Raw genomic sequence first — 121896 nt, forward strand, 5'->3', positions numbered from 1 at the left:
GGCTGGCGTCCGCAGTGACGCCCTGGCTGACTCCCTGCTCTCAGCTGCCCCCGCCGAGGTCCTCCCCCAGCCGGCATCTGCGGTCGCTCCCTGGGATGCCCCGGCCGGCCCTACGCTCTCCGCCGCTTCCGCCCCCTGACCAGCTGATCCGGCCGCTTTTTAAATGCGGCGGGCGGACCTGGGTGCTTGCGCCACACTGCCGGGGGAGCGAGCCGGTCTCCGCTCTCTTCCCCTGGCTCTCGGGGTTGTCTGCGGGCGCCCCCAGGGACGGGGGCACCCTGTCACACTGGGAAACACAAGGATCCTCACTTTTACATGTTGGCTGTGTCTAGACTGGCCACTTGAATTTCCGCAAGAACGCTGACGATCTCATGTAAGAAATCAGTGCTTCTTGCGGAAATACTATGCTGCTCCCGTTCAGGCAAAAGTCCTTTTGCACAAAAGCACATCTAGATTGGCCACGGATGCTTTTGCGCAAAAGTGCTTTTGCAGAAAAGCGTCCATGCCAATCTAGACGTGCTGTTCCGAAAATGCTTTTAACGGAAAACTTTTCCATTAAAAGCATTTCCGGAAAATCATGCCAATCTAGATGTAGATGTTGTGTTTAGTGTTAGCAGACATACGTAAGGGTACGTCTACACAGCAGCGTTATTTTGGAATAACTGACACTATTTTGTAATAACAGAGTGTGCATCTATACTATAAGTCATTATTTCAAAATAATATCGAGCTGAAGGACTTCTTACTCCGACTCCTGTAACCCTCATTTCACGAGGAGTAAGAGAAGTTGAAGGAAGAGTGTTCTTCCTGCAACTTCCTGCTATGTGGACAGTGCCAAATGTCGAGTTAAGCTATTTAGACTTCAACACGCAATTCGACGTTAGCCCTGCTATGTAGACATACCCTAATATATAAAAATGGTTAGAAATGGGGAAGGAAGATCCTGATTCTGCTTAACCGATGTCACATGGCGGAACAGCTAGATTCAACAGCGCTACTCCTGGTGGGAGGTCGGTATTATGCCCACAGACTCAAAGTCCTTCAAAGAGCAGCAAGGAAGAAGGAAGCAAGAGCAAATTACCAGAAATATCTCTAAGGGGCACTCCCACCTTTGCTACAACCTGAACCAGGGCTACTAGCTAAACCATTTCCTAATGATTTCATAGATACTTTCCATGACATTTTGTCTCCACCCTCCTTCCCCCAGTGCTTCCGGGATGAAATAGTCTTTATTTTCTTTTGCCCAGACACATTTTCAATTAAAATAGATTTGTGCAAGCTACGTTGAATGCACTGCATATCTCTTTGCATGGTTAAAGTTGATTAATTGGGGTCGGAAGTGAAAATTAAAAAATGGCAGTCGCTTACAAAAAACAGTCCCTCCTGGGCTTTGCGGGTGACACTGTGCAATCTAAGAAGTGCTAGCTGTGCCCTGCCTGGAGGAGGACCTGTCTGCTTTACCTTGGCTTAAACAGTCAGTAGCAGTGCTGAGGGGTTGGCCTCAAAGTGATATGTATATAATCCTCAAGAGAATCAATTTCTTCCAGAAGCTTTGTAAACTTTCTTGTTAGAGAGAACAGGCTACAGTACTTTTAAATCCCTAGGGGTTGCACTTGATAGCCATTTGTTGTTTCCTAATGCTATTCAATCATTTCTGAAGCTTGTCGCAATAAGCTCTGGTACTTAAATTTACGGTCCCCGCCATTCTTGCCATTATATGGTGAACTTTGCGTGCATTTCATATTTCCTTTCTTACACTCCCGATAAAAGCATTATCAGGGAAATTCAAAAGCAAGCATAAAACTGGCATAGCTAATTTAGCCTAATTAGTATGGCGGAAGCTGAGCCTTGTACTTCAGAGGTTCCCATGCCCTCCCATGTCTCCACCTGATTGCCTTGTCCAGCAGCAAACCCAGGAGGCAGTTCCAATTATATCATAACCTCTTCAAACACCAAGCCACTCAAGCTAATTTTATCCTATTAAACAGACTGAAGGATTCAGAAGAAAGGTTCTCCCCCAAAAGCTTCAATTACCAGTGTCCCTGATTACCATCTTTACAATCCTATATGCTACAGTTAAATACTTTTTTGCTTAGTGTTGCTTTCTTGATTCAGATGAAAAGCAAGTATTAAGAGCATGTCTTTTCAACTTGAGCAAGTGACATTAATAAAAAAGGGAACCTCTCTTGTTATTAGCACGGTTAATCAAAGTCAAGTTTAGAACGGTTCAAAGGCAAGGCAATTGTAACGATGTAAACATCTTAGCATTTAGAAGAGCCACAGGTAGCTGCCAGTAGCACGGCAGATGCCCAGAATTATTAGAGGTACAGACACAGCAAAATAAATAAAGACGGCAGCATTGGCATACTCTGATGGTGAATAATGCTATAAGTAAATCTGGTCGTGTAAACCAGTAACGAGGACATGGGACAGCAGATTGCACCATTCATTTTGTTATAGTCAATAAACCCATTATCTACCTGCCCCACATTTTCTTAAAATGCAATAAAACATCGGCCTTGATTCTGCAATCAGACCCACCACGGTGGTCCCCTGTGGTCTATATTATGGAGCCTTGTTATTTTCAGTTGATGTCCCCCTACGCAAATAGGTTTGCAGCATGGACTGGGTTTCAAGAAACCAGCAAGCTAGTCCTGACTTTGCCACTGATCTATTGCATAGCCTTGGTCAAGCTGCTTTGCTTCTCTGTGACACAGTTCCTTCAAAGTCATTATCTGTCTTGTCAATTTAGATTGTGCGATGTGTGGGGCAGGGACTGTGTCTCACTATATGTTTGTACACTGTCCACCACAGCCTTGACTCTTAAGTGCTACTGTACTTCAAATAATTGTGTAATCAGGGCCATTATCCTTAATAACTGTCCAGGGAATTGAAAGAGAATGTGCGGTCTTAGCATTAGACTAATACTCTACAGAACCTATACAATATTCAGTCTACTGAAACAACGGTTACTGCATAATTTTATACTGAAAACAATTAATGGGCAAGGATTCCACTGTAAAGTTTGACATTTCCAAAGTAAGACTTACAATTATAGCTAAAAGTTTTTACTTTGTAAAGAAACTTGCTTTCTACCTTCCTATCCTTTCCCAAGTTGTTTACTATTTCTGACCCTGAAACCCATTATTTGTAAGAATAGTCATGATTTTTAATATTCATATTTTCTTTCAGCATCAGGGTGACTCATTAAGGATTGGTCTAATACCGGCACCGGAGCATGTATCGGGCTTAATGTCACTTCAGATGTTGCCCTGGCTGTCCAAATGCGCCTTTTCTTTTTCTTAAAACCCCCCCTCATTTCTATCATTTAAAAGAAACAGAATGAGTTTCGCGCAATTGCCTCTGTTTTGGAGATATACCAAAGCCATTGTCTTGAGACAATGATCCCCCATGCAAATGAAACAGCAGCTAAACAAGGATCCTCCCTATCTCTGTTTGGACCAATTTTCTTAATGTTTCAGCAAAGCTTAATCTGTTGGCATAAGTGTTTAGGCCCATTAACAGCTAAAGTCACAGAGTCCACAACTCACACTGCTGACAGTAAACAAGGAATTTGAGGAATGGCCTTTAAACAATGGTTAAGCCACAAACCATGTTGTCATCAGATGCAGTGAAATGTGAATACGCCAATGATTTTCTTCCTTCTGTTACTGCAATTAAAAGCACTGGTCTCTCCTCCCCTTCCCTCCTCCACCCCAAAGGGTTGCATTACAGCTGTTTTATTTGCCTTTCCAACTCTATAGCAGTCTGATTAGTTTTGCAGGTGTGGTTCCAGCAAATGACTAATTCGGCCGTTCATATTATTTATACTGCCATAACACCTAGAGGCCAGGGTTCCACAAACAACAAAAAAGCAGTCCTTACACTACAGATTTTCCATTAAAAGCCAGACAAGACTCTTATGATCATCTAGCTTCACCAATATCACCCAGGCCAAAGCATCATATGCAGTAATTCCTGCATTAGCCCCCTCCCCGCAACAAATAATGCAACAGACAAATGCATCACAGCCAAGAAACTACTTTTTTAGACAGAAATAAATTGCAACTATCAAGTGAATACCCATGCGATGAGTGCCTGGCTTTTATCAGACGTTAATAAAGCAAGTCTTTCTATCGAGCATGATGTGCCCCCATTGCTTGTGGGGATTTACTACTTGAATTGTTGCCAACTTGTGGAGCATGACTAGTTAGAAGAGTTGTGGTCTAATTTGGTCTGATTTGGGGGGTTGGGTTTAATGTGTGGGTTGTTGGCTGGTGGCGGGGGGCCTCTGTTATACAGGACGTAGGGCCAGATCGTCCGGAGGACCCTTCTGGCATTAAACTCTACGAGTGAGGTTGACCCCAATGAAAAGAATATTTCAGCCAGCTGTTTCCCAGGACTTGTGACATTTGGAGACTACTCCCCTCAGACTTCCGGGGCTCACTGTCATTTCCTTGGTAGGCTCATTTCTGAATGTGAGGTTGGCCATGTTGATCGAGCGTGCAATAAATGGGCAACCAACTGCCACACTCCCGCCCCACCCTTCTCCCTGATCAAGAGGAATAAGAGATGACACAAATTCAGTTTGAAGACGTGGTAAAGTTGTGTTTTCCAGCTGGAGCAGTGTGAATCTAAGAAGCTGTGAAGGAGAAAGGTGGGAATGAGCCTTAAAACAAGATCTAATAGGCCTGATCCAAGGTTGGTTGAAGTTAGTGGAGCTACGCCAATTTATAACATTCAGGACCCAGACAGTATCCTGTCCTCCAGCAGGGGCCAATACAGGTGTCCCAGAGGAAACGAACAGAACAGGTAATCATCAAACGATTCCTCTGACAGAGGCTAGGGGCACCATTCCTACCCAACCTGGCTAATAGACATTAATGGATCTAGTTCTTTTTTTAACCCTGGTAAAGTTTTTCACAATATCCTCTAGCAAGGAGTCCCACAGGTTAATTGTGCGCTACATGAAGAAATACTTCCTTTTGTTTGTTTTAAACCTGATACCCAGCGCCAGCCCACAACATTTTGGCACCCGAGGCTCAAAAGATGCCCCCATGTCCCTTTGCTTGGGCCAAAACTTTGAAAGGTCTCTTGTGCCTTCCTCCAACATCACAGCACTCCACCATCTCTGTGCATCTAGAGCAAAGAGAATACATATGCACCAGCAGCAGACACAATTTTCTACACTCTGGATCCTAGTGGTGCCCCCCCACAGTTTGGCACCTGAGGCGGCCACCTCAGTTCGCCTCATGGGAGGGCTAGCCCTGCTGCTACCTATTAATTACTTTTGGTGATCCCTAGTACTTGTGTTATGGGAACCAATAAATAACTTGTCATTATTTCCGTTCTTTACACCAGCCATGATTTTATAGACTTCTATCATATCCCACTTTAGTCTCCTCTTTTCTAAGATGAAAACTCCAAGTCTTTTTAATCTCTCCTCATATGGCACCTGTTTCAAATCCCTAATCATTTTGTTGCCCTTTTCTGAACCTTTTCCAAAGCCAAGATATCTTTTTTGAGATGGGGCGACCACATCTGTATGCAGTATTCAAGATGTGGGCGTACCATGGATTTACGTAGAGGTAATAAGATATTCTGACTTATTCTCTATCCCTTTTCTAACTATTCCTAACATTTCATTTGCTTTTTTGACTGCTGCTGCACATTGAGTGGATGCTTTCAGAGAATTATCTGCAATGATTCCAAGATCTCTCTCTTGAGTGGCAGATCTGAGACTGAGGCTACGTCTAGACTACAGGCTTCTTTTGGAAGAAGCTTTTTTCAGCAGAGATCTTCAGAAAAACTTCCTCCCAAAGAGAGTGTCCACACTACAAAAGTGCATAGAAAAAGCAATATGCTTTTCCCAAAGAGAGCATCCAGACTGAATGGATGCTCTCTCGCATGTAAGCTGTGATTGGTATGGACAGAACGGCCACCAGGGCACCTGTGCTTTTTCCTCTTTCTTCTTCTTCTGAAAGAACTCCTTCTTCCCCGTCCACACACACCTTTTTGTGAAAGACCTCTTTCACAAAAAGGCTTCTTCCTCATGGAAAGAGGCTTACCAATGCTGGAAAAAAACCCTGTGTTCTTTCGATTTTCTTGCAGAAGAATGCCAATTGCAGTTTGGACGTTCCTCAAGTTTTGTCAGAAATACGTCCGTTTTTCTGACAAAACTCTTTAGTGTAGACCTACCCAAAGAGAGGAGAAAAGCAACAAGCAGAGCGTGTAATCACACGGCCTGTTTTATAAGTGGATGTTCTGTACTTTGATTCACCCCAGTTTGCTTCCAACAATCAAAATGTTTTCAGTCAAACTTTTTTGTTTTGTTTTCTACCCAGGTCTCATTTTGCATTCTTCAGCCTTTTCTGTGATGCTTTTCATTTTTAATGAAACTTGCACTGGGCCAATAGAAATGGATGGTCCCACTGGAAAAACCCCAAGTTTGTTGACTGGCAGGCAGCTGTGGACAACTTAGACCCTCTCTGCACTTCTATTCAAATCAAAAGGAATCCAAATGCCAAGAGAAGCTGGTTGCCTCAGGAGCTGTTTCAGACACGTTAGATCCAATGCCTGGCCACACAGCAGAAAGGGCTGCACAATATCTCTGGATGGACTCTGGTTCTCTTTTCCCAGGAAATCAGCCACATCGAAATGAAATGGGCTGTGGTTTTATTGGATCACAGTCAGTATTTTGGATTGTGTTGCTCAACCTCCGTTCAGCTGAGAACTGAAGAACTAAATCACACACATGTGGACACGCACATGACCCGCAGTCTCCTGGGTGAACACCAGCAAGCAGGGCCCCGGGAAGACGACCCAGGACTAGCTGAACATGCATTTGTTACTGGAAGAAGCAGCTTCTCTTCTGCTGCTGACTCTAAAGCTTCTTTCCTTTCTCTAGACAGGAGAGAGCATCCATACCCCACCCTTGCTCTCAGGGATAACGTTGGGGGCCTTCCCTTTCCAGCCCATTAGGAGGCTTTCTGTGCATATTCCATACACACAAACCACCAGCACAGCAGCCCTCTTGACGTATTCCAGATACCATTTGGGGGGAAATGGCTATATATTTGTCATCGGTGTTATTCGATAGGGACCCAGACAGTCGGGGCTTTTCCCAGGTGGATTAATTGCATTACCTCTGCTTCCTCCTCTGCAGAACGATGCGAGAGGGAAAGGGGGACTGAGAGACCTATCAATAGGGCCCTATCCAGGGCCGGCCCACAACATTTTGGCACCTGAGGCGGGGAGCTCAAATGACGCCCCCTTGCACCCTCGCTTGGGCCAAAACTTTGAAAGGTCTCAATTCTGCCTCCTTCCTGTTTTACTCCTCTCATAGTATTGCTCTGCTACCTACCCCAATAAAAGAGAACTAACAGCAACAGACACAATTTTCTACACTCTGGGTCCTAGTGCCGCCCCCACAGTCTGGCACCTGAGGCGGCTGCCTCAGTTTGCCTCATGGTAAGGCCAGCCCTGGCCCTATCAAATTCATGATGCATTTTGGTCAATGTCACTATCATAGGATTTTTTAAACAGTGAATGTCATGCTGTTGGCTACTTAAATCTGAAATTCCACAGTGCTGTAATTGTGGGTATCCTGAGCCAAAGGAAGATTGAGGGCCGGTCACAAGGTTATTGTAGTGGAGGCTGCGGTATTGCTGCCCTTACTTCTGCACCGGTGCTGGCAGTAGGGTTGTCTTTAGAGCAAGAGAGAGGGAGAGCCATGGTTACTGACTGGGCGCTCAGCCAACCAGCACCATCCCCACCAATCTGCAAAATACACAGCCACATAGGGTACCACGGAATGTGGGGCACCCTCACTCCAATTTTCATAGTGCCCTCCACAGCTGCATGGTGCATTTGTGGCGCCGGCTTCACTGGCCAGCCCCATCCCTAGCTGGGCCCCTGCAGGCGGTGCCCAACCACCGCTCGTCAGCTGTTTCCCCTTACTGTGGAAAGGGAAATTGCTGTTTGCTTCCAGCTGGCTGTGTGGTCGCCCCCTGCTCCATCTCTGGCCCACAGCTCATGCCACACTCTGCCTGGTGTCCAGGCCTCCTGCCTGTTTCCCTATTCCCCCTGCACCTTCCCCCTAACAGCCCTTGAGCACAGCCAGCCCTGAGAAGCGGCTGCCAGCACAGAAGTAAGGATGGTATGGAATGCTATTGCCACTCTTGCACCACTACCTGGTGAGCTGGGCCCTCAGTCAGCAGCTGTCACTGTCTGGCCATCCAGCTCCGAAGGTGGCAGCGCAGAAGAAAGGGTGGCATTGTGTGGTATTGCCACAGTTCTGTGCTGCTGCCACAGGGATGGTGCCTTTAGAGCCAGGTACCCGGCCAAGAGCTGCCACCCTCTGATCACCCAGCTCGGAAGGCAGTGCAGAAATAAGAGTGGCGATATCTTGACCCCCACAAAATAACCTTGTGACCCTCCTGCAACTCCCTCTTAGATCAGGATCCCCAGTGAGAGAAATGCTGGCCCTCCCCCAAGGAAATCCATACAGTTTAACATATAAGCACCCAATCTGCCCCCCCAGATTTCATAGCCTGCCATGATTCATTTTTCATGGCTATGAATTTGGCAAGGCCTACCTATAAGGATGTTAATCAGGAGCAGCTCAAAGGAGGTCAATGCAAGGATACCGGTGCGGCATCAGAATGATTTCCTAAGTAATGTGGTAAAACATTTTGCACTTCTCGGGTGCTATCCATTCAAGGATCTCAGTATTATTGTGACAAGAGCGCACTGACTCTCTCTATATATGTCCATAGATTGTTATCAGATTAAGGTGCCAGTAGATGGCACTGTAGAATACGTAGCATAGATTCTGGGTTTCGTAGGACCAATAAAATTAGCTCTACACAGCAAATGTCTGCCTGTAGGCAGCTCTTAACAATTATTACCATTTTTCCTCATTGATGATTTCCACCAGTGTGCGTGAACAGAGAATCCGGCTTTTTAATTTGATTTGTTACTGCTGGCATATTATGTGAACAAGTACTGGAAACAGTTTTTTGTTGAATTTTCTCCAAACAGCAGGAAAGCGAGAGCACAGAAAAATATATACCGTATCAAGACCATTGTGCTATTGAACAGAAAACAACAGTGCAAGAAAAGGAGTGCACAACACCAGTGCTGATGGATTAGACCCCTTAAATTGTACTAACTAGAATACTGAGACACACTGTAACAAAACCACTGTATTACTGCACTGTGTCAAGACTTTGGTGCCACTGTCATGAGGATTATCAATTGTACCAAAAATACCGGGTTGAAAAAGACACTGTAATCAACCCCATGGAGTTTTCCAACCATTTCATCTTTTACAAGAAAATCTGCTGATGGAGCAGGTTAAATAAATATAGAAAAAGGATTTAAAGTGATCCATGAAACCCGAGCCTACTCTGGGCCAATGAAGTTTACCTATTTACAGCAGCTTTGAATATGTATTAAGAGTTTCCATTAAAATAAAAATATACCCCAAGCCTGTGTGTGTATATGGCGGGGGGTGGGGGAGGGGGAAAGAGGATATAATTGAGAAACATGCGCAGGATTACTGATCTTGTATATCCCGGAGTGACATTTATGTCCAGTAAGGCCCATTTCTAGGACCGAACATGTGTAGTGATAAAGATCTACCAATCTGGCTGTAAATAGCCTGAGACTTACCAGCATGAGAGATCACTTCTCTCCCAGTCCATAGCACTGGAAAGACTCTCTGACTTTAGGGGGTTTTGCACCAGGCTCTGAAGGCACACAAGGAATGAGAATGGAAACACTTTCTCCATGATGAGCTTTGGACAGGGAAGGGCGAGACTCAACCCCAAGGCTGAAATAACCCCGATCTGTTGATGACTAAGGCTTCTGCAAAGCCAATCTGTTTTCCTGTGCCCCTGGGGGAATCAAGTCGGAGCACAAGAAGGGCCGGTGCAAGTGGAGACGATGGAAGATTGGATTTTTTTCGTTTTCTGGTTGGATAGCTTGGCCCTTGCTGGTAGGGATAAGAAGTTGCTGATGGTGTTTGTGTGGATGTTGCTTCCCTAGTTCATGTAACCACTGAGGCTATGTCTATACTGCAGGGTTATTGTGCAAGATGTCTTTTGAGGAAGAGTTCTTAAGCAAAAAATTATTGCTCAAAAGAGCATCCACACCTCAAAGTGCATCACTTTTGCGCAATAAAGCATCCACACTGCATAGATGCTCTTGCACAAGAAAGCTCTGATGGCCATTCACAGAATAGCCATCAGAGCACCTGTGCTTTTTCGGATAGGGTCTTTTTGCACAAGTAATCCCTGCGGAATGTCCACACCTGCCTTTTTGTGCAAGAGTTGTAGCACAAAAAGGAGTTATGCCTTGTAGAAGGAGGTATACCTACACCGCAAATAGCCCTCTGTTCTGTCGATTGACTGTAGATTTTCTTGCACAAAAATGCACTTGAAGTGTGGACGTTCCACGGGTTTTTGTGCAAAAACAGCTGGTTTTACGCAAAAACCTTGCAGTGTAGACATAGCCTGAATTAAAATACAAAACAAACAGGCCTAGTAAGGGGCCTAGTCGAGTAAGGCACTTAGCACTCTTCACTTTCATTGATTACAGGAGCTGAGGGCTGCTTGTAGAATCAGGATCTAAGGGTCCAATCCTGTAAATATATAAACACGTGCATAACTTTAACCATATGCATTGTCTCCTGGAAGCTTGTGAAACGACTCATATGAGTAAAATCATGTCCATGGGGCCCGATCCAGAGCCCACTGAAGTCAACAGGAGTCTTTCCATTGACTTGAATGGGCTTTTGGATCAGCCCCATAAGTGTACTGGGAAGATTAAGGGCCTGAATTAGGTCAGTGCAATATTTGCCTTGAATACCACAGAGCAGGGGTGGCCAACCCACGGCTCGCAAGCTGCATGCGGCTCTTCACCGCAGAAAATGCGGCTCGCGAAGCATATCCCACGGCTCGGGAAGCCGCCCCTGCATCCCTACAAAGGCACCCCTGTGCTCACTGGGTGCAGGGGAGCCGTCCGGCGCAGTGAAGCGAAATGTCACTGGTAAGATGGCACTGGCTGATGGGAGCCTGATGTGACCAAAAAAAGGGACCGTGTCCCTTTTTTTTTGCTAACCTTTTTTCTTTTCCTTCTTTGCCTGTGATAGGTTGGCCACCCCTGCCACAGAGAGTAACATATACCACGGGTCTTCATGCATTAGTATTTCTTAGGCCCACAGATCTTCATGCATTAACATGTCCCAGGCCTACAGCAACTTACTACCTTCCTTTGGAATGGTGTCAATTTCTGTAAACCGAAGGCAAGTCATTTTGCATGTTAAGGGTAAGAATTGCTCACTGTGGTGTGTGATTCTCTCTATCCATCGTCACCTTCCTTTGAGGATTGATAGCCAAACCTCAAAGGAACCCAATTAAAACTGGTTCATTCGAAGATTTGGGTAAGACATGTTTAACGAATTGTAAAACTTGAAATCATATGTTAACTACATAGGCAAAAAGCTTTACCCATGTCAAGCAAGCTCTAAAAGGTGACTTCATTCCTTTAACTTTCTCGGGAGATGTTTTTCACTCCTGTTTTAGAAATCTGAAAGGTTTCCCAGCTGGCACTTTCAACGGTGACAGGAATTGGAAGCGGGTTGTTTTGTGGATAAAATACTCCATCTTTTGGTCTCAGAGAAGCTTTGTCTGGTCTATTTTGTCATAAGTGAACATGATCTTGGTGTGCAAAGCTTAGCCAAGATTAGTCAGAAATTCAAATAAAAGAAATCAAGTATTAATTCTGCCTGCAAGCTGATCTGCCGTTTGTGCTTCTGAAAGGGCCAGGAGTTTACATGTGGGCAGAAGCAATATTCAGTCATTCCTAAATAAAGGGGGATGGCTCAGTTGTGAGGAGAAAAGAGGGCTCACAATGTGCTTCTTCTGGGGTAGGGATGAGACACAAATGCAAGATTTTCAGGTTTGTCTAGTTCTCTGTGGGCACAGGAGCATTTCTCTTTCGTTTACATCCAGCAACTCAAACTTTGCAAGCAGAAATATGCATTCTAAATCTGCAAGTGGCATGAATTGAGCCATATGAGCTAATCATTATCATTAAATCTGTCAAACCAGCAGTGTATTAAAATCATCCTTATTTATTCTGAAAATGGAAAAAAGTGTTCCATATTTCTGAGCCTGTTTGTCTTGTTTTCCCACAATTTAATATATGATAATATTTAAGCAATGTCCTCTATCTTCATTAACATTGTGAACAAATTGTAATGGGATGTAATACGGCTTTTTTTTTTGCATTGTGCAAATGTATAGGATGTACAGAAAATGGGCAATTTAATATGAAAAGAATATTGGATATCAGAAATTTTATTTTCTAAACAGTAATTTCAGTTGAGAATTATTGCATGATACATGAATATTTTTGCATGGATAGTTATTTAAATACAAATAGGCAAAATATGTAATTCCATATGGTGGCTATCTACCCTTTTTGGGTGCATCTCCTTATTTTTAATAGTGCAATAAACAAAAGATAAAAACATCCCTAAGCCACGCACTAGTCAAAAGAAGATAATTGTGCCTCTGTGTGTTTATTGTAATTTAAATGTGCTTCAATTAACTTTCCTTAATATTTTCCAGTTATTTTAAAAGAAACTTAAATTGGTTTTTATTTTTGTGAAATTTGTTTTGAATATAATAATAAAAAAACCCTTTGTTTATTTCATTATGGATACATCTTATCCAGGAGCAAAGATAGAACTCTTCATCCAAACAATCTGCTTTCCAATTCTCAAATACTGCTCATGGTAGTTGAAGCAAAATTAGAATGTTCAACTGTATCTACCAAAAGAGAGGTTATTGCTTGATGCATCACACACAGAAGGTACAGAAAATTAAGAAAAAAAGAAAACCAAATTCTTACGCTTTCACACTGAAGTCATTTTTAAAATATGACAATTTGTTACCCTTTCCCTTACACAAAACTTTATGAGGATTAAAATAGAGAGGGTGTATATAGTATGCTTGTTGTAATTAACCTTGAGGCTTTTATTGAAACAAGGTCAAACATTTGAACAGCTTTATAAGTCAGGTTTGGGCCGCATGGCTCTATAGATCCGACTCATGACAAAATGCACTCGGGATCCTTATTAAGCGGCCTTTATTTACAGAAAATATATCCTAAGAGCTTCTGAGGGGCAAAAATACAAGCTGACCTAGCATTGAGAAACATGCTTGTACACACAGTTCCAAGTTACAACTAAACTCCAAAAATCCCAATGTAACCTCACTTGCTTTATGGCACACAAAGGATCTTGCACTGTACATTACTAAATTATGTAATTTACAAGTAATTATATATTTAAAATAAGCTGAGTTTATAGAAGTGAGATGACAATCACCCAGATGTTTTTATTGGCACATACGCAAAACAGCAGCAAGACACGATGCAGTTAATTCATTACAGTACTACTTCTTTTGCCACAATGAACTACTCAGGGTTGCCAACAGTCCAGTCTGTGCCCTCAAGACAATCTATGCAGACTCCTCAGCCCTTTCCAGGTTATCTTTCAGTTCCTACTAAACATTGATTTCAATGGGAATTTTTCCTGAGTTAGGAGCATAAGATGTAGCCTTTGTTTTGCACTCTACGTAAGCAGCACACATAATTAATGTCACAAGCTGTGTCCAGTGTAAGAACATTAGAAAAAAAGGAAATCATGCTAGGTAGGCCAATACACCTGCTTTAAATTAAGGATGCATTGCGTGAGCAAAACTCTCCTTGGAGTCCAAGGGGCATGCTGCATATAGAAAAAGTGCAGAACAGTGACTTATATTTTCTCTATACTGTTCATAAAATTATTTGGATAATGTTACCAAAGACTGATGATCAGAGAATAATTTCAGCATTCCCCCCTGATACTTCTTAGATCTCAAGCATTGTGTTTGTAACCAGTGCTACATAAAGCACCAATTGAATAACAAGATGGTAAAATACCCTCAAAAGAGATTATTGGTTTGATTTACCCATTATTCCTTTCCTCTTAAGCCCAATCCTGCAACTAGATCTCTGTGCTGATGCAGGGTCCCAGTGAGGTTAATGGAGATCTGAAACCTATGCAAATCAGTTACAGGGTTAGGACTAGAGCCCTTAACTCTTTTCTTTCAGATGACGATGACTGCATCATATTACATCCAACCAAAAGAAAGGGTGGATGGCTAGTGGTCAGGTGGGTGATTGTCACTTCTCCTCTGTCAACTCATCTTAAATATATAGTTACTTGTAAATTACATAATTTAGTAATGTACAGTATAAGATCCTTTGTGTGCAATAATGCAAGCAAGGTTACATTGGGCTCTTTGGAGTTTAGTTGTAACTTGGAACTGCGCGTACAAGCATGGCCAGGCTGCAAGAACTGACCTGAGTTTCTAAAGCAACGTTTTTCTGTGAAATATCTTCACATTTTAAATTAATTTTTCTTCCTTTTATGCTTCTCTTGTGATCTCCTACCATAAACACGCAAGGGACTGAGTTTCAGTGACAAAAATATTTTCAGTAAATCAGATTTTAAATTTGGGCATTTCAGGATCCATGCTGGAACATTTTGTGCCCTCTGCCAATCAGAGACTAGAAACAATACCATGTGATTTATCTGATCCATTTCAACGAAGCAACGGAGGTTCTGAAGATTTACATTCAGCTGATAGTTTGACTGAATAATCAATGAGAACAATTTGAAAAGAGAATTCTGTAAAATGTGATTTGAAAATAAATACAATGAAATCATAATCTGTGGGCTGCAAGGAAGCAGCATTGTTGCCCCTGTATATTTATGTTTTCAGATTTGCTCCGATCTAAGCAGAGAATGCTAAGTTTAAGTATTCTCTTATTGTGGGCTCAGATACATCAGTTCAATGCCAGTACAGACTTTTGGAGTCAATATAGACTTGGACTTATGGACAGCTTCATGTCTGTGTGTTTCAAACCAATAAGTAGGTCAAATAATTCCTCTTTATTCCAATTTTCATACAAAACTGCACTTTCTACTCAGAACAATTCACCTGCAGATTTTGGAAGCATATTGTGGCACATATTTGGTTTGAACGTGGATTTTTAAGTCAAATACTCAGTAGTTGGAATAGCAAAGGAAAATATTAAAGTAATATTAAAGTTGGACTAGCACAAGGAAAATATTAAAATATTAACCTATCTACAACCTACATCTGTGCTCTCTCCCCCTTACATACAGATGCATTTAATGTACCTAAATACACAGTGGACAGATATACTCCTTTTCTTCTCAATTTTGCAATGATTGAAAACCAGGCTAAATCATTTCCTAATGTCCATTCATTTCAAAATCAAAATGTTATGTTCCTTGGGGTTTTTTTTAAATAATTATAAAGTCACCAATAGCAGTAGCATCCAAGTTTTTATAGCTAAATAATACAGACACACAGATAATATGCAAGGATGGACAACATGATACATTTTTAATTTTAATAACATTGAGAAGTGCTATTCAGCTGGTGTCTGGCAGAGGGAAGTTGCCTGTGTACACCGAACATTATCCCTAGCAAAAGAAGAGAAATATAATGCTCTGCCATGCCTAGTGCTCTATATTGCACTTATCAGAGGTGGTGGACAAAGAAACATTTTATATCTGTAGCTGCTCAGGTCATGAGTCCAGCTCTAAAAACCAATTTGCTTCTTTCTAGCTTCTATTCGGTCAGGATGTTTATTTTTCCAGAGCCAAAGTTGACGGCTGATTGTGTCTATAAATGTTATAAACAGTATTAAAATGGTTTTCGCTGGCAGACAAATCCTGCAATTTCACGAATGTACAATCAGCTTGTGATGCACTGAATCGTATGCATTAATATAATGCACCAAGTCCAATGCGGATAACAAAAAAACAACATCTCCAAACTGGTCAGCTTTCCCTGTTCTTTCTTTTAACATCCTCCCCCAAGATCTAAGCTAATTTTCTCTGTCCATAGACTCAAAAAAAAAAAAAAAAAAAAGGACTGTATTCACTAATTATATATCCTGAAAAGAATTTGGTTCAGTGTAAGATGATCCCAGTGATATGCTAATCCTTTTTTCTGCTTGGTGCTGCCTGAAGCCTGTGTCTAACATTTTTTTCAACTGTATGACAATAAAAGTTGTGGCAACAAAAGAAATAAATGGGCAGCTCAAGAAGGTATAGCTGAAACACATGGCAGACCATTTCTCTCCTCTCCTTCTGGCTGCTCTTTTGTGGGCTCTGGTTTGGTATCCACAAGTCAATAGCTGAAATGCAGCCACCTTAGCAACTTAGAATGACACCCAAGCCCTCTCGCTTTACATTCATGAATAGTCAGCAAGCGGCAGACAAAATAGAACTAATCTTTTTTGACAGAATTGTTCAATTTTGGAGGAAAGGCTTTAGAACCCCCCTCTATACATTTGCAGAATATGAGCCGACAAGGGATGTGATCAAATTTTACCAGAGGATGACCAGGGGGGCTCCTCACCCTCACTTTAAAAAAAAAAAAAAGAAGTCTTGTTTGAGGAAAATACCATGCCTAGGTTCAAATGATGGCTGACTCTGGAAACGGCAAAATTAAAGATCTTTGTGTCGTTCCAAAGCTGCTCCTCGCTGTCTAACAGAAGTTAGTCCAATAAAAGATATTAGCTCACCCACCTTGTTTCTCTAATATCCTGGAACCAACATGGCTACAACACAGCAAATTAAAAGCTGGCAGGCAAGAAAAAAAATTACATTGATATGATTAGGTATTACACACACAACAATGTATGTGTGGTTTTTTTTATTAAAGAAAGTTAAAAGTTCAAAGTTTCAATTAATATCCAATATTTATTTCCCGTCATAACCAATGATTCTTATTTCAAAATGCAGTCAATCCAGCCAGATCGTGTGTGTCTTTAAAACTGGTTTTACCATTTAGAAATCCCAGAGTACACCAGCCACTCAGAAGTCTAGCATGTGCTAAAAAGGACAGTCCGCTCTCCCCTCTCTATTTAATGCAAGCCATCTCTCTATCTTTGAATACAGTCTGAACAGGAAGAGGGGGAAAAATCTACCCAGTCTATGGGCAAAACCAGAAGTTAGCAACATGGTCCATGCAGCTGCAACATTGCATTTAAAATTCAGTTTACTCATAGGAAGAGGGCTAATCCTGCCCCTGTAATTCCCTACAGCCAAAATGTACCCCCTCCCTGAGTGACAGTGCAATGCAAAGACACTCGCACGCTTATCTTGCCCAACCAGATGGCCGACTTGGATCAATGCACACACGCCACGATCAATGGGAGCGATAAAGAATTAGGAAAACAGTGGTACATGCTCCCAGAAAGCTTGTACACTGCATAATTATTTTATGATTCTACACATGGCTACATGTGATACTGGAGTCGAGAAGGAAAGGATAATTAGAGTGCCAGAAAGAATTTTGTACCGCACTGCACACTTTGTCAGTCAGCAGTTCCCACTCTGCTAAACTCACTGCTGGGTTTGCTGTGCGTATGTGTGTGTGTGTTTTAATGAGGTGAGGAATATGTAAAATATGAGGGGGAGATTCTTTCTGTCTTCTAGTCACAGGATGCAAGAGATTACCGGGTCCTGTGATATAACACCAAAAGTTTTGTCCAAAGGTTGAGGGCGATCACGAGATTTCCCAGGCACCACTTGCATTAATGAACCCTGGTGTGGCATCTGAGGAGAGACATAAGATTAGCGTCTTAGGCTGTAATGAAGAAAGGTTACATTTGAACATTCCCAGTGCTTTGTCATAAGAGGGAAGCATTCCCATTTGAATGTCCCATTCATTCAGTAAAACATAGCTGTATATGTTACTACCTTATTCCTCCCTCCTCCCCCCCTCCGCACTTTCTGCCAGCAGCTAGTTTTTTGATTGGCTCCTTATTTCGATCTCATTTGTGACCAAGCTGCCATACAACAACCAGGAAGGAACGACCTAGCCCCTCTCTCAACAAATGGTAGAGAACAACATCAAAATGCTATTGTGAATTCAGATGCGAAAAATCACAAGACAAAGATTAGAGCCAGCATCATACAATGCAGAAAATTGGTCCTTTGTGGCAATGAAAGGAGCAAGAAATGAAATAAGCACTGGACCCTTTCATAAAGCATTTTTACATCTTACCAACATGAACCAACCGATCCTTCCCATGCCTCAGGCGTGCATGCCTTATTCTCCCCATTTTATAGATGGGAAATGGAGAGGAAATTAAGAGCCTTGCCCAATTCCAGCAAAAGTGGAGACACACTATGATGAGGATACCCGTTCATAAAAACAGCCATACTGGGTCAGACCAAAGGTCCATCTAGCCTAGTAGCCTGTCTTCCAACAGTGACCAATGCCAGATGCCCCAGAGAGAATGCAGAGAATAGGGAATCATCAAGTGATCCCTCTCCTGTTACTCATTTCCAGCGTCTGACAGAGGCTAGGTACACCATTCCTACCCATCCTGGCTAATAAATATTGATGCCTCAAACTTCCATGAATTTAACTAGTTCTTTTTTTAACCCTGTTAAAGTCCCGGTATTCATATCATCCTCTGGCAAGGAGTTCCACAGGTTGACTCTGTGCTGCAAGAAGAAATATTTGCTTTTGTTTGTTTTAATTTCATTTGGTAGCCCCTAGTTCTTATGTTATGGGAACAAGTAAATAATGTTTCCTTACTCACTTTCTCCATATCTGTTATAGACCTCCATCATATCCCCCCTTAGTCTCCTCTTTTCTAAACTGAAAAATCCCAATCTTTGTAGTCTCTCTTTATATGGCACCTGACTGCTGCTGCACATTGAGTCATATGTGCCACCAAAATACCCACTGTGCATCATCATCATCTTTCAATGCTATGCCCTGATCATAACAGGGAAAACAGCTGTTTATCATGGAATCAAATCAGTGTCTCCTCGTCATTCCACACCATCACTATCCAATAATGGAGGGGGGGCAGGCATGAAACTCTGAGAATGAGGAGGAGAGGGGAGAGAAGAAAAAGCCAGTTTCTCTAACAGTGGTTCCCAAACTTTTCAGCATCATGCCCCCTTTTTGATTTTTGAGAAACCCTCACACACACACACCAAAAAATAACAGCAAAACTTGTTGAGCCAAAAAAACAAAAACCAAAAAACAGTCGCCAAAAAACAGCATTCCCTTTAATTCCCAGGACCAGAATAAAGGTGCGGGTACTCCAGGGGAAAAGGTTTTTTTTGTTTGTTTGGTTTTTTGTTTTTGTCACAAAAAAGTTGCCCTTTTAAGAGCAGAGCAGGCATTGCCCTTTTAAGGTGCCCATTTTGAAGTTTGCCCTGGATGCTCCATCCTTCCCTGGCCCCAGCCAGCCCGAGCTGCACATGTTCCAATGGACACCAGAGCCAGGAAAAACAGAAAATACCGGACATTTCACATGGTATTTTCTGAATTTTTTTAATTGGACGGATTGGGCTCTTTCTTGGGTGGGGGGATGATGGGGGAGCTGGATTGCCTCGCATTTGCCTGGATTGCCTGGAATTTCTTCACACCCCTCCAGGGGGGTGCACCCCCCAGTTTGGGAACCTATGCTCTAGGTAAAGACAGGTTCTGTCCCCTGAATGGAGCCTCCTCCCAGTCCAACTTCCCATAAAGTCAAACCACCTGGCATGTGGCGTTTTCTGCAGACGGATTTGGTGTGGTAGGCATAGGCGCAGCTGTGCATCCCTGGCACTCAGGTTTCAGTTTGAATTAGCTAATTAGCCATCTGACAGGATGATTTTTTGGGGGGAGGGGGGAAGATCACCCAGAATTGCTTTACAGAACTGGGCAGAGGGATTCACTGTTGCTAAAATGCAGCAATCCCCTTTGTCTCCTGCTCCCACAGCCCCATCCTCCGAAAGGGGAAAGAGTAGAATTTGTGGAAAGTGCCCAGAATTATTTCTAAGAACGGGAGGTGCTGACTTCTTAATTTTTGTTTTAACTAAACATGGCTTTTTAGTCTTCCCCAATGCCAACAGCTGGCTGTCTCCTCTCTCTGAATGCACAAGACAGGCTGGTTGGCTGAAATACAGTCGGACTCACATTCCAGTCCAATCTTTTCCTTCCTGAGCTGTCAGTAGGTAGGAGCCTAGGGCACCTGGGGCGCAGGTGCTGAGGCAGGAGAGCTTTGCATCACTCCAGAGTGACTCCTTTGACAGACTCAAACGTGGCTCCGTGGCTGCCAGCACTGTTCAGTCTCAATTTGTCAGGCTGGTGGCTGTCACATGGGGTCATAATAATGGAAGAGAATGGGGGGGTTGAAATGGGGAAAATCCAAGCTCCCCAAGGGATATGGAGGATTTCACTCCAACCCACAGAAAAGCCATAATCCTGGAAGCACAGGACAGCACAAATAGGAGCAGCTGTTCAGAGGAGGGTGAAAACCCACAGGAATTAATAACACTCCCTATTTCCTCTGTTGTGCTTTTTATAAGCAGCTCTCAAAGAGCTTTACAAAAGAACTGTCCTTATTCCCATTTCACAGAGGGAAAAACTGAGGCACAAGCTAGCAAGCTGACTTGCCTAAGCCAGCCCAAATCTCCTATCCACTGCCTCTGCCAATGAAAGATACTGTGTTTTCAAAAACAGACACTTTTGTGATGATTTTTTTTTCAGGGTTGTGAAATACTGGATCCACCGACCAATGCTGCACTTTTAACAAGGTGAGCTGGTGTCACCCTTGCTGGTTTGTGACTAAGTCGTAACATGTGCATGTTTCTCAAACCGGAGGTTTTGTGCCCGACAAATGAATATTCTGAACACGTTTATTGCAAAACACCGAACATTAACGCACCCTCTGAGCGAGCGAGCAGCTCTGGGCGTATTTGTGCTCGTTCAGCTTCTCTCACCCCCACAAGGCACTATTCATTCCACTCTACACTCATTCTGCTGGCGTACGTGGAGCAAATTCTACTTTGTGCACCAGTACGTGAACGAATGTTTTGTACTTATCAGAAAGTTTCAATGGAGGGCACAAAAAGTGGGACATTTAAGTTGTCTTGACAGCCATTCGCAGAGCCCTGGGGTATCATATGGACTATCCAGTCAAGTGGACTGTGGGATCATTTTCAGTGGCACTGCATCTAAATAAGGGCACCACCCAAATTCCACTGAAATCAGTAGGAAGGTTCCCATTGACTTTAAGGGGCTGTGAATCTGGACCTCAGGATTCTTTCCAGATCTTTGCAGAAAACTCTTTATGCCCTGAAACGTACACTCTGGTTATTCTAATCATGCTGCACCCTGCGTAGTCACAAACTTTATTCGTGTTAATAAATCTAGCCTGTCTTTTGGATAGCCCAGCAGCAGCACTTAACACAGTGGCTATCTGCTTAAAGCAGTGGTCTCCAACCTTTTTACACCCAAGATCACTTTTTAAATGACAGACCAAGCCAAGATCTACCGCCCCACCCCTTCCTTGAAGCCCCGCTCTCTCTATTCTCCTCCTCTCCATCACTTGCTATCCCCAATCTTTATACTGCTACTTTAAAAACAAAAATTCCCACTATTTCTTGCAGCTATTCATCTGTGCTGTTGCTCGGTGAGTAGCTGCTCCTGAAATGAGGAAATCTAATGTAAATGTACTGCACAGGCGCGCAGTTCAGAGAGGGCTCAAGAGCTACTCTTAGAGCCTCCGAGATCGACTGGTAGATCGCGATCTACTGGTTGGTGACCACGGGCTTAAAGCAATATTTTCTTGTATTAGTTCAATGGTTTAAACAAGAATGTTTGAAGGTCTAGAGTAGTGTTTCTTACACATTTCCAGGGGCTCTGCAAGGATGACAAACCGGAAACATCGATAGGTACAACATATACAATCAGTGGACCGCTGGGGCTCTGCATAAATTTTTACGCATGTAAAGGGCTCCAGAGCCCCAAAAAGTTTGAGAACCACTGGTCTAGAGAACATGAGCTATGAGGGAAGACTGAAAGAATTGGGCTTGTTTCGTTTGGAAAAGAGAAGACTGAAAGGGGACATGACAGCGGTTTTCAAGTAGCTAAAAGGGTGTCACAAGGAGGAGGGAGAAAAATTGTTCTCCTTGACCTCTGATGATAGGACAAGAAGCCATGGGCTTAAACTGCAGCAAGGTTTAGGTTGGACATTAGGAAAAACTTCCTAGCTGTCAGGGTGGTTCAGCACTGGAATAAATTGCCCATGGAGGTTGTGGAATCTCCATCTCTGGAGATATTTAAGAGCAGGTTAGATAGACATCTATCAGGGATGGGCTAGACCCGGGCTACTCAACTTTGGAAGCTCAGGAGGCCACAATGATACAGCACATGCTGAGAGCCGCAAAGTAAGTATGGTTGCATATACATGCAAATATATGCAAATAGCTTCTTTCACACTGACAGACATGAATACAAAGATTACAGCAAGACTACACAACACGCAGGCCCCATTTCAGTCAGTTCCGCTGCTATTCATAAAATGCAATAGTTACCCAATGTCCACACATATGACAGCACTTGTAATGAGAAATGACAGTCCAGGAATTTAACTACTAAATAGCATATCAACAGAAGACCATTATATTGACTATTTTTTGCTTCACAATTTTAATAAATCAAACAAAAACTGCCAATACAGTACTAGAATTTACTGGAGTATAAGCACAATAAATGTGAAGATTGTGTCTGCAAACTTTTCACCAGCTATTTCACAATAGGCATGTATTCCCTTGTAGCAGCATGGAGTCAGCAGTCATGGAGACAGGTGCACAGTTTTGACTTGATTCCCATGCAGGAGAATGAACTTTCACAGACCAAAGCAAATTTACATCTCCCAAACAGGGTTGAAAACCCTGCATTCATCCAACAAGCTTCTCTTCTTTGTTGCCATTTTTAATGCTTCTTTCTAAAAAGAAAATTGTTTACCAGTGTTTTGGGAGTTTAGCTTGAAGCTTCAGGTTGTGCATTTCTTGGAGTGATTTTACAGTCTGATCCAGCCAGCCCATCCACTTGCGTCTTTCAATGCTCACCCCGCCTGGGAGACACCTTGCCGTTGTGAAACGTATTCCCAGTGAAGGCCATGTTCAAAGATCCCACCTGTGGGCCACAAGTTGAGCTCCATGTATCCCAAACTGCACTGCAGGCCACAAACTAATGGCCGCATGTTGAGTAGCCCTAGTCTAGAGAAGGGGCTAAGAGGTAAAGCTCAGAAGGAACCGGTACAGGGAGGTTGCCGCTGAGCCAACACATGTTATTTGCCTCCTCCAGGGTAGCTCCCTTGCTTCTCTCACAGGCCTCTCTCTGCTCCTCATGGAAGGAGGGGCAAAGGGCCTATCGCTGCAGCAGAAAGAGGCTCCCCTCTTCCCCTGGTGCTGTCAGACAGGGAGGCTGAAGTGGCTGGAATGAGGGGCAGCAGAGAGCTCTGTGCCCAGAGAGGGACCCTGCCACATTTTGAAAGTCCTTTCTACATCAATAGCCTGATTCCGATTCCAGCTGGGTCCCTTTTTCAGCTGGTTCTCAAACGATCTCCCGTCCCATCCATGAAACCCCCATGCTCCCTGCCCCACAGGCTGTGCTACAATGGGGCATCCACTGGTTACTAGATGGTTTGTTCCAGTGGTATTGGCAGCACACAAAACCCCATCACGAGCACTGAAAAATGCACGTAGAAGTAATGGGGGGGAGGATGGTAAAGGTCGGCCCTTTGCTAGCTGGTTCAGTACAGCGGCCCCATCTCTTGACTCCCAGGCTTGTGCTTTAACCACTAGGCATGCTTCCGCTCTTTTAATAGTCAAGCCTTCCATCCTGAATTCAGCAAAAGGACTTGCCGTGCCTGTTCCTTTTGGTTGCCTTGTTGCTTTTCTTCTCGGCCTACTTATGAGAGCTGGAGACCAGGAGGATAGGAAAGAAAGTCCCATTGCTGGGGATACTTTGTCTGTCAGAACATCCTCCCTGCTTGCTTCAGGAGAATGTACCGTTTCAGTTCTGCCTTTGCAAAAAGAATCCAGCAACGTCTCCTTCCAGCACATTTGCTGGCACCAAGCAGTACAAATGGGTCAGTTTGGAAGCTTGGTCACTGTAGCATCAGGGATATATAATTGACTGATGGATGTGGTGACACAGACGAGGTTGCTGACTCGTTCCTTCTCTTCTTCCTCTCCCTCTTCCTTCAGACTGACACTGATCTGAAAGCAAATAAACAAAAGTGATCCTTGAGGCACACTTAGAATCACTTTAGAGAAGCAAGCAACAGTCATACTAACTCTTACTCAAAGTAGCACTCACCTTGATTGGCCAGGATTTTTGCTGACTGGTCACTGCTATTAGATTCCATAACAACCCCCTTCAAAGGTTCAGCGTATAAGATTTAACTGTTACTTCGCCTGTCTCCATGTCACAATTGGATTCTCTTTAACATGCAACAGTTGTACCATTCGGGAGTTGTTGGGGTGTAAACTGACAGGTCTGGGGTCACTATGAAAAAACGTTCCTAGATGGTCTAGTGACTTAACTTCTCCCTAATGAATCTCTTTTCCCAACCTAATCCAAACTAACTCATACTAAAAACAACTGGCACTTTGCACATGTGGTGCATATGTAACCCCTCACTGGCAGAATGTCTCCACCTAGGGGTGGGTCTACAGGAGAGGATAAGAGCTTTCTGCAGCTCATGAAGTTACTTCTTTAGCTAAACTAGAAGATGCTCATGCATTTATCAGCAACAGGTCTAGGTTCAAACCTCCCTGGTAGCATGTGTAGGGAGTCACAATGGTGTTTCATTCCAGATTTGGGAAGTACAGGCAGTCCCCGGGTTACGTACAAGATAGGGACTGTAGGTTTGTTCTTAAGTTGAATCTGTAAGTAAGTCGGAACTGGCGTCCAGATTCAGCCGCTGCTGAAACTGACCGCCAGTTCTGACTTACATACAGAATCAACTTAAGAACCCCAGGCGTCCCCAAGTCAGCTGCTGCTGAAACTGATCAGCAGCTGATTCCAGGAAGCCCAGGGCAGAGCAACTCTGCCTCGGGCTTCCTGTAGTCAGCGCTGGTCAGTTTCAGCAGAAGCTGACTTGGGGACGCCTGGGGCAGAGCAGCTAGGGTGCTGCTGGGTTGCTCCAGTAGCGCCGCTCCTCGGTGCTACTGGACCAACCCAGCAGCACCTCATCTGCTCTGCCCCAGGGTCCAAAACAAAAGCCTGGTCTGCTGGGGGGGGGGGGCACACTAGCTGCGCCCCCCCCCAGCAGACCAGGGACACGGGGAGCAGAGCCGCAGCGGGGTGCCGTGCCTCTGAGGCTTTGCTCTGGCAAAGTCTCAGAGGCGCGGGACCCCGCCACGGCTGCAGCTTCAGTCCCGGTGCCTGTGGTCTGCTGGGAACCGTCCCCAGCAGACCACAGGCACCGGGACTGAAGCGGCAGCAGTGGCGGTTCCCCGCGCCTCTGAGGCTTTGCTCTGGCAAAGCCTCAGAGGCACGGGACCCCCCCACGGCTGCGGCTTCAGTCTGGGTGCCTGTGGTCTGCTGGGGACGGTTCCCAGCAGACCACAGGCACCGGGACTGAAGCGGCAGCAGCGGCGGTTCCCCGCGCTTCTGAGGCTTTGCTTTGGCAAAGCCTCAGAAGCGCGGGAACCCGCCCGGTGCCCCTGGTCTGCTGGAGACGGTCTCCAGCAGACCAGGGGCACCGGAGCAGCTTACGAACGGGGCTTTCTCGCCCCGGAGATCGCAGGTAGCAATCCGCCACCTCGACCTCCGGGGCGAGAAAGCCCCGTTCGTAAGTGTGGATCCGACATAAGTCGGATCCGCGTAAGTCGGGGACTGCCTGTACCCATGATTTTTGGCTAAGTGTGGGAAGAATGGTGAGAATCAACCACAATTAGAGCTGGATGCATTTTTTTTTTATTGAAAGTGTTTTAAAAATGATCTTTTGGAATGAAATGAACATTTTTTGGCGGGGGGAGGACAGGAAGAGGGGAACTGTTTGCTTTGAAATTCCCCAGCATTAAACCAGAAATTGAAAATCATTCAGATTTGTAGTAAATATTTGTGCTGGAGATTTCCTAGAATTGAAGGAGAGAACCAAAAGTGAAACATTTGAGGTTCTGAAAAGCATTTTTCACTTTCAGCTTTGTTGAAAAAAAAGTTATGGGAAATTTTATTTAAAAAAAAATGTGTTTTACAGTTTACAAACCATTGTCATTTCTCAACCCACTCAAATTACAGCACTGGCATTTCACAGGCCAGCAAGGAGCTGGTAATTAGAACTCTCCTCTTGCAGGACAGGTTCTGTGGTTAACCCTCTGAATTACTGGCTTTACACAGATTAGCAGTGTTGATATGTAGTTCCAGAACTGGGCAGTGGTGTGATTAGAAAGGCAGGAAGGAGGTGTCCCATCTACAGTTCGGCACTGATCTGTATGTGAATTCAGTAGTTTGGTATTGGTGCAAATCCATTTTTCCAATGTAATTCGATTACTGGCTATGAGGCGGCAGCCATTTTGAATAAATGCCTGCTCTCTCCTGCCAGCCTCATTCTACATGAAGTCTCAAAATTCATTACGCTATCATGGCCCAGAGTCCTGTGTAGTCTCACCTACTCACTGCCTGGATCCCTCAAACGTTCCCCCATTCTGTGGTTCCCTTCCCTCCATAACAGTCTAGCTTTAATATCCTCCAGCTAATGATAAGCAACATCTGGTATGTAAGGAATAATGAAAGGTCTATACTTAGATGCAGTCTAGGAACTCAAGATGCTATTATCCATGCATTAATCGGACCCATTTGGTCTCTCAGTGTAGGATATAATAGCCTGAGAACCGCTCTAAATTACACCAATGGTCCCAAATGGAAGTGATAGTTACCTGGGGGGAGTTTGAACACCCTGCCTATATCCCCTTTTCATTGACCATAACTCTTCTGCAAGCTGTAGGTAGAGGGCAGCATCAGATCCAGGACACAGGCATTGAGACAGTAAAAAATTTCCTTAGATCACAACAACTTTCCCATTGCCACATATGTCAGCTGAAGAGCCACTTTGGTCCAGTGGGTCAGCTCAGAGTGGCTCTGTCGCAAGGAGAATCTCAGCCAAAGAGCCTAAAGACTTGTTAGAATCTGAAAGGAAGTAGGTTTGTTGTGTCTTCTTGTTAGACCTTCTGTTGCCATTTCCTCTCCCTCTGATCAGTTTCTTCCTTTGAGAAGGAAGAAGAGGAGCAGGAGAATTCTCAGTGTCGCTCAGTTGTACTCCCTGGGGCAGGTTGACACATTTGTAGGCATCTTTGTGCTGTTACAGAAGGACTCTTTTGTAGATGAAGCTGGTATAAATTCTGTCATTCCGGGTTCTACCCCCACGTGGTCAAATTTTCATAGGGTGTGTGTGCAAAAGGACATCCATGTAAAATGTGATCAGACCCATCATGCCCACAAACCCCAGCATTGCTGCGGGTGGCAGCACTCATAGTTGGCCACCCCTCTTGGAAAAATTGTGGTCCTCGGACCACAGTGCAAATTTAGCCTGGGGTTAGATCTAGTGAATGAAATTTCAGCTTCACTGAAGCCAATGGCACAATTCCCATTCGTCACCATAACAACAAAACGTTCCATGCATCAGTTGTTGATATTGGGGGGAAGCTTTAGTTGCCAAAGATATAAGTAGTCCTAAGGCCAAATCAGCAGCCCTTTCCCTTATTTTGTCAGTATTTTTCCTCCCTTGGGCTCATGCAGGGCTAAGCAACATATTTCTTTCTCTTCTCTTCCACTGTTTTTTACCTGGTTTTAGGTTCCAGGTCTGGCCCTGAACAATAACACCTTCATTACAGAGCTACTCCCTGAAACAGTGCAGGTTTTTAGAACACATTGGTGCCCTCTCCTATAAAACATTTTAAAGACATGCTATTTGTTTTTAGCCTCCCTTCTGGTTTTACACATTGAAAAGAGGACATTTAATATGTACAATAGAATTAATGGGGATGGAGTGTAAGCAGGACTTACAGTCAAAATACACTCCTGCAAAACAAAGGCGCAGCTGTGAAAATGTAGACTCGGCTGAATATTTTTTACTTGGGTATCACATTTGCTAAAAGATTTGCTCTGCAAAGTTTTATCTAATTTCCCATTCATTCAATTAAGCGGGGGGATAGCTGTGCGGCTCCCAAGAGCCTAAGAAGCACTGAGTTGAGCGCCGTCTTACACTGGCGATGCAGGTCCTCTTCAGTTTCACTGTTAAAATTGCTCCACCACCCCTCTGCAGATGCTCTGCAGCTAAAGGGTTGACTCTGAAAACGACAAGCATCCTCAATGTCCACCAACAGGGTCCAGTGGCGGGGGGTGGACTAGACAGAAAATTGGAGGGGGGGGGGCAGCAGCCCTTCTCTGGGGTCTTCCCATTGCTTCTTCTCAGGTAAGTGCCAACCCTGCCTCCTCTTCTTCCCTCCCTTGCCCCTGGCCAGGTTGGAGACCAAAAGCAGGCAGAGTGGGGGCGAGGGGCTCACTTCTCCCCCTGCTGCTTTTGTTGGTGCCTGGGCCCCTGCTACTTCCAGGGGCAGTGAAACAATTTGTACAGTGGGGGTGCTGAGCGCCACTTCAAGTCCATTATACACAGGGTTTACAGTTTGGCTCATCCACACCTCTAGTTCCAGCACCCATGGCTACTCCTCAGCTCTTTGCCACCCTTCAACCAGTAACAGCTGCATAGGTTGGGGTGGGCTAACTGTCCAACCATGCAAACTCAAGTACCTTTGCCGGGCCCCCTGCTCTGCCCCTCTCCTGAGGGACATCTGGGTCACTCCATCCCGCCTCCCTGTCGCTCGCTCTCCCAACTCTCTCGCGCGTTCTCTGAGCTGGGCAGGGGTTAGGGTGCAAGAAGGGGTGCAGGGTGCAAGCTCTGGGAGGGAGTTTCGGTGCTGGAGGGGACTCAGAGCTGAGGCAGGGGTGAGGGAAGTGGGAGAGAGCATGGGCTGCTGTTCCTGGGAAGGAGTTTGGGTGTGGGAGGTGGCTCAGTGATAGGCAAGAGGTTGAAGTGCAGGCTCCAGGAGGGAGCCCAGGGCTGGGACAGGGGGCTGGAGTGCAGGAGGGGGCGAGGGGTGTGTGCTTCAGCTAAATGGCACGTACCTTGGGTGGCTCCTGTGTGGCAGCACAGCAGGGCTAAGGTAGGCTCCCTTCCTGTCCTAGCCCTGCACCACTCCCAAAAGCAGCATGCATGTCCCTAGCACAGGGGATCAAGTGGCTCTGTGCACTGCCCCTGCCTTCATGCACTGCCCTCACTTCTCCCATTGTTTGCAGTTCCTGGCCAATGAGAACTGTGGAGTCAGTTCTCAAGGTGGGGTCAGTGCCTAGAGATCCCCCCTCAACTCCCCCTGGGGACTGTAGGGATGTGCCAGCCACTTCTGGGAGCAGCACAGTGCCAGGTAAGGCAGGGAGAATAGTGACAACAAGAGGGTGGGGGACCTATAGATGCGGGAAGTAAGGGTGTGAGGTTTACTGCAGATGGCTGGAAGTGGTTTCCATAACATACAGGGTTTGTGGTTTGCTTTCAGCACACCCATTATAAAAAATTGTTCCAGGACCCTGGGGGGAGGGGGGAAGGGACAGAAGCCCAAGCTAGGACTGGTCAGCCTGGTCCACTGTGGGGGACCCTGGACCTTCCACCTGCCCTGGGTGGTTTGCCCCAGTGGGCAAAGATATGGGCGAGAGGCAGCTCTCAGGCTCCAAACTCCTCCCTGGTTTGGCCTTGTCTACATTGGCATGTTTTGTCACCAAAACTTGCCTTTTGGTGACAAAACAATGAAATCATTTACACTACAACATGACTTTTGTTGGGAAAAACACCTAGTTTTGTCGACAAAAAACTTTCACCTCTGCAAGAGACTTTTGTCTTTTTCCCTCCCTTTATTGTCGACAAAAAGCCAGCATGGACTCTGCTGCTTATTATGTCCAGAGAACTGGCTTCTGCCAGTATCCACAATGCCTGCCCTGATGGCTGTGCTGAACATTTTGTGATCTCTGCTGCCCTGCAGGCATGTTCCCCTCCCCTTTCAAAGCTCAGAGAATTATCTGACAGCTGAGTGAGCTGCTCACTTTGGGGAACAAACAAAAAACAAATAATTGGAATGTGTCTGTTCTGCTGTGTCAGGGGCAGGGCTGGAGAGACTTTAACATTCCTTGGCATGGAGAGATCACAAAGCTTACGAGGGGATCCCGAAAAGAGCAGGGATCAGCTCTGCCTTCCCACGACACTGCTCTGTGGGATGCTCACCCATATTGACTTGCTCTGTCTGTCAACAGGTTGCTAGCAATGTGGCCATGAAATGTCGACAATGAAAAACCGGTTTGACCTGTTTTCAGTTTTGGCAACTTTTGCATGTCGACAGCACTTTCGTCACCAAAATGTAGACATAGCCGTAGTACTGTGCTGCTGCTGGTGATGCTGCCTTTAGAGCTGGGTGCCCAGTCAGCACTCACTCTTTTCTGACTTCAGAGCTGGGCAGTCAGAGAGCAGAGGCTGCACTGGGACGGCCATAATCCATGCAAGCCTCCCCACTCACCATGCCATCTTTGTCCACCAACTTCAGTAGCAGTGAAACAAGCTGCACTGACTTGGCGAGTCCAGCATCTGAGCCATTTCATCGGAACTGGGAAGGCTGGACATAGCTTGTGGGTTACCAGAGCCTGCAAAAGGCATCACTACAAGATTTTCAGCACTGCCGCAATATGGCTAGATTGTCACCCTTGCATTGGTGAGCTATGAATAGTGCAAATGACCACTCGCCATTGAGATTTAAGAGTGGCCCAATGCCACCCATAGAAAATATGTAGTATTTGGTTTTAAATGAAGCTTCTGAGCCTTCAGCGTGCTGTGTTTGCCGCACATTTTTTTATCGTTCTAAAAAAATTTAAACAAAAGCTGAAAATATTTCAGTCTTCCAAAACCTGTCTTGGTAACGATTTTTGGCCGATGTTTTTTCAGCTTTTTTTCCACTCCAGCAAAATTACACGTGGGTAGAAAAATTTCAGACAGCTCTATTGACTACCCTGCAAGGTCTGTCTCATCCCTGAACCAAATGATACTAAAGTTGTGTACAAGGAACACTCCAAACAGTGAATCTGAAAAGTAGCTCCCTATTGGAAGCTTCAGGGGGTAGCCGAGTTAGTCTGTACAGGATAAACTTAAAAAACAACAAATAGTCTGGTAGCACTTTATAAAACATGTAGATGGTATCATGAGCTTTCGTGGGCACAGTCCACTTCTTCAGATAACTGGAGTTTTCCCTGTTGGAGTATGCCTTGTTCTGTGCATGACCAAAGGGCTCCGTAGTACTCACCTTGTGTGCCTATCTATATTCAGGGCAATCAACAGACATGCCGGGCCTCTGGGCAAGGTGGGGACAGCACCGTGCTCCTGAAAGAGGCAGGGCCTTGAGCAGAAGGGGCAGAGTTGCCAGTCGCAGCACTGCATGGAGTACGCCATGCCACGACCCCCTCCCCCGACAGCCCTCAGAGCCTCCTGGAGCGTGCCGTGTGGCACTCTGGTGACGATTTAAACGGCCAGGGACTCCAGATGCTGCCACTGCCATAGTAATAGCAGTTGCAGCCAGGAACCTCAGGCCCCTTTTGAATCGCCGGGCCCAATGGCAGTTGCCCCCTGCCCCCTCCCCTCCATCGGCAGGCCAGGCTATATTCACTTTCTGCAGTTAGCAGGCCCTTTAACTCCCTGTGTTCCCCACCATAAGAGTAGGTCTCTCTGTAGTGAGAAATCTGAATTGAGCACAGATCATGACTGGCAAAGTTGTCACTCATGTCAATGTTACATCTATTTATATATAAGGAGGCTTGGAAGGATTTGATTTTTATCTGTAAATGCCAGTAAATGTAGATTTCCCCGTACAGAGAGGAATATTTTCATATATAATAATCAAAACGCACACATAGACAAATGAGAAAAATGCTGCTTGAGAACTTATTTGAGTCCATATCCAGCAATTTAAATTTTTGAATTAGGCTTGTCACAAATTGAATTGTGAATGAATAGTAAAAAGAGGTACGAGTTGTTGATTTAGGGATATTTATTCTGTGTATTCGGACATGGGATGTTGACAATTTGCACGTTAATGCTTTACCTTCTTGTGTCTCAACATCTGCTGCCATGAAATCATTGTCTGACCCTTCCAGATTTCCCACAACTATCAAACATTAAATCCATGCAAATCTGAAAAAAAAATGCTTAAAATAAACATTGATATTATCCATTGAAATTAGAGAAAAAAAACATCAAATTCTCCAATGCCTAAACAATGCACATGCTTTCCCAGATCATCTCCGCACCATCACTCTCCTGGAAGATAATAGAGCTAACATTCCCTCAATAATGTTGGTACCTCCTCTAAATAAATGAACTAGAGCCTGTAAGGTCTGATCTAACTCTCAACTCTGGTCTACACTAGGACTTTATTTCAAAATAACCTCTGCTAGGTTTAACTTATAAGCGGAGCGTCCACACTACCAAGCCTGATATTTCAAAATAATTGGACACTTAATTTGAAATCTATACTTTTGCTTTTCAACAGGAATAACGCTAATTCCAAAATAGTTATTTCAAAATAGCATTAGTGTGGACACTCCGGTGCCACTATTTCAAAATTACTACTCCCCATTGCTTCCTGGGGCTCTAAGTCCAAGGTAATACATCCACATTAACGGAACCTGCCTCGGACTAATTTCGATGCTTCCCCATAGTGAGAACACACTATTTCAAATTTGTTAAATTGGGAGTTAAGTCAAATTTAGTAATTTTGAAATAGTTTCCTAGTGTAGACATAGCCTCACTGAAATCAAAGGCATTCTTTCACTGGACTTTGGATGAGGATATTTACTAGGTTTTTTGATGGGCTTACATGTGAAAATATTCACCTTCTCATTTCTCACCATTTTACAATGCCTTAGACTTTACATTATTGGCACTTTCAAAGCAATGAGTAGTTTTGCTTGAGAAGAAAACCATCCAGCCTCAAAAAGTAGGCCCTGTTTTGCTACTTTTTGTTAGAAACGGGTCTTTTTCAATTTACCCTTCTGGAAAAGTGGGGGGAAATGCCTGATTTGTCTCAAAGAATGTACCTCCGTACAATTTTTTTTTGCAAAATTGATTTTTTTCAAACTGGTAACAGTCACTTTTAATTTTGCATGGCGTTGCAATGATTTTGCAAATTTGTAGCAACAGTCACATGTCATTCTTTATGAAAGTCATTTTCACCCTCACATTACAGTACATGGAAAAAACAGAAAAGAGGTAAAAAACTAAATTAGGTGCTTCATAATATGACGACTCCAGGTTTACACCAATGTAATTCTGTTGAATACAATGGAGTCACACCAGCATAAAACTGGAGTAAGAGTCATGGTGAATCTTTAGAATTTGAACACAACATCCCAGTGTGAAGAGAGTGAGAGAGGTAGCAGTTAAACGTGGTTGCATTAAAATGTACATAACCTCTCAGAATACAGTTGTGTCTGAGTCTTTTGAGAAGAATTCATTCTTCTGCCCAAAGACTGGTTTAGTTAGAGCCAAATTCACTTTTAAGACTTTGACAATGCTCAAAAAAGGTGAAACCTGGTGAAATATTTATAATATTGGCATTTCAGTAAAAAGCATTTCCTCAGGAATTTGCAAGGAATCTTCTTCAGCACCTAATTCAGTTTTTACCTCGTCTGTTTTTTCCATGTACCTTAATGTGAGGTTGGAAATTATTTTCATTAAGAATTTACACAGACACTGCCCATTTACACAGGTCCATCAGTTGTGTCCAAATGTCATTACCTCTGTCCCTGCTGAGTTTGTTTTGAATATCTGGGGGAAAACAAGAAAAAAAAAAGTAAGTGAAATTCCCTATCAAAGTAAATAGACATTTGTTTTGGTTAGTTCTCAGAATTCTTACCTATTACTGGATCCCCTGCCCAGACGAACGTCATTTGAGTTTTTAAGAAACATCACTTCTTAATCCTGCAGGTTTGTGAATTGAATATGCTAAATATCAGTGTATGCAGCTGTAGAACAGCAACTTCTATTATTGCAAAGACAAAACTAAACCAAATATTCATTCAAATTGTTAAATGAATTTGTTGGAGCTTTTCGAGTTCTCTTTCTAGGAATATTCATGCAGCCTCACCTGACTGACAGAAGAATTAGTGCAGTGCAAATTTCTAAGTTATATACGCATGCTAAGTAAAGTGTGGCAATATAAGGAACCCTAGACAGAAGTACTTGCAAAAAAAAAAAAATTTTAGATGTGTACACAGTTATTAGATCTGAAAGTGCTTGAGCACTCATCTCATCAGGGTATAAGAGCACTGTAATGTGAATTATGTATCTAGAAAGTATTTCTTTACTTATGTACAGTCAACCTGTGGAACTCCTTGCCAAAGGATGTTCTGAAGGCCAACACTATAACAGAGGTAAAAAAAGAACTAGATAAGATCATGGAAGATAGATCCATCAATGTCTATTAGTCAGGATGAGCAGGACAAATTCATTTTCTGAAGTGTCCCTAGCCTCTGTCAGAAACTGGCTGGACCTGATGATCTTCTGAGGTCTCTTCCAGCTCTATGGTTCTATGATTCTATGGGAATGGGTGACAGGAGATGGATCACTTGACGATTATCTGTTCTGTTTATTCCCTCTGAAGCTCCTGGCATTGGTCATTGTCACAAGATGGATAGATAGATGAAACATTGGCCTGACCCATTATCATAGAATATTAAGGTTGGAAGAGAACACAGGAGGTCATTGAATATAACCCCCTGCCCAAGGCAGGGCCCACCCCAACTAAATCATCCCACCCAGGGCTTTGTCAAGCCTGGCCTTAAAAACATCTAAGGATGGAGATTCCACCACCTCCCTAGGGAACCCATCCCAGTGCTTCACCACCCTCCTAGGGAAATAGTTTTTCCTAATATCCAAACTAAACCTCCCCCACTGCAACTTGAGACCATTGCTCCTCATTCTGTCATCTACCACCATCGAGAGCAGCTTTTATCAAATAGGAGCTGCTATCAAATCCCCCCTCACTCTCCTCTTCTGCAGACTAAACAAGTCCAAATCCCTCAGCCTCTCCTCATAAATCATGAGCTCCAGCCCCTTAATCATTTTTGGTGCCCTCCGCTGGAACTATAGTATTTAGTTGACTTCGTAACATCATTCATAGCAATAAGAACAAGCAGGACTGGCGACAGACTGTGCCAGGTCCTAGGCCTTGCGGGGGAACTCGGTTCTGGGCCCCCAAGTGGGCGGGGCCTTAGGTGGAAAGGGGTAGGGCTAAGGGCAGCCAGCCCTCAGTGCTGCACAGACCACACCGTATCTACCCCCGCTAGCCCGCAATGCTGCCCGGACCGCACTGCGGTGGGGCTCTGCCAGCGATTTAAAAAGCCGAGAACTCCAGGTCTTTTTAAATCACTAGGCTCCAGGGCAACTGCCCCTTTTGTCAGCAGTCCTGAGAACAAGGTAGACAACTAGGAACAGATTGTTATTGGTTAACAAATCCACAGGCACAGAAAAAGGAACAAGAAAGTAAGTGTTGTAAAAGACTCATCTCCTTGAGAGGTGATTCTTGTATGCATTCCCACGAGCATTACCAGGAGTTATGGCCATAATCGTTGCACATCAAGAGACTCCAACCCCAAGTGACTAGGAATTAAAAGCATTCTGAGGGGTGTAGAGCCTCATTTTAAGGCAGAGAGTCAGTGAACGTGCATAAATCCCTGTACATTGAGAGGAGAACTACGCTAGATGCACAGCAGTAACGATGACTACACAGCTTGTACTTTGCTTTTGAAACTGGATGACACAAATGAGCTATTTTAAATTCCAGGTGGCATGCCGCTTTGGTTTTCATCCACACCGCCTCCTCTGTACGCTAAGGGATGGCGCCACTAATACGGCACTGCCCAGATGTTTAGGCTCCAGGTGTGCATTAGTATTGCCATTGATGAGATTTAAATTCATTTTTGGTGTTGCTTATTGAAGGAGCAAAGACAGCTAGATTAGGTCATATCTCTTGTTATCATATAAACTTCCTTCCTCATTTTATTTCACAAGGATTTATTTTTCTTTCAATGTATTTGTCGTCTGTGTATGTGTGCGTGCTTATAAGTACACACATCTATAGCTTATAGTTGTCTGAAGCAGCATAGCAACTCCCTTGGGCATATATATGTACCTATACACCTATATTTTCCTAATTAATATTCACTTGCATTTTCAATTCCGTTTTACTTTGGTTACTTTGAGGTTTGTTTGTTTCTTTACAAACATTTGTGCATCCTCGGAATGTAATTCAGAGAGCAAATTTCAAAGCTTCATCATTCATGGAGACTAAACATTCAGATCTTATGTCTAAGTGTCCATGCTAGCATTGCACACGCATTGATCTCATCAGGGAATGCAAACAATAGCATGTGACTCATCGGACCCTTCACAACTAGCCAACATAGAGCACAAAATGTTGGATATTCACAGGAAACTGGTCACAATCAATGCACAGATTTAAAAAATATCAAATCAGCGAGTGGAATACTTTTGCATAATGCATAAAGGTGAGGAAATCATTATCCATTGCTGGTGTAGAATGAGCAGAAAGAGGCTACCTTTGCTGAACAGAGTATTCTTTGTCGATCATTTTACTTCTCAAGGGTCTGATGCAGAGTAAAGAGTGTGAAAGTGGAAGACAGCTTGGGTGAAAGTGATCATGACAAGACAGTTCATGATTCTAAGGAACGGTAGAAGGAAAACAATAGAATAAAGGCAATGAATCTCAAGAAGGCAGACTTAAGCAGACTCAAGGACTTGGAAGGTTAGATCCCGTGGGAAGCATGTATAAGGGAGTCTGTGGGAAGTGGCGTGGACAGGGACACCTCTTCCCGCAGCTCCCATTGACTGGAAATGGCGATCCACAGCCAACAAAGTCTGGAAGTGCCTGTACCTGTGCAGGTAAATACAGTGGTGATGGCCTGCCTGGGCGTAACACTGGCAACTTGTGTCTGGTCTGCAGGCTGGTTATTGCCCACCACTGCATTAAGATATTCTGTGTTGAGCACCCAAATATAGAGGAACTGATGATTACAAGTCATAGAATCAGATGTGTAGAACTGGAAGGGACCTCAGTAGGTCATCTAGCACAATCCCCTGTATTCAAAGCAGGGCTAAGTAATAACCAGCCCATTCCTCACAGCGGTTTGTTTAACTTCTTCTTAAACATCTCCAGTGATGCAGATTCCACAATTTCACTGGGCCATTTATTCCAGTACTTAACCACCCTGACAGTTAGGAAACTTTTCCCAATGTCCAGCCTTATTTTTCACCCTCCTTCCTTCTAAAAATATTTTAGGTTCTTGAAAACTGTTATTTCCCCTCTCAGTCTTCTTTGCTCCTGGCTAAACAACCCCCCCTTTTTTCTAATCTTTCCTCATAGGTCATGTTTTCTAGACCTTTAAAATGTTTGTTATATTCTTCTGCAATTTCTACAATTTATCCACAACTTTCCTGAAATGTGGTGCCCAGAACTGGACTCAATACTTTAGCTGAGACCTAATCAGCGCAGAGTAGAGTAGAACAATTACCGCTCATGTTTTGCTTACAACACTCTTGCTATTACAGAATATTTGCTTTTTTCCCCCCACAGTGTTACACTGTTGACTTATTTACCTCGTGAGCGATAACCTCTCAATTCCTTTCCACAGTACTCCTTCCTAGATTATCATTTCCCATTCTGTATCTGTGCAACTGATTGTTCTTTCCTAAACGTAGTACTTTGCATTTGTCTTTATTGAATTTCATTCACAAACTTTATAAATGTATTCTCTATGCCAATATCAAATATCACTGATGAAGATTCTGAACAGAACCTGACCCAGAACTGATCCCCGCAGGAATCCACTTGATATATGCTTCAAGCTTAACTGTGAGCCACAGATAAGCACTCTCTGCAAATGCTGATCCAGTCAATTATCTACTCATTCTATAGAAGCTCCACGTAGATGCCATGCAAGACAGTATCAAAAACCATACTAAAGTCAAGATATAGCACATCTACTACTTCCCCCTTATCCTCAAGGCTTGTTACCCTGTCTAAGAAAGTTATTAGGCTTGCTTGACATTTTTTTTGGCAAACCCACGTTGACTGTTATTTATCACCTTCTTATCTTCTAGTATTTGCAAGTTGCTTGCTTGATTATTTGCTCTAATATCTTTCCAGGTACTGAAGTTTAGCTGACTAGTCTGGAATTTCACAGGTTGCCCTTATTTCTTCGTTTATTGTCTGGTCCTATATGTGCCCTCTTCCTGTCCTCTGGCATCTTTCCTGTCTTTAATAATCACTAATACTCATATCTCCTCGGTCATCTCCTTGCGTATCCTAGGATGCATTTTATCAGGCTCTGCTGCCTTGAAGACATCTAATTTGTCTGAGTAATTTTTAACTTGTTCTTTTCCCTATTTGAGCTTCAGATGCTACCTGGTTTTATTAGCATTCACTATGTCAGACTTGAATTGCTTCTATCTTTTCTGGTGAAAATTAGAACAAAAATGACATTTAGCAATTCGGTCATTTCCACATTTCCTATTTGTGATGGTGTTCTTGGGGGGCAAGCTAGACTCTGGGACTGTTGCGCCCTCTGAACACACCAACATGGATGAGTGTAGTAAGCAAGACACGAGCCGTCTTCTTCCACTCTACTTTGCACTGATTAGGCCTCAACTGGAGTACTGTGTCCAGTTCTGGGCACCACATTTCAGGAAAGAAATTGGAGAAGTCTGGAGAAGAGTAACAAAAATGATTAAAGGTATAGAAAACATGACCTATGAGGGAAGACTGAAAGAATTGGGCTTGTTTAGTTTGGAAAAGAGGAGACTAAGAGGGGACATGATAACAGCTCTCAAGTACCTAAAAGGATGTTACAAGGAGGAGTGAGAAAAATTATTCTCCTTAACCTCTGATGATAGAAGTTAAATTGTAAAAAGGAAGTTTATGGTTGGACATTAGGAAAAACTTCCCAACTGTCAGGGTGGTTAACCACTGGAATAAATTGCCTAGGGAAGTTTTGGAATTTCCATCACTTGAGATTTGTAAGAGCAGGTTAGACAAACATAATCAGAGCTGATCTAGATGGTGTTTGGTCCTGCTGTGAGTGCAGGAGACTGGACTTGATGACCCCTCAAGGTCACTTCCAGTTTTAATGTTCTATGATTCTTTCCTCATGAAAAGTCCCAGTTTTGAAAATAGGAAAACATTTAATAAAAAAAACAACAACCCCTATTTGGCTCTTGTGCTGAGATCAGCTATGGATCCAGCTATGGATCCAGTTATGTCATTGCATAGGACTGAGAGCATTTGTGATGAATGGAAGGGGTAGTTTTATGGATACCCCAACCATTCAGTTAGCTAAATTGACTTTAAGGCTTAAAAATCATAGACAGTGGGCCCGAGAGTATCTCTAGGGAAGCAGGAAATGTTGGCCTGAAGCCGGGAGAGCCAATGAAAACAGAGTATGGGTTTTTTAATATAAAGAAGTGACCTTCTTGTTTCAGTCTTTGTGTGACCAGCTCAAAGCTGGGAAACATGAATTAAGCCAGGGAGTAAGGTATGGAATATCCAGCAACAACCATGCCTCAGGAAGGACTAAACCCTGGACCACAGATATGTGAGCAGAACAGAGGATGTTTAGTCAGACGCGATCAGGTTATTTTCAGGTCTGTTGGACTTCTCTGTGCTGATCCCAAGTAAAACCTGTCCCCCCTTACACTGTAACTTTTAAACTGAATCCTAGGGAAGCAATTCTCTGTGCTTTAATCCTTCTTTTTTCAGTTGCTTTGTAACACCTACCAATCAAGCAGTGTTCACCAAGTATGTTTTCTCTGTTTTGTTAATAAAAATCACCTTTTTAAGACCAGGGTCTGATTCCCATGTCCTAGAAGACAGGAGGTTCTATGTGCACATGTCTAAAACTGCAAGGTCAGCTATTGAGGAAATTACAAGGTTGTTTTTTTTGTTAAGCTCTTTCCAGGGGGAGTGTTAAAGAACTTGAGGATGCTCCATGGGAAGAAATTCCAAAATGCATTTTCCTAGGTTCTCAAAGGGATTTTTCCATTTGGGAGGTGGCAGCGATACCAGTCCAAGGTCAGGGAATCTGTGACCTTGGAGACTTTTAAACAGAAGCCTTTCATGGCAAAGTATTTTAATGTCTCTTGTGGGCCCCTGTCTTCTGCACTTAATGTGCTAGACTGAAGATCATCCTTGACAGCATTCATAGATTTATTGTAACCATGTTGGTCCCGTGGTATGAGAGAGATAAGGTAGATGATATAATACCTATTAGCGGACCAAATTCTACTGGTATAAGAGACAAGTTTTTTAGTTCCATAGAGACCTGAAGAATAGCTCTGGGAGTTTGAAAGCTTGTCTCGTTCATCAACAGATATTAGCTCACCCACTCTGTCTTCTCTAATAACATTCCTGACAATTAATGAAAACAGTTTTACATCCTTATAACCCCATGTTTTCTCATGCTCATAACTTTCAAAAACATTTATTTGGGGAGTGGGAGTTTAGATTTTCCATGAGTTGTCTGTATCCAGGTGGGTGATGGAAAAAAACAAATAACTTTTCCTTTAAAAAAAGAAGCCCTAACCACATTTTTAATAAAGAGTTTGATATAAAATTGCAGTTGGCGATAGCATTAGTTTTAACGTAGCTGAATTTGTTAGGTTGAGGTTTAGAACATCATTATTGGGTCTTATTTACCAAATGTCTTACTCATTATATTATCTGCTTTTTCAGATGTGTACTGTTTTTGATTTTTAATTGGTCTTATTTACCAAATGTCTTACTCATTAGACTATCTAGTTTTTCAGATGTGTCCTCTTTTTGATTTCACTGTGAAGACAACTAGCATATCAAGTCAGTGGCATGATTAATAACACAAGAGTTTTCCAGCATTCTGTCTCTTAGACATTGCATCTAGTTGCTCAAATCCCCACATGCTAACTGACAAACAGTTCCCTGTCCCCTTCAGTCTCTGCCATTCAACTTTGGCCACAATCAATCTGAGAAATTAAGATACAAATATATTGGAGAAATCAACTGTGCTTGGCCTGGAGTAGAACTATCATAGATTCCCTTTTAGAATCACCTCCTAAGTAATTCATGAATAAGGTCTTCAGTACAGGATTTGCTTGTATGTGTTTGGAGCAACTTAATATGATTTTAAAGAACTGACTTTACAACTTGAACTGGTTTCAGATTTTGCTTCTTTGTTGATTGTCTCAATGCCAAAAGTTCCTACCCCGTGCCAACCTTGACTAAAATCCCAAACAACTGAAGCACTTAAGTAGATTCTTAAATGTAAACATGTGAGTAGTCGCTATGTTCTCTGTTCCTAGAAGGACAAATTTATATATGTCCATATTAAAAGGCATTTTGTTTGCTTGAACCCATCTTATCCAGTAATCCTGATCACTGAGTAGCAGTGATATGTCTTCTTTTATTTACCAGTTCCCCAATTTTTGTCTCACCTGCAGGCTTTATCAGTGAGGATTTTCGGTTTTCTTCCAGGTCACTGATAAACATTTTAACTAGTGTAAGGCCAGGAAACAATCCCTGCAGGACTCCTCAAGAAACATGATATTAATATTTGCATAGGTCTTGGTGGATCAGGGCATGAACAATGTTGGCTTGAGAAGGTGCCCAACAGAAATCAGGTCATTTGGTAGCCTCCTGATAGCAATAATGTCTGCTACTGCCGGGAGTGAAAGGTTTCAAGGCAGTAGGAAGGATTTCTCCCCACCCTTCTGGAACAGAAGGGAAGTTCTGGAAAATGTGATGGGAAATTAGGAAAAAATTCCCCACAGATTTGTTGCGAGCCAGGTCATGACTGTGATGAGGAGTTACGAGTATCTGTAAGGGTATGTCTACACTTGCAGCCTATTTTGGAATAGGGCTGCAAATGTACGCATTTAGAATTTCAGATCAAGCTTGGGATTTAAATATCCCGCACTTTATTTACATCTTCCTGTCCGGGCGCCATTTTTGAAATTTACAAGCCCGGAATAACTGCCCGCATCTACACGCGGCAGTGAAATGGGTGTTTGAAATAAAGCCCTATTTCAAACTACCTGTTAAACCTCATTGCAGAAGGAATAACAGGTAGTTTGAAATAGGGCTTTATTTCGAATGCCCATTTCATTGCCACGTGTAGAGGCGGGCAGTTATTCCAGGCTTGTAAATTTCAAAAAATGGCGCCCGGCCGGGAAGATGCAAATCAAGCACGGGATATTTAAATCCCAAGCTTGATTTGCAATTCCAAATGCCTACATTTGCAGCCCTATTCTGAAATAGGCTGCAAGTGTAGACATACCCTAACTAGAAGATTTGACTCCTGGCTAAGTTAGGATCATTAGGCACCTGGGCTTTATAAGAAACTTGATTCTGAGGGACAATGACTGTAGAAGAGATAGGAATTTCTTGGGGTGATAATCTCACAGGGCTCAGGTGACATTGGCCCAGCCCATGGTGGGAGGAAGAACTCGGAGACAGGGCTTATATAGATAAGCAGCCAGGTAGGAGGATCTGCAGAGAGCAGTTTAGGCTCTTGTGGGGAGACACTGAGTTAGGGTTAGGTGAACTCATTTCAGTGGAGATCAAGAGAAGTGGAAGAAATCCTTTTGCGAGTACAAGCTGTATCTCCACTAGAGACATAGGTACTTACTTCCCCTCTAGCTGGGGGATGCTCCACCCACGCTCTGCTCCAGACCCCACCCCAAATCCACCCCTTCCCTCCAGCCCTGCTTCCTCCCCTGAACCGCATCCCATTCCCACTCCTTCCCCGCCCTCCTAGAGCTTTCCGAATGCCACTAATCAGCTGTTCATGACACGTCAGAAGTACCAGGAGGTTGGGGAGAAGTTGGTTAACTGGGCCACCCATGAGCGAGAGATACGGGCAGGAGGGAGGCAGGGGGAAGTTGTTTAGCATCAGTGGGTGCTCTGCACTCGCTAACTTTTCCTCATGGGTGCTCCAGCCCTATTATCAAAGCTGGTATAACTCTATCAGCAAAGCCTTTGTAATGCTGACTAGGCCCTAAGACAGGGGTGGGCAAAACAGTCTTTGTGGGCTGGATCTAGCCCGCCAAGTGGGTGGACCCAGCCCATGGAGGCCCTGCTGCTCCTCCTCTCCCCAGGTCAATTAGGGCTTGGGGGTGGAGGAGCACGTGAAGCCTCCTCCTGCCCTGCCAGGAGCACGTGGTGCTTTGAAGCTCTGCGTACAGCTCGCAGGGTGGAGGGAGAGTGGAGCAGGCTTCGGGCACTCCCCCGCCCACAGGCCCCAATTGGCTTAAGGGCAGGGGAGTGAGGGAAGTCTCCTCCAACGCCAGGGGCATGGGCACCTAGGGGGAACGCGGGGTGGGGGCAAGGACACTCCCTCACCCCCGGACCAATCACTGTTTGAGGGTGGGAAACCCAGAAATATCTTGGCCACGCCCCTTCCGCTTGATGCTCCACCCCTTCTGCTCGATGCCCTGCCCCTTCCTGTGCGGCCCAGGGCCACTTCAAAAATTTCCGAAGTGGCCTCTGGCAAAAAATTATTGCCCACCCCTGCTCTAAGACCATATGCAAATCCACTGACTTTCTTTCATTAAATGCTAGAGTATTTTAAATAGCCCATCATTTAGGATACTTCACAGTGTATTGATTATATTTATTAATTTGCACCTTTCAGATGGGCTGAATTTTAAAGCAGGCTTTTTTTCTTTTTAAGAGCATTTTCTCTGCTAATTACAAAAACAATGATTGGAATTGATGGCTTGATATGTGAACTTTGATCCCAAGCAATACATTCATATGTGTCCACTGCAGTTAAAATGCCAAGTGAAGAAATTTTCAACAATAAGTAATACAGATACAGCATTCCGAAGACATTCTTCCTGTTTATGCTTTGGCAAAATAATATAAAATTGTGAATCACGATTAGTGAGAATTCTTTAGAAGGTCCATTTGGTTCAAACACACAAAACAAAAGTAGAATAAGTAAATGATGAAAAAATTAAGAGGCAAAATATTTTCTAAATTAAAGACAGTTTTAGAGTCTTAATTTAAACTCATTCGGGAATTAATTGATATTACAGTGTTCCTTGAATATACACAGTATTAATGTTTCCTTGTCCGGTATACAAAGTCTTACTTTTTGTTCTACATAAATTCAAATAAGTAATGAAAATTATCTGGGACAGTGGCTTCTACTTCGTAATCCTATCAAACTAACTCTACCCTTCAGCCAATCTCTTAGGGGCATATTGTCACCTTGGTGCATTGGGAGTTTTGTGCAAATCCCCTGATGCCTGTAAGAAGAGAGTATGTACCCATACTAGAACTAGCAATGCTGGTGCCAACAGCAAAAGACATTTTCCTGATCATGCAAAGGGATGACTAAGTTTTACAGGCCAACAGAAACACCATCATTCTGCTTCATGTTTTCAATGGGAAAGCACAGAGATTCCCTTGTTGGGAGCTAGAAAGTTTCTACTCTACCTTTCGAGGGGGTATTAGATGGTTGGTATTTGGCAAAACCTACCTACGTCCCATTGAAATTGATCATAGAATCATAGAATCATAGAATACTAGGACTGGAAGGGACCTCGAGAGATCATCGAGTCCAGTCCTCTGCCCTCATGGCAGGACCAAATACTGTCTAGACCATCCCTGATAGACATTCATCTAACCTGCTCTTAAATATCTCCAGAGATGGGGATTCCACAACCTCCCTGGGCAATTTATTCCAGTGTTTGACCACCCTGACAGTTAGGAACTTTATACACTTATTGATATCAATGAAAATACACTTATTGATATCAATGGGAGGACCTGAATTGGCTCTTAAAGCCTCAGTTCAGAAAAACATTAAACTACGTGCTGAATTTTAAGTATGCTCGGAAACCCATTCGATAGGTTTTTATGAACACGCTTAAAGTGGAGTGTGCATTACCAAACTGAGGCCTAGCTGTCTGACCTTAGCCAAGATGAACTGGTTTAATATCTGCTCACATTTCTTTTCTGAAAACTTGAGTTAAGGTGTGACTCAGAGCTCAACTTAGACAAGTTGGCAAGTCAGACTGAGACTGGTAAGGTTTTTAAAGTACGCTGACAAAGGCACTACACTGATAAGTGCCCTAGCACTACCTAAGTGAAAGAGAAATAAATTGGCAGGGCTGTGTGAGGAAGTTTGGCCAGGATAGTACCTGCATTTTATGATTTGTTTTTGCTTTCAGCCAGAGCCTTCTAACTTTCGTAGACAGTAACAAAAATTACCAAAAAAAAAAAAAAAGAATCCTGCTTTTATTCTGGATAAAACTAGGTCAGCATTTACCATCCTTGCTGTCAGTTTTCTGCTGTGTGTGTCTCACAATGAGGCACTGTTCTAGAAATAGGTATTTATAAAGAATGTTTTGACAAAGAATTGCAAACGTTTGTCAAAGGTTCTGGTATCTTATGCCAGGGCAGAATCAATAAATGGGTAAGATTCTTTACCCTCTTACTATAACTTAGTCTTCGTTGAGATTTGAATAGATTATTAGATTGATGTTTTAAAAAACTCCAATTCAGCACAAAGAAAGAGCTGGCTGGAAAAGGACATTTTTCCATGGGTCAGAAATAAAAACAATAAATGGAAAAAACCTGGGAGTCTGGGCTCCCTAGTAATCTATTCCTCCCATGATGCACCACAGCCTTATGCAGGGCTCATCTCTTTACTCCTGTGTGAGAAGGCAGAACAGAGATGATTAGAGCCATCACCTTTGAGATGGATCTTTTAAAATTAGTCTGCACGTGGCACAGAAAAATATACCCAAGGGAAAATCCCTGCATTAGCAACAGGAGCTATGGGCAAGATGACATGATAGGCTCTTTCTACTTGTTGAAAATCATGAGGGGAGATTGGGAACATTTTTCTTTTTTCAGCCAAAATACTGAAAAAATTTTTAGATTTCATTGAAATCTGAACAAAAATTGGTGGGCTGTATAGTGAGTTGAAGAATATGGGAAAGGATGCAAAACTAATTTTCTTTTTTTCTGGTCAAAATTTCATTTCAGTTTTTGTTTTTTGTTTTTTTAGAAAAATGTTTAAAACCCCTTAACCAGTCTAACTAATTTCTAGGTTCCTATTTTTCCATATGAAAACAGGGTCTTGTTTTGGGAAGTGGTTTTTGTGTGTGTCATTCAATATATCCCAGCTCAATAGAATAAGGCTTAGATAAGTATTGAGAAATGGAACAAGTCCAACCAAAAAAACATAAAGCAAAACAAAACAAAAGCCCTACTGTGTACTCAGGAATCTGGAGTGAAAGCAGCCTTTGCTATAATTCACATCTGTGTCTCCCTTCAGAAACTCACTATTTACACAGAAATCTTATCCACGTATTCAACATCCTTCACAAACACCTTTCTCCCAAACACCTGAATGTCTGACATTTTTAAAAGCTTTTTGTTTTTTGTGAAAGCTAAAATAAACCAACTTGGAAATCCCAGCATGGAGCCTGATAGGCGTAACTCAGTCTCCCCTTCTCCTCTAACAGACTACATTTCCCATGGTGCACCACTGTTTCCCTCATTGTCGGGCAGTTGTTGGATCATGGGAGATTACTCTTCACTAGAGCTTCTTATCTGGTACATCAGCAGGGTGATTCCAGTCAAAAGATGAACTCTGACAATCTAATAGCAGGTTCCCAAGGCAGATCACACCTTAAAGACAAATATACAACGTAACCATTCAAATCAACTGCAAAAAAATTACTGTTATTGTTAAAGACAATTTCCATAGTAAATGGCACAAACGTAAGACAGGACTATAGTTCTGGGGTGGGAGTATGAAGAGTATTATTAATAAGGGAAGACTGCCTGATGGGGTATATTTTAAGGAAGAAAGAGAAGGCAATTGCTGGAGAAATGCAGAACGCATGTCCCAGGCAATGGAATTGCATGGTAAAAGGCCCAATGTTGAGCATGGGAAGTCTAGTAAAAGCATTTATATCTGGAAGTCTGAGGATGCACAGGTGGAATAAAGGGAGGAGCCAAAATTATGGAAGCGGCCAGGAGCTTATTTGATGTGGTAAGAGACAGGAAGGCAATGGAGGGATGCATAGATGGTCCCAAGGCTGTTCCCACTCTGGCACTCCGAGTGCAGAAGGTAGGGGCCTGCAAGAGACCTTAAAAATATCTTGCCTCTATAGGCTTCTGTTTAAATGCTCCCCAAGGTCACAGATTCCCTGACCTTGGGAGGTAGCTGCCACCACCCAACAAAAGAAAAAAAACCCTTTCTTCTCGAACCCAAGAAGAAAGCACTTGGGAATTTCTTCTCATGGGTACCCCCACACTCTTGTACTACAAGATAACTTAAAAAGAAAAAAGAAAACAAACCGTAATCTCTGATAGCTGACCTCTCAGGCTTGCATACACAGACCTCCTATTACCTTCCAAGACACAAGGATCAAATCATAGCCTTTAAAAAGGTGATTTTATTAACAAAACAAAAATATATACTTGGTAAAGCATACATGGTCGCTCGGTGTTTTAAAGCAAATGAGAAAAGAACAAATTAAAACACAGAAAATGTCATCCCTGGGATTCATCGTAAAGATATAGTATATGGGAGGGGAGGCACATGGACTTAGCACGCAGAAGTTTAACCAGAACAACAAAACAAAGTAAATAACCTGATCATATCTAAATAAACATTCCCTATCTACTCTCATATCCGTGCTCCAAGGTCCAGTCCCTTTCCATGCCCAGTATTCTTTGTAGGCATGGTATTCCTGCCTGGTTCAGTTCATCTTGTTCCCCTAGCTCCTGGCTTAAACTCACACACAAAGAAAAACAACAGGCAGGTGTCCCTTTCAATTCAAATCTGAACACCTTCTCTCCCATTGGCTCTCCTGGCTCCCTGCCTACACTTCCTAGTTACCCGAGTGTAACCCTTTAGTCACCAAATGCTGGGATGCCCAGAAAAGGACAGCACTCTTCCTATCCATCACAGATGGGAGAACACGTTTGACGCTTTGGGTCAGGAAGATGGATTTGTCAATGGCATTTTGAGCAGACAGAGGAGAAAGGAGACTGAGAAGGCCAGGCTAGAGAAGGTTACAGCCAGTGCTTTTTTTGTGACGGTACGTACTGGTATGGCATATCGGCACCTTTTTTGGGAAGCACTCTCATTGTACCACTTTCCCCCGGCACAGCCCCCAGCCTGAGTGACTCCTCCTGCGGGAACAGCAAGATGAAAAATTTGCTTTTTGCTTATGCACATGCGTATGTTGACATGATATAGGAAGAAAGGTGGGAGAGATATTTTTCAAATTTACTTTCCTCAAGAAATGAGTACAGGCAGTCCCCGAGTTACATGGATCCCGACTTACATCGGATCCCTACTTACAAACGGGGTGAGGCAACCCCGCACTAGCTGCTTCTCCCCAGCAGACCAGGGAGACGCGAAGCTAGCGCCTCCCCCCAGCAGACCAGGGTGATGAGGAGCGGCTTTTCTCAGCAGACACCTCAGCTTGAGAATAAAGGACTGAGGGAAGTGAGGTGTGGGAGAATAAAACTGAACTCTGGAGAAATGTTTGGCTCGAGTTTCCCCTACAATATGTACCAGTTCCGACTTACATACAAATTCAACTTAAGAACAAACCTACAGTCCCTATCTTGTACGTAACCCGGGGACTGCCTGTACTGGCATCTTTTTTTATTTTATTTTATTTTATTTTATTTTTTTGCACAAAGAAAGCACTGGTTACAGCAATAAAGGTGAAAATGATTAAAGTGTGGTCAAGGGTTTTAATTATGGGGAAGAGAGGAAAGAGGATTTTGGGGGTATTAAAGAAGAAGTGGACTTTCAAGAGGGAAGAGTTAAGGATTATGGTGAGATTTGGGCCTGTGAGACAGGGAGGGCAATGGAATTTTCAGTGGAGGTCAAAGATGTAAGTGAAGGGAAGGTACAAAGTTCAGCATTGGATAGTAGCTGAACATCTAACAAGAGACATCACTGAGGCAGCAGGAGATGCAGGACTGGACAGAAAGAGGAAGGATCAGGAGCAGCAAAGTACATTTGAGAACCATCAGCAAAGAGGAAAAAGCTGAAGCCACGAGACGAGATCAAGACACAATATAAGAATGTCCATAATGGGTCCAACCAATGGTCCACCAAGCCCAATATTTTGTCTTCCAACAGTGGCTGCTGCCAGATGCTTCAGAGGAAATGAACAGAACAAGGCAATTATCAAGTGCTCTATCCCTTGTCCTCCAATCTATGTCTTTCTGCCTGAGTAGCCCCCCTGCTCTTGTCCTTTCTTGGGCCTAAAAGGTCCACCCAAAGGATAACTCAGGGCCTTACCTGTTTATTCACAGTGCCTCGAAGTCACAGTGAACATGGGGGCAAACATTCCTTATATGTCCCCACTTGCCCACAAGCAAAACACCCCCTATGTTGGGCCTCCAACCTCTATCTTCCATTGAATCTGAGAACTTACACTCTCTCCTTCTGCAGAATACTCACACAGTACTGAGGCTGCTCCTTAAGCTATGCCAATCATTGCCATAGACCTAGTGGCATTGACAGCTTTGTCAGCAGCCCCGTTATTTCTCGCGGGATGAGGTTTACTGCCGACAAAGGGCTTTGATGTCGGCAGGGGAGTGTCCAGACTAGCGCGCTGAGCTGACAAACAGCTGATCAGCTGTTTGTCGGCTCAGCGCGACAGCCATGTAAATTTAAATGAAGCCGCGATCATTTAAATCGCTGCTTCATTTCCCTTTTTCGAATACACAAATCTACATGCCTCCGTCGACGGAGGCATGTAGTTTAGACATACCCATACAGTCTAAAGCAGGGGTAGACAACAATTTTTGATGGGGAGGGCCACTCCAAGAATTTGGTAAGTGGTCAAGGGCACACTCTTCTCTGATATTAATGGAGGAGTTGTGGGGTCTGCAATGGAGGTTGGGTGCAGAAGGGAGCTTGGGGTAGAGCACTGGGGAGCAGCAGTGGGTGTAGGCTCTGGGAGGGAGATGTGATGTGGAGGTGGAGGGGTTTAGGTTGTGACCTAGAGCAGGAGGGGACTGTGATCTGGGACAGTGGATTGGGGCACATGTTCAGGGGCGGGGATGGATCTGGGTGCAGGAGAGGATTTTGCCAAAGGATGTTGTTCCATGCCAGAGGATGTGGGGAAGATTAAGACTTCAACAGGGTTAAAAAAAGAGCTAGATACATTCATGCGGGTTAGGTCCATCAATGGCTATTAGCCAGGATGGGTAGGAATGGGGTCCCTAGCCTGTTTGTCTGGACATGGATGACAGGAGAGGGATCACAGGATGATTATCTGTTCTGTTCACTCCCTCCAGGGCATCTGGTATTGGCCACTGTTGGCAGACAGGATACTGGGCTGGATGGACCTTTGGTCTGACCTAGTATGGCCATTCTTATGTTCTGGACCAAGGGGTGCAGGAGGGAGTGCAGGGTGTGGAAGGAGTTGTGACCTGTGGTAGGTGTACTGAAGAGGGTGCAGAGGTTTGGGTTGTGACTTGGGGCAGGGTATGGGGTGCAAGGTCTGTGAGGGGGTTTAAGGGCAGGAAGGGAGCGGAAGATTTGGGTTACATGGGGTAGGGGTGAGGGAGGAGAGACAAGAGGCGGGGGGAGCGGGAGAGGTTGGGGTGACAGAGGCAGGCTCTGGGCCAGGAGGTACTTATTTAGGTGGCTCCAGGCCAGCAGCCTTCTCAGGCAACCTCCCTGCCTTCCACATCCCCGCACACCCTTCAGAGTGGCCGGTTGTGGGGGTCATGTGCGGCTCTGGGCTCCAGGAGAGGGGTAATTTGTGCGCTGCCTGCCCTGCAAACAAGCAGCTCCCATTGGCCAGTCTCTGGCCAATAAGAACTGTGAGATTGCTCTGGGAGTGGGGTAGTGTGCAAAACCTCTCCCCTCTACAGGTGCCAAAACACAGAGAGGCACATGGCCCCTACAGCAAGCTGCTCTGAGTGGCGGGACAGGCAGGGAGCTGGGTCACAGGCCAGCCATGGTGGCTTGGCAGGCAGGATCTGGCCCGAGGGCTTATTTTGCCCACCGCTGGAGTAAGGGTATGTCTGCACAGCAAATACAAAACCAAAAGCCTGCAGCAGGGCGTCTCAGAGGCCAGGGCTGGTGACTGGGGCTAATGAGGCTTGTGACATGGGGCTATAAAGAGCCGTGTGGATGTTTGGGCCTGAGCTGGAGCTCAGGCTTTGAAACCCAGAGAGACCCTGCCAGAGCCTGACTAGCTACATGGCTATTTTTAGCCCTAATATGTGAGCTGATCCAGGCTTTGAGACTCACTAACAGGTGTTTTGGGCATGGGGTGACGGAGCATCTGCCCCACCCTGGCCCTACCAATGAATAAATGTTGCCTGTGGAGCCAGCAGCTAAGGCCCAGCTGGGTAGTATACAGAGGGGCTCCTGATGAGGGGACTCTTGCTCCAGCTGTGGAGCAAGAAGGGGCCTGGCTGCTGTAGGCTAGAAAGGGGACCTGAGGTAGAGCAGGCCTGAGGAAGGGCAGGCAGAGCTGGGGAGCTCTGGCCAGGCAAACTCCCAGCTGAGGCCTTGCTCTCTAGGCCTGAGGGCACTAGGGAGGCAGCCAGGGCAGCAGAAGGCAGCAGGTCCACCCCTTTGCTGATGATGGGTGGCCATTTCAGACTGCAGTTTGCCCCCGGGTCAGGGCTAGATGACTGGCAGTGGGTCACTGAGGCAAGGTGGGCATAGGGGACTTGGGGAGAAAGGACCCCAGAATGCAGGGGCACTGCCATAGGGCAGTACTAGGGTTGCCAAGGTGTCCAGTTTTGAACTGAACAGTCCAGTATTTGAGCTTTCTGTTTGGGAAACAAACTGAGAAAATATAAATATCGGGTATTTTCTAAATAAGATGTAACGTCAGGTGTGTCCAGTATTTTTGTTGAAACCATCTAGCAACCCTAGGCAGTACTGTGAGGAAAGGGCACCATGGGCCAGGAGGGACACGGGGCCTGCACCAGTGCCGGCCAGCAGAAGGCACGGTGACGCTGAAGAGAGAATTCCTGAGAAGACCAGCAGGAGGTGCTGTGGTGATGAGTCACAACCTGTTACAGGGGGCGTTAGTGTGCAAACATACTCGAGGGGTCTGATCCCAGGCCCACTGAAGTTGTTGGCTCCAAAGGGTTTGGCTCATCTAAATACGGGACAAGAACGGCCCTTCATAAAAAAAGAACTGAAATTTCCCCCATTTCATGGGTTCGCTGCTATGAAAATGTTGTAAGCCAGACTGATCAAACATACTGCACTTCATTAAAAAAAACACTATCTAAAGGCCACAATGAAAATATTACTCCGGCAACCCTAGAAAGACAATTTTTTGTTGGTGGAACGAGATGGGTCTTTCCAGTGAACCAAGCAACGATGATATTTACCATGCTGTTTTATAAAAGGTCAAACGTTTGTCCTTTGCCAACAAGTGATGCGTTTGCATGCAGAATAGAAGTAGGGCTGGTGTGTTAACCCAGCACACAGTGAAAAGGGGCACAAAGGCAGAGGGCGCCACCAAGAGGCTTTAATTTCAACGCCTGTCAATTCAATTGCAGTGGGTTAGAGATCACAGGGAAGCAGTGATCTCTACAGAAGAGACATCAGACAGTGTTGCAAAAAGGGTAATCCATTTATTTTTAGAGAAGTTTTCCACTCAGAGATGATATACAGTACACTGCAGATCACAGAAACACATGCAAGCATGAAATTTAATTTTTAAGAACTCTTTTCCTGGGGCTTCCATGTAAAACAGCAGTGAATCGAGAGGGGGGAGGGGGGACACACACCCTCTAATCATGACAAGGCAATTACAGAGGGGAGTTCTCCTAAGCAATAAATTTGGAGAAAATATTTGGGGGCAGGGAGAACCCTCAAAGTCATTTTTTTATCCAGTTGACTTGTTCCACTGAAGCAGGATTAGATATTGCTTCACACAACTGACATTTTAAAGAATAATTGACTTCAAGGTACCTGGCAGGAGGGGAGAGTTTGAACAAGATTGGATGTTTCTCTAAAACATATGCTCTAGGAATTATATGGAGGAAGTTCTTGGGGCTGGGCTATCGAGGCGATCAGGCGAAGGTGATCATAATAGGCTGTTCCGGCCTTAGAAGCAACAAATTTAGATTTCTTGATTTCATTCTTTTGCCAGTGATGCAGTCTGTGTAAATGTGAGAAGTGTCTGAAAACTCTGGAATGCTCACACACACATGCTCCTGCTTTTGTTATGAAAGGCCTGGCAGACACGTTAGGATTTGCTGGATTATGGTATGAAAGTGGCAACCTGAATGGTCTTTAAAAAAACAAAATGAGTGAAAAGACAGAAAATGGGAAGTGCCTTTCTCTTCTCACTAGCCTTCCCTCCCCCAAACCCAGAATGAGCTAGCATAGAACAGGAATCCCTTGTCATTTTTCAAAGAGGCAATTCCCTCCCAAGTCGGAGTTCGCTGATGTGGCCATGTGGGAAGCCCATATTTTGAATGGCTGAGCCAGACTTAGCCTGTGGATAAACAGAGATGTTCGTTGCCACAACAACTTGCCCGTACAACTTCTTAGGTATGAAATATTCCCTCAAATGACTGCATAGTGTACACACAGTCATTTTCAAACTTGCATGGTCACCATGCTGGCATAAGGCTTTAATGATTTTTGTATCTTTATTTGAGGGAATTTTAACCATGTTGGGCAGTCAAGATTTCTAACATCTAAACATTACAACTGATCATTTCTCAGTAGAATTATCTCCCAAAAGAGAAGCAACTGGACAGCAGAATTAACAATGGCCTTATAGCTATACTGTTCTCGCTGCTTAACGCAAGAAAACAAATTCAAATAGACCAGACACGCAACATACTGGTTCAACCACACAGTACTGAAGGGATCTGAGAGATAGAAAAGCATCCTTTAACCTTCCTAACTGCTTTTATTCAAAATGCTATTTTCTAAACATGTACCATCAGAAGGCACAGGAAAATAAAAGGAAAAAATGTGCCTGATTTGGGGAGAGACTCCTTTTTGTGCCTTGACATAGTGTGCATCATCTCCCAAGCAACGGTGAGAACACCACTGGGCCACGTTTCTGAATCTAGAAACAACACAACAAACTAATTTGTCAAAACTTACAGCCATCGCAGTGGAGCAGACACAGGGGAATTTTGACAGACTTTGTACCTTCACCCCGCCCCTCCGATCACCCCTGGAGGTTGTAAACATGATGGGTAAAGTGACAGTCTGGCTACAAAACTGGCTGGCAGCTTCATTAGACATCTTTCGCCTGACTGATTAGACTGCAGTGGGGACTCGCTTGCATTTTTTCCAAGGCTTTTGTTTAAATTAAAAGGTCATGTTTTCAAGCAAGCCCCTTCCCGCCCAGCCCCACAATACAGTTACATTATGGCAAGTGTTGCGCAGAGGAGCGTGAATGAGATTCACAGACACTAACACATGTTGCAGGCAGCGGAGGGTCCACAAAGGCATTTGTTGTCTGTCTGGTTTACAGCCCAGCAGGGAGACAAGCTCAAAGTCCACAGGCTCACTCTTGTTTTGGACAGTGAACCAGGAGGGGCAGAGAGACACCCGCCGTTTCTTGATCAAGGCGCTCAGTCCTTCTCCTCACAGTTCACTCACCCTCCCTTTCGCACTGCTCCCCAGCCCAGCCCAGCGTTCCATAGCCAGAACAGAAAGATGTCGACAGAAAGGACCCCCTGGTTTTAGGCCCAATCCTATGAGGTGGTTGGAGCCTTGCATTGCCATCAGTTTCAGTGGGGCTCGAGGCTGTTCAGTCCCACACAGAATTGGTCACTGCTGGGGTCACAGAAGATTTATTCCAAAGACGAGAAATGGGGATTCGAGGGCCGGCTCTCCACTTGATGTAGCTCGGCATTGCTCCATCCATATCAAGGGCACAATGCCAGCTGACAACATGGCTTATAGCGTGGACACGCAGATATGTTAAAATGGCATGTTCTAGCCAAGGGCCCTAACATGCTCAGAGTCTCAGATAGTACAACGAATGGGTTCTTAACCGGGGAAGGGTCTTGAACCAGTTTTGCGAGTCCCTCCTCTTCCTTTCTTTAAGGCTCCATGAGAAGTGGACTCCCAAGTCAGTTTTCTGTCCTATAGGGTAATACCATATAGGAAAGGTTGAGAATCACTGGTAGCATAGACCAGGAATAGACACTTATGCTAGTCGACCGACACTGTCCTAAGAGTCGGAAAGAAAAATAAATTGAATTTCCTTTATCTTGTGCTTTTCTTGTTGGCATATGAAGAGGAGAGAGACACAACCATTCCCGAGCAAGGTTATCGTTGGGAGTGATTGCTCAGCATTGCAGGCAAGAGAGAACAGGTCCAAAAGGAACCGGCTGTACTGGGATGAAAAATAGAAATAAATGGCCTGAAACAAAAGGCAAAAGAAGAAACACTGATGTGTTTACAAGCAGCGTTGGGTTGATGCTTTAGCTAAGGCCTGTCATTTTAAATTGAGGCATTATCTTCACAGTGATAGAGCTGGCATAATGGTATTTGGTCGCACTTTATATTAAGCAGTCCTTTATAAAGATTCTGAAGGGTCACTGAATGATTGATGGATGTTGTAAGTAAGGATATCACATCGTAAAACTAGTAAAAAGTTAACTAATGAGCCTGGGCTCATCGGTTAATTTTCATGCTTACACCCTCCCCCCGCCCCTGCTGCTTCCATATTAGAGGCAGCAGAGCGGGGGAAAGGGGTGGCAGGTGACTCGGCGGGAGCCAGTGCTCGTAGGTAGCCAGTATAAAGCCAGTTCCCTACATGCACCAGCTTTGCAGAGCCAAGCCCCCACCCTGCGTGTAAATGTGTAACCGCTGAAAATTTCAGCAGGTAGCAGGTACACGTTTACCAAAATGAATTACTTTTACCATCCCTAGTTATAAGCAGGGCTCGACAAATCAGTGAATCTACTCGCCCGTGGTGAGTAGATTTCAGCCGGTCACCCCGTTCACCGACGGCACGCACATGCGCAATGCGGGTCTGGCGCATGCCTGGTGCGGGGCTGGCGAATAGATTTCGCCACGGTTTGTCAAACCCTGGTTATAAGTATGTTACTAGTATGAGTAATATATGTTACAGATGGTTATGATCAGTGCCGTCCATATCCATATGCAGAAAATGCAGCTGCCCAAGGCATCAGAAAATCTGGTGAACCCCTGGCTCTTAATATCCACCCACTGGCCTCTCCCTCTCCCTGTTCTCTGAGGATCTAGTTAACTAAAAAGTGACACAGCCTGCCAGAGCTATTAGCAGAACAGGAAACCTGTGAAAGAGCCATTCAAGTGGGAATGAAGCCATTTAACAGGCATTTGCCAACCCCAGGTATAGCCTGTCAGTTTCTGATTTTACTGTGTTAGTTTACAGGGTCTTCATTTAAGATCTGCTTTAAAAATATCATATTAGTGCGTTGCTGAAGACTATAAGATCACTTCTCTCAAAAATCACCATCCCTCACAGAGGCACCAATTTAACTGTACTGCATAGGGCCCCAAAAATCCAAAGAAGTGTTATGAGTGTGAACAGAAGTTATAAGCAACCTCATGACCATCTAGCCTCCATTATAGTCCATAACCTGTGAGACTATAAGGGCCATATCACCGTGTTAATAATTTAATTTGGTAAATTGGGCTACAAGCAAATTGGATTGAACTCTTCACCATGCCTTACACTGGACTACCCCGTCCGTCCCCCCTCCCACTACTATATTTTTAGAAGACTCTGAATTTGAACTGGTTGTAAAATTTTATGCAAAAATTGTTTTTGGATCAGATTTTGTGGAAGTTCCCCACCCTCTTCTATTAGAATTAAATCCTCTGTTATCAAGGGCTGACTAGAATTGGAGTTGGCAAACTACTACTGAGCATGCAGAACTCCAGGTGAACAGGGCTAGTGAAGCATACTGAAGAAAGAACGTTTCCTTTTCATTTTAATTTCAATGAGATTCAATGTATAATAACCTCATTTGTGTATTGACACTGCAAACACAACCCAGAATGAATGCAACATTTTTCACTTATTTTGGCACAAAGCAAGCTACATGAGATCTGCATTATTTTCTAAAACTACGTTAGCTTTTTTGACCTATGGAGATTTAAGTTGCTGCAATATAATAGCATCATCTTTTCTTTTAGGACTTATTTTTGACTCATTGACATGTCTAAGTTTCTCTCTCACACAGGGACTGACAAGAGAGTAGACCTCTTTAGCTTTTAAATGCAAATCCTTAATACGTCTCTCCCTTACTGTAACTCCAAGCATTTCTCTGATGGTGTTTCTTCCAATTCATAAATCTTACACATGATAAAAAGGAAAATAAAATGTAAAACAAAACAATAGCCAGCGCTTGTGGAATAAAGTAGAAATCACTGGGAATAAGTGGCAGAATCTGACCCATAGAAAATGAGCCTAGCTTTGAAATAAACAGGAATTAAGCATGTGCTTAAATGATATCCTGAATAGGTTTTAAGTGCCGGATCCTGTTCTAATTGAAGTCAATGGGAGTTTTGCCATCGATGGGTAGCCATTGATCAGGTGGAAAAAAAGTCACATTGTCAAGACTCCCATTTTTGTTTGGCTTAACTCATAATAGACAATTAGTTCTGAGTGAGAAAGTATCTCTTTAATGAATATATCAATTTAATAAGCAAAGTTCCAACAAAAACCCACGTTCATTTTCTTTCCTAATATCTACTTGCAGTGGCCTGGACTCATGGAAAGCTTTGACCTGGTCTGTTTGTGCATATAAGCGCTTGTATTGTCACAACAGTTTCACTACTGAGAGTCACATTCAGCCCACTAAACCTCCTTTAGTGTTACAAACCATTATAGCTGTTACCCAGTACCAGACATGCCATTTAATACATGCATTCATAAAGTGAGAGATGAAAAGGAAAACTACCATAAGATATGTTTTAATTATGGAGCTGTTTAGAAACATTCCAATGAAGAATGTTTTATTTCCTGTGTCTATGACGCTGAGGCAAATAATTAAGAATCAAAGGAATTCAAAGTATTAGGTAACAATCAGAAAACTTGTGCAAGATTCCCCCCTCCTCCTTTTCAAGTTTAATTGGTCCATTGTTCCCATGAGCTATAAACCAAGAGGGTGATAGCGGTGCTAAAGTTTACTTCTATAAAGGAAGATTAACATAATCTGGAACTTTACCCTAATCCTTGTTTTGAGTTAACTCAAACAGATTGGATTAGTAATTCTTACCTACCACCCACTAGACGAAAACCAGCTTCTTTTCTTAGACAACCAGCTGTATTGTACCTTCTCGTGCATTCTTCTCACTGAAAGGATTCTGCAGAAAGAAATTATGTTAAGTAAAAAGGAAAGAGTTTAACGTTTTGGTGACAAGAAACAATCGCTGGACTTGCGGCGCCTGAATTCTAATGAAAGATTAGGCCGGTTTTGCTGTGATTTGTATGCGGTTAGTTCAGGAAAACTGCAGAATAAACCTCCCTGAGCTTTTCATTCATGGGATTCATCAAACATTGTCCTGGGGGTAAATTGACTTTTCCTAGTTGCAAACCTGTAGGGTGCCTGTGGAAGGAGGATGGGTTTGTGGTTAAAGAACAGTAGGCCAGACTTCAAACTTTGGTACTGTCCTGTGTTGCCATGGTGTTCACCTGGGGGGTCATGTCGACCTTACCCTTCCCATGATGCTAAATAGGAGGGAGGGCTAGTGTGGGAAAGCTTGTGAGAGTTTCTGCATTAAGCAAAACCCTCCTTGAGGTGGACCTACATAGGAAAGGCAAACTTCCAGCACCAAGTCTCAGAGCCCAGATCATTTGAATGGAGCTCACAGGGCTTGGATTGCAGGGCTAAAAATAACACTATAGACGTTCCCATTGGAGCTGGAGCCCAGACTTTGGAGGCCAGACTCCAGCCCAAGCAGGGACATCGAGGGCATGTCTACACTAGGAAACTATTTCCTAGTAATTACTTAGAATTACTCTGGGGAGTCGTTATTTCGAGAGAGTAGCACCAGAGCGTCCACACTACCGCGATTTCAAAACAACTATTTCAAAACTAGCAGTATTCCCTGAGGAAATCAGGAGTACAGATTTCCAATTAAGCAGCCCATTATTTCAAAACAACAGGCTTGGTAGCGTGGTTGCGCCGCTTATTAATTTGACCTAAGAGGGGTTATTTCTAAATAAAGCCCTAGTGTAAATGTGGCCTAGACTGCTACATTTACCCGGTGAGTCTGAGTCAACTGACCCAGGTTCTGAGACTCAGTGCTAGGGTAGGAGGGGGTGTGCAATGCAGACTTACCCTTGGTCCCTCAATTCCCTATCTGCAGTCTCTGGGTAGAAAAAGCTCCCTACCTCACAGGATTGGTGTGTGGATTAGTTCACTAATATCTGTGCATCTCACAGTTGTGGTGGTGGAGCCTTGTAAATACCTAGTTAGGTCCTAAACCTTTGTAAAGTCCTGAGAAAAGATCCAGTTCTTAAAAAGAGGATGGAACCTGTCAAGGGATGAGCTCCAGAAGTCCTTATCTGGTCACAATTCTCATGGTCCTCAGTGCAAAAATTCTCTGAATAAATACTGAGAGCCAAAATAGCCATAGACTTCTTCCGGAGCAGAACTGAGTGCTAGCTATGGAGCACTCTGTACCATGTTTTTGTGACCAATGAAATACTAAGGACATGGTGGATGGCTTTCATGGGTTAAACATGCAGAGTCTAAGGGCCCTTACAGAGCACAAGACTGACTGATGCTGCCTTCCCCTTCCATTAATTTCTTAATGCCATCAAACTAGACAATGATAAACTCACATAAAGTGGCCATGGTGCACAAGAATACAGAAAAAGCAATCGCTAGCTTCTTTTTGTTAGTTGCTTTTGCAGAGCAGATGGCCTTCTCGTAATGATGGAAGAAAATTAATTACTGTTTTTAATATTAAGCAATGATTGTAACTCAGGATAGCAGTTAAAATATTCAGTTGCTAGGACTACAGGAGGCAGTGCTCTAGCAAACAAAACACCCAAACTGTTAAAAATAATCTGTACAAACACTGTCATGGTAATAGTTCTCCTGCCATGGAACAATTGTCCTCTACTTGAAGGAAGGAGCATATGTCATAGGGAAATAAAGAAGCAACATGTAGAGTTTTTACTAGTAGGAACCAAGCCCATTTTAAATTTCATTATTAATTGGACAATACTAGTTAGTGATAAATCTCATTTATTCATGTTAATTAGCAATGAGGGATATTAATTAGCACTCTACCTGGGAATGAAAGCAAATGCCTTGTAGAACTCCAGCTGTTCCAACAAGCTGCAGCCCACCTGCTAAGCAACACAGAGCTGATATAAGCACGTCGCCCTCTTGCTCCGGCCAGAGCAAATTCATTACACCATTCTTGAGCTTCAAAGAACTCAAAGGGTCAGGCCAGGGCCATCTCGGAGAGCAACACTTCTCTAGACAGGCTCTTCATAGAGTAGAATCTGTTACTGCCACTGGTGAAACTCATAGAAGAGGACATAATTTTCTTGGTGGCTGGGCTGTGGAACTGCAAGGCATCAGGGGATAGCAAAGAGATTAGGTTACTCATGAATTTTACTCCATTCAGGACAAAATGCCTGACCTTTCTCCACCAGAGATTTCTGACAGTAACAATCCCTCCCTGCTGACTAGAGTAAGAAGCTGAAGATGGTCTGAGTGACTAAGTGTTTTATCATGAGTCTTGTGATATTTGGTGGTTTCTTTCAAGTCCCAGCTCCTGAAGTCAAGTGATTATATGATAATTTCTGCTTTCATTTAAGGGAAAAGACCCTCATTGTTAGAGAAGCTTGAGAACAAGGGCCAGAAAGGTTAAAAAAACCTGGAAGGCAAATGAAAAGAACCCCACTTTTTAAATATAATTATTTTTACACCAATTTCATGATATTTTGGGAACTGGCTATATCACCTGTGGATATCTGGGGATGACAATAGCACCACCTGCAAAGAACCCTAACTGAACAATGAAAAGACACACCATTATAAAAGTATTACATTTGTTGTGCAAAAGTGGCATCTTTAAAAACAACCACCGCCTTCTGCTGGGAAGAATTCAGATTGATGATGGAAGGAAAATGCTATGAGGTTCATTTTCCATCCCGCCATACTGAGAGGCAGAATGGCCTTACAATTACAGTTTTTTTGTAGTTTTATTGTAGCTATTTTGGTCCCTGGTTATGACCGAGATTAGGTGGGTGAGTTAATGTCTTTTATTGGGAGATAGATCTGTTGGGGAGAGTCAAGTTTTCAAGCTCCAAGAAACTATGAGAGGAGTCATAGGAAAAAGGAGAGCTGTTATAATGAGATATAAGACTCTCTAAGTCCATGATTTCACGAGGCATACTGGAGCGGTCGACAAAGGCTTCCTTTGTCGACCGCGCCGTGTCTAGACTGCCGCACTGTGCTGGATCAGCTGATCGTCAGCACAATGCGGTGGCCATTTTTATTTTATTTTAATGGCCATTTTATTTAAATCCCCGCTTCTTTGACTATGCCGAATAAACTATTTTACGTGGCTCTGTCAACGGAGCCATGTAGTCTAGACGTAGCCAGAGATAATTACATTGTCTTCAGAGTCATATTCAGAAAACATATATCTCAGCCATCTACTTTGCTTGCTAGGTATGCCAACCCCACAGAGAAAACTTCTGGATTCTGCCCTATCACAAACACAAGAAAACGAAAAGAGGAGCAAGCAGTAAATTACCCAGAGACTGTTACAATCCCATGAAAGAAATGAGCTATTGATCCATGCACACACATATCAAGCTCTGTCACTGAGCCACATAAAATAAATTATGCGTATCGTTTACTGTTTGGAAGTTTAGTCTTAAAAAAAAAAGAGAACCTCCAAGTACTGATTTCAAACTGTTTCACTGAGCTCCATTTTTAAAAATTTCATAATAGTCTTTTGTCCTCGGTTTTCCCTCTGTTTGCTAAACATTTTTCACTTGAAGACTCAATTAGGACAAAAAAAAATCCCCCACACAACAATCATTCAATTCAAAAATTAATTTGGAGATCAAGGGACTGACTTAGACCTATGCCAGCAACTCAAATCTATTCAAGCCTTTGTCACATGATCCAAGAGAATGGAGAAACAACAGTTTAGCTGCTTTAATCCTGCTTAATTTGAGTGCAAAGAAACTCACATGTACTACTAAGAACATTTGTAGAGTACAGTGTGTCCATTTTCTGGGTCCCCAAGTCTAAAGACTTTGTTTCATTGAGCACTCACAACATGATAGATTAATTAAAAAAACATAACCCAGCACAGACAAGGAAAATCTGTTTAGCTTCACAGAGGTAGTGAGAGATTCTCTCCAAAAATAGCTTTTTCCTGGAACAACACATCTGACAGTTTTCTATTATTAGTATTTATTATGGTAGAACTAAGGGCCCCCAGTTGTGATCAGGGCCCTGTTGTGTAGGGCTCTGTACAAACATACATTGAGAGAGAGTCCCTGCCCCAAAGAGCTTACAGAATAAACAAATAAGAGAGGCAAAGTGAAAGAGGATCTATCCGTGTAACTGGGGAGGGGGTGTGGCAACTTCCTTTTAATCAGATGGAAGAGAGCTCAGAAAATCTTACCCACCACACTCACGCTCTATGTCCTGTAAATTCACTCCTCCTGGAAGAACTTTAAGTCAGTCTTCAATTTCCAGGAAAAAAAAATCCTTTCCACTAAATTCATGGATTGTTCTGGCTTCGCTCTGCCTCTCTCCCTGACTGATCTCACGCTGATTCAAAACAATCCGATCAAAAAGTTGGAACGGCTGGGGCTGGCTTTCCATCCTCTGTCGCGTAAAGCGAGTCCCTGAACCTTTCAGCCTGTCCCAGCAGCAGCGTAATTCCTTTCAGAGTCTCAATCCACCTGCTTCTCTGATTTAGGGGCAAGAGAGCTGAAGCAAGAGGGTGCACAGTCCAGACAATCACCACGCCCAAAGCCATGCACAGAGAAGATCTGCAGAAATCTCATCCCCAGAGGTACCGAAGAGAGGGGCCAGCTGTGTTGGCAAGCTGAAATCACACAATGGAAGGGCTAAAATTGACATACATTGCTCCCTCTTCCACCCACCAGATGTCTCCAGCATGGAGATATAGTATCTTTCATACAGCACTCTTCTTTATCGTAGGCAGCTATATCCGGCGTGGCTCTCAGGGACAGTGCCCATAGGATCTGAGGGCATGCCCCACTACCTATTCCATAGAATTGCAAACCCACTGGCAGAACAATTTGGCAGGATCCCTTTGAGGGGATCCCACCGTGGCATACTGGGGTGCTGTCTGCTCTGTGACCCGGCGTCCCACTGCGCTGTGATGGGAGATTCTCACCGACTCTCCCAAATGTGTATTAACCCAGGCTCAGCCTCCCAGGGAGGGAGACAAAGGAAGGAAGGCAGAGACCAGCACCTGGCTCGGGGGCAGGGTTGGAAGAGAGTTTTTTAGTTTGTCTGGAATCATGGGGGAAGCAGCCTAAGCTAGGGGGCTGGGATTTAAGGGCCTAGTCTCCCCCATCTCAAGGGGGGCTGAGGCATCACAGGTCTATCCCTGTAACCGGATTATATCTGTGCTGTGCTGTATCCTGGAGAAGCAATAAACTCCCTCTATTCTACTGGCTGGTGGAGTCTGTTCGTGCCACTATGAGGGTGCAGGAGATGGGAAACCCCAGCACGTCGTCACACACACCAAGCCGTGCACTGAATTGCACCCCCTGCTGCAAGGATTTCTGTAAAAGAGGACAACCAACCATCACGTGGACAGGAACTGGCTTACAAAGATTCAAGACGTCCCTGCTTTGGAATTTTCCACCATTATGGGGAGCGGGTGTCAGAAAACACCAGTTTGTCACACCGGAAACAGCCCGCATCTCACAATTCAAAACCATTTTGGAAGAAGAAAAGTAAAAGTTCTGAAGTTGTGGATTTCGAGATTTTGGAACTGAAAAGTGTCGTCATTTGGTTTCAAACCAACCATTCGATATTTCAGTTAATTTAGACAGAATTTTTTTTTTAAATGTTAAAAGCTCACACTCAAGATGAAACATTCTGAAGTTATGTAAACAAACCATTTCAGCTGACCCGAATGGAGGGGATTTTTTCTTTGGCACATCGATTGATAAACGTTTTGGAAATTCATTGTGATTGTCCCGTCCTTTCTTGATTCGGGATGACAAATTTTCAAAAGTTCAAAAATTCTGACAGGAGGGGATAACAGCTTCCGATTTCATTCTAAATGTACCCGATCACGCTTCCTTCCACTCAGTAGCATTTCACATGGCACTGTGGTCTGTCCTCATTTCCCGGTAAGCTACAGGATATTTGCTCAGTCACACCAGGCCACCAGAATCAGCCAGCCCTTGCCTTTCAATGCCAATGGTCATCACAGTTTCTGGATTTATAATTTGTACAGAATTAAGTGCCCACAGGCCAACCCCTGTGTTTGACTACGCCTGTTCAACTTCCCATGAGGACAGGGATCCTTTCCCATGGAACGAATCACAGAATGAATCAAGGCCAAACATCATAGGCGCAACTAACCCCCGATTCACCCCTGGTTTAATTCAAAGCCAATGGAGTTACATCTGGGGTGAATCTGTCCCTGAAGAACCATCCAGGCATTGACCAGTACCTCCTGGTGCAGGTGTTTCTGTGGACAATCTGTAATACTCTATTGACCACATATAAACTATTTATAAATGGAAGCTTAACATAAAGCATGGTCAGGAATTTACTCACGAAGTCGGGCACTGTGCAAAAAGCTTGTCTCTCCCTCCATTCTCTCCTTCATTTTCCCATGATTACTGACACTACTTAAAGGCTTGCAGTAAACTGACTTCTGCAAATGAGTTTCCAAAGAGATCCATTCATGAATAAATAGAGGTGAGGGGTTGCTTCCTTTAGATTAAAATTAGCCGCAAACCCAGCAAGACGTTATGAGAAAGAAGCAGGGTTATTAAAGAACATCATCCATGCAGGAACAATCCCTCAGAGAGAGCAAAGCAATAGCAAGGGATGTGCGTCCTGCCCTTACGCACGTCTTGTATTTTATCTCATCCGAGTGGTAGTTCTGGCGACCCGCCAAAGGAGCTAGCCAGTAAAGCCAAGCAGCGCCGATTAAGGAAGATACCCAATTAATGATGGAGGAGGGCTGAATCTTGGTGCCGGGTTCTCGCTCATTCTTTGGAATGGATCTCCCCAGAAAGAGTCGACTAGTGCAGGGTTTCCTCATCTTTTGCCCCAGAGGCCTGCTCTGTCCATTGAAATCCCTCTCTAGGAACCCAAAGAGAGAACAGGTTGTAGGCTTTCTGTTTCTTGGTGGCTTCTGAATTTCTGTCTCCCATGCACCGGTTTTTAAGTTGCAAAAGTTTGGCTTGGATTTCACACAGTATTCAGGATGGGATCCCACACTGCGTGTACTCAGCCCTGGATAAGACGGGTAACTCTCCTAGCTACCTTAACTCATTATGCAGGAAGTGTATAATCTAGCAACATGTGGTCTGCAGCATGGAGACGGCTTTATTTTTAAACATGTTATCCTTCTCTCCTGCATGTTAACAGGAGAGAAGGATGGTTGGTCTTCCAATCTCTTTTTAGAGTTGTATTATTGTCTAGGTCTCCTTATTTAATTTCTTTACCTAAAATGCCAAAGTCCCGCCCTGCCTGGATTGTGTGTTTCAACAGATTCTGGGTCAACAGAATCCTGCTTGGGAAGCAGTGAATTAACTTAATCACACCCTCTAGTGCTGCGACAATAGGAAAGGCAGACCCAGGATTTTAACGTATTTCAAATGAAGGCCATTTGTCTCAGCACCACAGAGACACACACTTTTTTTTTCTTTTAACATGTCTGAGCTAGAAACATACAAGAGGGGTGCTAGCGTCAGACTTATCTGGTGCCGTGCGCTGTGGCACTCCAGCTTCTTTGCAATATATTGGCAAGATGAGTCCTGATGCTTTACTCTTGTAACCCCTCCCACCACCGACCTAATAATGTGTAAATCACACCCTGTTGCATATTTGCCCTAATGCTAGAGCCAGTCTGTCCCACTGCAACTTAGAAGCCAAAAGGATCTGGGCGTGATAGCTTAAATTCAGGAAAAACCTTTTGCCTACTTCACTCCCCTATATCCACAGGACCAAAACAAACAGTAACAAGACTCATTTCCATGACACTTTTTGCAAGCAAGCTGATCTCAGTTTGAACTTGGAGATGGATTTTGCCTAGAGCTTGGAGTTTTTGCATTATGTTGTAGAAAGCAGCAAGTTAAAATCCTGTGGTGAAGGTCACGTTTGTAGACTAAATTCTTCCTAGCCTTTATTGTCTCTGGGTTAACTGGGTAGCATTAATTATTGTTATCATCCAAAAATATTCCTTATGGCATAGAAACATTTCAGTGAAGCTTTTGGCTCTAGAAGGAAAACATAATATGCCGTCTTATGGGTCATTTTCATGAAATTGTGCATGCCGATAGATCTTACGAGCTGAAGAGCACACTGTTTGAACTTTTTAGCCTTCTTCTCATTCTTTTTTTATTAATAACTTTCCCCTAAGTACTCAATAGGGTTTTTTTGCATTCCGGGAACAATATCAGAGCCCTCCTGCAGCTAATTTAATATGTGTAAATTCTCCTGGCTGATAAGCAACAACTGTGCACACAGAAGGGAGAGTAAAACAGCAAACATGCAAGAAAAAACCCCCACAATAAGCAGCATAGAGAGAGTCAGAAGATGTGCTGAAGAGGTGATCATTGAAAGAATTTGCCTTTTATATAGTAAAGACACCACCCCCAAAGAAAAACTATCGTCTATTGCCATCAGAGGGAAAACAAACTCTTGTGTTTGGGGTTGTTTTCATCCCCACTGAATTTATTTTTTAGCCCAGATTCAGCAAAGCACGTGTCTAACTTCCAGCACAAGCGTAGTCTGACTTTACTGGGAATTTGGTCACAACTCTGCAGGAAGGAGCTAATCATAGATGGTTTATACTAGCTCATAAATGATGGTTAGGTGTTAAAAGCATGTAATGTGCATAGGTATATGGGTACAATGATTCCCGTCCTATGTAGTGTGCATGTTCCTAGTCTCCCCATCACAGGCAACCTAAGTTCCCTTTCATCCCACCCACCTCCTCAGCAGAGCCACATACTCACCTTCCTTGCAAGTGGAAGGTAAGCTGCTGTGGGTGGAAGTGGAAAGAGGAACCCTAGTATGGAAAAATGGGTTTCCCATATGGGAACTGTTGAGAACCACAGATCTAGTCAATTCCAGAGCCCCACCTATTGAAATTCCTTTGCCATCTCCCTCCTCACAATCAATTTAATAATTTTTTTATTCGCTTGCCTTTGAAGCACTATTATCCCATCCTGCTTTCAGAACCTTCTGTTTGCTGCCTTCTCACTAAAAAGAGAGCATATGCTGATGTTTCAGTGTAACAGTAGGATGTCCCAAAGACCCCAGACCAGTGTTCCCTCTATTTTTCCATCCATGTGCAGAATAAATTTATCATCTGCACTGAGGCATGTGTAGATGTGCACCACCTGTAGAAACAGATGCCACCAGCTGTGGATACTCTGCTAATGAGTTGGGCGGCACCTAAAATCTCTCCTGGGTGGCTGCCCATGCACTCAGCTTGCAGGGAACACTGCCCCAGACTTAAGGTGTCATTTTCAAGATGTTTTCTGCAAAACCAAAACCTCCTGACTGTATTCTCCAGAAAAATCACACACATTCAGAAGGCAAACAGGTAGGCTGTGTCTACACTGGCGCGACCTCGCGCAAAAGCAGCCGCTCTTGCGCAAAAACTTGCTGCCTGTCTACAGTGGCCACGTGTTCTTGCGCAAGTAAACTGATGTTCTAATGTATGAAATCAGGGCTTCTTGCACCAGAACTCTGACGCTCCCGCTCAGGAAGAAGCCCTTTTGCGCAAGAGCTCTTCCAGAAGAGGCCAGTGTAGACAGGCAACATGAATTACTTGCGCAAGAAAGCCCTATGATTAAAATGGCCATCAGAGCTTTCTTGCGGAAGAGTGTCCACACTGGCATGGATGCGCTTGCGCAAAAGCAAGTGTAGACGCTCTCTTGCGGAAGAGTTTTTGCACAAGAAGCTGCCAGTGTAGATGTAGCTGTAGATTTTGGACCCCTGCCTTCCCCTGCTCCAGAACAAGCAGGAAGAGCCGATTGACAAAGCAGTTTCTGTCAAGAGTAGAAAAAGAGATCCAAAGCGGACTAGCAGCACTGAGTAGCATCAGCTGTACTCACATTCCAACTGGAGAAAAGACCACCCTGGAAAAGTCAGACAACTTAATACACATTAAAAACGCAGGCAAAAATATTGCTGCACGAAGTGTGACATATCTTAACAGACAAGATGGCGTAGAGAGAGAAGAGGAGGTCCAAATTCTGCCCCACCTATGCAATAAGGTCTAGTCCCACCACACTTCTCCATCCAGGTAGTTCCCAGGGCTAGACAGAGCAGCTTGCAGAATAATGGCCTAACATTGCACCGACTTGCTAAAGGAAATAATTAACTGTGATGCAGAGATGTGGAGCTAATCCTGATGCCATTTGCCACAATTTATCGACAAGCAAATTCTTTTCCAACCTTGCACATACCCCGGCATCCCATTCCTCACCTCTCTAATTAAAAATGAATGTGAATACTTCAATAAAGCAGCCCAATCCATCATGTTCAGGATGCAATAAAGGAACACAGAGTCGACAAGAAGCTTTCCCCTTTCCCATGTGCCGTACGCTAGGTGTTTCACTGCAGGAAAGCATGTGCTAATTTTTTTTTTTTACCTCTATGCTGTCTGCACTGTCCTTTCACATAGCTGCTGCTAAACTGCACGGAAGGTATTTCTAATCTCGTGACAGTGACTGAAAAGGGGTGAAGGACACAAATTACATCTCATAGCAATACCGCAGCCCAGGAATGGAAGGTCAGCCAGCTGACTCTTCCCAGAATCCCCTATACAATGCAATTATTCATGAAGGAAATTTCAAATTATTTTCATTAGACTTCTGTTTTACCAATCTAACCAAAGTGATTAATTAGGGATTAAAATATTTACTCTGCACATGTTGTCTTGGCACGGCGCTAGAATATTTAAGCGTTGTGCTAAAAGGGTCAGCTGTTTCCAGAAACGTTTGCAATTCATTCGGTGTTTTCCATGTAAAAGGGCATTGACATGCATGTCTATACTGTACTTATGAATCTATTGGGGGTATAGATAGAGACAGAGGTGTCACATTGGAGCTGTCCCGTCCTCCCCAAGTTCTCCTTTGTCAGGACCACTTTGGATCAGCAACTAAAACAGCGGCAGCCCTAAAGTTACAGTTTGTCACACAGCAGGTATGAGGCTCAAAACTAAGCAGAAGAGCAAGGTGGTATGGTTGGAAGTGGGAAGGGAGAGCTAGTGCATGGAGACAGGACTGGGCTACAAGAGACCGGGATTCAGCTCTGGTTTTAGGTATAGATTTCCTAGGTGACCTTGGAAAGCACACATACTGAAAAGGTATTTAGGCACCTAATTCCCATTGATTTTTATTAGGACAGAGGACCTAAGAATTACACTGTGCCTTTGCCAAGGAATGCTGTTACCTAGGTGACTGCGTGAGTACCAAAGTCTTTGGTGGCCTGAGAAGATTGGTTAGGTGTTGAGTCTGTGTTGGTCATTGGCAGTCTTAAAGATCTAGCAGGAGATCAACTGGCAAAGAAGCTATTTGTCTTCCATTTGGGATTTGTCTTGATGCTCTTAAATATTCTGAGGATCTGGGTCTTAACTCTACCCTGTGCTTCAGTTCCCTGTCTGTAAAGTGGGGTTCACACTACCGTACCTTACAAGGGTGTTACAAGGATTTAAAAAAAAACCAGGAATAACCATGAAGCCCTCAAATACTACAGTGGGCCATGGAAGCAGGGACCAGCCATAATGTTTTCAGGCCCAGTACCGACTTGTAACATGGGCCTGCTTCCATATACATAAGCAGAAATTGCAACCTCCAGGCCCTGGTAAAGGGTACCCTCCCCCCATTTGGCGGTTCTGCATGTAAGTACCTATATAGCTAGAACTTCAAGTTATTTTTCTACCCAGGGTAGTAGAACAAGGCTATCCAGTCAGTCACATAAGGTGAGAATTTCCCTAAGGATGAGTTAAACCTTGCTGTGGGGTCTTCTGTGGAAACAAAGTACTGTTCTAAGTCAGGCGATGAGAATCTGATCCACAAAACACTAGATGCATGGACCTCACAGTGCAGAAGCCAAATACTCATCCAAACTTTTTGAATCTGAACAGTTGATCTGAACTGGGGGTTTAGTTGCATTTTAACACATTAGTGTTAAGCAAAAATTGTACATTCTGGGGTGGATACCCCACAAACATTTGTTGTAGCTGCATTTAAACTTAAACCTGCAGGCAAGGATTTAAGGCAACTATCAAGCCTTTCTTGTCCCGTGAACATCTGAATTTAGTAGCACATTCATTAACAGCGGTGAAAACACAGCTAAAAATTCAAGCGCAGACCGAGTCTTAAGGATGTCAGAATCTGATCTCAAATGGTTGTATCTGCATTGCAATGAGCCGGTTAACAGCTCTAGGACATATTCAGGGCCAATGTTCCCTCGTACTCTGGGTCAATCTTTCCACCCATGTGCAGAATAAATGTACGTGCCCTGAGGCACGTGTGAATGTGCAAAAACCAGGCTGTGGGTGCTCTGCTAATCTGCTGGGTGGCGTTTGAATCTCTCCTGAGTGGCCACACAAGGGCCCAGATTGGGCTTGGACATCCAGTGCTGCAGCAATTTCACGGCTCTTGTTATTTCACTTAGTTGGATCAACTCTCGCTCAGGTACGGCCTGTGTGTTCTGCTGGCTGTCACACCTCCGATTGGCGTGTAGACAAGGGGTGCATAACTGCAGCCTGAGGGCCCCGTGCAACCCATTGGAGTTCTACATGTGGCCACAAGACTTTTGTTTACCATTGCACATGCACAGGGTTGACAGATTCTGCTGGTTTTCAGAAGATCTCTTCCAGAAAAGCTTCTTCCGAAAGAAGCCTGCAGTTTAGACATAGCTTGAGGTGGGGGAGGGCCACTCATGCAGCCCACTCACTAGCCTAAATTGCCTCTCACTGGCGTAGACACACCTATTGCCTACTGTGCCACCACATTAGAGAAGGGCTCATTTTACACAACCGTGTTCACAGAGCAAAGTGGTGGGATGTTAACACCCCACTACAACTGCTTGCCCACTGGGCTGCTTTCTGTGAGAGGTGTGACACAAAATATTCCCCAGAAAGTGGGATTCTACACCTGCCCTACAACAGGATGCAAACTGGCTCACAGCCAGGCAAGCGCGTCCCCTCGTTGGACCTTTGAAGTGTTCCGGAATTGATTTGCTGTGCATCCCACTCTTCTCCTGGGAACTGAATCCGAAGCGGGCGGGTAAGTAGCAGTGAACGAGTCCAAAGATGGGAACACCGGCTACTTCACCGCTAAGGACATGTCCACTCAGAACAGCTCAGTGACTCTTGAGGGGAAGAGTCAGGTTTGTGTTATTATTGAGAAACAAAACGGCTTTTGAAACATCCCTTGCATGACAGCACGGCACATGTGAAGTCGAAGTGCGCAGCGAAGGGACTCTCTGAAGTGCACCGTACCTTACAGCTGGCGGCTAGCACCATTGCAACTTCACCAAGATGAAAAAGATGTATAACAGGATTTGCATTCCTTTCCAGAACAGGACTGCTGCAAGCTACCCTTTCAGCACTTATTTGTTCCCAATAGCATTAGAAGTCTCAGCCTATTTCCTGGCTGGGGCATGTTTCCTTGAGGCAACAGAAGTCACCTGTCACTTTCTTTCTCATGTTACTTAATCATTTTAGTCCACACTGTAAACTGCCAATCATATTTAATATTTGGTCACCTTGAATGCATGTCGACTGATTAAACAGAACGCTATTTCTGTCAACAACCGACGAGAGAATACTTACAGCTTCATTAGAATGAGACCACCAGATAGGAGAGCATTTTTCATTCACAAGCCCAGAGAATATTTAGGTCTTCTCCTATTTATTTCACAAACAATGATTTAATTGCTGCCACATTAACAGAGCAATCAGTGCTAATTGGATAATACTGCTTCTAAAGATTTTCTTATAGCAGCACTTTTTGTGCTCTGATTTTTTTTTAACAGAATTATTTTTAATTATCTATGAGGGTCTGGCATCCCAGAGCTTCTCAGCAGGGCTCTTGTCCATATTCACCATGGAACATAAGAACAGCCAGACTGGATCAGACCAAAGGTCCATGTAGACCACTATCCTGTCTTCCAACAGTGGCCAATGCCAGGTGCCCCTGAGGGAGTGTACAGAAAATCACTAAGTGATCCTTCCCAGTCACCCATTCCCAGCTTCTGGCAAACTGAGGCTAAGGTTTATTATTTGCCTACAGGCCCCAACTGAGATCAGGCCCCATTGTATTAGGTGCTGTACAAATGCACTGAGCTGGCACAGTGAGTTGACCAAGCTCACACACCAAGTCTTGGCAGAGCCGGTAACAGAACCCAGGTCGCCTGAGTCTCAGCACAGAAGCCTAGCCACCGAATCACACTGCCACTCTAAAACCTCTTGAAGGACCTAATTCTGCCTACAGTGAATTCAGTTGACTTGTATTAAAAAGTTATTTGTTTCATCCCCATCCCTTAACCTGTCTCCTTGTTTATCTGGTCTAAGAGGATGATATCTTTGGCACAAGGCCCATCTCTTCATGGTAGACTGGAAGGCACCTTGAACATAACGGGTGCTCTGATAAAGATGATATGAGAATGAAATGATGAATGAACCTACAGGACCAGATAGCAACAATGACAAAATATCACTTTATACCTACAGCTCAGTAGGAAATTTCTCCCCTTCCTCTCATTGCAGGACTTGGCCATAGTGATCCATGCATTTGTCAGTTCCAGGCTGAATGGGTGAAACTCACTGTATCTTCACTTGAAAACAATGCAAAGGCTTTAACTGGTTCCGAATGCAGCAAACTGAGATCGTCATGCATCGCTCACCCCTACGTTCCAGGTCATCCGTGGGCTCCCAGCTCCCTCTGGTGCCACTGCCATTTCAAGACCTCGATGCTGGTCTCCGTAGCCACTAATGGATCAGGACCCAAACACAGAGATTGCATCTCCTGTTGTGAATTACCAAAAGTGCTGTGGCCCTCTGGGCACTAAGTGCATGAGCATTAAATATACAGCATTATTGACCTAGGGAATCCAGCCATGAAAGGCATTTCCAGAAGAGATCAGACACCTCTGGAATTTGGCCCTCGTTAGGCCATACTGGAAGACCTTCCTTCTTTGATAACGCTCCTCCACCATAACCAGTCCAACAACAATAAGTACACCCAGCATACCCTCCCATCACCAGAGGAGGGAGAAGAGATGAGACTTCACCACACATACCAGGGACTTCCCTTTGCTAATCTTACAGGAAAGATTCTCAAAGACTAGGGTGATGGGCATTAATACAAAACACTGACATGGATAAAGGGATAAAGCCTGATCCAAGATCCACTGGAGTCTATTGGAACGGGTGTTAGCTGAGGTTCAGAGATGCACAGATAATAGTAATATCACATATACACAGCAACTCCAGGTGTGGAATATTACTTGCTATTCATAAAAGAAAAATAGAGTTTTGCTCAAAACTCATTACATTCCTGTTATGAGATTCATAACATATTTTTCTCACCAGCGCAGGTATGGAAACGTTGAGAAGAAATATTACATTTTCAGTACTCCATACAGAACAGAGCTCTTTTTATGTTTGTTTTATAACTTTGCTTAATCAACTTTTTAGCCATTGAATCCCTCCCAAGTTCCATTCAATAAAATTAGCCTTATCTAAATTAGTTATCACCCAAAATTACTTCCTTTTTGAACAAAAGGTTTTTTATTTTAAATTATAGGTGTAGCCATAGGCTGTTCCAGAACTATATGCATGGGCACATTTTTAGTAGATAATATTTTTAATCCTAATTAAAAAACCCTTTCCTATATAAAATGTTAAGATTTGTGAATGACCTTATTTTCCTTTTGATAGGCACAATGTACCAATCAACTGATTTTCGTTCATATACCTACATTTCACTGAAATGTTATATTTTTCTGCTAAACTTTTGTATAAACCAGATTCATGTTTTCATTTGACCAGATTTTATTTTCTAAATCTGTATTTTCATACCTCCATAAGTGACTGGATCTGATTTTGTAAAGGTGCTGAGCACATGTAGTTCCTCTTGACGTCAGTGGGAAGTGCAGGTGTCCAGTATCTCTCTAAAACAAAAATAGACAACTTGTTTAAGTGGAAACCCTTGCATTGACTTTGGGAAGGCTTCTGACCACCTTCTGAGAGAAGATCTCTGGTGGTCTATGAGAATGGAAAAGATACCTGGAGACTGTGTCAGCTCAGGAGTGCTAGAATCTATGCAAAAGTATGTGTGGGAAGCCCCACCAGCACTGCAGCCACAGCCCCATGCCTGCTCCTCCTCCTGCTCTGTGGCCACGTCCCTGCTCCTCCTTTACCCTTGTTGTCCCACCTCTACTTCTTTTCCAACTCCACTCCCTGCTCCCCTCTCCCGCTGAGGCCCCAGCCTTTGGCCAGACCAGATGTTAGAGCCAGCTCAAGGAGCACAGGGCACTGTAGGGAGCCCTTGTCCCTCTACCTGCTCTGGGTGGGGAGGCCTCAGAACAGCCCGCATCCCATGTCCCCTCCTGGGGCAAGCTGCCTAGGGCAGGTGGAGGATTGGGGGTTCTCCACAACATCCCAGTCTCCCTCGTGGCTCTTATTATGACCTGTCTCTGGCTTCTGGCCTGGCTGGGGGAAGATGAGGAGGGGCCTGTGGTGAAGGGAAGGATGCTGGTGCTGACAGGAAGCACAATCCCTGTAATGTATGTGGACATGGGCCCCCTGCTCTCTCCCATGATTCCAGAGATCATGTATCCGAAGCACCCAAGATAAAGGATACTGTCAGATAATTACTGTCTCAGGTTGGGCACCCAAATATTAGGTATCCGAAAATCACAAATTGCATTTGATTGACGAATTGCACATGAATCCAGATGGTTAACCCAAAGGCCAACAGAAGTTCAGACGGCTCTAGGCAGTCTGACCGAGACTAGGGGTCTGAGGAACACTCCTAAAAATTATCCCATTTTCTAGCACTACAATGGGTCTGTCTGACTCTCCTCTCGCCTAGGAGAATCAAGAGGAAGCGTACTGAAGTCAGTAGCACAACACTGGCATGGGAATCAGAAACCAGGTCCATATTTGCAAAGCCAAGAACTGCATCTTGGGATCAAGCAAGCCAGATTGCAGTGACTGCGTGGTATGAGCTTTTTGAAAGCTGTATGTGAAAGGAAGATCTAGTACATCATGTTCACAGTCTCTGAACTTCATTTTTAAACAAGCTAACAAACCGACTCTATTCAAGCTAAAGCTATGTCTATGCATATCCCGGAAAAGCTATACCGCATCCAAGGAACACGTCTGCTCTTTCCGAAACTGTTTCAGCATGCCTGTATTCCTCATTGTACGAGGAATAAGGGATGTTCCAAAAGAGGAGGTTTTTCCGAAATTTGACCCTGTGTAGACGGGCCAAATTTCGGAAAAGCCTCTTCTCAAAAAATAAAAAGCAGTTCACAATCTGCGTATCTTTTTCCAACTATAACTCTGCAGTCTAGACATAGCCTATGAGACACTGCTCTATTGAGGACACGGACATAAAACATTACTCAGGGCTCCTTCACATTTAACACCACACACAAGCCTGAAAGAACTATCCCAGCAAGTCCTCTCAACACATTTCTCACTAGAGTTTGGTTTCTCCTGTCTCTACTCTCTGCCATTCCATTGCTTTGGGCAGATGGGTGTGCACAGGGAAATGGCCGCAGAGGGGCTCCAGCTAGAATTTTCAAGGGTCTGTGGGCACCCATGCCAAATGCTTTAATGCAACAGCACATGCAGAGTAACCCCCTAGTACTCTGACTGCTCTGAGATCAGTGATGGGGTGAGGATGGTTTCGGGGCCAATGAGTCAGGGTTTCCTGGAGTGCTGAATGAGCTGCTATAACATGGTGCAACTCACCATTGTCGCACCTCCTGCTGGCCACGTGGGAATTAGCACCGCTCAGCACTGGAGCGCCCCCTTCTGGCCGGTGTCTCCCCTACTGTTACTTGTTTATGTGTTAATGGTTCTGCCACCTTACATTAGAGTCTCTCCCAGACTGTAGGCCTTCCCCTCTGGGTACTTACTCTGGGGGCCTCCCTCTCAGGGAACCCCTAACCCCGTATACCCACCTTGCCTCAGTGACCCACGGCCAGTCATCATCATCTAGGCCCTTACCTTGGGCCAAGCTGCAGTCTGGAATGGCCACACCCCATAGGCCAGAGATGTGGATCTGCTGCCTTATTCTAGCCCTGCTGTCTCCCTGCAGCCCTAGTGCCCTCAGGGCTTGCTTCAGGCCCTGCAACCTGGGAGTGAGGCCTTCCCCCCGCCACCCAGCACTGCTCCATCTCAGGAAGCCTCTAGCTTCCCTGGCAGCCAGGTCCCTCCTGCTCCACAGCTGGAGCCAGAGTGAGAGAGTTTTCCTCCACTCCAGGAGCCCTTATTTATATAGCCCCAGCTGACCCTTAATTATCTGCAGCCTCACCTGTGGCCACCTGCCACTCTGCCTCCCTACACTGGTTTTAACCCCTGTAGGGCCAGTGTGGGGCAAACGCCCCATCACAGCCACACATGCTCTACAAGGCGCTGCTGGTCTACTTGCATTAGGGCCAAACTTAAGTATGGGGCATTTTGAGCCACGTACCCATGGATTTTGCCCATATCTTCCCACTCCCTCCCTCCGCATCCTTCCAGAACATGGCTCCTTTCCTTGATAGTAATTCCAGTTGAGAGATGGATGCAGGAGAACAAATTCTTCAGTCTGGGCTTGTCAGTTACATCACAGGACTGCACCCAAATTGCAAACATTCCTTTTGATCCACTCCCCAGGAACAACCAGTGATCTTTAACAACAACTTTACCACAGGGAATTTTCAGAGAGTGAATCTGAAAGGCTTTTTGTAACACATAGACAGCTATACCTAGGGTAAACTTTGCATTTTCATCCTTTTGATTTTCTTATGGGTGTATTTGCCTTTAAAAAAAAAAAAAAAAAACTTATCTGTTTCACAAAAGTTAGTTTCTGTTCAAGTAATTAAAAATGTTGAAAAAAAGTCAGCTTTAGAAATGGACAGTTTTCCCCCTTTAAGTACTTTCAGGTTAGAAAACAATATGTGATTTATTTGTTTATTAATATTCATTTTTTACTTTCAGGGATCTGTTTTGTATCTCACCAATAGCAGGAGTAGCATCTGATGTGGCATTTGCTCTGGTAATTAAGCAATTTTTGCAAATAGCAGAACAGTCAGGATGAAAGTTACCACTGCCCTGGGGTTGCAGTAATTTATGCGCCTTTCTCTATACCAGTTTTCGGATGATACATGTAAATGATAAGAGCCCTTTGATTTCAGTTTCATTCTCTGGTATTCAGAGTCTCTTTACCCCTGTGGTGTGTAAATGGGAGACACGGGGCTGAATACCATTATCATAGCTGGTTACTGCAGTAACACAGCAACCATAATGCTAGTTACAGTGAGTTTCTTCAAAGTAGGGACTAGTTTGGGCCTCTGGGCTCAGCCCTGGGGAAGGGGCAATTGATAAGCAGCTCAGCTCCAGGAAAAGACCCATTCTCCTCTACTGTTGAGGGGGAAGTAAAGGCAAGTGCCCTGACAAGGGGACAGCTTGTAGCGATGCTGGATGGTGAAAAGGAGAGAAAACAGTGAGGGTTCCTTTTGCTTTTCATCAGGCCTGCTGCTGGGGAGTGTGGGGGAGGACAAAGGGGTCAATTGCTCTGGGGCCGGCCAATTCAAAGGGGCCCAGAATTCAAAGGGGCCCAGCAATGACGGCAGAGCTGCTGGCCCTTTAAATCACCACCGGAGAGTAGGGCTACATGCTCCAAGCAGCACTACGGGCTGGAGAGGCAGGAGCACACCACACTTTGGGCAGTGCTGAGGGCTGGCTGGCCTTGGCCCCACCCCTTCTGCCCTGGGCTCTGCCTCTTCTGGGAGCGTAGCACCTCACCCTCCCTATGTTGCCCAGAGGCCCATGGAGGCTGTTGGCTCTGCTACGTCTCACCCACATGATGCCTGGGAGGAGCTCTGTGCCCCACCAAAACTCTGGACCCAACCACGGGGTGGAAGGAATCTAACTTCTAGTTACTCACCTGTGTGGCTGCATTAGGATTAGTCACCATCTAACCCTATGCAGTGAAAGCTCCATTATTCGGCATTCAATTAACCAGCATTTCCGATATCCCACCGCACCAATCTTCAGTCTAGTAACTGGGGCTAGTACACTGCCCAGGAGTTTATGCAATTGCACGTTCTGTGCTCCACTTTTATGCAAAGGAGGCACACGACCAATAAGCAAGCTGAAACCAGGGATGTATTTTTTTTTTAAAAAGCAGTTTCCAGGGTATGGCAAAGGCTCATGGCAGATTCAGCCCAATCTCTTACGCCTTCTACATCTACAATGATAATTGATCTTGATAATGATGACCTGACTCATCAAAGAAAGATTAAATTTTGTTCAGTATAATTTTAGGGTTAAATGTATTTTTAGTGATCTGCATGCCCACCATGTACTGCCTATAGTCATATGTAGTGCCATAAGATAACCTACGGCATAGAAAACTTCATCAGTATACACATAACCAATCTCTCTGGCATGTGTTATGCCTACTGGATTGGTGAGAAGCTGTACATTATTTTATATTGCATTCATTTTATTTTATTCTAATGCTTTGAAAATTGCCATTCCTTTGGTAAAGTACAACTCTCAGTTAACCAGAATATTTGATTAACTGGCACCCCTCCCCCCACATACTCCCAATATGCCGGATAACACAACTTTTCCTGTATACATTTCCTGGGACTCTTGTGATTGTCATGCTGAAAGCAAATCAGGCAGGCAACTCAAGGCAAGATTTGCTTTTGTGTTGCAATCAGTTGCGACCTTCTCTCCTTGAATGTTCCATGAACTCTCATGACCTTTATTTTGCCTCAGAAATAAACCTCGAGGGTCAATTTAATGATCACGAAAAAGGGGGACCAATAGCATGGGGGCAAAATCTGATCCTGCCAGTCATATCAGATGGCACCATGTAGGCACACGGAGGCTAGCCAATGATCAAAATCACTTGGAACTAAATATAACTGGAACCCAGTTCTTCAAAGGTGAATGGCTCATGAACTAGCTAGTTTAACAATCACTTTCTCATCTTCCCGTAGCCCTTTAAGGGCCTGGTTCATCTCCCACAGAAGTCTATAGGATTTTTGTCATTGACATCAATGGGAATAAGGTTGTACTTCTAAGAGATTCTTATCTCAGCAGATCACTGACAATGTTTCTCTCACTGTAATTCTGCACAAAGAGGATGTCTCCAACTATGTAATTCCTGAAACTTGTTGCCAGACTCTTCTATGGTAGCTATTGGGCTATTCCAATTCAAAACTGCATGGAAGGATGGTCTTGTGATTCAGGGACTGAACTAGGGCTTGGGGTATCAGCAGTCTTTTTTTTTTTTTTGCTCTGCCACAGGCTTTCTTTGTGATCTTGAGCAATTCACTCAACTTGTCTATGCCTCAGACAAGTTAATGGGGAGAATTCTCTCTCCCATTCTTCCTTAGTCTTGTCTATTTAGACAGCAAGTTCTTTCAAGCAGGCACAAAACAGACCCCTTTGGCATTCCCCTTTATGGAAAACTCCCTAGTGGTGCCCTAGATGAGTAAATCTTCCAGACATTTTTAGGGACTGGGATGTGAAGCACCCTTTATTCCCACTCCCCTGGGGTATTTGTGGCCTTCTTGAGCAACAATATGTGGAAGGGGATGGTGGTGGCATGTGTTGAATTTTGGAGAACCTGGGGGCAACCCAACTCTGTTTACACCTTGAGCCCCACCTGAGGGGAATGAGGCATTTTTCAATAAAGCACAGAAGGCCACTGCAGTAAGGAGGAAAGCTTAGGAGACTGTAGTGAGTGAGAGACTGCAGGGAACACTGTGAGGCCAGGCAAATTGCTCTAGCTAGGGAAGGGCTGGGAGTAGCCTGCTAAGGCACGAAGGATTCTGACCAGACTAGGGGAATTTTGATGTCTCGAGGGAAGATTTGTGTGTCTAGCCTTGAATTTTAAGTTAACCTATTAGAACCTTGGGGAAGGCTGATGTGATTGGACTAGAAAAACCAATGTGGCATTTGTTTGAGCATCCAAAAAGGGAGCCAGAGCTGAGAGGTTGCATGAAGTGTCTGGAGCCACCGGGGGTGCTGTGAGGCAGAGATGCACCCACAGATAGGAACATACATGGGATGCTGAATTTCAGATAGAAAGGGGTGATGGTGGATAAGAGATGTGTATTGAATTTTGCCCTTCAGGTCTCGGTACCACTGCACATGTGGTAAGTGGATAAATCCCAAACTCGGGGCACTGTCAAATTGACACACCTATGCTCAGAGCTACTGTCCCACTTTCTTGATATCTGTGTTCATGGTTCATATCCTGCTAGAATTTGGTTGGTCACACTCTCTTTTATTTCCCCCTGTAGAGTCCTACTCTTCCATGCCTCCCCGCAGAAGGCAGTGGCAGGATGGTGTTTGGAGATGGCTGTCTGTATCCTCACCTGGTTAGAAATCAGCATAGCTCCCCTGAACTCAGAGCTGTGCTGATTTACGCCAGCTGAGCATCTGGTCCAGCATTTTTTTCCTGATTTAAAGAAAGGCTCCTTAAATGACTCCAGAAAAAGAAACTCAAATTCTTGCCAGGAGAGACATACCCCCCCCCCCCCATATACTTTAAGGATTTAAAATATCCTAACCAGCTACAATAGATCATCATAAATAAGGACCCAATCCTGCAAGTATTCCAAGCAGACAATCCCGTGCACCCACTCAGAGTACCAGATCCTCCAGCCGCTTGCAGGACTGGAACCCTAACTAAAGGGATTGAGTCTTTCCTCTTATGTTAAAACCAGCACTGGAAGACAGTAGCTGGCCACTTTATATTAAGATTTAATTTAAAGTTTATAAGGAGTTAATAAATGACTAATAAATGTTTTAATAACTGGCTGCTTGATTGTTATAGATTCCAACAGGCTGCTTGTAACCCATGCACAACACCTGCTAGTGATGTATCTGTAGCCATCTGAAACACACTACTCATATTGTTAATATGCTTGTAAGCCCCTTTTGCCTCCTCCCCGGGTTACTCGGGAGCAGATCACACTCACAGGTGTGCCGGGGTGCCTGATGGTCTTGACATAAAAGGAGATCCTGAGTACCCCAGTGGTGAAGTTGTTTGGTTGGGGAAAACCTATCCAGTCCCTTGCTCATAAAGAACATACAATGGCAGTGCCTCCACCTGGCTGGCCTTGTACACACTTACTGGTGTGCCTTGAGAGCCTCCAGGAATAAACTCATTCCAGCAATAATCTGGATCTAATTCCAGAACAACAACTACAAATCACATACATCTAATAGATTACGTTAAAATAAACAATCTTTACTTAACTTAAATAAACAGGGTTTAACAGATTAACAATGAATAACATTAATAAAGTGCACAACAATAATTGGAACTTGTATATCTAGCATTTGCACTGCAAATGTTTATCCCACCCCAGAGTGTGCACGCCCCTGGACTCAGAGTCCCAGACTCTTGCTTGCATGGGCGCGCGTGAAGAACTGCAGCTGTAATGGAGATTCTCTGTAGGCAGTGTGTATGAGGGTCCAAGTTAGGCAGCAGCTCTGTCCCAGGCAGAACTTTCCCAAAAATGCCCAATTACTTATAGTCTCATGCTGTGCCTATCAGAAGCAGCTTGCTAGATCCCAGTTCCAAAGGCATCTAATCCCAGTCTGTAGCTGCACTCTAACAGCCCCTGGACTGAATCAAACTCCTCCACAGCAGCCTGATTCCCCTTCTGTTCCAAAATCCAAGGGCAGAGCCCCAGACTGCTAGACCTCTCTTCTCATGCATGTGGAGAGACCCTCCATCTCCCACACAAGAGTCACTTCCTTCCTGTTTTTCCCAAGGGCTCATGGGAATTGTAGTCTGTGAGGCTAGATTGCAGCACACAGTCTTCCCAGAAAATAAGCAGAGGCACCTTTAGTAAGGGGACTACATGCTTATATAACAACTATTAGTCATGTATTAACCCTTGATAAGTTATTTATAAGTCACTTTAAGATAAAGTAGGATCAAGTGGGGAATTTGACAAGCCTGTCATCCTAAATGGCAAGGAAGTGACACAGGTTCAAAAAGATAACTGAAAAAGACACTGTCTTTTAGGTAAATACAACCCAGGAAAGTATTTTCAGTGCCCCTGTCAATTACCTATTCAGACAGCCAGAAAATAACTTCTAGGTTGGATTTACATCCTTTGCTTTTCTACATACTAGGTATTAAGGTATTTTTCACATTTGCAATGACTCACATTTAAAGAGTAATTTGCTGACATTCCTGAGAGAGAATGCTTTAATTCGCCAAATATTATTCATCAAAATGCTACAGAAATGGCAGTTTTATTTTGATCCTAATCTATAAAGCATTTTGTCTATCTCGAAAGCTATGGTTATCTTGAAGTGTTTAGTCTCATATTCATTGCTTTTATAATTGGACAACACAGAACAATGGGAGATTTACGAGTTTATTAAGAACCAAAATGGATGTAATCCAATATCGCCCTTTGTTGAAAGCCACCTACAAAAGAATTGCATGAGGATGTGAAATGAATAATCTTCCTTGGTTTTCTTCCCTTGAAATCACCATATTGCATTCCCAGAGCATAGTATATGGAAATACGTCAAGGAATATTACTGTGGTGGTAAACAGGCTTACGGTACCTTTAAATTCATGAATGTGTGCTGCCTGTGTCTCAAACATCCTGGATAAAGAATCCCTGTTTGAAACTTCTCTGAAAGTTGGCTCTCACCGGAGGGTAAGATTGTCCCTCCTTTAACAAGACCCCACCAATAGCCATCAAAAGTTTACTTTAGCTCCACCCTGACACACAGTAGGCCATGCTTAAGTTAAAGCCAGTGGAACTACTCACCGGTTTGGTATTTGCAGAAGCATTGTAGGATTGGGGCTTCAGACAGGAGATTGGGACTTTAAGGAGCTGCAAAAACATACCGTGAAAACTACCATAACTCAGTCACAGTGAAGAAAATGAGACTGTTCCTAATAGCTGCCACATAACAAGATGATTCATCATCATCATCATCATCTAATAATTAAGGACCAATAAAATGCTTGCACAGGGAAAGATGCAAAATGTGGGCATCTGAAGGAATGTGACTGCTCAGTTTCTCAATCATAGAATCATAGAATCATAGGTACTGGAAAGGTCCTCGAGAGGTCATCGAGTCCAGCCCCCCACCCTCAAGGCAGGACCAAGCTCCGTCTACACCATCTCTGACAGATGTCTATCTAACCTGTTCTTAAATATCTCCAGAGAGGGAGATTCCACCACCTCCCTTGGCAATTTATTTCAATATTTGATCACCCTGACAGTTAGGAATTTTTTCCTAATGTCCAATCTAAACCTCCCTTGCTGCACTTTAAGCCCATTACTCCTTGTCCTGTCCTCAGAAACCAAGAGGAACAAATTTTCTCCTTCCTCCTTGTGACACCCTTTTAGATATTTGAAAACCGCTATCATGTCCCCCCTTAATCTTCTTTTTTCCAAACTAAACAAGCCCAGTTCATGAAGCCTGGCTTCATAGGTCATGTTCTCTAGACTTTTAATCATTCTTGTCGCTCTTCTCTGTACCCTTTCCAATTTCTCCATATTTTTCTTGAAATGTGGCACCCAGAACTGGACACAGTACTCCAGCTGAGGCCTAACTAGTGCAGAGTAGAGCGGCAGAATGACTTCATGAGTTTTGCTTACAACACACCTGTTGATACAACCTAGAATCATATTTGCTTTTTTTGCAACAGCATCACACTGTTGACTCATATTCAACTTGTGGTCCACTATGACCCCTAGATCCCTTTCCGCCATGCTCCTTCCTAGACAGTCGCTTCCCATCTTGTATGTATGGAACTGATTGTTCCTTCCTAAGTGGAGCACTTTGCATTTCTCTTTATTAAACTTCATCCTGTTTACCTCTTACCATTTCTCTAACTTGCTAAGGTCATTTTGAATTATGTCCCTATCCTCCAAAGAAGTTGCAACCCCACCCAGTTTGGTATCATCTGCAAACTTAATAAGCGTACTCTCTATCCCAATATCTACATCATTGATGAAGATATTGAATAGTACGGGTCCCAAAACAGACCCTTGCGGAACTCCACTTGTTATCCCTTTCCAGCAGGATTTAACACCGTTAACAACAACTCCCTGACTACGGTTATCCAGCCAATTATGCACCCACCTTATCGTGGCCCTATCTAAGTTATATTTGCCTAGTTTATCAATAAGAATATCTTGCGAGACTGTATCAAATGCCTTACTAAAGTCTAGGTATATGACCTCCACCGCTTCTCCCTTATCCACAAGGCTCGTTATCCTATCAAAGAAAGCTGTCAGATTAGTTTGGCATGACTTGTTCTTCACAAACCCATGCTGGCTATTCCCTATCACTTTATTACCTTCCAAGTGTTTGCATACGATTTCCTTAATTACCTGCTCCATTATCTTCCCTGGGACAGACGTTAAACTGACCCGTCTGTAGTTTCCTGAATGGGAACCTAAAATCCCAATCCCCCTAGGAGAGATTAAAATGAGCTTTTTCAAGATGGCTGCTCGGGGATTCGGATGACCTGCTGTCACTTATTTAACTGGGTGTTCAGGGCTGGTTCCCTCCCAGGCTGAGATGAAGTTAGAGATGGTTGAAATTTTTTCATCAAAGTATGTTTGAGACAAACACTGGCTGTACACTGAAAGACTCCTAGAAAGAGTCTGTTAGTTTCCCCCTCTTGGACCTAGAAGGTGGATGCAGATAGTGGGTCTGATTTTGCATTGCCTTATTTTGGTTTCAATGAATGGGCTAGGCACCTCACTGCTTCATCCATGGGTAACTGCCCCACAATAAGTCTTTTTTCTACTCTAACTTTTTCACAGGCTTCAAATAGGTCCTATCTTTGCATCCAGCAAGAAGAATACTTAGCACTTCTAACCAGGAGATCACAAAGTGATACATTAAAGGCTCATTCCTCTCACCCGAGTGCACAACTGCCTTGTTCAGAACCTCAGCTCAGGTTTTCCCTTTAGGGGTAGAAGGTAGTTCAATCTCCACATCCAGTCAGTCTTTTAGCTTTGCTATGATGTCTATGGCTATAGCACTTTGGTTCCCAGGCTGCAAGCAACAGTGTGGGACCCAATGTGCCTGGCACTGTACATACGAGTAACAAAATATAACACCAGTACATCATCAGCACTTAGTGCTGTGAACGACAGGGCCAACTGTCTGCTAGAAACTGGACTAGCTGCATATTTTTTAAATTTGGGGACCAGATCTTCTGCTGGAGGCAAAGGAGCTATGGTGATTTTCCCCCATCTGAGGAATTGTCCCTTTATATTTTATGGGATCCATTTCCAACGTTCAAATTGCGCACTTAAAGCTCCCTAAAATGGACTGCTCGCAGGATCTGAAGCTGTCTTTCTGAACAGTACATTATTGCGCACTGGTTTAAAAAAGAATTACTGCTGTAATTTTGCGCATCGTATTACAATTAATAACAGGGCTGCATTTTAATTGTTTTTCCTCAGGACTTCCACACTGTTCTCCCCACTCCTCCCCGACGCTTACTATCAAAGAATAAAAAAATGTAAAGAATAAATTGAATAAATGCTTGTAGCCCCAAAAGAAAGAATGCAGCTATTATAAAATAAAATCTCTTTTAGGAGCTATTAGAATGCATTAAAAATATTCACAGAGCTCTGCCCTCCAGTTACGTTGCAATAGCCATGCAAATAGTAATTGTGGCTGAGTGCACAACATTGACAGTCAATATTGTGCTTCCCAAGCATGTGCTCATTATTCTTTGCAGAACTCATGCATTTTGTGAAAGATCAAAAGATTTACATATCATATGGAGTGCTTCAGGGAATAACTTGCTGAGCACTTTAAATGCACAGTGTTCCGCAGCTTTTTAAATACAGATTTCATTTCTCTCTCCTGTGTGATCGCTTAAAAAAAAAAAAAAAAAAAAAGATCAAGTTGGGCATTTTTGTTCACGTCATAAAACCCCATCTTAACCTGGCTTTAATACAGAAGTTTCCTGGGTCCCCCTTCCCCCCCCCTCCCCCCCTCTCCCCCCCCCCCCCCCAGCACATTATAGAAGATTCTGCAGTGCTCAGCCCTGGCCTTTGCAGAAGAATAAAATGAAGGGAAAAAATGCATTTTCAGTTAGGACGATGGGCAAGACTATGAGCTATTACATGGAGGAGAGTCACAGATACAGTTTTATTCCCACCCCCAACCACGCTGCATGACTGGTCTGTTCTAGTCTCTACACAGGTGGATGGGGCCTAGTGAAGAATGGGTGGAGCCTGAACTGAGTATGCTCAGAGGAAGAAATAAGGTGCATCTACCATATGAGCAGAAAGGGCAATTTCCAGCTGGAGGGAGTCTGCCCACATGAGCTCTGAGCCAGCTAGTGTGCTAAAAATAGAAGTGCAGCTGCGCCAGCACATGCAGTGGGAGGGGCTAATTGCCCTGAGTGCACATATGTAGGCTGAACTCCCGGTAATAGTAATCAATCATGTAAATATGTTAATTATAAAATTGTATGTTTATTTGATAATGTTAAATGATATTTGTGGGCGGTTTATGAAAAACAAAATGGAGTCTATACCAGGTGACCTCAAAGCAGGGAGGGGCTCTGCTCCTCAGAGGGGTAAACAAGAACTGGCACAGACCGGAGTTTCCCGCCTTTTTCCATTTACCTCAGAACTGGTCCCTACTGAGGGACATAGTAAAAATCACCTCAGGGGTTTCCTGCCCTCGAGGCTTTATAAGTCCTAGGAAAGCTATAGGCTGTCACTGTCCAGCTGAGTGGCAGTCTTTGTGGGGGGTCATCGAGACTCATCTGAGATCATTGAGGGGTCCGACAACTGCAAACCAGTCAGAGGAAGAGACGAGGACAAGGACGTCCCATCTGCCACCTAACATCAGCACCAGCATCATCTGCCTGCGGTTCTCTCCTGGGTTCCTGCCATATCAACGCGGGACTCCCCAGTGCTCCTCCCTGAGGGCTCTCAATCAGCCCAAAGGTTGCAGGTCCTGGGCACCATCTCTGGCCACTCCCGTCCAAGAGAAGTAGAGTATTCACTTATATTAGTGGGGAGATAAGTGTGTGTGTTGGGGGGGGGGGGAGTATGTCAACACTCCTGAAATTTGGAGAAAACTGAATTTTTGTTTCAAGTTTTACAGTGCCTTATTATTTTTGTACTTTTTACATCCAAAAATTTCATCGCCCACCCGACTATGATTAAGTTGTTTAAACAAATGTGTTGCAATGGTAGAAAAAAATGTCGTATGTCTGAAAACTGTAGGTACTGGGGGTACTTATAATTTTTTTAAGGGGGTACTTTATAAAAAAAGGTTGAGAAACACGATTATAACTTACCATTTATTTTTGCGCAGTCTAGTTGGGGCATTAACGGTCCTGGCAGTTGTTTTACTCTTCACGTCCACTGTTTGGTTAAAGGTTACTAGTTTGTATTGGGTTTTCTTTCCAGTTTTCCCCTCATATTGTATAAAAATCCCTAATACAGTTTCCTTTTGTTTTCATTCTTAATTTGAGTCCATTTTTCTTGATCTATCAGCCTAATTCACAGGTGATAGACCCCCAAAGGGGGCGGATCTGTTTTCTTTTGATGGGGGGTCACCAACAGGCTATATTTGAGTGTTATCCAGGCCCCAGGGGTAACACATAGGCTACGTCTAGACTGGCCACATAAGACGGAATAGGCATGCAAAGCAGGCAAGTCAGAATAGGGAAATCCGCGGGGGATTTAAATATCCCCCGCGGGATTTAAATAAACATGTCCGCCGCTTTTTTTCCGGCTTGGGGAAAAGCCGGAAAAAAGCGTCTAGACTGGCGCGATCCTCCGGAATAAAGCCCTTTTCCGGAGGATCTCTTATTCCTACCTTAGGAATAAGAGATCCTCCGGAAAAGGGCTTTATTCCGGAGGATCGCGCCAGTCTAGACGCTTTTTTCCGGCTTTTCCCCAAGCCGGAAAAAAAGCGGCGGACATGTTTATTTAAATCCCGCGGGGGATATTTAAATCCCCCGCGGATTTCCCTATTCTGACTTGCCTGCTTTGCATGCCTATTCCGTCTTATGTGGCCAGTCTAGACGTAGCCATAGGGTATTAGATAGGCTTATACTCAAGGCAGCTAGCCCCTCCCACCACTCTACTGCTACGGCTACACATCGGTTGAGCATGATGCCTTCCAGGCTGAGTGTGGACACACCTGCAGTCTGTTAGTGGTATAGATCAGTGGCAGGTTTCCCCCCCACACACACCCCCACTGCACAACCTAGGGAACCTGAAAAGAAGGGTGGTCCAATGGTTAAGGTGTTAGCCTGGAAAGAATGAGACCAGGGCTCAACTCCCTGCTCTGCCACAGAGTTCCTGTGAGACTTGGGCAAGTCTCTTCATCTCTCTGGTTATGCCTGCAGGGCCCACTGCACCTGGGTTCTGACTTAGGTGGGAGCCCAACCCTTACTTCCATCCACACAAATCAGTCTGGCTCAGGGGGGTCCTAGAGCTTGCCTGGGAACCTAGTTATCATTTATAACATTGTTTCTATGGGAAAATGCGTTTCAAGTTCCAAACAACTGACTTCCAAGGAACTTTTGGAGCACAACCCGTTTTCAAATTGGGGACTTCCTGTACACATTTTACATATTAGCCCACTTCTCCCTATTGGGAAAGAGAATGCTGCCCACAAATAATTAGCCCTTTGTTTCACAACAGAGGAGGAAAGGTCCCATGAAAAGGAAACCTACAGAATTTGCTTGCTTCTGGTGTCTTCCACATTACTTTCAAAGTGCAGTGAATGGAAACCCCTCTTTAATGAACCATAGCTATATTGTGATTAAGGCTTATTCTGTCTAAATATTTACTCAGATAGAATTTTCTCTGGAAGAACCTGCTGAAGCCCATGACTCCAGCAACAAAAGATGGAAGATGAACCTCAAGTATGATTTTCTGGTGGTGAGAGGCTCAATACAGCCAAACGCAGCAAAATCTCTTTTCAAGAGGCAGCACTTTCCTATTCTCTCCCTGAGCTTTCAAAGTTCAGTAGAATAGCTCTGCCTTTCCCCTCTGGAGCACAGCTGGCAGGCACTGCTATAGGAACAGAGAGATAGGAATTTGTATAAACCAACTCCATTGTCTAGAAGCAAAGATTAAACAAGAAGTCTCGCAAACCCAATTGAAGGATAACTGCTGGTCCTTTGACCTGCACCTGCAGGTAAAATCAGAATAAGTGAGGCATTTTGGATACTAATCCTGGCCTAACGAATCTAGAAGAGGAACAGGCTGACTGATCTTTGGAAAAATAAAAGACTAATTAGAGCAGAGAGTGCTTGAAAAGTTTAGCTCAAAAGGGTTGGGTTTTTTTCTGGGCCTTTGAGCTCATGCTTGTGCCAGTTGGTACAGCATGATGCTTGTTCTCTCTTACTCTAAAAGCACAAGACTATGTTTGTAACAAATAAATGTTACGGTTAAGAAAGGCACTTTGGTGGCCAAAGTATTTGAAAATGTTTCTGTTCTATTTTTTTATTATTATTTGTATTATAGTAGCACCAAAAGATCCCAACTGATACCCAGTGTTGCCTAACCAGCAGACCATTCTTCTCCCTTTAAAATGCTATCACCCCAGGGCTAGCCCTACCATGAGGTGAACTGAAATGGCCACCCCAGGTGCCAGACTGTGGGGGGGCGCCACTAGGACCCAGAGTGTAGAAAATTGTGTTTGCTGCTGGTGAATATGTAGGTAGCAGAGCAGTACCATGAGAGGAGTAGAATAGGAAGAAGGCAGAATTGAGACCTTTCAAAGTTTTGGCCCAAGTGAGGAAGCATGGGGGCATTGTTTGAGCTGCCCGCCTCAGGTGCCAAACATCCTGCATCACTCCTTTCATAAGAGAAGGAGTTTGTCCCGAGTCCTTGGTTAAAATGTCCCTTACCTTTATTATTGTGCACCGTGAGATGCATTAGTTGTCTACCTGAGTGCTGCGTTCCCACTCAAGAACAGGTTAGAGCTAGAGTTGGTTGGAATCTTGAATTCTGATATTTTGACGACATTTTCAATAAAAATGCTATTTTTGAACCCACAATTTTCTATTCCATCTCACCTCCTTCAAGTCTGGCTTTGGGATCTTTCTAGATGAAAGACACAAAATTAGTGTAATGCAGTGTAATACATCTTCTCCATTAATTTCATGGAAGAGTATGGCCCTTGGCCACTTTCCAAAATCTTGGAGAGCTCCCTCCGCCCATCAAAAATGACTGCCCACCCCTGACATAGATGGTACTTGGTACTACCATATGTGCAGGGGACTGGATTTGATGACCTCTCCAAGTCCCTTCCATTTCTTTGGATTCTATGATTCAGTAATCCCAGACCCCCACATGACCATACAATCTGATGTTACACATGCAACAATGTTCCCTGCAAGCTGTGCACTTGTGCAGCCACTCAGCAGAAATTCAAATGCTGCCCAGCTGATTAGCAGAGCATCCACAGCTAGGTTTTGTTTCTCCTGGTAGTGCTCATTCACACATGCCTCTGTGCACATAAAAATTTATTCTGCCCATGGATGGAAAAAATCTGCACAGGAATGCAAAACACTAGAGGGAACATTGCTGTGCAAGGGATTTTTTGACATGATTTAGAAAACAAAAAAATGGGAATTCAATGTCTAAAATGTTAATAATTGCAATGAACCAAAATTTAAGTCATTCCAGTAATGTGTAGTAATTTTTTCTTACATGTAATGGTAAGAAGTAAGAACAGAACTGTTTATATCACTTGAAGTCCAGTTATTTGAGGTCGCCTCCATTCAGAGAAGTGCTTAACTTTAATGATATCCTTATGTCCCACTAACATCAGTAGACCAGATTTTCACTTAGCCTAAGTTCCCTTTACATTGCTTCAGTGATGTAGAAGGCCCGTATTGGAAGTAAGAATGCATGTGACTATTGAATAGGAAAGGTTTGCTAAATGGGAGCCTGAGACCTTACGGGATAGGGGAGTTTATCCTGGGAAGCTGCGATCTGAAAAAGATTTAGAGGCCATGGTGGATAAGCAGCTGAATCTGAACTGCCAGTAGGATGCTGTGGCCAACAGGGCTAATACCGTCCTTGCATACATACACAAAGAACCTTGAATAGGAGTAGTAATTTCAACCCTGTACTAGGAATTGATGCCACTACTGCTGGAATACTGTGCCTAGTTCTGGTTTTCACAATTTAAGAACTACGCTGATAAATTGGAGGGGTTCAGAGAAGAGCCAAAATGAATAGAGAAGTAGAAACCATGCCTTATTGTGATAGACTCAAGGAGCTCAGTCTATTAAGCTTAATAAATACAAGGTTAAGGCTGATTGAATATAGTCTATAGCAATGTTCCCTATAATCTTTTCCATCCATGTGTGGATTTTTTCCCATCCAGTTACAGAATAAATGTTTGATATGCACTGAGACATTCAAATGTGCACATCAGTAGAAACAAAAAAAAACTAGCTGTGGGCACTCTACTAATCAGCTGAGCAGCATTGGAATCTCTTTTGAGGGGCTGCATATGTGCACAGCTTATAGGGAACACTGGCCTATAGAAGTCGATAAGGGAAACAAATATTTTATAATGGACTCTTCAGCCTAGCAGAGATAGGTATAATATAATCCAATGGCCGGAAGGTGAATCTAGACAAATTCAGATGGGAAAGGTGTGCATTTATAGTGGTGAAGGTAATTAATCATTGGAATAATTTACCAGGGTCATGCTGGATTCTCCATTACTGATAATTTTTAAATCAAGACTGGCGATGGATCTATGATCTCATTGTGCCATCTGTCAGCACCCTACACTACCAAGAGACGCGAATGATCTTCCTTTGAATTCTGCAAGCTTATACTTGAAAAATCCCAGTATCGTAATTAAGAATGTGCAATCCCATGATTTTCATGCCATTGGGCCTGCACTCTGCATCTTTAAACCCTCAACTCTGACGGTTTATCGACAGCCAAGTGACATTTCATCAGTGCTCTTGCTTAGCAAGAGGCTATCAATGTGATCTGCATACAAGAGACTCGTATTTCATCCAAAGAAGCTGGACAGTATGCCAGACTGCATGCCCAAAGCACAACCATGCCACATATGTTCAAGCTGCCATTGCAGACACAGTCCATTTGTTATCCACTGGATACTGCAATCTTATCAAATTCAACATATTTCTGAAAGCAAATATCTATAAGCCTCCTAGTGTTAGCTGTGGTCAATAAATCCTCCCATGTTTACTGCGCCCAGCTGTTTACATTAGAGACTTTAATAGCCATCCTACAGACTGAGGCTGAAAAGTGGTTGACTCCAGTGGTGACAACTAATGGGCTGGGCCTCATAAAATGACCTCTCTCTCTCATTCATGATCTAAAACAGCTCACTACATTCTTCTAGATGAACCCACAACTATTCACCTGACATATGCTGGGATCTGCTCAATATACAGCAACCCACATCCAGCATCAGGCCAACTCTTGCCCATCTTTCCACACAGCCAGCACTAATCCATATTATTCTTCAGCTACCAATCATCATGAGCACAAAGAAGTAGTGGTGGAACCTGTATTAGGAGAAATACGGTGAGGCACTAGAATAGAGCATTGTAACAGTACCATCCTACCACATCCCGATAGAACAGGCTTATGAGCATATCTGCAGAGCCATTTATAAAGCAGTCACCAGTGCCATTCCATATGGACACTGTCCTGTGTACCTCCCCTGCCCTGAACATGTGTGCCACTCCTCAAGCACTACGAGTCAAACGGTGGCCTGGATGTGGCTGACCACTTAATCAAAGCTTTAAGCTGTGCTCACTGAGCCAGATAGGAGGAAAAGGCCAAGACCTTGAACTTTACTCATTCCAAATGGGAATGTTGGAACATATCACCTTGGAGTAGCCCAGCAACCACCAACATCAAGTCAATCACGTACAGTGCTACCAAGTAGACAGACAACTGCTTCACATGGGAAAGTCACCTCTAGAAAAAGGATGAAGAGTCAAATCCAGAGTGAATGGAGGGTCTTCCATATACATCACAAATCTGGAGATTGCCTCAAAGCTTTCATAGTTCCAGGGCTGGACCGGATGCTACAAAACTTCAAGTCTGGCTCTGCTGTGGGCTATGATAACATCCTTCCAAAGTTCCCAAAACATCTTGGCTCCCACACTCATTCTTGACGGGCTCAATTCTTCACAAAGGTCACAAATTAAGGAAGACTGCTAAAAATCTGACACATGTCAAAAATCATCAGTCTCCCAAATCAGGCATCAAACTGCCACCCAATATCACTAATTTCTGTGTCACTGTGTTCTAGAGCACCTAATTTTATAGTAAATAACATCTTGAATGTCGAGAAAGCAGGCTTTCAACAAGTTCAAAGCACATGTGATCAAGTACTTGAGCTAAACACATTAATCAAAAACAGTTTTCAAAGAAACCTGAAAATAGGCACTATTTTCCTTGACCTCACTGTAGCATGTGATATGGTGTGGTATATGAGTCTATGTATTAAATATCAAGAGTCCTACCACCATGGGATATTTATATTATCCAACTGCTACTCCAAAACAGATTGTTCAGAATGCATATGGGTGAGAAAACAAGTGCTTTGACAAAACAGATGAACGGGTTACCCCTGCTGTTTGCTTTAGCCCCAAGATTGTTCATTCTATATATTAATAACCTGCCACCAACCTGCCAGTCATGGAAGTTCATCTATGCAGTGAAATTTGCTGCAGGCTCTAGGCTCTGATTTTTTCTGAGCAGGAAAAGACCTTAAGTGTTGAAGCTGCAAAACTGGTCAACTGCTGAAAGACATGGCGCCTTCAATTTAGCACCAGCAAGATAGTCTCTGGCACATTTCACTTCCACAATACCATCACTAAGGGGAAAGTAAATAACATATTGAATAGCCAGAGGCTGAAGGATGACTCGTATCCAGATTACTTAGGCATGACCTTGGCTGAACACTGATATACAAAAGCCACTTGAGCAAGATAGCAGAGAAAGTCAAGACACGCAACAACCTTTTCAGCAAACAGGCAGGTTCCTCGTGGGGCATGGATGTTTCACCCCAAAGGACCTCAGCTCTTGCTGGCATATGCCAAACTTGTAGATGTGCAGCTTAAGCCAACAATTCACGTCATCACAGGAACTCTTTGGCAGACTCATCCTCTATGGCTTCCAGTTCTGACTCCATTGCCCCCAATTACATCTGGAGGGAAACTGCAGCTGGCAAGATGCTTGAGAAGGTATGTGCCAACCCAGGCTTGCCCTGGACCAGTGACCTTTTTAACCCAGTGGATTCATGTCTTTCATCACAACACCCACTGTTGTGAAGGCTGCTCTGCCAGGACATGCTTGTGGAGTCCTTGTGGTTGGAAGACAGGTGCTTAACATCAACCACCAATCAGATTACCAGTTTCAACCTGCCACAACATCAGTGACCCTTCTTAACTAATTCCAGACCAGACAAGGCCTCTGTGCGGCCAGCCAGCACTGTTGGGTTCTTCAAGACAATCCAAACTGCAGCTGCAGCAGAGATCAAACAATGAAACATTGTCAAGGAGTGCCTGCTAACCAAATTCAGTGCGCTCCAAGGGTGTATCTAAACTACATGGCTCCATCAATGGAGCCATGTAGATTAGGCTGATCGGCAAAGGGAAATGAAGCTGCAATTTAAATAATTTACATGGCTGCCGCACTGAGCCGACAAACAGCTGATCAGCTGTTTGTCAGCTCAGTGCGCTAGTCTGGACGCTCCCGCGCCAACCTGAAAGCTCTTTATCGACCTCCCTGTTATGCCTCGTAGGATGAGGTTTACTGGGGAGGTCGATAAAGGGCTTTCATGTCGGCAGGGGAGCGTCCAGACTAGCGCGCTGAGCTGACAAACAGCTGATCAGCTGTTTGTCGGCTCAGCGCGGCAGCCATGTATATTTAAATGAAGTCGCGATTATTTAAATCGCGGCTTCATTTCCCTTTGCCGAACAAACAAATCTACATGGCTCCGTCGACGGAGCCATGTAGTTTAGACGTACCCCAAGAGCTCCACTTGGCCACTCAGAATGCTATTACTTGGCCCGGTGAATATGCAAACAGTAAATAAATAACTCTGCTCTAGGAAATATCTGGGGGGAAGGTCTATACCTTGTGTTATACGGGAGGTCGGCCTAAATGACTGCAGAGGTCCCTTCTGGCCTTAGAACACATGAAAAATATCGAAGACAATGGCATCCAAAGTAGCTTCTCTTTCCTTTAGCCCTGGTTTGTCACTGCTTCAGCTCTGTGTATGCACGATATTACATGACAGCGGAAAGAGAAATTCCCTATCCAGCTCTGAGACCTCTCGTGCCGGTGGGGGTATCCCCAGAGTCATGGTGGGGTCTTCAGAAAAAGATTTGACAATTCCGTTTTCTAGTCGAGTGCCACTTTCACTGACAGAGCCTCCTGCCTGCTAGCCTTTTCTTATTACAGCCCCAATGCAACTGTAAACTCCCCAAAGCTGAGCTGTGCAGTTCCAGCATTTCAAAATGGGCAGGCAGGGGAAGTACGCAGGTTAGCAAAGTGTTTGCAGAAGATAAAATTGTTATTCTCTTTAAAAAAATAAATAACTACCTCACCCAGCAGATTTCACAAGCCTATTGCCAACAACTTTAGAGCAACGCTTTGTCTTCACACCGATTGCCGATATCAGGCCTCGTTTCGGGACACTCATCACAGTATCTGGCTTACCTTGTGTTTCACTGATATATAAGTTATGGAGTGGGGGTTAGGAGGAAGCAACATAAAGACTGAAATTAAAGTGAAAGAATTGTGGAAGCCAGGCTAGTAGCGGTGTTGATGCTAAAGTATTCCCTGTGCTTGCTAGCTGGCAAACAAAGTGGACACCCAGATATTTGAATTAATGCCAAATAGTTTGGCACTATTTTCACTGGCACAAAACTGTCTTGGGCACAGCTTCCTCCTGCTGCTGGCTCTCTTACAGCTGTCTTTCTTCATCTTGCTCTTCCCCCTGCAGCAGCCAGTCAACAGGTGTTGTCACAGACACAGTGGGTTTGGCAGCTTACAAGCCTTCAATATTATCTCCTGCTTACATTTTCCCCCTCCAACAGCACAATTTGGGTCTGTTGCTCTGAGGCAAAGCGAGGCAGGCATGGCCACCATGACATCTGACCAACTCAAATTGCAAGGGAAGGCTTTATACATCTGGGCCATCATATATAGTGCTTTGAAGGGAATCTGTTGGTAATAGCGACAGGAAAACAAAATTTAGCATATCCCCTGAAATTTGATCTACTACTGATAGAAGTTTAGCTGAATTTTTCCTCTCTGCTTTACCTCAACCAAAACTTTCCTTTCCCTACCTGGATCCTTTTTCTGTGATCTCAGTAAGGTTCTGGCTTTTAACACTCTGCCCTTGGTGTTCAAGAAGTGCCACAAGTACCCAATTCTTGTTTATATTGCATCAGGGTGGATGTTTCCTGGCTAGAACTCTCTCTGCCCTTCTCTGGCTGCCCGAAGTCTTCAGATCTGTCCCTAGCCTTGTCAGAAGCTGGGAATGGATGACAGGGGAGGATCACTTGATTCTCTGTTCTGCTCACTCCTTCTGAGGCGACCGGCATTAGCCGCTGTCGGAAGATGGGCTACTGGGCTAGATGGATCTTTGGTCTAACCCAATATGGCCAGTCTTATGTTTCATGATTCATTATTCTCCTTTATTCAGCTTTGGTGAGGCCACATCTGGAGTAGTGTGTCCAGTTCTGGCCCCCCCCACTACAAAAAGGATGTGGACGCTTTGGAGAGGGTCCAGCGGAGGGCAACCAAAATGATTAGGGGGCCGGAGCATATGACTTATGAGGAGAGGCTGAGGGACTTGGGTCTGTTTAGTCTGCAGCAGCGAAGAGTGAGGGGGGATTTGATAGCAGCCTTCAACTTCCTGAAGGGAGGTTCCAAAGAGGATGGAGAAAGGCTGTTCTCAGTAGTGACAGATGGCAGAACAAGAAGCAATGGTCTCAAGTTGTGGTGGGAGAGGTGCAGGTTGGATATTAGGAAAAACTATTTCACTAGGAGGGTGGTGAAGCACTGGAATGGGTTATCTAGGGAAGTAGTGGAGTCTCCATCCCTAGAGGTGTTTCAGTCTCGGCTTGACAAAGCCCTGGCTGGGTTGATTTAGTTGGAACTGGTCCTGCCTAGAGCAGGGGGCTGGACTTGATGACCTTTTGAGGTCTCTTCCAGTTCTATGATTCTATGATTCTGATGAGTTTGGAAGATTTGCTAGGCCAAATCCCCTGAAGCAACAATAGCAACTGTAAAATTCCAAGGCAGAACATTTCCAAGGAGACATTTTCTCAGCCTGGTGAGACCCAGAGATGAGATAATGTCAAGAAAAAAAAAAAAAAGCTTATACAAGCTACAAAATTAATATTCCTAGTTTGGATGAGGCTTGGGCCTGTTCTCATTTTCTTTCTTCCTGTCTTAGTCATTCTTAAGTAGGGTAAGGTTTGTTTTTGTTTTTTTGGCGGGGGGGTGGGGGAGGCTATGACTAGGCATTATTATTTTGCTCCCCCTGGAATAGCCTTACAGATTCTCAGCTCCTTGGAAAGTACATTAAGAGGTACATAGCTTGCTAGCTTGGATAATCTTGATATTTGTATTTTTTTATTTCTTTTGCAAATGGTGGCTTCTGGAAACAATGTGCTGAAGACATCTCTCACAAATACATATGCAAGATCCATCAAAAGGACTTTTTCTTCCTAAATCATCCACTTTGACATACACACTCCCATCTACAAACTGTGCATAGGATAATTGAGAGCATGTCTCATAGTATCTCCGTCACAGAATAAAACAATGCATTCATTCTTCGTCTAGCGCATCATAACTAGTTGCTTTATGATCAGGACCTACTCCACGGCTGTTAAAGCCATCTTTCCACTCTCCCCAATGTTGCCATTAATATGTAAAAGCTTAAGCTTGCTAAAGGGATTATTTCACATCCTATCTGATTGTAAACTGGCATTTCAATGATTACATGTATCTTTTTGTCATTTTCTCGTAAAACATCTTACTCTTGAGCAGCATAATTGGCCTCTTACTAATGTTTAATGAATGATTAAATCAGCATAAATGCAACATACAGCTTTACATGGAAAGCATGTTTGCAACCTCCAGGGCCACAGAGATGAGTTTTTAAACTACTGTTTTTAAATCTTTATATGATACTAATTATATGCTCTTTGGTATATATTGCATTTTGTCTATGGGAGTGGGTGAGTGCAATTTCCAATATATATACAGTGGCAATACATTTATTATCATCCAGAACCATGGATTTCACTCAGAGGCCAGCAGGCCTAGTGGACAAGCTGTGGCTCATCAGTTCCCTGGTGTCCCAGAGTTCTCTCTCAGAGGGTTGGGCAGGGGGAGCAGGCAAGAGGACCCAAGCCCTCTCTCTTCACCAGATCTCAGCCAAGGGGCTAAAGGGGAGAAGCATGGGATGTCTTGGTCTGACCACCTCTCTTGGGCCAGTTCCTACTTCCCCACTCTTTCTTCAGTCCAGAGTGTGGTTGCAGCCAATGTTCCCTCTAATCTTTTCCATTTTTGTGCATATTTTTTCCATTCATGTGCAGAATAATTTGTATGTGCACTGAGGCATGTGTGAATGTGTACCGCCACTAGAAACACAACCTAGCTGTGGGCATGCGGCTAATCAGCTGGTCAGCATTTGAATCAATTCTGAATGGTCGCACAAGTGTACAGCTTACAGGGAGCACTGGTTGCAGCCTCTCTCCCCTTCCCCCCGGGAGAGTTCTCAATCAGTCCGCACTTCTGTCAGCCACCTGACATTCCTAATTCTATTCCTAATGTCCAGTTCCATGGTGTCCAACCAGTTTTGAAGCAGTAGCCACTATAGTGGCTATTGCTATAGTGAACTAGCCACAGTCAGTCAGTCAGTCAGTCAAATAGCCACATGTGGCTAGTGATGAGCATGTTGGACACCACAGGTCCAGTTATTCTCCTTCAGCGGAGAGGATGGGAGGAAAAAGAGGAAGGCCCCTACCCTCCTAATCAGGTCTTACCCATGTTCCATACCCTCTACTATGGATCACTTTGCCACCAGATGCTGCAAACTGGCTTCCTCTCCTTCACTCTTCTCTCCTTGCTTGACTATAAAAGTCTCCTTTGGAGCAGATTCTACAAGGGTGGGGGACTCTTGGCCCAATATTGCTCCATTACTCCCTTATTCTCTGTGTGGGGTCTGTAAACTCCCATTATTCGCCTTCCCTCTCAGGACTGGAGTTGCAGGGGTGATGTGTGACATGTTTGGCATGTTTCCTCTATCCCATAAGAAGTCGGCATTCTTGTGATCTTTTCCCACTCGGTACACCACCTCAAACCAAGATGGCAGCTGTCAGAGAATGATCTGAGGATTGTGGTCTTTCATGGCATGCACCAGATGGAATTTCTGGCTCAAGGGCCTTCAGAGCCCACTTTACTGCCAGGGCCACCTTCTCAGTTACTGAGTATGAGAAATTTTGGGGGACCAATTTTTGTCTGAAATAAAGATTGGCCATTCTTCTCCTTCTGCCTCTTGGGACAACATGGCCCTCAAACTATTGTCGGAAGCATCAGTCTGTAAGTGAAAAGGCTATGAAAACTGGGGTGGAACAAGATAAAGTTGCTGCACTAACTGATCCTTCAGCATTCTTAAAGCCTTACATTTTGAGACCACCAGACCTACTTGGAGTCTGTGTCGTTCACCAAGTTTATCAGTTGGGGCAACAAATGTGATGAAACTTGGTATGAACTAGCTAGAATAACCTGTTGAACCCAGGAAATGCCATGCTTGCCTTTTTGTGGTGTGCAAGTGGCATTCTGCCAAGACTTGCACCTTTCCCACCAAGGGGGGATAGGCACCTCACTGCACTGAATACTGTAGGTACATCACCACTTGGGGTATGTCTACACAGTAGCAATTCCATTATTTATTTTGAAATAATGGACGTCTTATTCCAACTTCTGCAAACTTCATTCCATGAGGAATAATGCCTATTCCAAAATAGCTATTTTGAAATAGCAGTAGTGTGGATGCTCCACTGCTGCTATTTTGAAATAGCTCCTCCCCAGGGCCATTCAAAGTAATAACTCCCTAGGGCTTCCTGGAGCTCTAAATCAAGGTAGCAAGTCCACATTAGGGGAGTCTGCCTCAGACTAATTTCAAAATAGCACTTAGCACTACTTTCTTGTAGTGTAGATGCACTATTTCAAAATAAGCTGTTTCTGAGTATTTCTTCCAGAATAGCTTATTCCAAAATAATTGTGCAGTGTAGACATACCCTTGGTGAGTTGAGTGGCACTTGAATGGGTTGGCTATAATCCCTGTACTTTTGAGAGCCAGCAAGCCTAGTGGGCAACAATGACATTCCCAAGTCCTGCCAGAAGCCTTCACGTGACTGGCCCATTGGCATGCCAGTCAGGAGACACAGTATTCCCGGCTGTGTCCAGACTCAGGGTTTTTTTCCAAAAAAGTAGCCTTTTTTTGAAAAAACTTCACCTGCGTCTAGACTGCAGCCGCGTTCTTTCGAAATTAAATCGAAAGAACGTGGCTTTTCTTTCGACGGCGGTAAACCTCATTGCACGAGGAAGAACGCCTTTTTTCGAAAGTGCTCTTTCGAAAAAAGGCGTTCTTGAAAGCAAACAGGGCTTTTTAGAAAGAGAGCATCCAGACTCACTTGCTGCTTTCTTTCGAAAAAGCGGCTGGCTTTTTCGAAAGTTCCGCGTGCAGTCTAGACGCTCTCTTTCGAAAGAGGCTTGCAGTCTAGACATAGCCTTAGTGAACATGAGGCCAATAACTAGAGTGTCATTCTGTTCAGTTTTTCTACCAATTGAGTTGCCCCCTGCTGGACACTGTGTATGAGAACCACAATATTTCCTTCTTGTACTTCTTTGAGCTAAGAAGTGACATCTTAACTTCTCTGTATGAACAGTCTCTCTCAGCCTTATATACTTTATCTCCTTGCCACTCAAAATGTGTCCATCAGTTCAGGAAGGGGGGTTCAACCACCTCCCCATTACCCCAGGAGAGCTACCTGTAGGCTCAGCTTACAGTCAGGTCACTTCTCTGTCCCTCTATAAAGTCATATATGTCAGAAAAAAAACTTTAGCCGGAAGAAGGTATTCTGGGTTTGCAAGTGTTAATTTGGCCTGGTGAGACTAGATGGGTAGCTTGAAATATATAAACATTTCCTGTGCACTGTTTACATGTAGATTTTTGGAATAAGGATCATTGTTATAACTCTTAACAAAAGATCCTCTCAATCAATGGATAGCTTATGTTTAGCCACTTACTACTACGAGCAGAATCCTTCAGTTCCACACAAACACTGTCTGGTGCTCTTCAAGGCAGTACAATGTGTCAAAATCTGGTGCCCTTCCAAGAAGGCGACACTTAATATCTAAGTCCAAAACATGGAGAATAAGAACATTCGGTTCCATCTCCTCTTCCATAGAGTGTATAGATATCATTGCTCCTGGCACACTGGAAATACGTAGACTGAATGGATTTTTTTTCCTTTGTACAATCTTATCTTTAACACACACACGCACAGACACACACACAGATCCACTCTGTCTCTTTTTTTAAGTCTCCATCCCTCTTTAAGAGCAATCAGAGCTCACTTAGACTTGCTTTATAATGTAACCCTCTGTCAGCCAATAGGGGATGCTGTTGAGCAAAGAAAAGTGCAAACAGAATGATGGGGGCAGATAAATTAGGTGTCACCAAGGGTCTGAAGACCTGATCCAAATCCCATTGAAGTCAATGGGAGGGGGCTTTCCACTGACTTTCACGGGCAGAAGAACAAATCAGAAGGTGATTATTCACTTCCACCTGTCCAGGAAACAAGCCTGGGGAGAGTATATTAAGGGCTTGTCCCCCAATAATGCATATAGCTTATAAAAGGAAATATGAAAGCTACTGAAAATCATGAGCCAGATTCTCCTACCACTGAAGAATGGGATTATTCATATTTACGTTGGTGAGAGGAGAGTTAGGCCAAATGTAGATATTCTAGCTAGGTTTGTGTTACCTGCCATGTTCAGAAGGAAAAGTTTGTCTACAAAACCTATAAGCAACATACTGCAGTACGGGAGCACTGGTAGGTCATCTTTGAAGACGTCCACACAGTGTGCAGCAGCAGTCAAAAAAGCAAACAGGATGTTATGAATCATTAAAAAAGGGATAGAGAATAAGACAGAGAATATCTTTTTGCCCTTATATAAATCCATGGTACGCCCACATCTTGAATACTGCATACAGATGTGGTCTCCTCATCTCAAAAAAGGTATACTAGCATTAGAAAAGGTTCAGAGAAGGGCAACTAAAATGATTAGGGGTTTGGAACGGATCCCATATGAGGAGAGATTAAAGAGATTTGGACTTTTCAGCTTGGAAAAGAGGAGACTAAGGGGGGATATGAAAGAGGTCTATAAAATCATGAGTTCTGTGGAGAAAGTGAATAAGGAAAAGTTATTTACTTGTTCCCATAATATAAAAACTAGGGGCCACAAAGTGAAACTAATGGGCAGCAGGTTTAAAACAAATAAAAGCAAGTTCTTCTTCACACAGCACATAGTCAATCTGTAGAACTCCTTGCCTGAGGAGGTTGTGAAGGCTAGGACTATAACAGGGGTTAAAAGAGAACTACATAAATTCATGGAGGCTAAGTCTATTAATAGCTATTAGCCAGGATGGGTAAGGAATGGTGTCCCTAGCCAATGTTTGTCAGAGGGTGGATGGCAGGAGAGAGATTGTTTGATCATTACCTGTTTGATTCACTCCCTCTGGGGCACCTGGTATTGGCCACTGTCAGCAGACAGGATACTGGGCTGGATAGACCTCTGGTCTGACCCGGTATGGCCATTCTTATGTTCTAATGTACCAGGTGTGTGGTATTTCTCTGCTACCTCTCCACGGTGAACAGGCAGAATTCTTGACACAGATTGACAGCAAACCATTAAACCCGCCAGCATCATTCAGATTATTCATGTCAGTTACTCAATTCCACTCAAAGTAAATTTAGTTAGCATCAAATTACAGACTAGCTTATACAAAAACTCAGGTTCAGTTAAAGGCTAAGTTCATCAAAAGGAACTGTCAAAGCCTGACATCTTGTTTGGTTAGAACACTGCGGTAAAATTACTCTCGCAAACATAATCAGCTGGCTCACTTTCTGTCCCAGATCTGAATTAGCACCTGTTCTCAAGTTATTGAACAAGAGTCGACTTGTGCCAACAAGGCTTAGAACATACTTATTTAGTCAAAATAGAGTCCAGCAGGTTAAAAGAAAATAACTGCAGGCAATTGCTTTAAAAACATTAATATTTACTCAGAGCAATTCAGGTACAGGAAAAGCCGCTTAAAGTATTTTACAGCACATTTGATGGCTTGGTTAGTGATATGTGTAGCACATGGGAGACAAGCAAACAAACTGAGGATTTTTTGGGATGGGTGCAGAGGTGACATTCCCACTGTGTATGGGCAGAGGCTAAAGATTGCTTTTGTGTCTCTGAAACAATTAACGGGTAGCAGCCCTAGCAGAGGCAAGCTGACAATTTCTTTTGTGCAAAATGTGTTCTGAGTATTATTTAGATCAGTGTTTCTCAACCAGTGGTATGAGTACCCTTAGGGGTACTCGAGAGAAGTGTGGGGGGTACATCAACACACCTGAAATTTGGAGAAAACTGAATTTTTGTTTTAAGTTTTATAGCACTTTATTATTTTTGTACTTTTTACACCCAAAAATTTCATCACCTGCCTGGCTACAATTAAGTTATTTAAACAAATGTGTTGCAATGGTAGAAAAATAATTTGTGTGTCTGAAAACTGTAGATACTGGGGACACATTTTTTTAAGGGTTACTTTATAAAAAAAAAAGGTTGAGAAACACTGAATTAAATGGATTTTTTTAAGGGTGGCTGAAGATGAATTATAAAAAGAACATACAGGACTATGGCTTAAAGGTAGAAGGAGGGCATGCTTAGCTTAGGTAGAAAGAAAATGCTAGTGGTAAGAACTGATATATAAATAAATAGTTTCCAGACCACATTTCAAACACTTCTCCTAAGTAATGTGGAAAGTGTGCATGTCTCTTCGCCCACTAATGAAATGCAGCCACAGCAGTGAGGCAAAAATGCCCTTTTCCCAAATTGAAAACGTTCACAAAAAGCATTAAGAGCATTAGAATGGCCATACAGGGTCAGGACAAAGGTCCATCTATCCCAGTATCCTGTCTTCCAACAGTGACCAGTGCCAGGTGCTTCAGAAGGAATGAATAGAACAGAGTAATTGTCTAATGATCTGTCCCCTGGAATCCATGTCCAAATCTTCTGACAGTCAGAGTTTTAGGGAAACCCAGAGCATGGGGTTGTATCCATGACCACTCTGGCTCTAATTTTTGGAATTTTTTCAGATTTTCCTCAAACCGACATTTTCAAAATCTGGGAGTTTTCCTTTGAGATCAGCAACGGTCAGGCTGTGGAACTTGGAGAGAACAGTAAATTCTACAAAACCTTCAAGAAACGCTAAATGAGCCTGAGAAAACTGAGTCTGGAGAACAGTCTTTGCAAATTACTGAATGGATAACTGGGCATAAATGAACGAATGGCTATGCTTTCCAACTATCAAGAAGGTGAAAGACAACCCATCTGTGCATTTTATACACTCAGCTATGCTGCCATTCTTACATTTTAGAAAAACAATGGTAAAAAGGGAGAAATGATCACGCGGTGTCAAATCCTTCAGGCATCCACTGAACTGTCACTAAGGAAATCCTCATCAGTTGGGTTTAAGGGCTTCACATGAACCATAACAATATCCACTAAGCTGCTGTATTTGCACTCTCCGCCACAGTACAGTAGCGTCAGTCAACACAGGTACCTGGAGACGACTGACTTCAAACATTGTTTATTAAGCAAACACCCACCTCGCTGCTGAAAAGACGGACAAGAAAGGAGAGAGAAAAAGATGATGGGGCATCAGGGTGTGACAGCACAGTGAGACAAACTGGTGACATGCCAAGTAATACTGGGAACTGACTAAAGGGGCTGGTAGAAATGGGGCAAAATGAAATGAGATGCTATAGCTAGGGCCCTACCAAATTCACAGCCGTGAAAAATCCACCACAGACCATGAAACCTGGCCTCCTCCTGTGAAATCTGGTCTTATGTGGGCATTTCCACTGTACCATACTGATTGGGGGGGCAGCATTTCTCATATTGGGGAGTCCTGACCCAAAAGGGAGTTGCAGGAGGTCACAATATTGCCACCCTTCCTTCTGCGCTGCCTTCAGAGCTGGGCAGTCACAGAATGGCAGCTGTTGGCTAGGTGCCAAGCTTTGAAGGCAGTGCTGCCGGTAAGCAGCAGCACAGAGGTAAGAGTAATCTCCCCTGCCCCACAATAACTTGTAACTCCCCACCCCCAACCTCTTTTTTGAGCCCTACACTTAGAATGCTGCACTAAATAGTTGAAATCGTGGCATTTATGATTTTTGAAAAACACTCTGACCATGACACTAAACAAAACGTTCTGTGAACTTGATAGTGCCTTGACTGGAACTCAAGGGCACTGTTGGAATATGCTGACAGGGACTGGGGGATTTGCCTTCTTTTAGTCCAAGTTCCCATCTTAAACATTCTGAGGCTACCTGAACAATTTGGGCTCAGTCCACACAGTACTGTATAAAAATGCCCTATTCCAATACAACAGATAATGGGAGAAGTGGTGTAATTAAACGCCCCCGTCCTGACTTGTGCTTTAGCTCTTTTCCTCAAAAGAACCACACCCAAACTTACCGAAGTGATGGAGAACAGTTATCCCCTCCTTTCTAACTCTATCTTTTTTGTCCCAGATATAGCCCTTGATTCCCTTAGACCATCTTCCTCCCTCGCCTCAACAGGACTGAAAAAGCTATTTATCTAGGTACTTATATGGCCCCCATTACTGCACAATCTGAACATCACAATGTTTAGTGTATTTATGTTCAACACAGCCCTGTGAGCTAGGGAGGTGTTCTTATCCTCATTTTATACATGGAGACTGAGGTACTGAGATACTAAGTGACTCACCCATGGGGAGCCTGTGGCAGAGCTGGGAATTGAATTCAGTTTAGTATCCATCCTTCCTCTTTGAGCATCCCAGTCTATGTTCGCATCCATTGTTCATCTGGAACGGCTACAAACAGATGCACACTCAAGTTAGCAGAGATTCGCTGGGAAGCTGGAAAACTGAGGTTCTGCTAGTGAAGCCAAAAAGTGGTGAGTAAGCCTGGGAAAGAGAAGAGGCAGAAAGGGGGATGGAAGGCAGAGAAGGAAGGGAGGAAAGATGAAACTCAAAAGGTTCAAATACATTTAGAAAGGCACTCAGCCTTTTTCAGGAGTTCCTTCAACTCACCAGCTCAGTCTTGTCCATTGTTGCAACATTCTGCACAATAGGCTCCGGGGAAATGTGAAAGACCAGACGGGATGGTAAAAGATCACAAATGAGCAAGAAAGCACATTGCTTCCTCCCTCGTCTGCAGGGCAGAGAGAAGCTGGAGAAGAGATAGGTGTCTGTGTCTGCATTGGTGGAAGTTGCATGCTGCCTTCCCTACCACATTGCTGGTATTGCAGTTAACAGGGAGGTCACTGTTAAGAGACCTCTAGCAATTGGTGCGTGTGCTAGTCATGCATGTAATCCAATATACTGTGGGCTTCCTTTCTAAAGGGCAAAACCTTCCAACTCGCCCATCACTGCCACAACTGGAACTATTGCAGAGGGACGAGCAAGCCCTCAGCTGGCATTTAAACAGTTAAATAACTTGTCGGCAGCCATATTTTTGGAAGTGGCCATTCTCTAAATATTTCACAGAACGACAGAGAACTGCTGCCTGTGGTGGATAAACATCGCCAGCGACTAGCACCTGACCACAACATTCTCACAACCCAAACCTGAACTCTTGATCACCATCAGCTTGTGTCACCTTCTTCATAGCTGGATCTGGAGATTGCATTGAATGCTTACTAGAGTTCTTCCTCTTTCGTGTGCTGCATTCTCAAGATTTCAGCATTTCTAAATATTTTAATTTGAAGAGAGGATTTGGTTGAGAATAACAAAAAATGGCCTCTCCTAAGACAAAGTCCTTGCCTGTCCTGGTGAAGGTGGAAACAAGGATATTCAAACAAAGGGAGCAGAGAGTGATTCTTCCCACATCACTACACCACAGAGAAAGAATCGAGGGAAATGGAACAGCAGCAGTGTAAAATATACATACATATTCAGGCCCTTTGTCAAAAAACCCTGTGCCGCAGCATTTCAATTAACAAAGTAGGATGGTTTACCTGATAAAATGCTCCCTGTGTGAGTGTAATTACATATTTATGCCCCACAGAGATTTTTTAATTTCTGTTCAGTTTGTTTGCCTTGAAAGTATTTGTCAGTGGAAATGTTCTTGATGTGTAATTTTAAGACAGTGTCAGCCAAATGTGTGGTTTGTTTTCATTTTATATTTATTTCAGTGAGGAAAGGTTTGAAGATGATCCCTCTTTCCAGGACAAAAAAGAAAGAAAATAATTTCAAAAAGAAAGATGGTATTTCAACAAGCAGCAGAATAAAAATATGAAGCTAAGACTGTCAAGTACCCGTTGCATAGTTTTCAGTGTCTGATTTTCATCCTTTGTTGTACATAATACATGCTCAGAAGCTTGAAATAACGTATTACCTTTCCAGTTTTATTCTATTCTGCTTGGAAAACACTGGATCTTCGTTCTGCCGTTCAATAAGCCAAAATTAACAGGCCTTTTTTGTTTGTTATTTTCTTGCGTCTGTCAATCAGCACCAGTGAACCTTGCAAGGCCATGGGAAGAGGGTCTCCCTGTTTCTCTTCTTGGTGGTCTCCCTGCTGCAACTCCAGCAAAGCACAGACATACGTGTTTAACTTTAAACATGCAAGGAGTCATTTTGACTTCAGTAGGACTGTTCATACCCTGTAGTCCTTTGCTGGAGCAAGGCTTCTCTTCTCTTGTGCCTCTTTGGTTCCATGGAGAACAAAAGGCTTTTACCACCATCTTCCTGTGTCTCCTGCTGCAGTCTTAGCTTCTCCTCATGACATTTTGATACCTTTCAAATAATGCTTCTGTTACACATTTCCAGGGTTATCCTTGGGGTACCTCATTGTGTCTTCCTCTGGAAGTTCAACCCCAACCCCTGTCTTGTTATGTTACTTGCATCTTCCCTCCATATATGTCCTAGCCAGATCCATCTTCGTTTTGTAATTTCCTGCCCTTTAGGCTTCTGTTTCATCCCCTGTAGGAATTCTTCATTGGTGATTTTTTTTTCTGTCCATCTGATATTAATGATTTTTCTGCAAAATGGGAGTTTAGAGAGTAAGATTTTAGTAAGTCTCTAAGTATTAGCATCATGTACCAATGACTTTTTGGTGGTGTTAAATAATCAAAATTTAGTTTGGAGGGCAAGATTCATGATTCTCCAGGCCACCTGCCAAGTTACAAATGCATGTCTGGCTTTCACCATTGTGGTTCTAACATCTGTGTCTATCTCACCTGTTGTACTTACAAAATGTACTGCCAAAATGTGTGTAATATGGTACCTCTGCTTTGTCAGTCCCACGCAGCATTACATGAGTTGCATGTTAATTGTCATAACTGTAGACTTCTCTATGTTGATTTTCAACCCTACTAACTATGGATATGCCTGGAGATCATTTCTTTAGGTTGCAGTACTCCTATGGATACCGGATAGCAAGCAGATATTAACCAATCAAGCCCTCCTCTAACTTCTGAATGAAAGTTCATTATATGCCCCTTGGATTTTCTGTGACCTCTCGTTACCAATCCACTAGTAGTAAAAAGATCAGGGGTGACACAAAACTTCCTTGTCTGATGCCCATTATAACCTCCAATGGCTTAGTCAGTTCCCAGTATTACTTGGCATGTCACATATTCATAGAAGCTCTGAATGAAGATGGTAGAGTTCTAAAGGATTCCGTAGTAGTGTAGCAACTCCCATAAAACTGTTCTATCCACTTTTTCAAAGGCTTTTTGGAAAGCTGTAAAATTCATATCAAGTGGTGTGGACTTTAGGTCTAAGATGACACACAAGTTTATTATTTGATCTATACATATTTTCTTTGGCTGAAGCCTGCCTGTTCTAATTGTAACCGTGAATCAGTCACTTCCTTTGTTCTGTCCTCAACAATGTATGTAAATACCTTACTCAGAATAGACAGCAATTGAATGTGTTTCAGTCTTTAAACTGTAGCCTATACAGCTAACCTGCTTGTTTGCTTATAGATATATAGATTTATTATTTCCTTGTGGTTTTGATTATATGTTTATTATGATAAATTACAGTAGGTTTATATTGGCAGTTTGGCTGTAACATAAGGAACTTACAGGCCACAACGTGTAAGCTGAGCTAAGGTAAAGCTAGCAAACACATGTAAAGTCAGTGCTCATATATTCTGGATCTTGCACCTAGTTAAAGCAACCTTCAATGGCATAGGGGCTTCCAAGAATACCCTCAAACTTAACAGGTCAATCGTAGCTTAGAAAAGCCCGAAATATCCGGTTAAGACTAAACTAATGGGGTAGGACAGAAACAGCAAATGTGATAAGACAACCACAAAGCAAACTGACGTATAAGATAATAAGTTAAAGGTCAATGATATGCTGACCTATAGGAAAAAGACACTTCATCATCAGTAAGGTGAGGAAATACAAATAAGGAGAAAAGGAAACATCCCATACTGGATATGTATCAAACACCAATATCAATGATATCCCAGCCTAGGGGTGGTAGGAGAAGATGTAGTCCTTGGGAGGTGCCAGAATGATGGCCACTAGTGATGATGGGGAAGGTGATAGTGATGAGGAAGATGATGGCTAAGAACCAAGTTGTTCTATAAGGAATGGTGTGAGTGTATGGTATCGAATTATAGATGTACATCTCCTATCTATCGCATGAAGTTGGGGTGTTTGTGACTGTGCTAAATGTATTAGTAAACTAGATTTGTAATTATTCAAGAGTTCCTATTGTGTGAGTGTTGCAATCGTGCACATCAGGGTTCTCAGTCATAGAATAATTAAATACTGGGCCTGATCCTGGGACAAAGGACCTCTCAACCCTAAAGGTGGTAACTGGGAATTCATATGTAATCTAAGATCAGAGTTCAAAACTGACTGAGGTTTCCTTCTCTCGATATCTTCACTATATAAGCCTTTCCCTTCTCCTTTTATATTCTTTCTTTTCCAGATCAAGACCTAGAAGTGTAAAAATATTGTGAGGGCCTCACCAAACTGTTTCATTTTTTATTTAATTTCTCAGTGACGGAAAAGTGAGGAGAAGACATTTGATAGCTGTGCTAATACTCAACATCCCCAGACTGAGATTATCCATGATGGGCAAGATTTACAAAGTTATTTATGCTCCTAAAGATGCAGTAAGACACCTTTGTAAATCCCACAATGCATCTAAGTAGGTTAAACACCTAACTCCCTTTAACAGCCAGGGCTTTCAGGTATCTAATTCACTTTGATGCTTTTGAAAATCCCACTAGGCACCCATCTGTATCTTTAGGAGCCTAAGTAGCTCTGTAAACATAGCCCATAGGGACTGGTCAGACAGTAACAGTATTAGTTTTCCTTTCTTATTTCTGTGAACTTTTCCAAAGAGACAATGGCAATGTACAAACAAGTCAAGACTCTGCCATTCCTGGCTGGAGAAAAGCACTAAAGAGCTCCTGGGGCCACTGCTAGCCAAGAAAGTCAACGTCTCCCAGTTTGGAAAGGCTGCCCAGGAGTTAACTTGAAATATACCATGGTCCAGACAATGCTTGAGAAGGTTCCCACTAAGGCCATGTCAACACTCCCCAATGATATCAATCTAAGTTAAATCAGCATGTGCATGATATGCACCTTGTGTCAGCAGTGCACATCCTCACCAGGACTGCTTGTATCAATGCAGAAGTCAGTGTGGGAATGGTTCCTAGGGGTCAGATACAGTCGATAGAAGCATAGTGATGTGTGTAATAGGCTGGGGAAGGCTGTGCCTCTCCAAACCACCCTGCATTGCCCCGCCCACACACTGCCCCAAGGTCTACTGCTTCTGGATAGTTGGCCCCACTCCAGGCAGGCTGTTCCCCTTCTGGAAAGCTGACTGGCACTAGGGTGGCTGGGAGTTGGAGTATCTGGGGCCACCCAGCCTGGGGAGGTGTTGGGACCGTGCCACTCAGCACTCCAGGTTTGGGAGGGAAGAAGTGGACCATATGTTGCCTGCCCACCCCGTGCTTAGGGCTGGAGGCTCTCAGAGGCTAGATAGGCTCAGGCAGTCTGAGGCTTGGCAGGGCTGATGGCCACAGGCATTGGGGAGGACTCTGGGCTTTGATAGAGGAAATGGGGCAGGAAGGCTGCCTCCCAGAACATCTTGGTTCACCCTCCAGCCATGGGTATAAGTAACACCATGTCTACACTGCATTGACCTACCTACTGGCCACCTGAGGAGGTGGTGGTACTAAGTCAGTGTAGCAGGGCAGATGTATTGGTGGGAGTGAAATGTAAGTGTACCAGGATGACCTAAAATGCCTTGTGTCCAAGCACTGAAACCACTTTGCTACAGCACTTGCTCTGGTCACCTTGGAAAATGGCCTCCACTTAGCAACAGAACAAAGACAAAATACAAATCTGAATTCTCTTAATGCAGAGAGCAGTTTTTAGTTGTTTACAATGGTTGTAACCACCTTGTTCCCAGAATATTAGAATAAGGGAATATCTTTTACCGGCCCAACGCTCAGCAACAGAAACTGGCCCAATAAGAGACGTTACCTCACAGACATTGTCTCAGCCATTTTTGACACACATGATCAGAGGGTGTGGCTGAGTTGTTTCACAGGCCTGGCAGGGACAAATGATTTCAAGCTAAGATGGCTTTGTTCATTCCTCTGAAATAGCTCTTGGCAGAGTGGCGGGGGGCGGGGTCACAATTAGCAGTTCCTCCTCCGCACAAGCTCTCAGCTGTGGGGTCTCTCCAGGTTCAGCCTGGTCTCCTTTTTATCGAGAGTCTTGGTTAAATCTCCAAGAGAATCTATCTGGCGTCAGCACCCACCACAGAATGATGGGACCCCCGCTATTCATCTCTTTCTCATCAAAGCCGGAAAGCACCTTCACCCACCTATCCAAGTGCACATGTGAACCACGCTCCTAGACACAACGCAGCTGGTTCAAGTTCAAGAAATGGGTGCTGTTGAGAAGAGAGAAACACTATGAGGAACTGGCCTCAGAGCTCATCCTCTGCTTCAAGAATCAGACCCCCATTTGCCAGCATGAAACCCCAGTCTTGGGCTCGTATTGGACTTCACATTGGTCTGAAAAATCCAAACAACCACCGCCAGATACACTGTTCCATCAGTGGTTGCCCAGCTGAGATACCAACCTGGATCAGGGATCCAGTACTTCATTTGTAATGAAACAGGTACCAGGGCTCAAGCAATTTATTGACTTTCATAACTGATTCCATGAGCTTACAGGAGCTGGGGCTAAGAACTGCCAAGCCCAGAGGTGCCAGGGCTCAGGAAGTCACAGCACAAATTAGCACGACATCTGTCGGTGGGCTTGAAGATAACTTCAAATGCCACCAGGAAGTTCCAGCTGGTTCGCTGCACAGACGCCTGCTCAGGCCACACCAGCATTCTGCTGCTACATAGGACCAATTAGAAGCGGAATGTTAAATGTTGCTCATGCACCAAGCCCTCCTCGGCTCTGGCAGACACTGTCTCTTAATCCACAACAAAGTGCAAGACCAGTGGGGAATCTGTGGCAGAACAGACCTAATGTGAAATTCTTAGGAGCAAGGAAGGGGCTCGGAGGGCAAGACCCTCAGCTGCACAAAGCCCTCTACCAACCTCTGAACACTGACATAGAGACAAGTATGGGGAAAACTGCATCTTGTGCACTTCACCCTGAACTGCCCTCGCCCTGCTGTGTGGAATGGCATGTACTTATGCCTTCCACAACACCATGGCTATTGCTCAGTCACTGCTTGCATAGACAACTAGAACTGCGATACAATCACAACCATCTCTTGGTAACCTGTCCACTTATTAACCACTCTACAGCTAGCTCTTCTCCATTCACTACCTGCCATTGGGGTGGTTTTTGCAAAGCAGATGTCTGAATACTCCAGGCCAGACCATCAGTCAATAGACCGCTCAAATTGACTCGTGACCAGACAAAAATTGACTTTGGACACTGCTTACCAAAGCTGCAGTTGGACTGGTGACCAAGAAGTGAAAGGATGATGGCATGATCAGCAGCTCCAGTCCATAAGAACGGCCATACTGGTCCATCCATCTAGCCCACTATTCTGTTTTCTGACTGTGGCCAATGCCAGGTGTCCCAAAAGGAATGAACAGAACAGGGATTCATCAAGTGATCTCTCTCCTTCACCCTTTCCCAGCCTCTGTCCAGTCATATTCTATTTCCTTTCCTTTGTCTTGCTTTTGCTTTCAGTCTTGGGGCCATGTTTCTTCCTCTTTTCACACGATTGCTCCTTCACTTAGCAGCTGACCACCAGTGGGGCCAGCTGTGGTTTGAGAATGATCAGCTTTAATGTGCCTTTCAGACTCATGAGCAATTCTAGTTTCTGTTTGATGGACACACAACTTCACCTAACTGCTTGGAAATATCTGATTTTTTAAGCTATATGGTAATGTGCACTGTGCAGTTGAGATTAGAACATGGCCCTAAGGCGACTACGTACTTCTCTCTTTTACTGCTGACAATGGGTCGCACATTTTTATTAGCTCTACTTTTTAAAGGGTTAGTTCTATTGTTTGGCTATTGACGTTTTGAGCCAAATCTTCAATGCCGGCCTCTAGTTTTGATCCTTCAGTCATCATCTTTGGACACACCGACGCAATAGAGGGCCACCTGTTTTTTGCATATGAATGAAAGCACAATGGGGCTCTAAATGAGCTGTGGCTGCTATAATACAAACGAATAAAGTTCAGGGCAACCAAAACCACATCGGGATTTTGTGGCCAGTATCCATGATGGGCTTGATTAAGCCCATCCCCCTTTCATTTGGGACTCACATCTCATCTGCACTTGTCTCCAGAAGTAAGAATTTACAAACATGATTTAGTTTGTATGTGAACAGCATTCTGACGAAGTGAAGTGTTCAACTCTGTCTGTGTAGGAACATGAAAATGTGTCGTTCCATTCTGCATTCAGGAAACATAAGATTTCCTCCCCTCCCTTTTGGAAGGAAGTTTACTGCTGAGACCAATAGAGAAAATGCAAATGAGCAGACTGTTTGTTAAGGCAGCAGGCGAGTAAGCACAGGCAGTTTTTACCCTGAGTGTTCCTATGAACATGGGAAATCTTTGTCTTTAAGTGTATTTATTTAGCTAAAGAAAGTTTGCACAGCTTGTGGAGAATTGGTCTATAGGAAATTAAATTTCAGCTTCACCTCCACATCATTTCTACACCTGCCAATTCTTCCAAGCAGCTCGACTTCATACCCACTGTGGCTCAGTCTGTCAGTATTGCCCACAAATGCCAGAGAGTAGTTGTTACAGAACCATCACTTTTGCTTATCACCAGAGAAATATGCACTGCATGCGCTTCTGAACAGGAACAGATTACTATGCATAGAACCCATTCCGCTCACAAACATCCTACTGGCTCCAACAGGAGAGAGGATGGGTTTGAAATACTGAGATGGAAGTTTATGTTTAACATAAGAATGTAAGAAAGGCCAGACTGGGTCAGACCAAAGGTCCATCTAGCCCAGTACCCTCTCTTCTGACAGTGGCCAATGCTAGCTGCCCCCGAAGGGAATGAACAGAACAGGGAATCATCAAGTGATCCCTTCCCCATCACCCATTCCCAGCTTCTAATAAACAGAGGGTAGGGAAACCATTGCTACCCATCCTGGCTAATAGTTATGGATGATCTTAACCTCCATGAATTTATCTAGCTCTTTTCTGAACCTTGTTAAAGTCCTGGGTCTTCACAACATCCTCTGGCAAGGAGTTCCATGGGTTGACTAGGTGTTGTGTGAAGTAGTAGTTCCTTTTGTTTGTTTTAAACCTGCTGCCCATTAATTTCATTTGGTGACCCCTAGTTCTTATGTTATGGGAACAAGTAAATAACTTTTCCTTATTCATTTTCTCCACACCAGTGAATGTGATTGCTCTTGGGGTAGATTAAGAGTGATTAAAGGTCACTACATCTTCTCCCACCACTTAAGAAGTTGCCACCAGCTGCTCCATGAAATCACAGTCTAAGCAATGGTCCAGGCAAGTGAGAATGAGTGTCGGAAACTATGACACTGAAGATGTGAATCATCAGCCAAGCCAAAGGGTTGTTAGGCACACAGCACACTCAAGTTGAGGTTGTCATTCTTTGGATGCAAGAAGGTTGGAATAATGGAAGGTAGCAACAGACTTGCTCTACCTCGATGGAATTGTGCAACTCCCTGTAAGGTCCATGGCACTACCTATTTGCATAAACAATCATTTGCTTCTAGGAAATGCACTGACATTTTTCACGTGTTGAAAATATTGGCCACACTTCACCAGCTATTTACCAGTCACATTACGGTGGCACCTGACAGGCTCAGTTAAAAACAGGACCTCACTGGAGAGTGTCCTGCCAAAGCTCATGTTAGTGGCAGAGTTAGGACTAGAACCCAGCTCTCCTGATTGTCTGTCCAATGTCCTAGCCACTAGCCCACACTGCTTAGATGGATTAATTACTTCTTCCTGCATTTTGTGATTAGCTTAAAAAATAAGAATTTTAAGGCTGAAACACTAGTTCACACGTGAACTTCTTCGCAGCTTGACGGGATCCAGCCATACTGCATTGCACATATTTTTGTTTTATTAGTTTCAATTTGAGGTGTATATGCATATGTAATTTGTGCAATGCAGATGCAAAATCAGTGAAGCAACCCAAATAGCCCAAGAGTTTAATCTCTTCTCCAGTGGCATTTTATTGCAAATCTAAATATAGAATCATAGGGACAGAGGGAACCACAAAGGCCAGCTACTCTAGCCACCTGCCACCTTGAAGGATTTGTTGTGTGTAAGCTATCCAAGACAGAGCTACCAAGCTTCCTTTTAAAAACCACCCACAAAGGAGCTTCTGCAGCCTCCCAAGGCATCAGTTTCATTGTCCGACTGTTCTTGCAATTAGGAAGATCTTCCTGAGATTTAATCTAAAGGTGCTATGCTGTAGTTGAACCCCATTGCCTCTTGTTCTGCCTTCTCCGGCAGAAGAGAACAACTTTCCTCCATCTTTTTATATGGCAGCTTTTCAAGTATTTGAAGACCACTATCATATCCACCTCAATCTCCTCTTTTCCAAACTAAACCTACCTAGTGCCTTCAGCCTTTGCTCACATGGCTTGCTTGCCTTCCATCCCTTTGATCATCTTTGTCACTAGCCTCTGGTTCCCTTCCAGTTTCAATACATAATTTCTGTATGTCGGTGACCAAAATGGGACAAAATCCACCAGCTGAGGCTTAACCAGTGAGATACTATTACCTGTGACTCGTATCCCAGGCCTCTGTTAAAGCAACCTGAAACTGCATTTGCTTTTGTAACAGCATCACATTGCTGACTCGTGTTGAGTTTTGTGATCCATCACAATTCCCAGAGCCTTCTCACCAAAGGCTGCTGCCAAATCAGTTTTCCCTTATTCTGTATTTGTGCAGTTGGTTTTTTTCCCCTTAAGTGTAGCATTTTGGTTGAATTTCATTTTGTCGTCTATATCAAAGTGCTCCAATTGACTGAGATCCCTCTGAATTTTAGCTGAATCCCCCAATGTATCACCAACCCTCCTCTCAGCTTTGTGCTGTCTGCATATTTGATCGCTATGCTCTCTATCACTACACCAATTCACTAATGAAGGTGTTAAACACCTGACCTAGAAGAGATCCCTATGGAACCCCATATGAGACCTCCCTTCAATCTGACATCATTCCATTAATAGTTACTTTTCATTTGCAGTTGTTTAACCAATTATGTATCCACCGAATGGTAGTTCTGTCGACTCCACATTTCTCCATCTTACTAATCCAAATGTTATGTGGAACTGCCAAAAGCCTTGCTGGAATCGAGGTATATTAAATCCACTGCATTCCCCCTATCCACCAAACCATTTACACTGGCAAAGAAAGAAATCATGCTGATTTGATTATCCCCGTCATACTTCAGCGATTTGCAAACTGAATGTTTCATACATTGCTCTAGTAGTTTCCCAGGTATCAAGGTCAGACTGACTGCCCTATAGGTTCCCTGGATCTCCTCCCCCCCCCCCTTTTGAAAAATCATTAGTGTTTCCCCAGTCTTCCAAGACCTCTCCTCTATGTAAGTATTATTGTCCATGGCTCCAAGATTTATTCTGTGAATTCCTTTTGTACTCTCAGGAGAATAGCATGTGGCCCTGCTGATTTGATTTCATTCAAATTGGTCCGAAGATCTCACTCATATTCTTTACTTATCCCAATCTGCACCTCTTCCCCTTTATTGTCTGTCGTAACTTTGCTAGCATCCGGAAACATGCTACTCTTTGTTAGAAGACTGAATCAAAGCAGACAGTATAAAACTGATCTTATTTGGAAACAAGTATTCTAGCTATCCTATATGCATTTGTATTGTGCAGGGCCCGGGTCTGTGTACAAGATCTGCACATATCAATACTGACTCCTTTGCTCTTTGTGAGATTTTAGTGTTTATCAAGGAAATCATCTCCCTTTCATACACAGCAACACTGTACCGTGGCAATGAATACATAGCTCATGGGACCAAGAACCAGCTAGGTTTTCATAGATTCCAAGGCTAGCAGGAACCATTGTGACCGTCTGCTCTGACCTTCGGCCTGATACATTCTGTAGAACTTGCCAAAACAGGGGTAACCCACAGATTACAATAGAAGGGTGGTCCCGGCAGCTACAGACCTGGGCCTGGCAGCTACAGTCTTTCACCTTGCACCTTCGTGTAAGAAACTGGACTATTTAATTCACTTTCTGTTCTGTACCTAGATTGCTCCCAGAACCCTGTGCAAGAAAGACTAGCCATACTCTGAGGTTGCCTAAGTACAGAATGGTGTGTAATATTTTTGGAGCACTTGGGGTCACTCTGGAGTGACTTTGAGCAAGATTATACTCATTACTTATTGAGCCCCACAGGAACTATTGGATAGGATACAGATTTTTAAAGGGTTTTGATATCTTGGTGTGCAGGAGTGAATATCTATTTTTCCATCTAATTAATAATACAGCCCGCATGCAAACCACTGTCCATCTATAGACTTTCTATCTCCAGTTCAGTTAGTGATAACCACAGAAATGCTAAACAGAACAAGGATTTACCCTAAAGTAATCAGTAGGTGCCGCATCAACCAATCTCCCCCTTCAGACAAACAGACACACAGAAAAGATAATGCACCATATTTAGCAAACCACTTTTCTCTTCTGTTTCATTGCCATCTGAACTGGAAAAAAATATACAAAATGAAGTGGGGGCGGGAGGAGTTAAAAACAGGAATATGTAGCATTACAGTCCCTAAAATCAGGCTAATTGGTGTACAATGTAACAGAGAAGAAACCTAAGTATCTGACTAAATTGTGCATGGAAGTGTAAACTCCAACTCATGCCTCTTCCTCAAAATAATATTTGACTTAAGGGGAAAGAAAAAAAAAAAAGAGAAAGAAAGAGAAAGAAAAGAAAAAAAAGACATAATAAAAAACAGTCATCTCAACACATAGCCACTGCCTAGTGCTGGCAATAAACGCACACAGCATACTGATAACAATAAATTATAAAGCAGATCTTTAGTCTTTTAAGACTAAAGACTAAGACGGGCTTGTGGACAGCTGCTTGGCTGACTGAGACATATTTAATGAGATTCATGCCCAAAATTGTTTGCACGTTTCAGCGCTACATTTCACAATGGCACTGAAAACAATTGGGTGTTGTGGGATAAGTACCTTTTACAGTCTACCAAGGTCAAACCTTGTACTTGATGTACTTAACTAACCATGTAAAATATTACATCAGCAAGCCTATGAGGCACTTAGAGATATATTCATATTTGCATAATGTCCTCTGTACGTTAGTCTGCGGTCCTTAAGGGTGTTTAGAATAACTGCATGCAAGAATATACTTAATCCAATCTCATTTTAGCTTTTGCTCTTTTAAGATTTCAAAATTAATAAATCCTCCTGATACTCCAAATTACCATGAGCTTTTATAAGCATAACTTTGTAACTTTAACCCATTTATGAACATACCCTACAGGCATATGTACTAATGAATAAGAAATAACATTAGAAGTTTAAAGATGGTCTCTTTATGAAGTAATGTAAGAAAATCCTGTTAGCTGGATCAAGTACAAAAGTGTGATTTCTTAAAAATAGAAAATCCTTCACAAAATGACTTGTAATTACAATAACCAAAGGATAAAAAGTAAGCATAGTTTAAGTATTGTGCATTATTTAACTTGATACATGAAATATTATGGATATGGCTGAAGCATGCAAATAGAAATCTGATCTAAACTAGGCTTCCATGACCACAGGGTTTTTTTTATTATTATTTATTTATTTGCTTATTTTTGTACATGGGCCCTGCCAAGCACAGAGATAGAAGGAAGAATTTCAAAATACCTCAAATACTGCAGGATCCTTGGAAGGTTCTGCAAATTGAAATGGGCTCTTCTCCTTCAAGACAGTGCCAGCTGTAGCAGGGTGAGGACAGCGGGGGCACCTTTCCAGGTCAAAGAGTCTCCAACATTTCTACAAGTTTTCCAGAATCCACAACTAAATAAATTAATTGGAGAATTTAAAAGGTGGTGATAGACTAGGACAATAACAACAACAATATATTTTAAAGCTGCTGAAGGCAGCCTGGAGATGCATGATTGATGTAGGACAGCGATCCTCAAGCTATTGGCGAGTCCCGTACCTAGTAGCCTGCAAAAGAAAACATCTTGGCAACTGAGAAATGGGAGACTAGAGAAGGGAGCTGATCTATGAGATTGACATTGATCCTGGAGAACCAATGTCTTAAGGGCTGGAAAGGTCATACAGAAACTACTTAGGCACGAGAGATCAAGGAGCAACTTATCCACTTATTACCACAAATACCACGTCCTTAGGTTTGGTCATTTTCTGCTTCAGTTTAGAGGTTGAATGGCCAATTTACTGGCCCCTATTGTTTATGATACCCACTGCATTTTGCCCCTCGGTCAACCTTAGCCACCATTCTTCCAGGACCAACAAATAGATTAAATAGCTAAATAACAACAGTCAGTAGGGAATTGCACTAGGTGTGGAGCAGATTCTCAGCTAGCGTCAATCTGTGTAGTTCCTTTAAGTCAGTGGAAAGAGAAGTGCATCTGACCTATCATATTTAACTAGCCAATTAGCCCATCATAAGACGGGATTTTCAGGTCTCTCCTCCACGTCGGTCTTCTCTCCTGAGCCTCCGGTCTCTCGCTCCATGTCTCTTTCTCTCTCTCCTCCTCCTCCTAATGCCTCCCCCCCTCTCTCTCAGCTGTCCTCTGCCTTCTGCCTCTCTCTGCCTCTCTCTTTCTCTTCTCCCTCTCCTGCCTCTCACTCTCTCTCCGCTCTCCTCTGTCCCTGTCAGGGATGCATGCTTGTCCAGGCCCTCCCCCTGGCCGTGTACGTCACTGCCCCCACCTCTTTGCCTCCCGCCGTGGCACTCGGCTGACTTCTATGCCGCTCAGCCGGGCCGCCGCGGGGGCGCAAGTGGCCATTTGGGCCCCACGCTCGCCATGCAACAGGGGTGCTCTGCATGGGGAGCACAGGGCCCAAATGGCTGCTTGTGCCGCTTGCTCCCCCGTGGCGGCCCGGCTGAGCAGCGCAGAAGTCAGCCGAGAGCCACAGCATGAGGCGAAGGACGACTCAGGCAACAGCGCCACCCAGAGGGAACAGCCAGCTTTTCAATGTTACAGAGTCACAGACATTGGGCTACTATATATATATATATGATATGATTACAACAGGGCTAACACGGCTCATTTCCTAAGAAAAGTCAGTTAAGGGACATGACCCAGGAGCTGCTGCTTGTACAAGTGCACATTCCAGACCTAACAGGATTCACTCTTATCCAAATGCTAGTAAACTGGGACAAAAGTCCTTTGGATTTGGCTTTTGCAAGCATGTGCCCCTCTCCCACAGAAGTGATACCGCTGTGGAGTAAGAACAGATCCTGGGGAGAAGGGGAGGGTGACAGCCAAGTCAGCGATGTCAATGATTCTGCCAGTCACCACCCTGGCCCAGAGACACAGCCAGATCCTA

General features: G+C 43.8%; 1 long non-coding RNA gene across 2 annotated transcripts; it reads right to left on the minus strand.

Moving 5' to 3' along the window:
- Positions 1–58321: 58321 nt before the first annotated feature.
- Positions 58322–120436, minus strand: LOC142828945 (uncharacterized). Of its 2 annotated transcripts, none has more exons than XR_012903120.1 (3): positions 120241–120436; positions 74361–74452; positions 58322–58409 (listed from the first exon to the last, which is right to left on the minus strand). It is a non-coding gene; the product is annotated as an uncharacterized LOC142828945 (long non-coding RNA). The 2 variants fall into 2 exon arrangements; XR_012903119.1 differs by lacking the exon at positions 120241–120436 and adding an exon at positions 106640–109032.
- Positions 120437–121896: the final 1460 nt, after the last annotated feature.

This window comes from Pelodiscus sinensis, chromosome 4, assembly GCF_049634645.1.
Source record: "Pelodiscus sinensis isolate JC-2024 chromosome 4, ASM4963464v1, whole genome shotgun sequence".
Lineage (NCBI taxonomy): Eukaryota > Metazoa > Chordata > Testudines > Trionychidae > Pelodiscus > Pelodiscus sinensis.